General features: G+C 36.5%; 16 protein-coding genes across 24 annotated transcripts in view; 8 read left to right on the top strand and 8 right to left on the bottom strand.

Annotated features, from left to right (window-relative positions):
• Nucleotides 1-20,157: 20,157 nt before the first annotated feature.
• Nucleotides 20,158-50,401, bottom strand: aus (argus). The gene is given in 17 exon segments (XM_068298167.1): nucleotides 20,158-20,604; nucleotides 20,658-20,855; nucleotides 20,922-21,268; nucleotides 21,345-21,519; nucleotides 21,637-21,782; nucleotides 21,896-22,015; nucleotides 22,136-22,263; nucleotides 22,391-22,479; nucleotides 22,547-22,684; nucleotides 22,836-22,947; nucleotides 22,949-22,974; nucleotides 23,048-23,161; nucleotides 34,888-34,977; nucleotides 34,980-35,131; nucleotides 38,061-38,208; nucleotides 42,507-43,629; nucleotides 49,156-50,401. Coding segments are annotated over 17 exon segments (3,345 nt in total). The 5' UTR covers nucleotides 49,297-50,401; the 3' UTR covers nucleotides 20,158-20,506.
• Nucleotides 50,402-58,072: 7,671 nt separating this feature from the next.
• Nucleotides 58,073-78,730, bottom strand: LOC137581762 (modifier of mdg4-like). The gene is given in 8 exon segments (XM_068296025.1): nucleotides 58,073-58,415; nucleotides 58,601-58,758; nucleotides 59,012-59,200; nucleotides 76,611-77,427; nucleotides 77,430-77,459; nucleotides 77,821-77,960; nucleotides 78,042-78,315; nucleotides 78,591-78,730. Coding segments are annotated over 7 exon segments (1,809 nt in total). The 5' UTR covers nucleotides 78,256-78,315; nucleotides 78,591-78,730; the 3' UTR covers nucleotides 58,073-58,154.
• pre-mod(mdg4)-L lies at nucleotides 60,052-60,405 on the bottom strand (the record flags this gene model as incomplete). Its single annotated transcript, XM_068296042.1, has 1 exon — nucleotides 60,052-60,405. A coding segment is annotated over one exon (252 nt), but the record flags the coding sequence as incomplete, so codon positions are not given.
• pre-mod(mdg4)-K lies at nucleotides 62,208-63,080 on the bottom strand. 3 transcript variants are annotated; one of them, XM_068296035.1, is made up of 3 exons: nucleotides 63,012-63,074; nucleotides 62,843-62,913; nucleotides 62,208-62,679 (listed from the first exon to the last, which is right to left on the bottom strand). In XM_068296035.1, the coding sequence occupies exons 2-3, from the start codon at nucleotides 62,892-62,894 to the stop codon at nucleotides 62,306-62,308; spliced, it is 426 nt and encodes a 141-aa protein (XP_068152136.1). In that variant the 5' UTR covers nucleotides 62,895-62,913; nucleotides 63,012-63,074; the 3' UTR covers nucleotides 62,208-62,305. The 3 variants fall into 3 exon arrangements, 2 of the variants coding, with proteins under 2 accessions (XP_068152136.1, XP_068152137.1); XM_068296036.1 differs by lacking the exon at nucleotides 63,012-63,074 and having other exon boundaries at nucleotides 62,843-62,963; XR_011033234.1 differs by lacking the exon at nucleotides 62,843-62,913 and having other exon boundaries at nucleotides 62,544-62,679; nucleotides 63,012-63,080.
• On the top strand, nucleotides 63,339-64,320 carry pre-mod(mdg4)-T (the record flags this gene model as incomplete). The annotated part of the gene is made up of 2 exons (XM_068296393.1): nucleotides 63,339-63,513; nucleotides 63,589-64,320. Coding segments are annotated over 2 exons (741 nt in total), but the record flags the coding sequence as incomplete, so codon positions are not given.
• Nucleotides 64,440-65,142, top strand: LOC137581771 (uncharacterized). Its single transcript, XM_068296040.1, has 2 exons — nucleotides 64,440-64,673; nucleotides 64,742-65,142. The coding sequence occupies exons 1-2, from the start codon at nucleotides 64,493-64,495 to the stop codon at nucleotides 64,906-64,908; spliced, it is 348 nt and encodes a 115-aa protein (XP_068152141.1). The 5' UTR covers nucleotides 64,440-64,492; the 3' UTR covers nucleotides 64,909-65,142.
• On the bottom strand, nucleotides 65,412-76,664 carry pre-mod(mdg4)-E. Of its 2 annotated transcripts, none has more exons than XM_068296028.1 (3): nucleotides 76,611-76,664; nucleotides 66,547-66,634; nucleotides 65,412-66,120 (listed from the first exon to the last, which is right to left on the bottom strand). In XM_068296028.1, the coding sequence occupies exon 3, from the start codon at nucleotides 66,095-66,097 to the stop codon at nucleotides 65,519-65,521; it is 579 nt and encodes a 192-aa protein (XP_068152129.1). In that variant the 5' UTR covers nucleotides 66,098-66,120; nucleotides 66,547-66,634; nucleotides 76,611-76,664; the 3' UTR covers nucleotides 65,412-65,518. The 2 variants fall into 2 exon arrangements, with proteins under 2 accessions (XP_068152129.1, XP_068152130.1); XM_068296029.1 differs by lacking the exon at nucleotides 76,611-76,664 and adding an exon at nucleotides 66,847-66,881.
• LOC137581766 (uncharacterized) lies at nucleotides 66,227-67,190 on the bottom strand. Of its 2 annotated transcripts, XM_068296030.1 has the most exons (3): nucleotides 67,051-67,190; nucleotides 66,847-66,964; nucleotides 66,227-66,634 (listed from the first exon to the last, which is right to left on the bottom strand). In XM_068296030.1, the coding sequence occupies exons 2-3, from the start codon at nucleotides 66,959-66,961 to the stop codon at nucleotides 66,315-66,317; spliced, it is 435 nt and encodes a 144-aa protein (XP_068152131.1). In that variant the 5' UTR covers nucleotides 66,962-66,964; nucleotides 67,051-67,190; the 3' UTR covers nucleotides 66,227-66,314. The 2 variants fall into 2 exon arrangements, with proteins under 2 accessions (XP_068152131.1, XP_068152132.1); XM_068296031.1 differs by lacking the exon at nucleotides 67,051-67,190 and having other exon boundaries at nucleotides 66,710-66,859.
• Nucleotides 67,881-69,394, top strand: LOC137581769 (uncharacterized). 2 transcript variants are annotated; one of them, XM_068296038.1, is made up of 4 exons: nucleotides 67,881-67,901; nucleotides 68,288-68,757; nucleotides 68,838-68,920; nucleotides 69,089-69,394. In XM_068296038.1, exon 2 carries the CDS (start codon nucleotides 68,335-68,337, stop codon nucleotides 68,617-68,619), a length of 285 nt encoding a protein of 94 aa, XP_068152139.1. In that variant the 5' UTR covers nucleotides 67,881-67,901; nucleotides 68,288-68,334; the 3' UTR covers nucleotides 68,620-68,757; nucleotides 68,838-68,920; nucleotides 69,089-69,394. The 2 variants fall into 2 exon arrangements, with proteins under 2 accessions (XP_068152139.1, XP_068152138.1); XM_068296037.1 differs by having other exon boundaries at nucleotides 67,884-68,015.
• pre-mod(mdg4)-AE lies at nucleotides 68,668-69,704 on the top strand. The gene is made up of 3 exons (XM_068296391.1): nucleotides 68,668-68,671; nucleotides 69,089-69,303; nucleotides 69,497-69,704. Exons 1-3 carry the CDS (start codon nucleotides 68,668-68,670, stop codon nucleotides 69,557-69,559), a joined length of 282 nt encoding a protein of 93 aa, XP_068152492.1. The 3' UTR covers nucleotides 69,560-69,704.
• On the top strand, nucleotides 69,779-70,338 carry LOC137581767 (uncharacterized). Its single transcript, XM_068296034.1, has 2 exons — nucleotides 69,779-69,900; nucleotides 69,981-70,338. The coding sequence occupies exon 2, from the start codon at nucleotides 70,025-70,027 to the stop codon at nucleotides 70,310-70,312; it is 288 nt and encodes a 95-aa protein (XP_068152135.1). The 5' UTR covers nucleotides 69,779-69,900; nucleotides 69,981-70,024; the 3' UTR covers nucleotides 70,313-70,338.
• pre-mod(mdg4)-V lies at nucleotides 70,439-71,224 on the top strand. The gene has a single exon (XM_068296027.1). The coding sequence runs from the start codon at nucleotides 70,439-70,441 to the stop codon at nucleotides 71,063-71,065; it is 627 nt and encodes a 208-aa protein (XP_068152128.1). The 3' UTR covers nucleotides 71,066-71,224.
• On the top strand, nucleotides 71,315-71,633 carry pre-mod(mdg4)-U (the record flags this gene model as incomplete). The annotated part of the gene is made up of 1 exon (XM_068296389.1): nucleotides 71,315-71,633. A coding segment is annotated over one exon (303 nt), but the record flags the coding sequence as incomplete, so codon positions are not given.
• pre-mod(mdg4)-AA lies at nucleotides 72,779-73,305 on the bottom strand. The gene is made up of 2 exons (XM_068296039.1): nucleotides 73,131-73,305; nucleotides 72,779-73,059 (listed from the first exon to the last, which is right to left on the bottom strand). Exons 1-2 carry the CDS (start codon nucleotides 73,168-73,170, stop codon nucleotides 72,830-72,832), a joined length of 270 nt encoding a protein of 89 aa, XP_068152140.1. The 5' UTR covers nucleotides 73,171-73,305; the 3' UTR covers nucleotides 72,779-72,829.
• A 3,024-nt stretch (nucleotides 78,731-81,754) lies between the features above and the next one.
• On the top strand, nucleotides 81,755-92,619 carry grsm (granny smith). Its single transcript, XM_068296026.1, is given in 7 exon segments — nucleotides 81,755-81,998; nucleotides 82,736-83,156; nucleotides 83,159-83,768; nucleotides 83,830-83,986; nucleotides 85,777-85,953; nucleotides 92,099-92,209; nucleotides 92,286-92,619. Coding segments are annotated over 7 exon segments (1,686 nt in total). The 5' UTR covers nucleotides 81,755-81,920; the 3' UTR covers nucleotides 92,418-92,619.
• A 17,021-nt stretch (nucleotides 92,620-109,640) lies between these two features.
• beat-Vb (beaten path Vb) overlaps nucleotides 109,641-121,892 on the bottom strand; it is a 14,272-nt gene continuing 2,020 nt past the window's right edge. For 2 of the 4 annotated variants that reach the window (XM_068297285.1, XM_068297287.1), the window contains exons 2-7: nucleotides 121,427-121,771; nucleotides 115,115-115,268; nucleotides 112,694-112,902; nucleotides 111,338-111,471; nucleotides 110,952-111,264; nucleotides 109,641-110,133 (exon numbers count right to left, since the gene is read on the bottom strand). In XM_068297285.1, the coding sequence (XP_068153386.1) occupies nucleotides 109,952-110,133; nucleotides 110,952-111,264; nucleotides 111,338-111,471; nucleotides 112,694-112,902; nucleotides 115,115-115,268; nucleotides 121,427-121,475 (1,041 nt within the window). In that variant the 5' untranslated portion in view covers nucleotides 121,476-121,771 and the 3' untranslated portion in view covers nucleotides 109,641-109,951. Of the gene's footprint in view, nucleotides 110,134-110,951; nucleotides 111,265-111,337; nucleotides 111,472-112,693; nucleotides 112,903-115,114; nucleotides 115,269-121,426 lie in introns of all 4 variants that reach the window. The other 2 variants (XM_068297288.1, XM_068297286.1) reach the window with 2 other exon arrangements.

The raw sequence follows: 121,892 nt of genomic DNA, 5'->3' as shown, positions 1-121,892 counted from the left end.
TATCCCCAAACTCACTCACGTCCAAAAAAGACATTATTAAATCCAAGGTTAAAAAGATAATATAAATATCTGAAAAACAGAATCTTCACAAATCAAACTGCGTATATATCCTACGAATATCATAAATATGCTAGGACACGATAGGCAGGAATGCGTTAAATCCTTATATCCCCAAACTCACTCACGTCCAAAAAAGACATTATTAAATCCAAGGTTAAAATGAATATATAAATATCTGGAAAACAGAATCTTCACAAATCAAACTGCGTATATATCCTACGAATATCATAAAAATGCTAGGACAGGATGGGCAGGAATGCGTTAAATCCTTATATCCCCAAACTCACTCACGTCCAAAAAAGACATTATTAAATCCAAGGTTAAAATGAATATATAAATATCTGGAAAACAGAATCTTCACAAATCAAACTGCGTATATATCCTACGAATATCATAAAAATGCTAGGACAGGATGGGCAGGAATGCGTTAAATCCTTATATCCCCAAACTCACTCACGTCCAAAAAAGACATTATTAAATCCAAGGTTAAAAAGATAATATAAATATCTGAAAAACAGAATCTTCACAAATCAAACTGCGTATATATCCTACGAATATCATAAATATGCTAGGACACGATAGGCAGGAATGCGTTAAATCCTTATATCCCCAAACTCACTCACGTCCAAAAAAGACATTATTAAATCCAAGGTTAAAAAGATAATATAAATATCTGAAAAACAGAATCTTCACAAATCAAACTGCGTATATATCCTACGAATATCATAAAAATGCTAGGACAGGATGGGCAGGAATGCGTTAAATCCTTATATCCCCAAACTCACTCACGTCCAAAAAAGACATTATTAAATCCAAGGTTAAAATGAATATATAAATATCTGGAAAACAGAATCTTCACAAATCCAACTGCGTATATATCCTACGAATATCATAAATATGCTAGGACACGATAGGCAGGAATGCGTTAAATCCTTATATCCCCAAACTCACTCACGTCCAAAAAAGACATTATTAAATCCAAGGTTAAAAAGATAATATAAATATCTGAAAAACAGAATCTTCACAAATCAAACTGCGTATATATCCTACGAATATCATAAAAATGCTAGGACAGGATGGGCAGGAATGCGTTAAATCCTTATATCCCCAAACTCACTCACGTCCAAAAAAGACATTATTAAATCCAAGGTTAAAAAGATAATATAAATATCTGAAAAACAGAATCTTCACAAATCAAACTGCGTATATATCCTACGAATATCATAAAAATGCTAGGACAGGATGGGCAGGAATGCGTTAAATCCTTATATCCCCAAACTCACTCACGTCCAAAAAAGACATTATTAAATCCAAGGTTAAAATGAATATATAAATATCTGGAAAACAGAATCTTCACAAATCCAACTGCGTATATATCCTACGAATATCATAAATATGCTAGGACACGATAGGCAGGAATGCGTTAAATCCTTATATCCCCAAACTCACTCACGTCCAAAAAAGACATTATTAAATCCAAGGTTAAAATGAATATATAAATATCTGGAAAACAGAATCTTCACAAATCAAACTGCGTATATATCCTACGAATATCATAAAAATGCTAGGACAGGATGGGCAGGAATGCGTTAAATCCTTATATCCCCAAACTCACTCACGTCCAAAAAAGACATTATTAAATCCAAGGTTAAAATGAATATATAAATATCTGGAAAACAGAATCTTCACAAATCCAACTGCGTATATATCCTACGAATATCATAAATATGCTAGGACACGATAGGCAGGAATGCGTTAAATCCTTATATCCCCAAACTCACTCACGTCCAAAAAAGACATTATTAAATCCAAGGTTAAAAAGATAATATAAATATCTGAAAAACAGAATCTTCACAAATCAAACTGCGTATATATCCTACGAATATCATAAATATGCTAGGACACGATAGGCAGGAATGCGTTAAATCCTTATATCCCCAAACTCACTCACGTCCAAAAAAGACATTATTAAATCCAAGGTTAAAATGAATATATAAATATCTGGAAAACAGAATCTTCACAAATCAAACTGCGTATATATCCTACGAATATCATAAATATGCTAGGACACGATAGGCAGGAATGCGTTAAATCCTTATATCCCCAAACTCACTCACGTCCAAAAAAGACATTATTAAATCCAAGGTTAAAAAGATAATATAAATATCTGAAAAACAGAATCTTCACAAATCAAACTGCGTATATATCCTACGAATATCATAAATATGCTAGGACACGATAGGCAGGAATGCGTTAAATCCTTATATCCCCAAACTCACTCACGTCCAAAAAAGACATTATTAAATCCAAGGTTAAAAAGATAATATAAATATCTGAAAAACAGAATCTTCACAAATCAAACTGCGTATATATCCTACGAATATCATAAATATGCTAGGACACGATAGGCAGGAATGCGTTAAATCCTTATATCCCCAAACTCACTCACGTCCAAAAAAGACATTATTAAATCCAAGGTTAAAATGAATATATAAATATCTGGAAAACAGAATCTTCACAAATCAAACTGCGTATATATCCTACGAATATCATAAAAATGCTAGGACAGGATGGGCAGGAATGCGTTAAATCCTTATATCCCCAAACTCACTCACGTCCAAAAAAGACATTATTAAATCCAAGGTTAAAATGAATATATAAATATCTGGAAAACAGAATCTTCACAAATCAAACTGCGTATATATCCTACGAATATCATAAAAATGCTAGGACAGGATGGGCAGGAATGCGTTAAATCCTTATATCCCCAAACTCACTCACGTCCAAAAAAGACATTATTAAATCCAAGGTTAAAATGAATATATAAATATCTGGAAAACAGAATCTTCACAAATCCAACTGCGTATATATCCTACGAATATCATAAAAATGCTAGGACAGGATGGGCAGGAATGCGTTAAATCCTTACATCCCCAAACTCACTCACGTCCAAAAAAGACATTATTAAATCCAAGGTTAAAATGAATATATAAATATCTGGAAAACAGAATCTTCACAAATCAAACTGCGTATATATCCTACGAATATCATAAAAATGCTAGGACAGGATGGGCAGGAATGCGTTAAATCCTTATATCCCCAAACTCACTCACGTCCAAAAAAGACATTATTAAATCCAAGGTTAAAATGAATATATAAATATCTGGAAAACAGAATCTTCACAAATCAAACTGCGTATATATTCTTCGATTACAATGAAAATGCTAGGTCACGATAGGCAGGAATGCGTTAAATCCTTATATCCCCAAACTCACTCACGTCCAAAAAAGACATTATTAAATCCAAGGTTAAAATGAATATATAAATATCTGGAAAACAGAATCTTCACAAATCAAACTGCGTATATATCCTTCGATTACAATGAAAATGCTAGGTCACGATAGGCAGGAATGCGTTAAATCCTTACATCCCCTATCTCACTCACGTCCAAGAAAGACATTATTAAATCCAAGGTTAAAATGAATATATAAATATCTGGAAAACAGAATCTTCACAAATCAAACTGCGTATATATCCTACGAATATCATAAATATGCTAGGACACGATAGGAAGGAATGCGTTAAATCCTTATATCCCCAAACTCACTCACGTCCAAAAAAGACATTATTAAATCCAAGGTTAAAATGAGTATATAAATATCTGGAAAACAGAATCTTCACAAATCAAACTGCGTATATATCCTACGAATATCATAAAAATGCTAGGACAGGATGGGCAGGAATGCGTTAAATCCTTACATCCCCAATCTCACTCACGTCCAAAAAAGACATTATTAAATCCAAGGTTAAAATGAATATATAAATATCTGGAAAACAGAATCTTCACAAATCAAACTGCGTATATATCCTTCGATTACAATGAAAATGCTAGGTCACGATAGGCAGGAATGCGTTAAATCCTTACATCCCCTATCTCACTCACGTCCAAGAAAGACATTATTAAATCCAAGGTTAAAATGAATATATAAATATCTGAAAAACAGAATCTTCACAAATCAAACTGCGTATATATCCTTCGATTACAATGAAAATGCTAGGTCACGATAGGCAGGAATGCGTTAAATCCTTACATCCCCTATCTCACTCACGTCCAAGAAAGATATTATTAAATCCAAGGTTAAAAAGATAATATAAATATCTGAAAAACAGAATCTTCACAAATCAAACTGCGTATATATCCTACGAATATCATAAATATGCTAGGACACGATAGGCAGGAATGCGTTAAATCCTTATATCCCCAAACTCACTCACGTCCAAAAAAGACATTATTAAATCCAAGGTTAAAAAGATAATATAAATATCTGAAAAACAGAATCTTCACAAATCAAACTGCGTATATATCCTACGAATATCATAAATATGCTAGGACACGATAGGCAGGAATGCGTTAAATCCTTATATCCCCAAACTCACTCACGTCCAAAAAAGACATTATTAAATCCAAGGTTAAAATGAATATATAAATATCTGGAAAACAGAATCTTCACAAATCAAACTGCGTATATATCCTACGAATATCATAAATATGCTAGGACACGATAGGCAGGAATGCGTTAAATCCTTATATCCCCAAACTCACTCACGTCCAAAAAAGACATTATTAAATCCAAGGTTAAAATGAATATATAAATATCTGAAAAACAGAATCTTCACAAATCAAACTGCGTATATATCCTACGAATATCATAAAAATGCTAGGACAGGATGGGCAGGAATGCGTTAAATCCTTATATCCCCAAACTCACTCACGTCCAAAAAAGACATTATTAAATCCAAGGTTAAAATGAATATATAAATATCTGAAAAACAGAATCTTCACAAATCAAACTGCGTATATATCCTACGAATATCATAAATATGCTAGGACACGATAGGCAGGAATGCGTTAAATCCTTATATCCCCAAACTCACTCACGTCCAAAAAAGACATTATTAAATCCAAGGTTAAAATGAATATATAAATATCTGAAAAACAGAATCTTCACAAATCAAACTGCGTATATATCCTACGAATATCATAAATATGCTAGGACACGATAGGCAGGAATGCGTTAAATCCTTATATCCCCAAACTCACTCACGTCCAAAAAAGACATTATTAAATCCAAGGTTAAAATGAATATATAAATATCTGGAAAACAGAATCTTCACAAATCAAACTGCGTATATATCCTACGAATATCATAAATATGCTAGGACACGATAGGCAGGAATGCGTTAAATCCTTATATCCCCAAACTCACTCACGTCCAAAAAAGACATTATTAAATCCAAGGTTAAAATGAATATATAAATATCTGGAAAACAGAATCTTCACAAATCAAACTGCGTATATATCCTTCGATTAAAATGAAAATGCTAGGACAGGATGGGCAGGAATGCGTTAAATCCTTATATCCCCAAACTCACTCACGTCTAAAAAAGATATTATTAAATCCAAGGTTAAAAAGATAATATAAATATCTGAAAAACAGAATCTTCACAAATCAAACTGCGTATATATCCTACGAATATCATAAATATGCTAGGACACGATAGGCAGGAATGCGTTAAATCCTTATATCCCCAAACTCACTCACGTCCAAAAAAGACATTATTAAATCCAAGGTTAAAATGAATATATAAATATCTGGAAAACAGAATCTTCACAAATCAAACTGCGTATATATCCTTCGATTACAATGAAAATGCTAGGACAGGATGGGCAGGAATGCGTTAAATCCTTATATCCCCAAACTCACTCACGTCCAAAAAAGACATTATTAAATCCAAGGTTAAAATGAATATATAAATATCTGGAAAACAGAATCTTCACAAATCAAACTGCGTATATATCCTACGAATATCATAAAAATGCTAGGACAGGATGGGCAGGAATGCGTTAAATCCTTATATCCCCAAACTCACTCACGTCCAAAAAAGACATTATTAAATCCAAGGTTAAAATGAATATATAAATATCTGGAAAACAGAATCTTCACAAATCAAACTGCGTATATATCCTACGAATATCATAAAAATGCTAGGACAGGATGGGCAGGAATGCGTTAAATCCTTACATCCCCAAACTCACTCACGTCCAAAAAAGACATTATTAAATCCAAGGTTAAAATGAATATATAAATATCTGGAAAACAGAATCTTCACAAATCAAACTGCGTATATATCCTTCGATTACAATGAAAATGCTAGGTCACGATAGGCAGGAATGCGTTAAATCCTTATATCCCCAAACTCACTCACGTCCAAAAAAGACATTATTAAATCCAAGGTTAAAATGAATATATAAATATCTGGAAAACAGAATCTTCACAAATCAAACTGCGTATATATCCTTCGATTACAATGAAAATGCTAGGTCACGATAGGCAGGAATGCGTTAAATCCTTACATCCCCTATCTCACTCACGTCCAAGAAAGACATTATTAAATCCAAGGTTAAAATGAATATATAAATATCTGAAAAACAGAATCTTCACAAATCAAACTGCGTATATATCCTTCGATTAAAATGAAAATGCTAGGACAGGATGGGCAGGAATGCGTTAAATCCTTACATCCCCTATCTCACTCACGTCCAAAAAAGACATTATTAAATCCAAGGTTAAAATGAATATATAAATATCTGAAAAACAGAATCTTCACAAATCAAACTGCGTATATATCCTACGAATATCATAAATATGCTAGGACACGATAGGCAGGAATGCGTTAAATCCTTATATCCCCAAACTCACTCACGTCCAAAAAAGACATTATTAAATCCAAGGTTAAAATGAATATATAAATATCTGAAAAACAGAATCTTCACAAATCAAACTGCGTATATATCCTACGAATATCATAAAAATGCTAGGACACGATAGGCAGGAATGCGTTAAATCCTTATATCCCCAAACTCACTCACGTCCAAAAAAGACATTATTAAATCCAAGGTTAAAATGAATATATAAATATCTGGAAAACAGAATCTTCACAAATCAAACTGCGTATATATCCTTCGATTACAATGAAAATGCTAGGACAGGATGGGCAGGAATGCGTTAAATCCTTACATCCCCTATCTCACTCACGTCCAAAAAAGACATTATTAAATCCAAGGTTAAAATGAATATATAAATATCTGAAAAACAGAATCTTCACAAATCAAACTGCGTATATATCCTACGAATATCATAAATATGCTAGGACACGATAGGCAGGAATGCGTTAAATCCTTATATCCCCAAACTCACTCACGTCCAAAAAAGACATTATTAAATCCAAGGTTAAAATGAATATATAAATATCTGAAAAACAGAATCTTCACAAATCAAACTGCGTATATATCCTACGAATATCATAAAAATGCTAGGACACGATAGGCAGGAATGCGTTAAATCCTTATATCCCCAATCTCACTCACGTCCAAAAAAGACATTATTAAATCCAAGGTTAAAATGAATATATAAATATCTGAAAAACAGAATCTTCACAAATCAAACTGCGTATATATCCTTCGATTAAAATGAAAATGCTAGGACAGGATGGGCAGGAATGCGTTAAATCCTTATATCCCCAAACTCACTCACGTCCAAAAAAGACATTATTAAATCCAAGGTTAAAATGAATATATAAATATCTGAAAAACAGAATCTTCACAAATCAAACTGCGTATAAATACTTCGAATATCATAAATATGCTAGGACAGGATAGGCCGGAATGCGTTAAATCCTTATATCCCCTATCTCACTCACGTCCAAAAAAGACATTATTAAATCCAAGGTTAAAATGAATATATAAATATCTGAAAAACAGAATCTTCACAAATCAAACTGCGTATATATCCTACGAATATCATAAAAATGCTAGGACAGGATGGGCAGGAATGCGTTAAATCCTTACATCCCCAAACTCACTCACGTCCAAAAAAGACATTATTAAATCCAAGGTTAAAATGAATATATAAATATCTGGAAAACAGAATCTTCACAAATCAAACTGCGTATATATCCTTCGATTACAATGAAAATGCTAGGTCACGATAGGCAGGAATGCGTTAAATCCTTATATCCCCAAACTCACTCACGTCCAAAAAAGACATTATTAAATCCAAGGTTAAAATGAATATATAAATATCTGGAAAACAGAATCTTCACAAATCAAACTGCGTATATATCCTTCGATTACAATGAAAATGCTAGGTCACGATAGGCAGGAATGCGTTAAATCCTTACATCCCCTATCTCACTCACGTCCAAGAAAGACATTATTAAATCCAAGGTTAAAATGAATATATAAATATCTGAAAAACAGAATCTTCACAAATCAAACTGCGTATATATCCTACGAATATCATAAATATGCTAGGACACGATAGGCAGGAATGCGTTAAATCCTTATATCCCCAAACTCACTCACGTCCAAAAAAGACATTATTAAATCCAAGGTTAAAATGAATATATAAATATCTGAAAAACAGAATCTTCACAAATCAAACTGCGTATATATCCTTCGATTACAATGAAAATGCTAGGTCACGATAGGCAGGAATGCGTTAAATCCTTATATCCCCAAACTCACTCACGTCCAAAAAAGACATTATTAAATCCAAGGTTAAAATGAATATATAAATATCTGGAAAACAGAATCTTCACAAATCAAACTGCGTATATATCCTTCGATTACAATGAAAATGCTAGGTCACGATAGGCAGGAATGCGTTAAATCCTTACATCCCCTATCTCACTCACGTCCAAGAAAGACATTATTAAATCCAAGGTTAAAATGAATATATAAATATCTGAAAAACAGAATCTTCACAAATCAAACTGCGTATATATCCTTCGATTAAAATGAAAATGCTAGGACAGGATGGGCAGGAATGCGTTAAATCCTTACATCCCCTATCTCACTCACGTCCAAAAAAGACATTATTAAATCCAAGGTTAAAATGAATATATAAATATCTGGAAAACAGAATCTTCACAAATCAAACTGCGTATATATCCTTCGATTACAATGAAAATGCTAGGTCACGATAGGCAGGAATGCGTTAAATCCTTACATCCCCTATCTCACTCACGTCCAAAAAAGACATTATTAAATCCAAGGTTAAAATGAATATATAAATATCTGGAAAACAGAATCTTCACAAATCAAACTGCGTATATATCCTTCGATTACAATGAAAATGCTAGGTCACGATAGGCAGGAATGCGTTAAATCCTTATATCCCCAAACTCACTCACGTCCAAAAAAGACATTATTAAATCCAAGGTTAAAATGAATATACATATAAATATCTGGAAAACAGAATCTTCACAAATCAAACTGCGTATATATCCTACGAATATCATAAAAATGCTAGGACAGGATGGGCAGGAATGCGTTAAATCCTTACATCCCCAAACTCACTCACGTCCAAAAAAGACATTATTAAATCCAAGGTTAAAATGAATATATAAATATCTGGAAAACAGAATCTTCACAAATCAAACTGCGTATATATCCTTCGATTACAATGAAAATGCTAGGTCACGATAGGCAGGAATGCGTTAAATCCTTATATCCCCAAACTCACTCACGTCCAAAAAAGACATTATTAAATCCAAGGTTAAAATGAATATATAAATATCTGGAAAACAGAATCTTCACAAATCAAACTGCGTATATATCCTTCGATTACAATGAAAATGCTAGGTCACGATAGGCAGGAATGCGTTAAATCCTTACATCCCCTATCTCACTCACGTCCAAGAAAGACATTATTAAATCCAAGGTTAAAATGAATATATAAATATCTGGAAAACAGAATCTTCACAAATCAAACTGCGTATATATCCTTCGATTACAATGAAAATGCTAGGTCACGATAGGCAGGAATGCGTTAAATCCTTACATCCCCTATCTCACTCACGTCCAAGAAAGACATTATTAAATCCAAGGTTAAAATGAATATATAAATATCTGAAAAACAGAATCTTCACAAATCAAACTGCGTATATATCCTTCGATTAAAATGAAAATGCTAGGACTGGATGGGCAGGAATGCGTTAAATCCTTACATCCCCTATCTCACTCACGTCCAAAAAAGACATTATTAAATCCAAGGTTAAAATGAATATATAAATATCTGAAAAACAGAATCTTCACAAATCAAACTGCGTATATATCCTTCGATTAAAATGAAAATGCTAGGACAGGATGGGCAGGAATGCGTTAAATCCTTATATCCCCAAACTCACTCACGTCCAAAAAAGACATTATTAAATCCAAGGTTAAAATGAATATATAAATATCTGAAAAACAGAATCTTCACAAATCAAACTGCGTATATATCCTACGAATATCATAAAAATGCTAGGACAGGATGGGCAGGAATGCGTTAAATCCTTACATCCTCAATCTCACTCACCTCCAAAAAAGACATTATTAAATCCAAGGTTAAAATGAATATATAAATATCTGGAAAACAGAATCTTCACAAATCAAACTGCGTATATATCCTACGAATATCATAAAAATGCTAGGACAGGATGGGCAGGAATGCGTTAAATCCTTACATCCCCAAACTCACTCACGTCCAAAAAAGACATTATTAAATCCAAGGTTAAAATGAATATATAAATATCTGGAAAACAGAATCTTCACAAATCAAACTGCGTATATATCCTTCGATTACAATGAAAATGCTAGGTCACGATAGGCAGGAATGCGTTAAATCCTTACATCCCCTATCTCACTCACGTCCAAGAAAGACATTATTAAATCCAAGGTTAAAATGAATATATAAATATCTGAAAAACAGAATCTTCACAAATCAAACTGCGTATATATCCTACGAATATCATAAAAATGCTAGGACAGGATGGGCAGGAATGCGTTAAATCCTTACATCCCCTATCTCACTCACGTCCAAAAAAGACATTATTAAATCCAAGGTTAAAATGAATATATAAATATCTGGAAAACAGAATCTTCACAAATCAAACTGCGTATATATCCTACGAATATCATAAAAATGCTAGGACAGGATGGGCAGGAATGCGTTAAATCCTTACATCCCCAAACTCACTCACGTCCAAAAAAGACATTATTAAATCCAAGATTAAAATGAATATACATATAAATATCTGACAAACAGAATCTTCACAAATCAAACTGCGTATAAATACTTCGAATATCATAAATATGCTAGGACAGGATAGGCAGGAATGCGTTTAATCCTTATATCCCCAAACTCACTCACGTCCAAAAAAGACATTATTAAATCCAAGGTTAAAATGAATATATAAATATCTGGAAAACAGAATCTTCACAAATCAAACTGCGTATATATCCTTCGATTACAATGAAAATGCTAGGTCACGATAGGCAGGAATGCGTTAAATCCTTACATCCCCTATCTCACTCACGTCCAAGAAAGACATTATTAAATCCAAGGTTAAAATGAATATATAAATATCTGAAAAACAGAATCTTCACAAATCAAACTGCGTATATATCCTACGAATATCATAAAAATGCTAGGACAGGATGGGCAGGAATGCGTTAAATCCTTACATCCCCTATCTCACTCACGTCCAAAAAAGACATTATTAAATCCAAGGTTAAAATGAATATATAAATATCTGGAAAACAGAATCTTCACAAATCAAACTGCGTATATATATTACGAATATCATAAAAATGCTAGGACAGGATGGGCAGGAATGCGTTAAATCCTTACATCCCCAAACTCACTCACGTCCAAAAAAGACATTATTAAATCCAAGATTAAAATGAATATATAAATATCTGACAAACAGAATCTTCACAAATCAAACTGCGTATAAATACTTCGAATATCATAAATATGCTAGGACAGGATAGGCAGGAATGCGTTTAATCCTTATATCCCCAAACTCACTCACGTCCAAAAAAGACATTATTAAATCCAAGGTTAAAATGAATATATAAATATCTGGAAAACAGAATCTTCACAAATCAAACTGTGTATAAATACTTCGAATATCATAAATATGCTAGGACAGGATAGGCAGGAATGCGTTTAATCCTTATATCCCCAATCTCACTCACGTCCAAAAAAGACATTATTAAATCCAAGGTTAAAATGAATATATAAATATCTGGAAAACAGAATCTTCACAAATCAAACTGCGTATATATCCTTCGATTACAATGAAAATGCTAGGTCACGATAGGCAGGAATGCGTTAAATCCTTACATCCCCTATCTCACTCACGTCCAAGAAAGACATTATTAAATCCAAGGTTAAAATGAATATATAAATATCTGAAAAACAGAATCTTCACAAATCAAACTGCGTATATATCCTACGAATATCATAAAAATGCTAGGACAGGATGGGCAGGAATGCGTTAAATCCTTACATCCCCTATCTCACTCACGTCCAAAAAAGACATTATTAAATCCAAGGTTAAAATGAATATATAAATATCTGGAAAACAGAATCTTCACAAATCAAACTGCGTATATATCCTACGAATATCATAAAAATGCTAGGACAGGATGGGCAGGAATGCGTTAAATCCTTACATCCCCAAACTCACTCACGTCCAAAAAAGACATTATTAAATCCAAGATTAAAATGAATATATAAATATCTGACAAACAGAATCTTCACAAATCAAACTGCGTATAAATACTTCGAATATCATAAATATGCTAGGACAGGATAGGCAGGAATGCGTTTAATCCTTATATCCCCAAACTCACTCACGTCCAAAAAAGACATTATTAAATCCAAGGTTAAAATGAATATATAAATATCTGGAAAACAGAATCTTCACAAATCAAACTGTGTATAAATACTTCGAATATCATAAATATGCTAGGACAGGATAGGCAGGAATGCGTTTAATCCTTATATCCCCAATCTCACTCACGTCCAAAAAAGACATTATTAAATCCAAGGTTAAAATGAATATATAAATATCTGGAAAACAGAATCTTCACAAATCAAACTGCGTATATATCCTTCGATTACAATGAAAATGCTAGGTCACGATAGGCAGGAATGCGTTAAATCCTTACATCCCCTATCTCACTCACGTCCAAGAAAGACATTATTAAATCCAAGGTTAAAATGAATATATAAATATCTGGAAAACAGAATCTTCACAAATCAAGCTGCTGTTGCGAACAGTTGAAAATAATTGAAGGAAACGAATAAATCGAATCAACGAATAGCAGGATTTTGCTAGTAGTAGACTTCTCTACAAATACTGTAGTACGTCTTATATTGATAAAGTTAATAGTTTAAAAAAGCTGAATGTCTAAGCAGCCAAATTTTAAAATAAGGACGATATGTCTTAATTTATTTCATATTGAGTAGTCTGAGCTTTGCAACTGTATTCAGCTGAGCAACAAGAAAAACTTAAGGAAATTGGTGGAAGGCGAGTCTAGAAGGAATTATTCTGCTTATGAACTGAGTGACAGTTTTGAAGGACTCTTTACCAATTTACAGTATTGTTAACTAAATCGTTTTGAAATTATTTCAAGGAATAAACTTCAAGTGAAATAAAAAGATGTCATGGTTAATGAAAAGAAGGGAATGTCTTCTAATACCATTGGAGCAGACTGACAATACACATAAATACAATGGATATTCATATAATTTTCCGAAATAATACCAAAAGGAACACTTTTTCTGGTTCAATCTATATATGCAATGCATCTGAACAATTAAGGATCCGGGATCAAATAAAATTTTCATACAAAATTCAGATTTTCAATTGGCTCCAAATCGAAAGTTGGGGCTTAATTAAAAATTTGTGGTATGCAGTTTACTTTAGTTTTGCTAGATCTACAACTTCTTCAAAAAGTTTAAACTTCTATCTGTAATATTTAAGATTTTGGAAAAAACGTCTTAAATGTATGCCCCCTAAAAAACTGACTTTTCTTTGTTCAAATGCACCTGTGAAAAAAACCGATTAAACTATAATTACCATTCTTGCGGTCCATTATCTGAATAACCAACAATTTAAAGAAAAAATTATTTGATTAAATTATTTAGGAGCCGAAAAAAATCAGAACTAACAAAAAAAAAAAACAAACGTCTTAAATTCGTGTCCGCCACTGTATATGCAATGCATCAATACAATTTCGAAGTTTTTTTTTCTTTTTTGATTACTCAAATTTTAAATTGACTTTAATATTTATGTTGGTTTTTGGCATTTCTATCAAGCTTGATTTCTTTTTAAAACTTGATTTACAATTGCTGCACACTTTCCTTCTACCAAAGCAATGTTTTTTTATGATTTAAAATCATTTACTTAATTCAAACAGAATTTCTTTGATTAATCATAATATATAATTGCTTTATATTAAAATCCTGCAAGGAATATACTGCCAACCTATTTCTAAACTAAAAAATTTATAAAACCTTTTTTGTTCAACATAAATTGATTGATTATCTCATATGTAACATAAAATATTTTTTAATATTTTAATATTATTTTAAAAACTCTTAACGTTGAGTTGTCTATCCTAAAACTTATGCTTTTTCAAAAATATCGCTTAATTCGTTGGACTTAACTCATTTTTGCTCACACATGTCTAAGGAGTATACAAAAAAATGTTGTTTCACCGGCATTATATATAAGAATCCTGCGCACTACTAAGTTCAAATCCTTCAAACTCCTTTTTGCACTCTACTTTATATTTCACAAGTTTCATTTTAATTTGTTTAGTTGGAAATTTATTTTTCATGAATTTTAACTTTTATTAAGAAGAAATAAAGTACATAAACCTTCTTTTTTTATATTAACATTAGTTTATTACATAACCAACCTAAAAAAAAGTATTTCTGTTTTTTTTTTAAATCTTATAATATATCTCTTTTAAATCTTTTCAAAATTCGAATACTACCTTTAAGGTCTTTTAAACCTACATTGACTTTAACAATAAATAAAAAGTTACCTTACCTAAAAGGCCTAGCGCCTCAAATTGAAATCTATTTCTAAACCCTAAACCAATTTTCGAAATTCCAAATCCTGCGAATATCCAAAAATCATCACGTTTTCGGGTGAGGTTAGTGATGACTTTTCCTTTTTCAAACAACCGAAACTTCAACTCCCAAAACCCTTTTCGGTATAGAGAATACCAACAAAATAACCTCACCCACCAAATGTATGAACAAAGAGAAACAAATTTTCAATTTTCAATCCAACTACTGGACGAGATGACTGAGCGATCTTCTGGAATCTATGCAACAACCGGCTAAGATGTCCATTGGCGATGACGGTAGATGACCGTTCCTGAGGGACATTTAATGCATCTGGTGACTCTGAAGGACTTTATCTAAGGAATGCATCTGCTGACTCTGAAGGACTCCATCTGGTGACCAGCGTTCCAGAATAAATTAATCAATAAATAAATATTAATTTCAAATAAACAATCTTTTACTCATTCCTTTCTTTTTGGGCAATTATTTTGGAATACAGATCAAATGGCATATGGTAAGTAGCTGCTCTAGTTTAGTTATTGATGTTATGTAATCCAGAGGTCCTAGATGTCCAGATTTTTGCATTCTCCCTCACTATAAGTCTCAAGGAAGAAGCCCTTTAATTGAAGGCCGGATACGTCCGATTTTGAGTCTAAATCAAAAATTAACTATAATGACTTATTTGCTTAGAATGTTTAGATTTTATTTCGTAGTCTGCTGAAAATTTAGATGTTCAAAGAGAAGACAGAGTGTTTTTTTATGTTTTGTAATTAGTTTTATAATTATATTTTTATTAGCTTAAAAAAAAACTCAAACAGAATATTAACATAGGACTCAAAACATTCAATTATTGACGTAAATTGCATAAGTTTTTCACACACATAAACTAAATCAATGAGATTATTTTATATTTTCTTTGCTGATTACATATCGCACTCTTTTGTTCTCGTTTCTTTGCTTTCTTTTTAAAATAGACAATTAAAATTATTTATAAAATCGCTTCGAATATACATAAAAATCACTTATCTCTAATGCTTAGCGTTCACATTCACGTTGACATTCACTAGAAGCTGTCACTGTCACGATCCCGCCCACATCTACATATATGCGAATGGGGCGTGGTCGCTAACTTTGCGAACATCCACTGCAGTTTGCCATACACAGTAAAAACCAAAACAAACAAAAAATTGTTAAAAATTTAAGCGTTGCTTCAACTATATACAAAAATATGCTTGCATTGTTTTTTTTTTTTAGTTTTTAGAAACATCGAATACATTTTGTGGAGACTGGTATTTCTTTTTTTCTCATCGCCTTGGAACATTTTGATAACACGTTAAAGTGCAGACAATATAGACAACAACAAAATGGTTGGAAAAGAATTGGTACGAGGGTTTTTGGACAGCTTCAAAATTGGCTAACAATAGTCGTATTGAGTGTTGGGCTGGCATGCTATAGGGTGGACCTGTGTGGGAGGGGAGCAAAGTGTTTCAGTTTAACAATTGCAAAGGAAACCATCTAAGCGTTTAACAACCAAACGGAATACAGTCAAGACACTCAAATTGAATGAAAGTGGCAGTGGGATGAGAGGAGGAAGCGCAGAAGACTCGATTCGAAAAACTTTAGTTAGTGGTTGCTTTTGGTTTGGTTTTTAGTTTTATAATATTTTTAAAATGTATTCTTTATTATTTCTCAAGTGTTTTTTGTTCTTACTTTTTAAAAGCTGACAACAAATTGAAATACTTATTTAAAGAGAGGAGGTACACTCAAAGAAATTTTATGTACGATATCCGCAGACTACCTACTACACTCCGCAAAACCAATAATCCGTTTCTTTTGGGTATAGACTTGCAAAATGTTTGCCTGAAATAATATAACTAAAATTAAACCTATTTATAGTACGATACTATCCTGTATCGTAATCCTTTTAGATTTATATTCAGTTGGTTGAGACGGACAAAAAACCCGGACGTTGAGTGTCAATTATGTTTTAGCCCCAAAAAGTAGGCAACATTTTCAATATTTGACTTTGATAGGACTTAATGGGAAAGCTGAGGATGTAAACCAAGGGTGGGCACGTAGTGGCTCTTTTGGCTCCCGTGGCTCTTTACCGGCAGAGGCTGGGCAGAGAAAAAGGTCATTTTTTGGTCTCGACGCACACAAAAATTTGTGTGTCTCGAGTTTTATGACGGGTCATAAACGACCTTTTTTGGGTCGAGCGAGCGATCGTCGTCGAACTTTTAGACAGAGGGACGGCCAAGTACCGAATTTTACGGGGGAGGGGAAAAGGGTCGCGATCTCGAGCTCGCAACTTTTAGACAGAGGGACGGCCAAGTCCCGAATTTTACGGGGAGGGGGAAAAGGGTCGCGATCTCGAGCACTCATCAATAACAACCCTTATTTTTTACTTGTCCCTCACTCCCTTTGCCAACAAGTTGCGAGCTCGAGATCGCGTCCCTTTTCCCCCTCCCCGTAAAATTCGGTACTTCGCCGTCCCTCTGTCTAAAAGTTGCGAGCTCGAGATCGCGACCCTTTTCCCCCTCCCCGTAAAATTCGGTACTTGGCCGTCCCTCTGTCCACAAGTTGCGAGCTCGAGATCGCGACCCTTTTCCCCCTCCCCGTAAAATTCGGTACTTGGCCGTCCCTCTGTCTAAAAGTTGCGAGCTCGAGATCGCGACCCTTTTCCCCCTCCCCGTAAAATTCGGTACTTGGCCGTCCCTCTGTCTAAAAGTTCGACGACGATCGCTCGCTCGACCCAAAAAAGGTCGTTTATGACCCGTCATAAAACTCGAGACACACAAATTTTTGTGTTCGTCGACTCGCAAAAGTGACCTTTTTCTCTGCCCAGCCTCTGCTGCTGATGCTCTGGCTCCCAAGTTAAATTTTCGTGCCCACCCTTGATGTAAAGTGTTGCAAAATTTGCCCCTTAAGTATGCAATAAGCATACAACATCTTTTTAAGTGCATTTTAAATGTTATTTGGCTTAAAAAGGCATCTCTCAGTGCAAAAACTCTTTAAAGACGATTCCTTAACTGAAGAACTCGGACTCATAAGCCATTTATAAACATTTTTCAAGTTTCTTCTATTTGAAAGCTATCTTTTGCAAGTCTATATAATCACGGATGAGCCGAGTATGAGAAACTGGAACTTAATGATTGGAAATGTAGATATCGATGCTGCTGCTGCTATTGCCAGTTACCAGTTCCGGTTTTTGTTTTGTGTGTGTTTCTGTATTCTATTCTGCGTCTATTCGTGTATTCCCCACTTTGCGTTGCATTGAGTTTACATGTGTTTTGTTCTGTTTAAATGCCTAGAATATAGTACTTAGAATGTAACTCTTACTTATGTTCTGTATGCCACCCAATCCAATTGCATTCCTTTGTCTCTGGCCTCGCAGTGCCAACTGGTTAAAGTTGTCGCTGTGTTGGCTCGTTTTCGTTTTCTTTTTTTTGTTATGTTTGTTTTTCTTTTTTTTAATCTTTTTTGTTTAGCTAACTAGCAATTAGTTACAGTTTACATATGTATGTATATACCAGCGTACCGTTTTCAAAATTTGTTTCTCAATTCGCATTACATTCAATTTGCTATTTACATGGAACTCAAAGTTACGCTTGATAAATTTTGACTAGTTGCCTTGAAGGGGGGAAAGAGGGGGTTGCTTTGCTTTGCTTAATTAATCTTTTGTTTTTATCTTTTTGTTTTTTTTTTTTTCTTTTTTTTTTGGTTTTATTATTCGCATATACTCGTATTTTGAATTAGGGCAAAAATGCTTGTGTGTCTGGTTGCTATGTGGTTTGCTATGTTAATCGAGAGAAAAATGCTAGTTGTTTTTTTGAAATCCTTTGGATACGTACATAATTCATCATCGTTATCTTATCATCGTCTTTATCTTTATAATCAACATTATAATTTATCATTTTGCAGCGCTGCTGCTGCTGATCTACAATGTTCATTAATTTATTCATCTTCTCCTTAACGTCATTCGTCGTGTTGTTGTGCTTTCATAATAGATTTACACAGTTGTTTATTCTAGACCTATATCACCGCTTAATTGCCTTAACCAATCTAATTATTTTAGCGTATTCTCTCATCTGCTCATCATGATTCATTGTTGTCTTTTTGTTTGTTTGTTTGTTTGCTTGTTTTTTCTTCTGGTATCTTAAGAAATTAGTTGATTGATTATGAACGAATGTATTCGTATTTTATGTATAAATGTATGTATATGTGCTGGATTTCATTTCCGTTTCGTTTTCACTACTTATAAAGAGTTGATCGAATTTAAATTTGTCAATGTCTTATCTGTTTGCCAGTGTAGTAGTAGTTAAAAGGCTTTAACCACCATATACATGGATGTATATATGTATATTATATATATTAATGTGAATCATACAATATATGCGTATTTTGCAAGGTATTAATTATGTATTATGAAACCAATGCGATCCTATGCAAAAACGTTATTTTGTGTCTTGTTATATGTATATGTTTTTGTGTGTTTGTGTATATACTCGTATGTATGTAGTTTGTACATAAAAATATATATCATATATATATATATATATGCATATGCCATATGGTATGTTTGTTGTGTACTTATATATGTATATGCTAGCAGGCAGAATAATAATTAATGTGCTTTTACATTCGCCTTTTGTACACTTTTGAAAACAATGCGAAAACTATTTCGAACTTGTTAGATATTTAAGTTTTTGTATATGTTAATAATGTAGCTTTCTCTTGTCTTTATGGTGTATGTACTTTCTTGTAGGAAACATTCTTCTTTCTTTTCTTTTTTTTTTTTTTTTTTGAAATAATATAGAAAACTTAATTGAAAACTGTCAAGAAGCGTAAACAACTCAAGCTTATAGCTTTTTCTAGGTTCGAAGTAGTTCCGATATCGTTTTACTTTCATTCTTTGGATTTGTCTTTTGTTCTTGCACATGCTATATTATACATATACATACACATATACAAATGTGTCTGTTTTTTATATATCTGTATGTATCTAGTGCGTTAATTTTCTTCTAGGTCTTAAATACAAATAGCGTTTGATCTAAGGCTTCTTGTATTGTAAACCATATTCCATAATTTGCATTTTGAGTTTGTTGAGTTTGACATAAATATGTTATTTTGTTTCATTTTTTATTTTTAAGCACTTAAAACTAAACAAAATTTTGTGTTATTTAGCGAAAGAAAATTCAAAACAAAATGGATACATTGTGGGGAGGGAATAAAACAATAAGTTATATACAACAAAAACCAGTTTCAAATGGTTTCTTTATGCCTTAGATATACATAGAATATGCAATATACAAATAAGTCTTAAATGTGTCTTGTATACATGTTGATCATTATAAGGGTTTCGGTTTTTTTTTTTTTTTTTTTCTTTTGCTTTCTCGATTATTCTTTATCTTGCCTATTTCTCTTTGTCTTGTGTATTAGTAAAGCATTTGAAGGGCATATCCTTTTCGACTTCAGCTATCAATCTGAAGCCAAATGCCCAAGGCAATTAATAGCAGCCAGTTGCCCAAATGAATGTGGCCTGTGCTGGAGCCAGTTTCACCGCATTTGCCTGAAAGATAAATGTTAGTTTCGGGAATCTCATTGTTTTTATGGAACACTCACCAAATACGGATAGATTGGCCACCAAATGATGATCGGGTGGCTTCTGTGTGCCACGGTAGCAGGCATCACCCACTACCAGTTTGGCCGATGTACCCTCAGTGGGTCTATAGGTTAGGCAGACACCATGCTTGGTGCCCTTATGTCTGGCTATTATAAAGAAAGTGCTATTCTCCGTCCAGGAGCCATGGCACGAGTACTCTGTGAAATATTACAATTGTTGAGTACAACAATAGTTGACGGGACATTTTTCCGATTTTGGCTTACCCTCTTCGCCTTCCACACTGCAGAGTGGTCGAACATCAATTAGATTCGGTTCAGTGCATCCAACCCAGAGCTGACGCTGTGCATTATAGTTGGTCACACAACTTGGTGCATCTCGACGATTTCGCGTGGCGACAAATCCCACGCTGGTATCGCTGCTATTACTCAGGCTACTACCCAATACCAAGGCCTGCATTTGTTGGGGAGGCTGTTCTTGCTGTTGCTCCTGCTGTTGGCTGTGATCCTTGGGCGCATTGCGCCGACTACGGATGGGTAGACCGCGAGTGTTTCCATGCCATGAGCCACGCTCCATGCTGCGTTCAGCGTTGCGAAAACTGAGTGTACTGTGCCTGCGAGAAAACCACAAAACAAAAATTTGCAAATTGCCTGGAAGATATGTACGAGTATGTAGATATGTGTACTTACCCTTTGTGGCCAAAAGTTCCTGAATCGGTGCTGTCGTGATGATGATGTCCATGTCCCAGATGCGATTTACCGTTGTGATTGCGCTTGTGGCGCGTGGCCAAATAGGGCGGTCCGATGGCTCCACGCAAAGTGTAGAGTCCCTCCATCGGGCATATGGCCGGTTCCGGATTGCTTGCTGTATTTGCACGAGCAAAAAGAGAGAGTGAGCGATGGAGGGAGGGAGGGAGAAAGAGAGGGGAGCGAGTTGCAGTGATGGGTTTGGGGAGGGAGAGTCATTTCATATGCATCTTACCCAGTAAGGTAATGTAGGCCATCTTATTAATGTCAAAGTGATCCGGTGCACAGGCATCCTCGAGGCGTATGGCCGGTTTGCCAGTTTGTATTTCGATGACATGCGTATCCCGGCGATAGAACATCATGCACATAAAACCCGATTGGCTGCGGGTAACACAGGTAAAGATACAGGTAAAGAGAAATTGAATTTTGCCAGCTCTGCCTCTAGTGTGCCTTTCGTCACCCCCGGGCAGCATTTTCAATTTTGTGCTACTTACCAGCCAGTTGTATAGTGCACCACAGCCATCATTTCGGTTGGGGTCTGTTTGTTTATCTGCTCGCAGAGGGCACGTGTCTCCATATAGCCATTGGGCTTAATAATGTGCACGGAACCGTCGCTGTAAAGAATGAAGATGGTTCAGTTTCGTTTCGGTTGGGTTTGGTTTGGTTTGGTTTGCTTTGGTCTGGTTAGATGGGCTTGACATTGGCAATTGGGCCACAGGGCGGTTGCTACTCACTTGGAATGATAATTGTAGACAGCATTGCCCATAAGTGCATGCCAGTGACGTGGACCCTTGAACCAGGCAGGGAAGTCACAGCGTTCAGCCACAGGCGGTTTGCGTAGGGACATGATACGTGAGCCAACCTGTAGGTAATACAAAAATGGGCGTGGTATTTCAAGTTAAGTGAAAATGGCAGCTAAAGCGGTTGGGAGGTTGGGTTGCCACTCAACCCGGTGGGTTGGTGTAGTCGGGTGGCATAAAAGTGCTTACCTCGGCACTGTCTAAGCCATTGCAAGTGGCATCGCCGGATTGTGCCAGCTTATATTCGGCATCTTTGGAACTGAGCATACTGGGACCGCCTGCAGAAAGGTATTAATGCTCAAACAAAAAGTTCATCCTGTTTGCCAGAAGGCTGCCGCTACTTACCCATCAACGAAGAGATTTTCTCGTAGACAAAGCAGCGATAGCGCTCCTCGTTCGAAATGGCATGATGGTGCGAGACGAGACCAACCAAATAGCGTGAGTTGCCGTCCTTCCAGGTGGCAAGGCATGTTAGCTCCTCAACTGAAAGAACGAACCGAGGAACGAACAAACGAATGAACGAGTAAACGAATGAACGGAAGGAAGCAAGGAAGGAAGGAAGGAAGGGAAATAGAAAGGATGTTCAACTTGAGAACGATGAGTCATTCATTGTCATGGCCGGTCGAGAACTTACCCGTACTCTCGGTACCCTGGACATCCGGACACGCTTGAAAACTCAACAGCAGGCGACTCTCCTCAGTGCAACTCTCAATATTGGACACAGGCGACTTGCATTCACCGTGCCCCCCGATTGTAGGTGAATATAAAGGGACCTGCAAGTAACAGATACAAATGGAGAAACAAACAATGCTTCGAAATTACAAGACCCAAGTACAATTCACTCACCCTTCAGCGGACACTTGACCGGCTCGGCGCTCTCGCGGAATAATGAATAGAGGAGGGCATCGCCCGGAATTTGGTCGCAGAGATTCTGTAAAGTCTCACGGCCCTTGCAAAAGTCTGGGGGACATGATTATTTGAAAAGCACAAATAAAAATTCAATTAATGCAAATCGCAAATGATGTAGTTGTTCTTGTTGCAACAGAAAATAGAGACACGCACACATACAGACAATTACGAATACATAGAGGATAGAGTAGAGTAGTAGAGTAGAGTAGTAGATTAGATAGAGTAGTAAGTAAGTAAGTAGTTAAGTGAAGTAGAAGTAAAGTAAATAGTAGTGGGATAGTTGTAAAGGATTAGTACGTATTTGTTCTTGTTGTTGGGAAACATGGTGGATATTTTAGTAAATAAGAGCAACACATTAAAGTAAACTTAGGGTTTTGGGTTTGAAAATAAAAGCTAAAGAAAGAAGACCAATCTCTACAAAGAGCTATATTATAGGGTATTAAATTTGTAGTCATTTTCGTTTTGTTTTCCTTAGTTAACATTATTGTTTTTCGAGCACCGCACTGGAAGCCATGGACATACCGAGCATCTGCTGTTTTTAAATTAAACAGAAATTTGTTTAATTAAGTGGACCCGAGCGACTTGATGCCAAGCAATAAAACAGAGAGCAAAATGAATGATGATAAAATAAAGCAATATCGTTTCAAGCTAAACAAAAAAAAAAAAAAGGAAAAAGATTCTCGGATTAAACTCAGATGGGTCGAAGTTTTCATACCCTTTCAAGTCGAAATGATAGTTCGGAAAGTCCATTGATAAAGTGGAGGATATTCGAACCCAAAAGTAAGCCATAGACAACTGAAGAGTGTTATCTTTCAATAATTATTGCCCATAGCATACTTAGAGGGGCACAAGAAAGTATTTGTAATCTGACTATGAGATATACCCTTTGTTAAACAAAGTGTGCATTCATTTAATGATGTTTGCCACTCGGTGCGGGGGCATTCCACCCGCGGTCGCGGTCGCAGTCGCGGTCTTCAAGTGCGGCACTCAGTAAAGGAAACAACAACAATTTCTGTTGAAATGTGTAAAAAGCAGTGGTAAGTACAAGAAATAAGTAAGTTAAGTAAGTTGAAAATGAAAAATGTATATAAAGAGCATGACGACGATCACAAGAATAACTAAAGGAAACAGAAAAATAAACAACAAAAATGAAGAGTTTTTTCTTTCAGTTTTCCGTTCAGCTCTGGCCTCAACAATGTTGCCGAACTTTCTTCTTCTGTTTTTCTCTTTGGTTTTCTTTTGCATTTTTTTGTTTAAAACTTAACAGAAAAGCGCACAACACGTTGAAGAATGAACAAAAAGAAAAAAAACAACCGAAATGAAACACACACACTTTTTGTTCATATATAATATATATGTATATAATCTTTTTTTTTTTGTTATTACCTCTGGTTAAATTCCAACCAGAAAACCAAAAAAAGAAGTTGAAAAAAAAAACAACATAGAAAATAAGAATAAATAGAGCAATAAAAATATATGATATGTTGATGGCAGTTATGGGGGCCACATATGTATGTATGTGTTTTGTAGTTGTAGTAGTAGTAGTAGAGAGTAGTAATAGTAGTAGATGTTAGGTAGTAAGTATTTGTTGCTAGAGCAAGCATATAAAAAGATTTCAACAAACCAAAAAAAAAAAATACACAAAAACTAAACAAAAAATTATGAATATATAATGAAGAAGTCGTTTGTTTTGTGGCAAACCCGCGCATATATATGTTTTTATCATATTAAGATATATATATAGAGTTATATATATATTCTCAGGGTTTTTTTGTTTTGTGGTAAAGGGTCCTCTCTTTTTTTTTTTGTTTTGTTTTTTTGGAGTGGTTGTTAGAGTTAAGATTTGTAACTAAAATCTGTTTCAGTTTATAATATACTTATATATGTATCATATATAGAACGCATAGTCAGGCATAAGATTTGATATAGCTAAATAGTAGGCACAACAACAAACAGTTTGGTTTTTTTTTTTTTTTTTTTTTGGTTTTTGTTCAGGCTAAGAGCAAGAGACTAAATAATTTAAACGAAAAAATAAAAGAGAAACCAAGCACACGCAGAGTTTAACTTAAAATTACCAATTATATATATATACGTTGTGTGTGTGTGTGTGTTAGCCAGGATATGCAGGATACAAGTGTGTTTCTGTGTGTGTGTGTGTGGCTTTAGGGGTTTGGGAGGAAGGGTTTGGTACATTTGAGTAATGATTGTAATTAAGTAGTAGTAGTAGTAACAACTACGCTTTATGAGTTATACAAAAGCATATCATAAGAACGGCAAAGGTGTAAGGGGCGTGGTGTGTGTGTGTGTGTGTTTGTTGGTCAACCACTACAGAGAAGCGTTTATGGCATAGTAGTATATCATGACAAGGCAAAAAAGAAAAACAGGAAAAGGACAACGAAACGGAAAAAAATAGGGAACATTACAGACATAAAAAATAAATTATAATACTTTTGCAAATGGTTTAAGTATTACGTTCTTGTTTTTTTGCCACGCACACACACACACACACACACAACACTTAGAACGAACACATACACGGAATTCTAACTAGAAAAGGATGTAACACACACACACGCACACAGTCACAGAGTACGAGAGAGAGAGAGTGAGAGATAGACAAAGACACACACATATGTATATATATAAAAAAACGTATGTACGTATGTATCGGTAAATTAGAATATAACCGAGGGAGAGAGAGAGAGAGAGAGATCAGAAATTGTTGAGTTTCATGTTAAAATTACATTAATTAAATTACACACATGTAAGTAAGTGGTAGGTAGACAAATAAGACTAAAACACAAGAGGGGATCAGAACACAGAAAACCGAAAATAGGAGAAACTGAAAAACATAGAGTAACCGAAACCAAAATTAGTTAAGTACAAACACGAACACGCATTTAAAGTAAAAAGGAGAGTTAAACAACACACAGAAAATTGTGAACCCATAGAGCAAATAGTAATTAGTACGAATATATAGAGAGAGAGAGAGAGACAGACAGAGAGAGAGAGAGAGTAGTAGTAGTTGTAGTAGGAGTTACTAGTTTAAGTAGTGGGGATGGGTTTAGGTTTGGGTTTCAGGTAAGGTTAGTATGTGGTAGTAGTAGTAGTAGTTAGTAAGTAGTAAGTAGTAAGAAGAAAGTACAATAAGTAATTGATAAATGAGAGACAATTATACTAGCGGTCACCGGGCAGCCCATCCCAACATTTCATCATCATATACATAGATGTATATAATATACAATATATATATATATAAACATTTAAATTTGATTTTTCTTTTTCTTTTCGTTTGGTTTTCTTTTTGATTTCTTCGTTTCTTTTTTTTTTTTTTTGGTTTTCGTTAAATTCTTAATAGCACAAAATTTAGCTAAAAATCCTTAATTTGCTTTCATTTTTGTTTTTTAATAAAATTTCTTATTAATTTTTTCGTTTTTTTTATTTCGAAATTGAATTAGAAAAACAAAGTGTGACAAAGAGAGAGAGAGAGAGAGAGCAGAGAGTAATTAAAAAAAGTAATGACTTTTTATACAAAATGTGTTACGAATTCACTTTTTTTTTTTTTTTTGTTGTTTCGTTTTTGGGTCTATATACAAAAACTAATTATATTTTGTGTTTTGTGATGAGGCAACTGAAAATGATGTAGATGATAATGGAGAAGAGGTCGAGGTCGGAAGTGGGCGGAGGGAAATATTTCGGTCTCTAGGATCTGGGAACGGACAAATAAAAGGCAACTGAAATATAGACCATTAACAGAAAATGTTTTTGTCAAAAGGATTCTCATTGAAATATGGAATGCTGGGCATTTGGTGTTCGGTTTTCGGGGGACAGGGGGGCACGGTTCATTATATGATTTCCAAGTTTCGCAAAGCATCGAATTCAAGTCAACATATTTACAATGTTAAAGGGGACAAATGAAAAATGTTTCGTAATTATACATATACATATATACATTAAGGTGAATATTTACAAAGTTGATTCCTCAGATCGGATAACATGGGAATGGGGAATGATTAAACAAAAAATTAGATGTATTAGTTACATGCCACACAAGTTTTATATGCATAATATATGTACAGTATATATATCTAGTATATAGTATATCTGTTCTTGGAAATCATATATATTAGCTTCGTGTCATGGCCGAAACTTACGAAGAATTGATGCTTCTCACTCGCTCTTGGGGGCTTTTTTTTTTGTTATTATTATTTTATTGCTGTACAAAGGAATTGATGAATTTTGTTAGCAGTGAATTAATTTGATAAACATTAATAATAATAATAATAATAATTGTAAATACAAACAGTTTAGTTTTTTGTATAGAAAACAAGAAACAACAAAATCAAAAACAACAAACAGAAAAGAAAAAACGATTTAAGACAAAAGCGTTTTAAATTTTCATTTTTTTTTCTTTCTTTTGATTTGATTTTGGACAACAAACAGATTAATGAGTTGGAAAACAAGATTCGATTCAAATCAAAAAAATTTGATATTAATGTAGATTTAGATGGTGAATAAGTTGCTTCGAGGCGGTGAAGGGCGAGACGGGTCAGGTCAGATTAGATCAGGACTAGGACCAATAAACAAAGACATTAATTATGTATTAACTGTACAAGTCAAGACGAGATTGAGTGATTGAGAGTGTGTGTGTGTGTGAGAGAGAGAGATAGAGAGAGAGTTTAACTTTTAGTTTATTTACAGTGTGTTTTATGTGATCTTGTTCTCGATACTCTTCATGTTTTTTGTTGCTGTTGTTGTTATTATAGTTTTATTATGTTTATTCCATTCGTATGTATGCAATAATTACAATATATTCATTTTCCTAGCTTCTCTTCCCTCCCGGTTGGTACATAAAATTAAGATAATAGATAAGTATGAAAATAACAACCGAAAATTGTAACCAAAATTAAGACGAATGAGGTTTATGGCTCGATTTTTATTATATTCATGTTGATTTGTATATATTTATGTATGGCATGTGGCATGTGGCATGTGGCATGAGGCATGTTTATACCAAATTGACAACGTAACGGAATATCAAAAAAAAAAAAAAAAAAAAAGAATAATAATAGAAGAAGAACTAAAAGGAGAACTGGAACCGAGCGACAACAAATTAATAGAACAAACGAGAATGACAAGGAAAACGAGCAGGACGAAAAACGAGAAAAACGAATGAATGGAGCCACACATAAAATATTGCATAAATAAATGAAATGAATTGAAATGAAAATGGCAATGTGAAAATATATACAGAGACCAGAAAAACAACATTGGTAAACTGGTAAACTGGTAACTGCGGTAGCAAGAGAAAAAGAACAAAAATATAAAAGGGGAGTCGTCCAAACACGGTAGACGAAGGATGGTAAACGGGACCGGGACACGGGACACGGCACACGCGAAATTGGTTGACACCCCGGGTCCGGATCCGCTGGCTCCGCTCTGTGGGTCCCTAGGTAAATAACTTTTTATATGTATGCTATACAGTATATATATATATATCTACTCTCTATATATGTATGTATGTATATATGTAGAATGCGAAAACTGTACCAACACACGCATAGCTTACCAGGAGGAAACGAAACGAGCGTATGAAATGCCAAAAAACTATATGAAATAAAATAAAAGTGGCTGTCGGACCGACTGGCTGCCTGGCTGGGGCGTCTCCTGGCTAACAAATTACCCAAAACAGGTTGGTGGTTCCACCCATACACACACACACACACTGGCACACTCACACGCCCACCCACACTCTTTTTGTACCCCAACTACTCCCTTTTTTCCACACACACAACCACACACACACACTGCCTAACGGCCCGTTATGTTGTGTTAGTCGGCAATCTGTGCGTGGGCTGAGTGGGCATGGCAAACATTTTTACAGACATTTGATTAAATTTAAATATCCTTTCACCCCAAAACAAAAATAAAAACACAAAAACATGAATTTAGGTAGAGGAAATTAATGTTGAATCCAAGTTCCAGTGAAAAGAAAAGTGAATGAACGCTAAACTTAAGAGAGATTAAAAGAAACAGCGAGAGAGAGAGAGACAGAGAGAGCAGAAGGAAGAGTAAGATCAGAAGGGGCAAGTTAAAAGGGTAATGCTTGTAATTTTCCTTAATTATTTTAATTTTCCATTTTTTGTTCACTTTTTTGTGTTCGTCTACCCCCACGGACTGGCTTTTCAGTTTTCTTTCTCTCTACTAGTTTTTGCACTGCAATTAAAAATTCTAAGGACCTGGCCTTCATTGAGTGCCCTCACTTCGTTTTTTCGTTTTAACTACATACCCTTTTCCACATGGCTATGCCACATTTTCACAATCATTTGAACCAGATTAGGAAATCTCAAAACAATCTCAAATTCGATCTCATCATGTTAACTTATCCGCTAAGAAACTCAGAAACTTCTGTTTGAATCGAAGTAAGTTGTAAACTTTGGGATAAAGAGCATTTCAAGAGTCGGTTTTGGACCAGTTAGTTCTTTCTTCTCATACATATATATATTTCAAGTGGAAGTTGTGGGGAATTGGTATGCAAATATCACCTATCCACAAAACTATATGCCAAAATGCTGTTAAATGCGAGCACAAAATGAAAACGGTGAATATAATTAAAGTAAGTATATATGTATGTATATGTATGTCTCTGGCAAGGATGATAGCCGACTATGTAAGAATTTTGTACTAACTAGTTGGTTAAAATGGAATTTGAGCATAGAGAATGTACAAGAAACTGAATGCTTCCCCTTAGTCCCTTATGGACATTTAACGTAACTATAGTGGTTTTTAATTTCAAAATTAAAATTAATACAGACTGAGACCGCCCCAACCGCCCATATATGTAGTTCTCCCATCATACATCCATTCGACATCCTCCACAAGCACACACACACAGACAGAGAAACTAAATGCATATCCTTTGATACTCGACACAAGTGAAAACAATTCTCTGTATTATCTGTCAGGCCAATTAACAAGGCTTTTCTTGTTAATCCCATACAAGTTTTCAGTAATTGAAAACTGCTGACATTCTAAGTCCAATTACAGCCTATGAAACGAGTGAAAATGTGTCAATGTGTGTGTGTGTGTGTGTGTGTATCGTCTGTTTCGTTTATTGAAAAGCATCTCCAAAATGAAAATGCATTTTCGTATTATATTTGAAAATCTTAATTGAAAGCGCATTAAATCAGATTTACGTATGGACAAAAGGAATCAATATACCTATATATATATACATTTATATTTCAGAGCTGCTCTTTTTTTTTACGAATCAAATTACGTAAAGCTGTGCGTGTATTCATTTATGTTTTGTATAAACTTGTGTGACACTCTAAACAAATAATGACATAATAAACTATTGTCTATTCGTATGCGTGTTGATTGTTTCTCTGTATGAGTGTGTGTGTGTGTGTGGCTTGTGTTATTGATACTATTGTTTTACGGTCTGCTAATCAAAATAAACTGCTCCACCTCTGCAATTCATATGAAAGAATGGTGGAGGTCGCAGGTCGCCCACTTTTCGCCTCTTTGACTGCCGCCTGAGTTGACTGCCGTTTGAATTATAAATGAGACCTAAAACTCTCGTTTAATATTTAAACAAAATCAAATCAAAAAGCAAGCAGGATACACAGACATACAGACGGACCGACAGACATAAAGACTGTCTGACAGACAGACAAACAGTCAGTTAGTCAGTCAGTCAGTCAGTCAGTGCAATGCCTTAAGTTGAAAATATCAAATTGGAGCATGATGGTGCGAGAAGTAAACGAGGAGTTGGATAGATGGGTGGTTGGGCGGCGCTCAGTCAGGAAGTGGAATTGAAATCGGAGAAGGCGGACCTTAGAATGGTTGGGCCATGAGTTGGCGTTCTGTATAAGCGCGCACTTTCAAATTGAGATTGTAGTTGTCTACCGAGTTGGGTGGTTCGCCACTTAAACTAATTTGATTTCTATTGAGGCAAACAAATAATAAATAATGAATTTACATTTCTATGCGTGCTCAAGGATTTGCCATTCCGGTTGCCATAGCCAGGTTAAATTCTATAGCGAATTTAACGAAGGTCCTCTTATGGACTGTGTGCTACTTGCATTATATACTCCGAGTTGGCTCAGTCTCTAATACACTTATGCACTTACATATATTCCTTGCCATAATTGCACTTCCTCATCTACCAACAGCTTCTTATCTTTCTTTGGCTGAACAAGTGTTTGTGTGCTCTGGTTCTTTTACTCTTTTTAATTAGGTGCCACAAGTAAAGAAAAATCTAAGCGGATTATAGCAATTAACAACGAGTTATGAATAGATATAGTGCATATCCGCATCGTAAGTGAGTATGCAAAGTAAAGTTCCATCAAGTCGGTAGTAAAGGACTGACAGAACAACACACACTCACACACATAAGAAGGACCCACTCGCCCACACACATACATACACTTTTACATTTTTTTAGTTTTGTTTTTGGATTCCTCCAGCCTTTGACAATTAAGCCCCATACATTTTGAAAATACTTTGACACTTTGCTATATCGAGTTTCTCTCAGTTTCACTTAATGAAATTCCATAAATAAATTCTATTTACACACAGTAAGAACAAGAAACATTTGAAAACTTAAAAAACAAAATCTCTTCTTGCCACGCCCTTTCAATGGAATCCATTCTAAATTTACATTACGAGACACTTGCGAAAAGTGTTGAAGTGGCGTTTCGTTTTTCCTTTTTCCTAGTCTAACCAAAAATTATGTTTTTTTTTGTATTTTCTTTAATTTAAACAATGATTTTTAATATTAATGAAGTTCTTCTTCAGACACATCTTTCTCTGTGATCATTAAAGTCGCCTTTGACTACTTTAGTTGGCCCTGCGAAATGATCCAAGCTTTGCAGAAAGTGAGAAAAGTGATAGCTCCTCTTTCCCTCTCTCTCTCCCTCCCACCCACACTTACACACTTGGACCCATTGTGAGAGTAAAAGATTTTGGCGAGAGCAAGAAAATGAGAATATCATTTCATTAATATTCCATAGAAATAAAGTGGCGAATTATCAAGGATTCAAACCCAAAATCAAACATTTTACCTTTGAAAGAGATTAAATCACAATTATCACTTTCAAGCGAATAAAATTCTACAGGTTGATAAACTTTTCGTGGTGAGTAATTTAATTTATAGTTTTGAGATGAGGCCTCCCCCCCTTCCCACTGATAACATTTTTGGCCCATAACATTAGCTAGCCATGGTCAATCTGATTGTGCCGGGGTGCTGTGGTTGGGTGGGTGGTTTAGTTGGTTGTGTGACTGGAGTGTGATTCTGTGTGTGTGTGTCTGAGTTTGGTCTTATTGAAGAGTATGAATTGAGATGAGTTTTAATATTTACAAGAGATGAATGGACGGGGGACAGAAGCGCTCTCTTATATCCAGACACAACTAAATACAACTTTAAAATTCGGTTTGTTTTTTTGTTGGTTTTTGTGGATAAAGCTAAATGTAAATATACAATGTTGGTGCTTATTTGGTTTTTGTACACAAACTAGATAAATTGAAACGCGAATTGTACCAATATATATATATATATATATATATATGGGGATATATATATTTTTATATACATATGTATGTATGTATGCATGTATGTACAACAAAATTTGTTAGCTTTCGGATGTTATAAAATGTACAAAAATTTCATATGCAAATTTTGGAAAACCAAAATCCAATCAAAAATATCTAGTGTTGGTGTATAAGTGGGTGAGTGTGTGTGTGTTTGTTTGGATGTGTCTGTATGTGTGCGTGTGTTTCTGCTTGCTATTCATCCTGTACAACTTTTTTTGTAGCCATCTTTTTGGTGTTTCTTGGGGAAATTTCCAACACGCACACACACACACACACACACATACTTGTTCGTGGTGTGTGTGTGTGGGTGTGGGGATATTTAAATTTTGGATTGGTTTTGGTTTAAATTGATTTGTGGTATGGCATTTGAGTTTGGGTTTTGATTCGGATTCGAATTTCGAATTTGAGTTTTTAGTTTTTTGGTTGCTGTTTGCTGTTGTTGTACTTGGAATTTGAATTTGTTTAAAACGTATATTGAAAGTTAAAGAAAAAAAATATACATATCATATAAATATTTAATAGAGTTTTGTAATAAATATATATATAGATATATAAGTATGGAACAAACAATTCGTTTCATTAAAAGGAACAGATTTTGCTTTATGTTTTTTAAAATATTTACACAATTTGGTTTTTTGTTGTAATTGATTAATTATTTACAGTTAAGGTTAAAACTAAAGAGAAAAAATAAAATGCAAAAACCAAATGGTAAACGAAAAAAAAGGAAATAAAAACTTCTTAACTCAAAACAACACAAAAAGTTAATTATAGTTTTTCTTCTTCTTCTTCTTCTTTTGCTCTTCCCAATGTAAGAGAACCGGAGAGTAAAAGAGGGAGAGAAAAACAGAGAGAGAGAGAGAGAGAATGTGGTGGTTGGGGGGAGTAAGTTAGTGGGTGGGTGGGTTGTTTTGGGGTTTCGGGGTGTTTATTTGAGAGTCGCGCGTTATTGGGATACTTTGGTTTTATCTTTGTTTTGTTTTCCGAATCGCTAAATATATAGTTTCTTGATCGCTTTTGGCTTCTGTTGGGACGGGTTAATCTGCTATTCCGCTAATACAAATCGCAACTAAGTAGTAGTAGCCGCTTAATTGGATCGACTCTAAACGGTAACGGTAAATAGTATATTTAGATAGTTTAACGAGTATATTTAGTTTAGTTTGTTGTATCTTTTGTTTGTTGTTTTTTTTTTTCATTAGTTTTTTTTTTTTTTTTTTTTTTTGGATAAAATTTGCAACGTGTAAATGTTGGAGGAAAAATATACAAAGTCATTTATTGTTTGTTATATATATATATTTTTGGTTAGATATATACTTTTTTGTTTGATTGTTTTAATTGATTGATTGATTGATTGATTAAAGTGAGTGAGATACAGAGAGGAGAGAGAGAGAGAGAGAGACAGACAGAGAGAGAGAGAGAGGACCCTTGCCGTGACAAACTTTAATAAAGTAGAATTATTATTATTCAATTTTTCATATATGCAGAGTTGAGTAATTTGTTGTTTGTATTTTTTTGGAGACTATTTACAAGTTTGGTTTTGGTTTTGGTTTTTTTTTTCTTTTTATTTGTATTTGAAATGAAAGAGAGAAAAAATCAAATGTTAAAAATAAAAATGAAAGCAATTAAATAAACAATTTCAACTAAAACAAAACAAAAGGTAAATCGTACAAAATGAACTTTAACTGAATTCAAATACAAAATAATAAGTTAAAAAATACGTTTTTTTTCTTCAAAAATCCTGCTTGGTGTGTGTGTTTCTCAAATTTTTGTTTAATTTTGTTTGATTTTTTTTTTTGGTTTCTTCGGAAGAGATTGGAAAACGTGTTTCGCTTTTCTGTTCTGTTGGGAACAAAAAGCAGGAAAACTTTTCAAAAGTTTCAAAATTTTAGTCTTCGCTTTTGTTTTAAGTTAAATGAAGAGCGCGTCGAACGTAAAGTTTATTAATAATAGTATGTATGTAAGTGTGTTAGTCATGTTTTAAACTAAAATGGAGCATAATAAGGTTAAAATGAATAACTGGATAACTGGTATTATTTTTTTTTTTTTTTGAGATAGCGAGTTAAGAGATAGAGAATCTTTGTTACTGTTTTGTTTTTTTTTTCAAATTTTTGTTTTTTAGTTTAGATTTTGCTTAAATTTATTTGTAATTGTAATAATAAAAAAAGTATAAAGTTAATGCTTACAATCATTCATATCGTCATTGGATCTCATTATGTACTGATCCGATGATGATAGTCTTGAATGCCCGTTCGTATTGGGATGAGCTCCCCCCTATGATCACTTGTTTGTTTAATAGAGCTACGCATCGCCAGTGCAGATGGATTCGACTGATGCATATACATACTATCACCTTCGCACTCACTTTCTTTATATTGGAGAACATTTTTATGCTTCTCATAGATAACCAGGCAACGATGACATCCTTTCCTATAAAAAGATTGGGTTTTTTTGGCATTGGTTTTTTGTTTGTTTGTTTGGTTTTTGGTTGGTTGCAACGAAAAGTGGTATATATAAGATATATAGGTGATATATGGTTAGTAGTAGTAGTAGTAGTAGTAGTAGTTGATTGTGATTAGTGAGTATATATTGAGTATATGAGTAAAGGCGCTTATTGTTTTTGTTGTTGGTTGGCAGTAGTAGTTGGCATCTTCATCGTAACTGAGTGAGTATTTAGTACCATAAAGGAAAAGTCTAATGAAATTGGGAAAAACATTGATGGGGGGATGGTTACACACACACATCTGGCCCTAGATGTTTATCATAATCACATCATTGTCATCTTGGTTTTGTTTTTGTTTTTTTGTATTTTCTTCGTTATCCCAAAAGAAACTGAAGGAACAGCTGGTTGGATGTATGGGTATTCGTGTGTATGTATGTATGTGTTAAATTGAAACTGACATGACTTTCAGCTTCTCATACAATTCAATGGGCCACATCTTAGCTTAATTAATTAGATTTGCTTTCGTAGGTGTAGACTAAATAGATGTGTTAATTAATTGAACTTAACATCAAAAAACGAACTCAAAGGACGTACACTTAACTAAAAAGTACAAAAAATATTGACAAAATATATGTTTATCTATATATAGTTACATATATGTAACTATATACATGTAAATGTGTTCTGGTTGATAAGTGAATATGTTTAAAATAAAGATTTTCATTTGGTTTCTGTTGATTTGGTTTTGTTTTCTTTTTCTTTTTTAAGGGGTAACGGAAATTTTGATAGTTGATTGAGTTTTTTTTTTTTCCTTTGGGAATTGGAAAACGGCACAGAAATACGTAAAACTCGATTTGTTTGGTTTGATATGGTAGGTATACGATTAATATATATATATAAATATGATTATTTAATAGAGATACGACAAAAATTGTATACGAAATGAAAATGTATATATAGAAAAATACAATAATCAAAAATATTTATAGCATATTATTAAGCAAAAAGTCCATAACTAAATGGCAAAAAAAATCACATTTTCACAGCTACAACCAAAGATATAGATTATATTTATATATATGTATATTTGTAAAATTAAGCTTATGATTAGGATTATACATATTGTCTATTAAATATTTATGTAGTTTCGAACAAGGCAAAACACAAAACAAGAAAATGACAGCTTAACAAAAGTTTTCAATTTCGCATTGGCATGAAAAGCTTTTATGCCAAATGCGAAAAATGGGAAAAATGTAGAAAATCCAAAAAAGGAAAGGAAAGGAGCAAAAATGCAAGAAAGTTTTAAATATTATATATATTTTTTTTGTTTGTTTTTTTTTTTTTTTTTTGTGGTCTAAAGGCGGTTTCTATTCCTGCTTCGTTTCGGTTTTCATTCTCAAATGAAAATGCATAGGAAAAAAGTTAGCAATAACAACAATAACAAGAGATTTTAGTTGCTTTGCTGCTGCCAAGTTGAAGTACACAGGCAGTTTTTCCTTTCTTTTTTTTCTAAATTAAAAACACAATCAAAAACGGAATAACAAAAACGAAACTTTGATTTAGTTTTTAGCTGAGTAGCATTTACAAAATACAAGTAAGTTGTAGCTGTAAAATATATTTAAGGAGTTACACATACACTTAGATGGTTAGTTCTTTTTTTCCTTTTAGTAGGACATGACTGGCTGTTGTCAAACATACGAATTACTACATTCGAGCCGATAGAAAAGGGCTAGCGCCATGGAAAAACGTAAACTCAAAACCTGTTTCAAAGGCAAAGTTGAGAGCAGCAGCTGGCAACGACAACGACAACGATAACGTTGACGACAGGTTCAGGTTCTGACTACCAGTTGTTCGTCTTGGTATCTCGATGTCGATGTCATTGCCTCTCCGCGTTTTTCTGTCTGCAACTGCAATGCCTTTTAGTATCTGATACCCTTGCCGAAGGTTGTTAAGAATACAGACAAAGTGACATGGTTTTCGGAAAATTGTGCAAATTATGGAAACTCTTAGCTGCTTTATGGCCTAAAATTTAACAGACAGCATAATTCTGATGCCATGTACAGAAATCAATTATCTCGGAGGACTTCTGCAGCTTAAAACTTTACAATTTCGAAGTAATTCTAAGAATTACTCGTCTATAAGTCATGGTTCTAGATGGTAATGGATTGCTTATTTAAAGCATAAAAAATATACTAAAAGGAAGCCACAAAATCTATACTCATTTGTATGGACTTTAAGGAAATGTAAAGTTCAGTTGTTGTTCCTATTTGTGTGTAGATAGTTTTTGTTGTGTGTTGTTATCTTTAAGAATAAGTTTGACAATCTGTTAACTCTTTCTTTTAGGCATATACATACAGAGAGTATATTGAAACTACGACCTTTATTTAAGTTTGTTGTTTAAAAGTTTACCAAGTTGTCTGACAAAACTTTAACAACCTTCATTCATTCATTCATTGAACTATGCAAGGGTATATAAAGTTCGGGAGTTTTTGCTGTCGAAATTGTCTTTCTTTTTAGTACTTTTTCAATTGTATTTTTTTGCTTAATGAGGTTAGTGCTGCATTTTCCTGCCATGGGACTTTGCCTTACCTTAACACAGTTTATGAACACACACCTCTTTCTTTAGTCGAAGGGAAATGAAAACTTATTCAATTACAGGCACTTTTCACAATAAAACCAAATTGACAGACAAAAAATAAATAAAAATTAAATTAAATCTATGTATATGTATGTATGATATACTACATATTTATAGAAAAAAAGTGGCCTTTTCATCTTAGTCGTAGATACAGATATTTGCCAGCGCAAAAGAGATGAATGTATGGATTTAAATTCAATTTTGTATTTGAATGTTAGCATATTGTTAGCAAATATATTTGATAGGGTAAGAGAAAATGATTTGAACATGATACTTACTCATCGACTATTAGATATTTGTTACCATCAAAGGCCGCACACCTGCCCCGATAGCTAAACTGGGAGCCCTTGATGTGTATGGATTGCTGATAACCGGATAGAAACCATGAGCCCTCCCAACGAGCCGGAAATGTGCAATTTGTGGGAGCTGCAAGCCAAAAATACATAATAATTTATTAATAAAAGGCATCTTAAATATTATATATATATGAGCCTACGTACATATTAATATGATATGAAGAAATTATGTTCAAATTGCACAACAATTGCTACCTCCCTGCCCCAAGGGCGAAGGCGAGATCGAGTTTGGCCAAAGATAGGGGTGGGCGAGGAGGTAAGGTGATTCTCTACACACAACATATACTTAGGATGAGAAGAGGAGTATGTGACCTCAATTGTGGCTATTGTTCATTTAACGACAACCCAGATAACGATAACCATAAAAAAAGAGCAACAGCCAATCTCCTGCATTTACTTTTATGTATATATTTATTTTGTATTGTTGTTCACTTTCTTTGGTGGCTCTTTCCATATCATTTTCTCTCTCTCTATCTCTCTCTGTCTATCCATCTCCCTTTGGCACTGTCTCCTCTAATTGTAATGTCAAGTTTTGGTGCCAAGATTTGTGGCTTTTTAATTTATAAATTGTTTCAATTATTATTATGATTGTATTTAAGTGCGTGCGGCATAAGGGGCCAAAAATTTACGACCCTCTTCTCCCTGTCGAAGGAAAAGCATGCAAAACAGAGGGTAGGGCATCAGCAAAAGGGAGCTAAGCAGAGGGTGGAGATAGAGAGAGAGAGCCAGAGGAGGACAAGAGTCGCATAAATAAGTTGAACAAGCGAGGCAACCCAAAAACTGCTCGTAATAATAATAATGTCGCTCACAGATACACATATACACACACACCGACAAAGAAAAAACTACCGAAATGGCAATTGTGAATATTAAAAAAAAATATATATACATACATATATAGAGAGAAGGAAACATAGAGAAAGAAACGAAAACGAAATGTTAGCTAAAGGCATGCCACACACCAGACAAAGCCAGGCCAAGCCAAGCCAAGCCAACCCAACATCGGGCTAGGCAACACACACTCATACATACATCGAACACGCACACACACACACACCCAGAGAGAGAAGAAGAATAAGTACTATATCCTATATACATATATATGTACGTATTGAAAATGGTAAAACCACCCCTCAGAATGCTGTACAATACATATAGCTTAATGTTTTGGGCACAACGATTGGCATAAGGGATGGGATGAATGGTTATGGAGGGGAGGATGGTAGGGAAGTAAAGGCAGTCATCGTCGTCGAAGAAGAAGAAGGGTCCATAGGGGTGGCATAGCAAGAACAGGGCACCGAAACCGTAGACTGTGAACCCAAGTTACGCATTCAAATACAGAAAACTTTTGCAAAAGGAGAGACGAATGTGCGCACAAAGTGACTGCAGCACACATACACAGGCACGCACACTCACACACACACACACATTCGCACTTACAGCGATACACATTTTATTTTATTATTCCTTTCCTTTCTTTTATTTTATTTTTCTTCTTTATACCCTGGGATATACTCATAATGTAACTGAAGGGTATATTAAATCAACAAAAAGCCATATACCAATCGGAGAATGATAAAAAAACAGGCAACATAATCGAATCGCATACAAAAATCGAATCTTCTAAATGGATTCTTCCCAATTACAAATAACAATATTGGAATGCCTGTCATAGAGTAATTGCTAGTCGATGTATCGATTTAATTTATTTTAATTTTCTTGTTTTTTTTTTTTTTTTACGTTTTGCGGCAAACAAAAGGTACTCATGCGCAGGATCAGCTCGCGGTGCTCTGAACTCTGAGCCTGACTGAGCCGTACAGCTCAAAGTTGTTGCTATTGTTGTTATTATTATTGTTGTTGTAGCCTCTGTCTGTATGTTGTCCAATGACTTGTGCTTTTTATGAGTATTCGCCGCTGTTGTCGCCGCCGTTGCTGTGTTGTTGCCCTTCCCATTGTGTCATAATGCGGCCCTTACGCACAGCGGGCTGGCTTGGCTGGCTGTGTGAAAAGTGTAGCATACTTTATAGGGCAACCTCACCAGCCCAGACCAACCAACCAACCAACAAGCAAAAAAAAAAGCAACAAAATCCATGGCATATAATTGTTTCGCCAATTTCAAGTACCGTGAATAATTTTCCAACATGATTCAATACTTTGCCACTGCTGGCTGCGGCAACAACTGGCACAACGACAACCTTTTCGTGCACATTGCCCTTCGTCCTTAATTCGCTACCCCTCTCTCTCTCTCTATCTCTCTCTCTCTCTCTCTCTCTCTCTATCTCTCTCCCCTCAACCAAATAAACTCGTATTGCCTGCTGCAGGACAAACATAAGTAAATACAAGCTAAAAGCAAATACACAGCCCAACAACAACAACAAGAATCGCTTTAACACCGACAGACAAGCGTACAAAAGCGTATAGACAGTTGAAATGACGCACGGGCTTTCCACACAGATATTTTCGGTGAGTGTGCGTTACTTTTTTTTTCTTTTTGGGCAGGGATTAGAGTGGCTCAACAAAATGAAAACGAGAAAAAAAAACCAACCTAAAGCCAAATGAAAAACAAGAATTCATAGTAGAACATACGACAGAAAAACAAAACAAAAGCAGAACAGAAAAAAAAAAAAAGTATATATACTCAAAGAGTTGCTTTTGACATTGGATCTTATGAACCTGACAGTAATCGGAGGGCATTAATCTTACAAAGCCCAGGGCTTTGTTTGTTATATGTATGTAAGTATCTGTATGCATGTGTCTCTCCCTCCCCCTTTATTAGATGGCGTCGAGTGATGGGTATTTCCAAATATATGGAAATGAAGCTGTCCTACAGTATTAGTATTTGCTTTCATTTGTAATATATTCATTCTAAATCAATATTTAAATCTTTGATTTGACAGCAAATTTATTTAATATAAACGAAGAAACTCAAAAGATTTCATGATCTATTAAAAGAAGAATATCCACTTTACACCATTTTTAGCCATCTACATTAGAACTTTACTATAATGAAGTGGGTCTAGGGAACAAAGCTATTTATAAAGGTCCAGTTTACTAGTATAGGTAATGGCGGAGTTTCCATGACTTTATTTAGCTTCTTTAACTACAACTAATCCAAATGGGCACTCTAAATAAATAATTAAATGTTGGTCACTCATTTTAATAAATAGATTTTATGTGTTTGGTTAATTGATAACTGCCGCTTCGGTTAGACAATTATTCTTTATTATGACAAGCAATTTGTTGAAGAAACATGAGTATCCTTATCTTTATGGCCCACACATACATCATTATATCCATTTATCTCGATCTATAATGACATAGAAACATACTTACATATATAAGCAGGGACAGCGAAATGCTTCCTAACACAATTATGGTGGCCAACACTTATCGGTTGTAGAGACAATTTCAAGTGCAAGCATTAAACTGGACCACCCTTATCGACACCCTATATGTACATTCATCAAACCATTAGGCACACCCACACACATACACACAGTCACACAAATACAGACACAAATATACATTTATGGCCAAAAACATTATATAGTATAGCTCAAAAGGCATGACGTTTCGCTTCAGACTCATTTGCGTTTGTGTTTTTGGATTTTGGACTTTCAATTTGCTGCCGAAGGGGCGGATGAAGGACAAGTGAGGGAGGGATGAAGTTAAGGAGGAGTTAGTGGGGAGGATAACCAAAATGCTTTTGTCTAACTTGAGTGAATTATGGTCAGCGGTCGGTGGTCGTTGGTCGGTGGTTTGAACGACGACGACGACGACCATGACTGTTGCCTGTTTGTTTCGGACAATTTCCGTACAATTTGCCATTGCTGTAGCCGGCTGTTGCTGTTGCTCTAGCTCTTCTTGTTGTTGTTTTTTTGGGTTTTTTTTTTCAATTTTTGTTGCTTTTGTTTTTGTTTTTGTTTTTTTTTTTTTTTTTTTTTGGAAATTCGCTCATGGAGAAACAGTTGAAACGCATTATACGAACGCAGAGCTGCGGTCACAAACTACTTATGGATTCAATTGAGCATGACTGAGGGAGAGTACACGGAGTAGGAGGAGGAGGAGGAGGAGACTGAAGCTAAGTAGGAATAGGGAAAGATATGTACGTGGTTGTGGCGAGGAGAGTTTTGCCGAGCAGCTGACGCCTTGTTTGCTTACTAAAAATTATGCCCCGAAAAATTAAATGAAATGTTGTTGCTGGGCAATTGAGATTCCTTTGCTACAGGGGTTCTTCAATGTATAAAGTTGAGAGGAAGCTTTGGATTTTTGGGGGATGGGGAGAGGGTAGAGTTGGTGGAGAGAGTTTGCTTTACAAATTATAAATTCTTATCATAGCTCTACTTATCGGCTACAGCTTTTACTCACCATCTTGGCGGCCGCCCCAACCGCTAACGGACGTGGCCAGCAGCAGCATTAGCAAAGGACCAAACCAACTTTTTGTCGATGTCATGCTGTTGCTGTTGGTTTTACTGTTAATGTTGCTCCTGCTCCTCCAACTTCTTGCTGCTATTGTATTCCTTGTTCTTGCTATTGTTGCGGAACTGAAGCTAGAGTCAAAGATGGAGATGGAACTAAAGGCATTGGCCTGCAGCAGATGCTGCCACAAAAATATCAGCCATGTAATGCTAGTAAGTTGCTTAGGTTGTTGCTGTTGCTGTTGCTGTTTTTGCTCCATCTCTAGTCGTTCCGGGGCACTAATATCACCGTTAAAGTTAAAGTACCTACATTCATCATTCTCATTCTCATCATCTCCATTCCTATTCCCATCATTGTCGTCATCATCATCTTCATCATCCACATTGTGGAGCAGCGGCAAGCCGGTTGTGGCCATCGCTGTCGTTGTTGTCGTTGTTGGCGAATTGTAAGTGAATTCTGTTGCTGTTGCATTAGTTGTTGTTGTTGCTGCTGCTGCTGTTGTTGTTGTTGTTGTTGTTGTTGTTGGGGTTATTGTTGGTTTTAGCTGCTTGAGAGACGCATGACTTGGTCTTTCGCGTCGCATTCGCTCACGTCGCTGCTGACGTCGCTCTCCAACAGTTGGCATAACTAATTGCAATGTCTGTCTGAGATCGTTGCAGCAGCAAGTATGCTCAGGTAATTGAATACCACGCTGCAGGAATTTGACGCTAGATGCCGCCGTCGAGCATGTGGATGACATAGCTGCTGATGCTGATGTTCCTTCCGAGGCTCCTATGCTCACTGTATTGGTGGCTGGTGTCAACATTGGTGGCGCTGCAGCATGTTTATCATAATTTTTATGTTCACAGCAACAACAGCTACAACTGCCTCCACATCGGCTGTCCTGGCTTGTTGTCCTCTTAGTCGTCTGGCTGGCCGCAGGCACATCATGCTTACATGGATAGCAAAAAGAAGGTGGTAAATAGATTAACGACGTTCCTGCTCTGGCTTTCGTCTTTAATGTGCATGTGTTGGTTGTTCCGAACGTGGCTGGGTTGCTTGCTATCCTGGCTGCTCCTGCTGCTGCGGTGTCCTATGGGGCAAACAAGAACGTGTTGCCAAAAGAGAAAAAGAGAGAAAGAGACAAGAATGGAATATTTTATTATTATATCAAGTAGACAACTATAGTTTGGGCAGAGTCAAGAATAATATATATGTATATATAGGTATATATGTATATGTCTATGAAAAATAAGGTGGCGGCTATGTTGCATTTGAATTTAAAATGAAGCACCAACGCCACACAGCGCCACACACCATTGTCGTCTCCACTGCCCCAATCCGCCTTCACCTCCTCCTACTTCTCATCCTCCTCCTCCTCATCGTCTTATTTTGTGCATATATAAATAATCCCACAAAAATTCATTGTTCAACACAAACCAACCAATCCACACGCACACTGGGAACAGCACCACCGGCAACGGACTATGGAAATGCAGTTGCCCCAAAAATAAAACTTCCTCAGCGGCGCATTAAAAAGCAATAAAAATAAATATGGGCTCTGGGAGAAACCAAAGCCAATCTAAAATAAAATGTCCAACGGCGCGTAAATCAAATATCACGCAAGCTATAAAAAAATTAGACAACAATTTATACGCCATCTTCCTTCTATAACAAAATACAAAAACATATATCTACATGCATATATGAATCTATCTATATATATTTGGTATTTTCATTGTATACAAATATGTCTGCATGGCCATTGCCATTGCCGTCTCTTCCGCTATTTGGGTTTTCCTGCATTTAGCGCCTCCAGCACCAACCACTTGAGAGATTTTAATGGGCGGTACTGATGGTGGTATTGCTGATGGTGGGGTGGGGACTATGGGGGCATGAAAAGAACAGCAGCGAAGAAATACCAAACATTCAAATTGACCAAACGGAACAATTAAAATTTCCACATTTCCCATTAATCAACGAAGAATTAGATGAAATAACTTGATTGGAACCTAATTGAGAACCAGAATATTGGTCAGTCCATTTGCCATGATCTTTTGGTCATCGACATATTGCTTTGTAGATGAATTCTACATATTTGTAGTCCTGAAGCTTCTGACGAGAAATTAAGGATCCTTTATCAGAAGAGGCATAAAAGAAACTCTCTTCAAGAGGACAAATCGAGCTTAGAACTAGACTTATTGTGTCTAATCGATTCATTCTATATAGAATAATAAAACCTTCCATTTTATGTAAGAACAAAAGTTCTTTATTTACAAGACCTCATCAGAAATATTTATCCTTTTATGGATTCCCGTACCTATTCGTCGATCCCATTCTAATTTCATTGCTGTTTTTTACTAGCATTTGGTTTACTTGGCAAATTGTTGTAGTTAATAACGCATTATTGTCCATAAAAATAAGTCCATTAGGCCAAAATTGTTTTAATGTCATGTTTTTTTTTTCTTCTTTTTGTTGGTGTAATACTCATTATACATGTACATAAGTACCTTGGCAGTCTTTTCACAAAACATTGAGTTTATTCTATGGCAACTAAATCAAATGGAGGGAAAATGGTAAGGGGGAGGACAGACCAAGTATGCAAGTATCTACCCCCATATTATCATATTCTGTCGCATACCTTAAGCTATTTTCTTTTGCCGTGCGAGAAATTGAACGGAGCCATATATAATGCAATTTTCATGTTGTGTAAGCGACGGTGCCTGCCTCTTACTTAGCCCATCATCTATGCTAATTAAGTTAATTAAAAAGTACCAGCAAAGTATTTGCACTTGGCCAACTTCATGTCATAATCAAAGTGAAGGCAAATGGTGGGAGGAATGATGCCGAGGAGCACTAAATGGAATGGGCAAATGAAGCCCAAGTCATGTCAAATACTCTTATAAAAACAGCCTCAGTAGATGATGATGACGATGCCAGCATCCACACACACACACGCACACTCAGTGGAATGTCTTTATACAATACAAGGAGAGAGAAGAGAAAAAAAATGTTTTGAAATATAAAACGAGGCCAATTATAAGCTTCATCATTAATTTTGAATAAAATTCATTTCCCATACACACACAAAGATAAGAGGAGAGAAAAATAAAATGAATATGCCACAATAAGAGAAATGTGGCACAATCAAAAAAGGCGGACAGTGCTACCGGCAAGGGGCAGGAGGAACGGGCAGAGTAAATGACAGCAGTCGCAGCAGACGGTGGCAAATAAAACATTTAGGCGGAATTATAATTTTACTTTTGCCTTATTTATAATTTACGTTTAAAATGTGAAACACCTGACAGCTAAACAGAATTTATGTTTGCATGTTTTTCATTAATTTATTTTTCCAAGACGCGCCCGGGCGCAAGGAAAATGCCAAGAAAAGACCATGCCATACCAGACCAGACCAGACCAGACCAAACCAAGACCAAAACCAAGACCGAGTCGAACTGCACGAAAATGCACAGCACACAAAGAGCCCAGCAGGAGTAGTTCAAGGGGGTACAAAAAAAAGGAAAGAAAGAGGGAGAAAAAATAAAAGCAACGACGACGAGAAACATTTTGCTATCACGTTTAGACTATAAAACAGAAAAGGCAGCAAGCAGCAGGCAGCAGGCAGCACTGAGGCACCGCAGAGAGCCAGCCTGATGATGTTGTTGATGACGTGGAGCCGCCAAAATGGGAAAGCCAAGGCATAGGAACCCAAAGACAGAGAGACCAAGATACACACACACACACAAACCATAGACTATGGCAAAGAAATCAGGGACGAAGGCGGAGACGGAGACGTCTCGACGCAGTGCAAAAACTTGTCAAGTAAATATAAACGAAATATGTGGCACGGCAACCCGGCACTGCCACAGCCATAGAGTACCAGTTCCATTTCTTTATTTTATTCCCATTTCAATACCCTATAGAGCTGAGCAAGAAAAAAAACAACAAGAATGGGGTACGTTGCGATCTGCCACATGCTCGACAATTCCATTAAAGCTTGTCCTTATTAGAGTCTTCTTGGTGCTAAAGGGTATAATAGAGTCGGTACCTTTAACTGAATGAAGTTCTACCCATTTTATTATTATTTTCTCTTGGCCTCGACTAGTAGCAGAACGAAAAAATACGAATAAGTCGCCACCAGCCAGCAACACACATAAAAAATATTTTTATGCAACATTTTTATGATTTCCGTCTGGAACATTGAGGCTGTGTCCGTCCATTTCCATTCTCCCATCCCATTCGGTTGAACGCAGGCAGGCCAAGACCATAGCACATCCTTCACCTGGTTTCAATTAAACGACACTTTTCTTTTATGTGACGGCTTATTTCTCATTACGATTGCAATGCTCTTTGTTTTTTCAATTTTCATTTTCTCCTGGTCAACTTTCCTTGGAAAACTGGTAGCTGGGTACTGGGAACTGACGACTGATGGGTGCCGCTGCGAAATGGAGATGGAGATGAAAATTCTACTGGGTCTGAGGCTGAGACTGGGGCTGGTGTTGACGTCTCACATTCAGGGGAATTGTTTCGCTCCCTTGTCTCACTTCATCAATCATTAATTTCGTTTATTTTTAGTGAAAATAATCACTTTGGGGTAACATATGTGACCGAACAGTGTTTCGCATGTGTTTGGCGAATGCCAACAGCAAGAAAATTATTGCAAAGGGGGAGTTGTTGATGTTGATGATGATGATGATGAGGATGAGACAAAGGGTCCACGGCCATGACAAAGAGTCCGGAATGATGCGAAGTCCACCTCCATGCAATTATCAAAATGGATTGAACCCAAAAAAGGGGGATAGCCGATAGACAGTTGCGTGTTTGGGTTAATGTGTGTGAAATGACTTTATTGGTTTCTAAACCTATATAGGTAGAGGGTCTGAGGTATCGACAATAGCCACGACATGGTCAGTGTCTATGATTATGGACACATGTGTGTACGAAGCACCGCGGTGTTAGCCAAGGGTTGTAAGGTAGCTTTGGGGTTAAGTGGAGCTTAAGTGGGATAATGGAATAAAGCATGCTACGTGGAACATATGGCAAGCAATTCCTACTACTTAGTTTACAATCTAGTCAATTCACTTGATAAGCCTTAAAGAGTTGCATAAACTGAAGAGAGAATAATAATAATTTCAAACTTGTGCCATCAAAAGTTGAACTTAATTTGAGTCATTTTGATATGACATTTCCAAACACAAGATTTCCAAAAGTTTTTAATACAATCTTCACAATTGTCAGGCATAATCTTCTCTCGAATATACTGTTATTAACATAAATTGAAGAATGTTTTAGGAAGTCAAATAAGACGTTGAAGAACCAAGATTTTCTTTTCTTCACGGAACTAGGAATACTTAGAGATAGGATACTAATGCCTTGAGAAACTTCGTGGACAGTGGAATATGTGATTTTCAGAATAACAACAAACACGCCTTTAACTTATGTTCTATCAAAAGAAAATGAAATTTTAGAATCTCGTTTTTTATTCCCAGAACCGAGTTTAATAAAAAGAAAACCAACTTGGCCAACCAAAAATGAAACAAAATTACAAAACTTTTTTACCACTTTTTAAATTTTGTCTTATTTCCTTTGGTACTTGCTCCAAACTAGGGCTAAAACGAACTGAGTCAAACGATAGTCATATTATTGTACACAATGTAATTCGTGGAATCGACTCACAATCTTTCTTAACTAAAATGACTAATAAAGCATTTTCTTATCATTATTTGGAGAACAGCATACGATAGGTAGCTCAGATAGCTAAATATAGAAATATACAAAGAAATATTAATATGAGAAAAACTTTCACACACCCATAAAGCCACACACAGGCACACACAAACACCTCGAAGTAAATTAGTCAACAGAGTCACAGAGTCGTGAGTTAGAACTCTGTTTCCAATTCTAGATACTTATTTATACAATACGCTCCCGGGACAATTCTACTAATGCAATGCACATTTCCGCCTTAACTGCGGGTTGTGGCATTGATGGGGGGGTCGGGTTGGGTTGGGTTGGGTTCCGAGGGAAGAAGCAGGGGGTTTGCCTCGTGCATGCATACCAACATGATTTTTATCTATATGTCGATAACATAAATATGACGGAATCAACATTGAGTGCACAATTGCAATACTGTTCGTAATGGTGGTGAGCCTTCCCATTCCCATTTCCATTCCCATTCCCATTGAACTTTTCAGACAAACACAATTTGTCCGATAAGGAGAAAAACGTATAGTCTAGGTGAGGGTGACGGTGAGGATGTGGAGTGTGAGGGATGTGGTAGTGACGGTAGGTAACGTAAGGATGACGTTAACCGATGGAAAGCGGATGGGCAGGGGGGGCGGTGGACGAACGACGCGCACACTAATGGCCACCATTAATAATTGAAAAACTGAAACAGTTGAGTATGTGAGTAACTATGAAGGAAGGATGTCGCTGCTTTCAGGACAGTCAAGGCGGGCGGTGGGATGTATGGATGGATGGTTGGAGGGAATGACAAAAATCTATAACCAAAAAAGTTATGAATAAGCGAACGAACATTGGGGCAAATGGCTAAAGAAGAGACGAGACAAAAAAAATATATAAAGAGAGAGAGAAGAAAAAAAAAGTCAAAGCTACAAACCTGTTCTATGTTGTAGTACATGGCGAGTCCGATTCCAACGGCTTGGAGCTGCGTCGCTGCTGCAGCTACGTCGGCGGCACGGCGACAATGTGGTAGCTGGAGCTGCTGTTTTTCTCGTTCTTCTGGTTGTTGGGGCAGCATCAATGCCAGATATAGTTAAATTTAAGGGAATCGCGTGCAAAGCTTGGCCAAGCAGCATTGGGAAAGGGGATTCAAAAAATAACTCTCTTCTTCTTGGTTTTTTTTTTTTTGTTTCCTTTTGGATGGGATGCAGCTAAAATTGCAGTCACTATCCTATTGTGTGAATGTGTTTTGAGCGATTTTCAAATAAATTTTTCCGTAGGAAGAATCGCAAAACGCGCACGAACCGAAACTGAGACTCAAAACGCAAACTGGAGAACTGGAGAACTGGTGAACTGGTCGTGGGTCGTGGTCGTGTGCCTTCACAATCGTTTGCTGTTGCTCTGTCGCTGTGGTGAGTTGATGGGGAAGGGGCTTATAGGGGGGTCGCACAAAATATTGGAGCAAGGTGTTTCCAAAAACACACACACATAGAGCTGCCGGAGCGAATTCGTTGCCCTCTGAACGACTGCGCAAAAGCAGAGCTGGAGAGCGGAGAGCGGCTGAGCCAAGTTTTAGCTGAGAAGACTTTTTTTCTATTTGTCTGTGTGTGTGTGTGTGAGTTGTGGAGCAGCTCCACCACCACGATTTCGACTGGCTAGATTACGTCTGCCGCCTTGTTGTTTGAAGGGGGGCGTGGGGTGCCCGAGCACCGAGGTGAGAGTAGTATTGATGATTAGATTATTTTACGTTTTCCCACAAATACACGAATTTGTAAATCTTTGCTGATCGAAAACAATGCACAATATGATGAATTAATTTAACCGAAATGAATTGTTTGTCCACTCCGAGATACAGATACTCGTTTTTATCTCGTCGTTGATTTTCTTCTCGCGAGGTATACAAAAATCTGCACAGTGTTTTTTTTCGATTTTCTTTTTTTTTTATCTTTTCAGTTATCCTTTGTCGAACTTGGTTCTGGCGTGGCTTCGTTGCAGTTGCACTTTAATTCCTTTATCTTTTCATTATATTACATATTTTCACCATGTGTGTGTTGGTCATTTCTCTTTGTTTAATTCCATTTTCACTGCACACACTCACGCAAACAGCCGCACAGCGAAACCTTCTGCTGCAATACACAAATTTCTTTCTTATTCCCAGCGAGACAGCGCGCACACACCACCTCCAACGAGCTAAGAAAAATTGTATCTATGAGTTTGAAATATGTGTATCTGTATCTGAGGGATACTTGCTTCGAAAACTCAAACCCCCCGCGATACCCTACTTCGAACGAACGAGCTGCAATACGGGGTTAAATAGTGGTTTAGTGAGACCGCTAACGGTTTAAAAAAAAAAGACCAAATGTTTGAAAAACATTTTCAATGTTTCTCTAAATTTCTCTAAATAGAAAAATTAAAGTCAAATGAATCCTTCCGAATTGAATTCAAATAAATGAATGGCAAATACCCATTGAATTTATTGAGTGTGAATGTTAGTCTTGTCAAATCTCTAAAAATACTCAACTTTGTTTAATAAAATGAACTAAGTGGCAAGGCATTGAAATGTTCATTCGAATTATTCTCTTCGTTTTTAAAATCGACAACGTATGATAATTATTAAAGTTTAAATAAACTTAAAATATTTTAAAGTTCATTACAATTTGAGCAAAATCGGGAAATTGACTGACAACTTAATTTGAAAAATTCTGAAAATTCCTAAAAAAATTTAACTTTGCGAATTTGTAACTTTAGTTAATTTTCGAAGTTGATTACACTATGTAACAAGATTTTTGTCCATGTATAAAGTACAGAAGTAAAGTGTAGAAAACAGCTTTTGTTCCAAGATTCTTATATATAAAAATAAAAAATTTCTTAGTCCTTGGGATGTAATTGTTTTTTTCTAGTCTGTTATGTCAATTTAGTATTGTCCCTACTGATAGTTTGTTATACAAAATATATAAATTGGTACCAAAGGCATCCTTACTGCAGTTCTAAGCCAGTCCACATTAAAGAAAGCGATTATTTTAAGTAGTTTGAGGACATAATACCTTAATTCAATATGTTTGATGCTTTTTTTGTATTAGAATATCGTTACGCTATAGGAATGCTTTAAGCGATAAATTACGACAGACATTTAGGCATTGGTTAGAGCAGTATTATTAAATTGTGTGTCGAATTTTTGTTTCATCATAAAATAATCATATTTCAATATACTGCAGGAAAAACACGCCTTTCAACACTATTTGGACCAATATTTAAATAGAAACCAATATTATGAAAGGAGAAAATGGATTTTCCGTTGTCATAAATAAATCCAACTGAACTTTTTAAAAAAAAATTCTAGTAATTATACAAGAATTTCCATATTTTGGCTTGATAGAGTTAAGGCAACACCAAAGGACATATAGGGGCTAATATACTACTATTTTATTTGATAATGATATTAACATGTGCCAAATTGAAAAAAAAAAACACTAGATACCCTTTAAAAAATAAAACATTAAAGAGAGTGTTAAATAGTTACAAACCCAAATGACTTCGAAAAGAGTTATGAGCTACCCTATGTATGTTCTAGCCATCACATTGGAAAATAATCTTCTAATTCATATTGGGAAACCGAAAACTTATATATATGTTTTTGGATTGCCAAAGGCCCCGCTCTAATTAGCACCCATATATAAGGTCAATACATTTTCAGAATGTACATTTAAACGGTATATCGGTAAGAATTCACTCTACGAACCCCTGACCTGGTCACAGATACTGTCAATTATTACGGAATAACATTAGATTTTAAAAAAAATTAGAGGTCTAGGGTAAGAATTTATATTCAAGCGTGTTTTTGAAAAGCAATCAAATTTGTGATTCATTCGATGGCTTTTCCATACTGTGAATTAAGTATTTTATTTAGGATTCAGAATGACAATTAGCACATGCAATTAACTTACTTCAACCGCTAATCCCCGTTATCAGACCAGTCATAATTGTTTGTTCAAAAAATAAAATGTCGATACAAAAACTGCCATGCTCATGAATGGATACAATTGATTGTGTGTATTTATGGTGCATGGCTCTCAGGGAATTTATGAGACCTACTTCAAGATTGGTTTGAAATCTGAATCAGCTTTTTGTCATCCATTGCACTCCGTTTTTTTCTTTTTGTTCCCCGGACCCATTGAGTAAACAAAGCCACCCAAGAGTTTACACAAGAAATTAGCAAAGACCGAACGATGGGAATGTCTGTATAGCATATCAATTTACGAAATATACACAAATAGCAACAACAATGAAATGTTGATATTTACATTGTTTCGTTCATTGACTTACATTGATTCCCTTTTGTACAGAATTCGGCTTATTCGATTCATTGCGTCATTGCTAAGTTTAGTTTTATACTTACTTTCAAATCCAAAATAATCGTAATGTAGAACTACTTACATCCTATTGTAATGGATATATTAAACTACTAATCGTAAAAGATTGATAATTATCCAAGAAAAAAATACATATTCTAATTCTGTTTTGAAAATTTTGTCTTGTGATCTTTGTGGAATCGCTACTCCTGGGATCCCGAAACCTTTTGTGGCTGTTGTCTTTGAACTTCTTTGGTCTCTGTCTTTTCATGAGTATGTGCATCATGATTGTGCAACTGATTTTTGACGACTAGTTCACCGGTTTTCGAGCAGGTGATAATACGGGCAGCGCATCGTAGATAGCGATTTCGGGCACATAACCAATACGTTTTTGTTCCCCGAGAATTGTTGCGAAAGTACTCAAATCCACCCATTAGTAACTTCGGTTTGCCTTTGGTTCCTTTAACAATTTTAATTCCTTTCTTCCTTACCAATTCTGTAAGTATAGATATAGAAAACAGAGATTAGTTATTGGATTAATGGGAACATGTTTAAATCCCTAATATAGTTACATTATATCTCGTGTCAGGCATGATCAATTCCTTTTATTGACATAAATTTATTGATATACGTATAATCTTCTGGCACAACTAACGAATCTTTGACTAACATAAATAGTTTTATGAATTCTATATTCCTACATTGTCAATGTTTTGATTGGATTTTATTTGTGTGGGACGATAAAAACGAATACTATAATACATTTTCGTTTAGAAGTTATGTGGGACGATAAAAAAGATTACTAAAATACATTTTCGTTAAAAAGTTGTGTGGGACGATAATAACGATTACTACTTATACTACATTTTCGTTAGGAAGTTGATCACTCATGCGAATGTTTGGCGTATTTAAGGCGGTAAACTTCCTGGCCCGACTTCAGGGCATGTGTGGTAGCCCGGACTTTACAATTGGAGCTGCGATAACGGGAGCAACGCCAATTAATGCTGCTCTTTAGCTTACGATCCATAACAAACTCATGCTTATCAATGATTAATTTTCGCTTTTTCTTGCGTGTGCTAGAAAAGAGAGCCAAATGCGTTGTCACATCTGCAATGGAGAGAACATAATAACATTAGTTGATTTACTTAGTTTCTAGTAACTTAGATAAAATTCAAGGCAACTCTCATAAAACAAAGGTAAGTTGCCGCTTGAGTTGAAAATTTATTTGCCTTGAAATTTGTACAAGAAATGAAATTATTGAAAGTTGCATAATTAAGCCTACAAAATCAAGTTGAGATCCAAATTATAAAAAAACGCAAGAGTTTAACAATAATCATAAATACAGCTACAGATTTTAATGTGGAATGAACTTTTCATATGCAGACATATTTAGCCCACAGATATTAGTTTGGCTAACTGCCTGCGCCCAGTATCATCGGCATTATGATTGTGTTTGCTAAAGTGTACAATGCGCCCCTGGAGCGTATGCACCCGACCATGACATTTGAGTTGGGTTGTGTACTGGGTGCATCGCCAATATGTTTTGTCCTTGATGGCCTTCTCGCGAACGTAGAAGAAATCATCATAGAATAGCAGGGTGCGACCTTTTTGACTGACTACGTAATCAAAATTTGGATCTGAAAATTGAACAAAAAAGATAGATTCAATCAGTACAAACGTCAATTATAATGGATAATACCTGCAGGATGATATACATAAATATATAAAAATATAAGGTTAAAGGGTAAAACTTTAAAACAAAGAACTCACATTTTCTTTGCCTTAGTAATTAATTCTGCAATTTATTCTTATTTTCATGTAATTAGTAATATTTGTGCCTTTTTCAAATAAACATTTATATGGGTGAATCATGTTTTACTCTAAAATCTCTTCCACCTCTTCCTCGTGCAGATCTTCTTCGTGAAGATCTTCCTCGTGTAGCTCTTCTTCGTGCATGTCATCATCGTTGGGATCATAGGCAATGGCATCTTCAAGGTCGCAGTCCATTTTGGAAGTTAAGTGAAGACGATCATCTCGAAGTCCTTGGGCCTTGCTGGAGCTATATTTATTACGTTTCAATTCTGCATGCAAGTGTTCGGCCTTGTTGATGATGAATTTCGGCGGAGTTTCCTTGAGCATGGTAATTCGAGCGGGACATTTCAATTTCTTGGTAGCCATTGAACTGCAGCGCCACAGGATCTTCTTTTTGTTCTCGCTCATAACCAAGAATCGAATGCCATTTGCCATAATCGCTGGACGTCCGCGCAAAGATTGAGTGAAAAACACAAGCACATTATCCGGATTTGGGACTTCGTCATTGGCCAGTACCACTGTAAAAGATACACAAGACAAATTGAATTAGTGAAAATTATATAAATGGTTTGAGGGCAGGAGTAAAAATAAATAAATTGGACACATTCAAAGGCTCCTCATAGGGGTTCTTTCATTTATTTACAGGTGTTAAACAAAAAAAAAAAGCAAGTCACTTAAATTTAGACATTGTATATCTCCGCTTCCACTTCAATACTATCATCTTGCATATTCTTAACACTGGTCACTGTAGCCACCGGCATTGGCGTAGCAGTTTTTAGTGGCGTCTTGTTCGCGTGCTGTCTATCCTTACGCTCTGGACGAACATGACAATGCTGATGGATCTGCCGGAAGTCAGTGCTATCATACTTATTCATGCAGATCAGCACTGGACAACGCACATGTCGATAATACCAATGGCATCGCCAAAACAGATTGGTTCGGTTCTCATTGTTACGAAAGTATTTGAGTCCATCGAGCCAAAGTAACTGACCGCCGCGTTTCGACAAGGAGAACTGTATCTTGGGCTTCATGCCACTATATTGGCCATGGGAATGTGTAACTTTAGCTGCAACAAAAGCAAGAGAAAAAGTTTAGATTAGTAGAAACAAAAATGGGCAAAAGCGACATCAACTGCATTAACAATAGGTATGTATGTATGAACGCACTGGGTGAAAGCTACTTTACATATAATAGTTTTAATACAAAAATACTTTTTACACGCTTACAAGCTAAGTATGAACTTTAAGTAGCTAATCCTGGTTAAAATGCAGAGGTGGCGGCTCAGAAGAGCAGTTTGGCTCGATCACAACTTCTGACCCGGGCTCTGCTTCCATTTCAACATCATCATCATCAACACAATTCCCTTTCATCGTTGCACTCAATGTTGCGGATGGCAGGGGTTTTATCTCAATGTCATTACTCTCCCCGTGCTGATGTTGGTGACACAATCGAAGTATTAATGTTGACTCGTCGTGTATAGCTATTGCCGGGCAGCGCTCTTTATAATAATTACTACACTTCCAATACTGCAAATGTCCTCGCTTCTTGTTGCGGAAGAAACGAAATCCATTAATGACCAGCAACTTGCCGCCGTTCTTCTTCGAGTTGGCAAAATCAATGTGAAAAGCTGTGAAATGGAAAAACAAATATACGAATTAGTAATAAATTTTCATTAGATTAAAATATTCTCGAAGCCTCAGAGGGCTTAAAACCAAATTACGCAAAATTTAAAAATCTACATTGTCTGAAGACTTAAGGCAAACACAATTTATTAATTTCAAGTCACAACTACGGCAACTTCTGATCCTTCTTAACAGGTTTTGGACTTAAGCCTAAGGAGCCTGACACTGGTGGCTGTTGTCGATTTCGCTTCTCCTTCTTAATAAGACGCACGGCTTCCGATGCCAATGCCTCTCCCTCAATAATTGCCAATTGCTGAGACAAAGTGCTAGCACATGCAGGATATTTGCGTTTGTGATCGTGCTCGTAATTGCATTTTATAATTCGTGCCTGCCCCTGTTTATCCAGGGCAGTCACCACACGAGCCCGGCACACTGTAACATCCTGTTGAATAAACAAAAAGAAAGATTTTGATCATTTAAATACTTGAATAGTAGCAAATTATAAGGACAGTTGAGTTTTTAATTCCATTAGAAGCTAGTAGAGGGTTTTTTATTACGCACCTTTCGGGAGCAAATCCAATAAGTTCTTGATGAGGAACTTCGATTCTTTACAAACTTCTCATTGTTAAACAACAACACGGTCCTTCCACGTTGTCCTGTACCAAAGACGGCAAGTTCTGCAAGAAATTAAGTGAAATAAATTAGTCGAAATTCAGCAAAATTAAATATTGAATAAGCTACATTTAGTTTCTGGCAATTTTAAGGCTAGCGTTTTTTAATATGTGCGTATTTATAAATTTATTGAGGTTCAAAAAGTTTTTTTTTTAATTATGATTATGAACTCCAGAAATTGCCACATTGGTGGGTTTATTTTTATGGGTGATCATGAAAACGTTGCATTTGGATCGGCTCCTAATGCAACTCCAGTAAATCATTTCCTTGTAATTAGTTTTACGCCGAAAACGATGGCCATTGTACAAGAGAACATCCCCATCAGGTGTGTGTTGATAGCGAATGCGATCCCAGTCATCCAAAGTGCGTACAGATTTATTAATCGGAGCCAAGCCACAATGCATTCCCTGCGGGCGATTACCCCGTCTTTTGGGTAAGAAGCTCTCGTTACCATATTCTCCAAGAATGCGTGGATCCACCGCAAATAGATCTAAAATAAGTATACAATAACATAAACAAAAGTGTCAATAACGTCACCAAAAAGAAACAATTAAAAAACAATGAAAAAAAAAAAACAATAAAACAAATAAAATAAATAAACAAATAAATCAAAAGTGGTTCACAAAATATAATATATTAAGTTAAAAGGAAATTAAAAATCAATTCGATATGTCCAAAGGGATACCACAATAATTGAGTAAAGCTGTGAAGCCTAACAGAAAGATAAATAAATATTTAAAAAAGTATATTAAAATATTTGTTAACAATTATCTCACCTGATCATAATAGTTATGTCGAGAAGTTTGCAGGTTAAAACTTAATTTAAGTTAACTGATGTGAAATTGTACAAACAATTTGAATCATTTTTTCAACAAATCCAATTTGTCCAAACTGATTAATCTAAGAAATACTCTATACACCAGGTCATCCCATATATCTGGGTTTGGGACCCGCTTTTCTAGCTTACATCTATTTGGGCCTCATTTTAGCTAATGTCCAGCTGACTAACTGATGTGTTTTACAGATGATTGTGTGTTCCACTGATAGCGTATTGCTCGTTCGGCAAGTTGTGCGTGATGACTCTGGAGCGGCATTGCTTGCGCCACTTGCTGCATTTCCAATAGATTTTATCCTTGTAGGTGGCATTACGCACATATCGGTGTTCGCCGCATTGCAGGACATGGTTGCCCGATGGTGTCTTAATATAGTGTACTTCATCCATTGTTTTGGCCAATCGAGACCGTCGCAACAGCGGCTGCTGCAACGCCGCCCGACGGATCAAGCTGATGACTTCAAATTGCACTGTAAGTTAAAAAAAACGTTTAAATTTTAGTTGAGCAATTTCACGTAACATATAAAGGATAAACCTAGAGCTTTTAAGCAATTACATTAAGCCAACTTAGGTACACACATATAATTTATTATACAAAAATTTTCTATGACTATTATCTATTTTATGGCTAAAGATTTGTATGTTTAACTTATTGCAATTGCTGCAATTCCTCCATGCTCAAATTAAGAGAGCGCAGCTCTAATGTGAGATCCTCGTCATGTTCTGTTTTCACAATGCCACCCAAGGGTTTGGCATTTATTTTAGTTCGTGTTTTAACCAAAGGCCCAACCACACTTAAACGCTTCTTACGGTCCATATTGAAGCAGGTATGGTTGCAGGATTCGAGCACAATCTTGTGCACGCCTTCAATGACATTGGTGACCACACGGGCATTACACTTTGTGCTACCCTAAAGCATAAGAGGTAGAAATATAATGGGATTAGTAAAGGGAAAAAGATAGATCTAGTAAATTATATTAGTAAGTTTCGCAGACAGATTGGGATAAGAGGAACGTTCATTATATATCTTAATCGACTGATTTTAACTTAAACATTTAATATTGTCTCGTCTTACATATGCAAACTGATTCTTACCTTCTTGGAGCAAATCCAATAGGTTTTCAGATTACTGCGGCGATTCCGGACGTAGTTGTAGCCATTGAAAGCTAGCAGCTTACTTCCTCGCTGTCCTCGGTTAAAGGTTAGCAGGCTATGTGTAACAAGACCCTTCATATCACTAAATTCGTCAAAATCTGTAAGAATTATGTGAGTAATAATTAATTAGTTATGCGTCAAGTTCAGAATTAAAGGAAGCAATGAGCATTTTATAAAAACAATTTGCACCTTTTAAAATACAATTTGGGCTTTTTTCAAGACAACTTTTATATTATAAACTATTGACTATATCTATATATTTTGCTATACAATTGGGATGGAGACCAAAATAAATGTGTGTGTTTATATACAATTTTATGTTGAACTAGTAGGGCGGATGATTGTGCTGACCACACTTGATGGTCACATCGTGATCCTGCACGGTAACAACTCGGGCTTTGCACTTGTGGGCGGCAGCTCGGGCACAAGACCAATATGTCTTATTGCCAGCAGCCTTATTCCTTGTAAAGGTGAATTCGCCAATTTTGAGCTTGCGGCTGCCTCGAAATCCCGTAATATACGAGTAATATGAAATGGTTTCTGCGAATGGGAAAAGACAATAATAATTAGCTCAAAATTTGTCAAGTGTTAAGTAACATGCAACTTAAGACTAATTACACACACAATGAGAGACTAAAGGTGTTTAATGAATGCTTCTTCTTCTTAGCTAACTTGACTTTTTATTGGTAATCCGAACATTAACGCGAGATGAGTGACCACTACTATAAAATGTACATTCAGACTTAAGACTAAGATGTTTTGGGCGACGAATTGCACTTAATCAGCTGTCGCCCTATTTGTCGTCTGTTCGGCTTGCTCTGGCTTAATCTGTGCTTTGGCTGCCGCCTCAGCCTCAGCTCGTTGTCTCTTAAGGGAGCCGTATTTGCGAGCTTTGGAGATAACCTCATGATTGTGCTCATGATTAAGAACTGTGAGGGTGTCCGATTTGGTTTTGAGTCGGGCACGACACCTCAAAACGGCAAACTAAAAGTTTGATACAAGGATTCAGATTCGACAATATATATATTGGTAAAGTAAATAAAGTGATCTTACCTGACTACATCGCCAATAGGTGACGTCATCGCGACAAATATGACGATTGAAGGTATGCTGTCGAAGCATAATCTGTTTTGTGCCATACTTGCTGACCACGAAGCATGGTGAGCTGCCAGCAACATCCTCACCAGCAGCCACAGGGCCAGCGCTAGCGCTACTTTCTCTTGCAGGATTGACGAGATCCGTGTTGCCTTCGGCCACGGATACACTGATTTGATAGTTGAACTTGGCTGCAATGAGGAGATTAATTTATGGTAAGTTAATTGAGATGCGGGGTTGATGGAGAGAAAGAGAATTCGCTTGCTTTTGTTAATCCAGAAATAAAACACTTGGACTTTTGTTTGCTTTGTCTTTTCACAATTTTCATTTGGGACTTATCTGTTTACACACAATTTTATAGATTATATATAGGTATATAGTACAGACACGCGCACTCTCTATTTGCACTGGATGCAGTGCATCGCATGGCCAAAATATTTAACCAGGCGGGGCTTGCGACTTAGCTCAATTAGGACATAGTATGCCCGGCAATTTGATGTTTGGCAATGGTAATAGGTCCGATACTGCATGGCCCGCGTTTTCTTGTAAGAGCAGCCATCAAGTATGAGAAACTCGCCATTGGAGGTGTGTTTGAATTTCACTGATCCCGCAGATGCTGAGGAGGTGTAGTAAAAGTTGGATATTTTTTGTTTTTGTTAGAATTTAGTGAAATGTTACCAAAAGTTAGATATAAGCACTTAAGTTTAAACATATCATATTTTTTTAAATGATTTCTATTCTACAGAAACAATTAAAAAGGATGGGGACAGACAATTTCTTTCTTTAATAGATAATTATTCAGTTTGTCGCCAAAGAAACGTGGGGCATGATTATGGGAATTCTTGCCCAGCTTAATGCCCCCATCGGATTTGGTAATGGCTCTAGCTATGCACTTATTCTCGTGTACTCGCTTTCCATTGCCATCCGAACAAATCCAATTCGTGGTGTTGCGATAGTTGGCTTCCCTTTTATACATATGTCCATTAAATATCAGGTTGTAGCCCTGCTTCTGATTACGAACGAAATAGTATTCATGATTCTCAATCCAAACACCAGTTGGCAAATCCTCAAGAACCTCCACTACCAGCCACTGAAGATCATCGCCTAGAATTAAACAATAGAAGTGGACATATGGTGTGTAACTGGTCGGGGTAAACGGCAAGACGTTCTACGCTTTAATTATGGTAATAATAAAAATCTTAAACTTAAAAGAAAACACAACGAGTAGAGGGGAAAAAGAGTAATGTGTTTATTTTTCTTAACAGTTGAGTATAAATACATCATTTTGTTTCTTTGCATGGCATATTCACGAAGAAAACTCACCCGAATTCCCGTCATGAGCATGTGTACGCATTTATTACTAATCCTTTACTTGTGGCTTTACCTACAAAATGAACATTAATTGACTTACGTTCTATATTTTAGTTGAAGGTTCAATTCTTTTTCTCTTCTCATATTTTTACACGGCAAAGACGCCTGTTTGCGTGGTTAAACACTCAACACATATACACAACAATTCACACAAACACACACACATCCACTTGCTCTTCACGAAATTTAGGCTTATATTTTAAGCCCTTCTTCACAATTATTGTCTAAGAACTTTATTTATCGCACACACAAACCGAATTTTAGTAGCACAATTTAAAAAAATAACAATTTTATTTTACGCAAAACAAGCCAATAACGCGGCGAAAAAATGTGCATACAGTTACAAGATGGCGTGCGCTTTACAGTACGATTCGAGCCTAAATAGTTATCGATAACGCCAAGAATCGGCGTTTCATTTAACAGTCTGTTAGAAACAGTCGGTCGTTAAAGATTAGTCGTTTTCAAATTTAGTTTCTCATATATTTATTTGTAAATTTATTTGCATGAATGAAATATTCTACTGTTAAAGTAATTTCTCCTATAATCTTATAAATTGAATTGTTGTAAAATGTAGTAAATTTATGTTTAAATAAAGGGCATCTTAAAAATGTATAATCGGTTTGGATAAAAATTAAAGGATGCCCGTTTACTTTAGGATCATTAGCATATCCTTGGTGATAAGTTTTTCGGGAACTCTGTCACCGACGAATCTTGGGTCATGATTGTGCGGATTCTTACCTAGTTTGATGCTACCATCGGCCTTGGTAATTGCCCTAGCCGCGCACTTGTTCTCGTTAAGTCGTTTCCCATTACCATCGGAGCAAATCCAATTCATAGTATTACGGAAACTGGCTTCCCTCTTATACATGTAACCATTAAATATAAGATTATAGCCCTGTTTCTGATTACGTATAAAATAGAAATCCATATCATTAATCCAAACGCCTCGTGGCTGATCCTCAATGTATTGCCCGTATGGAATGGGTTCATCTGAAAAGAGGAGGAGGAGACATTTAGTAATCAATATAATGAAAAACAATTATCTTATGTTTAATTATGAATAACAGTAATCTTGATAAAGTTAAGGCTTAAGTGGTATTTCTTTATTTTCAATTAATACATAGGCTTAATAATTTAGAGCGACTCAAGCTTGAGTGCATCCGTGCATATGTCAAGTTTTTATTTTGTCTGGCGAGTATGTTTCCTTAGATCAGATTTGGTAAACATAAGCATATCCTTGGTGATGAGCTTTTTGGGCACGTTGTCGCACACAAACCGTGGTGGATGATTATGATCATTCTTTCCTAGTTTTATGCCGCCCTCATCTTTAGTAATAGCTCGAGCCACGCACTTGTTTTGGTGTACACGTTTTCCATTGCCATCAGAACAAATCCAGTTAATGGTGCTGCTGTAATTAGCCTCCTTTTTGTACATGTAACCATTAAAAATCATATTGTAGCCTTGCTTCTGGTTTCGTATGAAGTAGTATTCATGATCTTCAATCCAAGTTTCCTTGGGCACTTCCCCAATAAACTGTCCGTAAGGCGGGTCATCTGCAACGAAGAAAAAATGCAATTTTGCTTTTGAGTTGTTCACTGCTTCTCTAAGCCGCTGTCTCTTAACACACCCCGAAAAGGAAAACTAAATTCAAAAACTATGTATTTTTTATTTCAAATATTTCATTTCAGTAAAATTTACAAAAACATATTTACATACATATGTACATATGTATGTATGTAACAGGGACTACGTGAACAGACATTAACATATTTCTTTGGTCTTCTTAACTGTAAAGAGAAGGTTATAGAAGTTTTTGTTTTTAGTTACGAAGCAACTGTACTTAGTAGTTCACTTTAAAATCACAACAATAAAGTAAAACAAACACCTTATATATTAAATAAACAATTTTCACGTCCCAAGCGCACAAACAACAACAACAAAAAGATGGCGTGCGCTTTACAGCCCAAACTGAGTAATCGATATCGAGGATATCGTTATCGGTGTTGGAGCAGAATTTAGGTCGACAACGACAACCCTATTTACAACAAATTTCTCATTATTTTCGTTTTATATATAAAATTTTCTTTCTTTGAATTTTTATTTTTGCTTTAATAAACGTCTGCAAAGCAGAAACATTTTCAGCTGTTGTTTTATTTTGATTTTCTATTAAGTGCGTCTGCATTGAAATGCATATTGCTAACCTGTTGCTTTATTTCCTCAAATCACAGTTGCAACGTTACCGCCAGCTCCACGAAAACGGGGCCGCCCTAAGACGAAATTGCCTGAAAATGCCGCAGCACCTAAGCCGAAGCTTATTGATAAGCTGCGAGCAGCTACTCAAAATAAGGCAGCCAGTGAGCCAGCTGTATATGCATCCACTACCAAGGGTAAGATACAGTATAACATTCCATATTCAACAGGAAATGATTACCTTGTAATTTGTTTACATCTGGTCTTATTAGGTGGCGTGAAACTGTACTTCGATGGACATCTATTTAGATTCTCGTTCCGCAAGGCCGATTTTTCTGTTTTCCAATGCTGTTACCGGGAGCACGGCGAGGAGTGCAAAGTGCGAGTAGTATGCGACCAGAAACGCGTTTTTCCATATGATGGAGAGCATGCCCATTTCATGCAGGCCAGCGACAAGAGCTGTCTACCTTCCCAATTTATGCCCGGGGAAAGCGGTGCTATTGCGGCCATGGAAAAGAATAAGGGCCAAAAGGTTGAGTTTGTTGTCCAACAGGATAGCAAGGCCAAGGAGGAACCAAATAATGACAGCAATGATGACGCAGAAGATGGTGAAGAGACCGAATTTGAACTACATGAAATCGAAGATGTTGATGTTGATGTGGAGCAGACATCGGAAAAATCGTTTCTTCAGGATATAGGAAAAATCGCGCCAGAAGAAGATAACAACACGACAAGCTTATCGGCCGACGCTCCTGTTGTCGATGAAGTGAATCCAAATGATTTTCGTGAGAAAATTAAGCGTCGTCTTCAACGAGCGTTGCAAAACAAAAAGAAGTAACTTCTACGGAAATTAAAGCCTTCTTCTGCGACCATTTAATTTGATTTCAATTCTTTATATATTTTTTGCTATTACTTTATACTACCTTATAATCAAAATGGAGTTTCCACGAATAGAAACCTGTCAACGAAATAATTTTTTCGTAAATAAATTTGACAATAATAAAGTCGCGATTTCGTTTTAGATAATTACATCTCTAGCACGTAAGCTCTTTTTGTTAACACAACTATTCTATCTTCTAAACAATTTGTTAAGATATTCAACCACACATTTGTGTGAATTCTTTTTTTTTCTTTATCATTGCAGTCACACAGCATGTTCGGAATTGTGGACCTCAAATGTTTCTCATCAGCCGCAAGGGTGGAACCTTGTTAACCATCAATAACTTTCTCTATCGTTCCAATCTCAAATTTTTTGGTAAAAACAATAATATTTTATATTGGGAATGTGTTCAGAATCGATCGGGCAAGTGTCGCAGCCGCTTAAAGACAATTGGAGATGATCTCTATGTGACAAACGGTTTGTGATTGTGATTTATTAAGTCTTATTTACATTTTATTAATATTCCCCTTATTTGTTCACTTTAGATGTTCACAATCATGTGGGTGATAGCAAACGAATCGAAGCCGCTAAGACAGCCGGCATGCTAATCCATAAGAAATTAAGTTCTCTAACTGCGGCGGATCGCATGCAGGTGCATGGCTCTTGGAAAATGGAAGCAGAACTCAATCTCGGTCATTTTCCCACATTGTGAATTTTAATTGGTATCGTATATTTTTAGGCACATTCCGCCACACGTTTATGAATCCTACAATTATTACTATTTAAGTTCATACTATAGTTGATTTAAAGAACTATTTTTATAATTTATACTTAAATTTTTAAGATTTCAAAATTAGACAAATGGCAGAAGTATGAATTTCAATATTATTAGACTGAGTTAACTGAGCAATGGGGAAATAATCAACTGTTTAAAAATTTAAATTTATATCTTGGAGTGTGACTTTTCTTATTTACAAATTGAGGAAGAGTTTTTGCAGAAATTGCTTAATTACAACTATGCATTATTGCTTACCCTTGTAGAATTCGTAGCTATATTTCGCTTGCTTTTAATACCTTTTTATTAAAGCTCTAATACTTATTGGAATCCTTTTAGATGAGAATTCTGTGGATATTTCTCAAAATATACCTCAGAGATACAGAAATGAAATATGTAATATATTTTATATATGTATACATATCAGTAAATAATAGATATGCTGCTTATACAAAATTTATTATAAAATTGACACGTTAAAAAATAAGACGACTTATACAAAGGTTGCACTTAGAATAGGTACTCTTATACTTGCACTTTTTGTTAGTTAAAAATCTTTGCTAATGAATACGGCACCATGTCCCTGATGTGGCTGGGTCATCAGGGCTACCATTTGCGGCGCTTGCACATTGGGTATGGCTATTGGTATCGGTAAAGACATTGGAACGGCGGTAACAGGTACTGCCAGATGAGTGGTTGTTGTTGCATACGAAGTGGGCAACTGTGTTGTGACGGTGGGAGTTAGTTCCAGAGTAGCTGGTGTTGTTGAGGTGACCGTGGCGTTTAGTTGGGGTAATTTGTTGACCACTTGTCCACTTGACGGAGCGCTGGCACTTGTAGAACTATTTACCACTACATTTTTGGCTTGACAATAGAGCTGACAAAGCGGCAAAAGCTCCTTATGTCGGCGCTTAATGTGACTGAGGAAATTACCCGTTGACTTGGTTGTTCCCGAGATGAGACCAAAACATGTAGTACACGTGGCCTGAATAGCTCCTGGTGTCTTCTGATTTGGCTGTATGTTCTTGTAGAACTTACCATCCAGAATTTTCGGTAGGGAATATGGCTTGCGAAATGATTCATCGTCGAGAAGGCAGGCGGGTGAACTCGTACTTGGTGGCGTCATATTCGGGTCCTGCTTTACATCATCTGCAATTTAATTGAAGTAAGAAATTGTTAATTAGTAAGAGCAAATCAAATGGATATTTAACTTAGACTAGACACAAACAAATCAAACTTTAAGTCAATAGACACATTACACTTAGATAAATTTTATTTGGAATTAAGCTAAACTATGAGAATCAAGAGGAGACATAAAAAACACAGACTATAACACGAATGAACTACTGCAATTCGGCCAGATGGTCCAACAAATCCGAGGAAAAATCCAACGTATCTGTCTTCATTTCTGGTCCATGGGTATGTGGAGCACCAGCGATTCGCAGAGTCACATCGTTCACCTTTGAGGTGACCAATGTGGCGCGACAACAGTGTTTCACATAACGAGAACATCTCCAAAATACATTTTTTAGACTCTGACGATTCACCACATAGCGATAGCCGTCATAAACTAACATGATGCGACCACGTTGTGTGGTCGAGTACTGGATGTTTGTCGTGGTATTCTTGTCCTCGAAGAGCGCTTTCAGGGACTGCATCACACCTGCAATGGAACGCCAAGAATTAATTAGTGTTATTTAAATAAATAAATACAACATTTAAGTAACAAAAGAATTACAGCGAAATGTTCTTAGGAGCTATCTCTTCTCTATTGATGGTGCATTTTGTTACTCATATTTTATTTTGTCTTTTTAAAACACATAATAAACATTTTTTTTTTGTTTCGCTAACGGATATTGGTTTTGTTTTAATTACATATCCTAATCCGTTTCGGTTTAACGGCCATGGAGTCCCAGTTTGTGTTCAATGAATCTTTGGACAGTTGCATCCTCCAATTGCTCACCGCGTATGGCAAATACTTGACGCACATGAGCTGTAAATGAATAAAATTCAAAATTACTTATGAACTCTTTGATTCAATCACGCACGAGTTTGCTGGGCGTGGAAGAGTCTATGTACTTATTATGGCAATTAGTAAATCCTTTGACGGCAGTGTCTTCTCCTGGGCAAGATGAGTCAGCTCTTCCTTACCAATAACCAAGTCTGCAATTCGCGATGTATAAATCGCTGGCATAGGTATAAACGCATTGGCGAATGCAATTTTGGGCACCACAACTGGGCATCCGTCATATAAGGGAATTTTGTCATTCTGACTCTGAGTAGCAGGCTTTGGCACAGGCAAAGATACGGCCGACTCTTCAGAAGTCTTTCCTTTGTCAGTAGATGGATTCTCTTCTGTGGGCAGCAGTGGCGTCGTCTTGGACAAAGGCAAAGGTACAGAATCGGCAGCTGCAACAACGAAACAATAACAAAACAAATCATATTAATTTCATTGAATAAACGTGTCAGTACAAGCAAATTAAAACACAGATATGTTGAAGGGTTTTCGTAAAAGAAAGTTTTAATAAACATTTTGTTTTTAACATCAAATTAATAGATTTACAATTATTATAGAACAAGCACGCCCGAAAATGCAAGCACACACAACAATGGCAACTCCGATGAATTGATTTTGAAGCAACAGTGCTGGCCCATCAGCCGATTTCAAGCAAAAAGAACAAAAAAAACAACTACGAGAACGTAGTCTGGATGGAAATAATTGAAAGGAATCGTAAAAATATGTTTAAGAAAGTAGAAATTTGTTGTTTATAATACCATAAAGTGATTAAAAGAGTAAAACAGATTTGAATTTAAGGCATTTACAAATGGGCAACGCTGATGGATAGCTGTGGCTTGTTATCGCTTTAATTATCGCTGGTTTTAACCACCACTAATGTCGCCAGAGTTGTGAAAAAAAATATTGCAGTGTTGTGGGTGGAAATTTTGTTTTTTATTATTTTGATTTACAAATGCATTTGTGTGAATTGCCGAGCAATTAGATAGATATAACATACAGTGAATGAAGTTAAATTGCCGGAAAAACAGTGAGCATAATGAAAATAGAAGGACGCTTAATTGAGTGACTCCTTTTCCACCTTCGATATGGCGCCTCTGACTCTAATTATCAACTAAACTTAAATTTGTGTACAAATTATACAATCTGCTCTTCCAAATTGTCAATAAAATGTTGTTGCAACAAATGAAACTCACACGGCTTGCATCTTATTATATACCTATAAGGGGCATGTGTCCTCCATATGAATCTTATCCCCAAACATCACATTCAACAAACATGTCACATATCTGTCTATTGCAGAGCCGCACGAAGAACAAGGCAATGAAGTTAAACAAGAACCACAAGAGATGCAACTACAGTTGCCATTACCGGCACCGCCACTACTTAAACGGCGTCCAGGATCGGAGAAAAATCCATGTTTCGATCACATGAATGTGAGCTTTACGAGAAGTAATCGTGGTAACAATTTACTCACTATTGATGGCAAAAAGTACACATTAAACAGACGCTTAAAGGACGCCTGCTACTGGGAGTGTGTAAAACTGCGGTGCAAGTATGTTAAGTGTACAGCTCGAGTGGTTACCAAATTAGATCGGATCTCAGCTTTGCGGGGCCATCATAATCATCCCTAAGACTGCTAGCAACTACAAATACGGCATCCTTAATTTAATCAAATAAACATGTGTTATTTACTATTGTAAAACACTTATTGAAATCCATAATTATTACGTTTAAAGCGTCTGACAGCAGCTTAGGAAGTTCTTTGTGGGGTATTTATCTTATCCTTTTTTTTTTTTTGTTTAAATAACTTTAACCTCCTAATCTAATAAAAGCTTTTGCCATTTTTTAGTTGGTGATCAATTGCTGAGACGTCGAAAATCACTCCTTGTGAAATATTTGTACTCTATAGGGTTGGCTGAATACTAATACATGGTACACAGGTTAAAGCCAATTGATTGCGTGACATCATTATAAAATAAGTTTAATCCCTTAGCTTGTAGGTTACTTTTAAGTCATTGAATCATTTAACATAACTAAAGATTTTTTGTAACACACTTCATCAATTTAGCAATATTTTCTTGTTTCTCTATTTACATGCAGCTACACATCATCAAAGTCAGAGCATAAGATATATAAAACGTTGGGGAGTTGTTGTTATTGATGGCTACCGCTTTGTGATTGGTTCTCAGATGCAGGAAGTGAGCTATTTAAAGTGTGCCAATTTTCGCAACAAATGCCGCGCCCGGGCCATTCTTCATAAGTCGACAGGCAAGGTGCAATTGCGGCAGGGAAAACATAATCATTCCCGGCAGCAGGTAACGAGACGGTCTTATCTTAAGGATTAAACACCGACACCACTCGATGCCATGGACTTTTCTAAAATAAATTTATTTATACAATGCAAAATTGTTTTTCATTATAGATCCAGTTTTTCACACATAGATTATAATCCCGCTGCAGCACGTTGGCCCAACTGAACTAATCGAACTATTTCTTTATCCATTGCAGACGACTACTACTTCTCATCGACGCTGGCACAGTATGTGCGTTCAGCTCGCGGCACTGATCTAGTTTACTATGAAGGCAACACCTATACGCCCAATGAAAAACAACGTGAAGGCCAGCGAAGTCGTGATTGGAAGTGTTCGATGTACCATAAGGCCAAGTGCCGGGCTCGGCTAGTGACCCGAATCACTGGCAGAGGCGACATAATACATGTAACCAGTAGCTTGCACACACATGCCGCAATGTATATGAAGGCGGAATTTATGGAAGATGGCCAGGAGATTTGTCTAGACCGCAATCCATTGTGCTTGCCAACAACACGATCTGTCAAACGAGATACATCGAAATAGTAGTTACTTAACCCGAATCCTAAATAATAAATATTAAATGAAGCGCATCATCCACAGGTCTTTCATTACTCTATATGATCAGGATGTATACGTGGAATTTATGCACTCACTAACTATTATTTACTCAATCATTGCAGAATCAGACGACGATTCAAAAGATGGCAAACTTTCAAGCACTAAAATGGTATTTGATTCCCCATCTGGAATTCAATTCATCGAGGGCCAACGCAACTCGCTTCAGATTGTGTATGGTCAATATGCCTATGCCAAGAACAATACGCACGGTTTGACCACTTACTGGAATTGTCGAGCACGTCGCACTGGCCAAGATCCGTGTAAAGCTCGTCTGTCCACTACTAGACTTCCGACCGGCAAATATAAAGTGTGCCTCACCCGCCCCGAACACAATCATTCGCCGTCAAGGCGCGTCCAGAGGCTAATAAAGCAATCTGCATCTTCATCTCCTTAATCCTAGATCATAAGCAGTAACAAAAAACGAAATATATATAAAAACTGGCCTTGAGGCAACAAAATTTGCATTAAATTGTGTTATCTGTAGTTAAGTGAACACATTTCTACTATCTATCAATAACTAATGCCAACTATGTTATCCATTTCTTTTATATATTTATTCACAGAGAGCAGCGTAGCCATCTATACGGCTACTTCGCGGGGTCGCATGCAGCTTATTTATGGTGGACAACCGTTCATTTTCGAAAAAATCCTTAAACTTTCATCTGGTGAGGAGAAACGCTTTTGGCGCTGTAACCAATGGTGGAATCAGAAATGCCGCTCTCGTGTCTTTACAATCAACGATGTCGTCTGTCCGCTCAATCGTTTCCACACCCATGAGGAAATTGTGCGTCGCAAGAAGCGAGTTCGACGTGTTCCAGCTGGTGAGAATATTGCTAAGGCAGCTGCAGCCACGACGACAGCGGGAACGAATAGACATCAGCTACAACAACAGCAATTACAGGACCATCACCAGCAAACTCTTCAAGACCATCAACAGCAGCAGCAACAACAACACCATCAGCAGCAGCAACATGACATTCATCACCAGCAAATGGATACACATACCATATTGACCACCACACTTGAAGAGGAATCCCCGGCTACGATAGATGTTGGAGAGCTGGGGATGCATCTAAAGTATGAAGAAATTGTGGCCGATGTCACAGGGATAGTGGGTCCCAATCGGGTGGTGACCCGCAGAAAGTGATGCCACCATTTGCACACATTTACAGACATATATAAATACACACACACCCACATAAATTGTAGTTCTTAGATTTGTTTTAGGATTATGAAACATTCAGCTTTTACTTACCTATACTTAATTCCAATAAACTCCATAATGCTTTAACGGCGCAAGTGACCAGCAATCAAACGAAGTTTACCAATTCAACCTAATCACCAATTTTAGCGACAGTTTCTTACATCTTATCTTCATTTAACTAACGCCTCAACATTAACCATTCTCATTGCAGATAACAGCAGTGCTTATACATCGTTCTTCTACACCAAGGGACAACGCGGTTCGGTCAAACTAAACTATGATGGTCATTGCTATGTGAAATTCATGGAGAATAGTCGCGGTAAAAAATGGATATGCGCCACCCGCTCAACAACCAAATGCCGGGCTCGCATACGAATTACCAATGATAATTGTCTGGAGATTTTACATGGAACACACAACCACGATAAGTCAAAACGAGCTTCAAAAGATCGTAGTCGAGATCGGATGCGATGTAAGGTTAAAGCAAAGAAATAGATCAAATCGAATACCATTTCCAAAAAGCGAGATCTCTTAAGTAGAAGTAAAACCCTCTTTCATGACACAAAAGAAGACTAGCACCATAATAAGAGAGAGGTCTATCATAATAATTGTAGTAGGTAAAAACATTTTTTTGGTAAAACTTGAGCTTTACTTTGAAAAGATAAGTTTAATTGATAAGGAACTATCTAGGGTACAGGTTGGAGTAAGTTCAACCTTTTCATTATAATTTAAATTATTTATAATACTTCATCATTGTAGACAGACTGTCTATGAATTCTTAAAATGTATTTCATCAAAGCAATCCCCACACATCCAATTGCTTCCTGGACAGCTGTCACAATAGGTAGGAAGTCTGGGTATATTGACTTGGCCCTTCTTCAAACAGGTTACGCATTGGCCTCTCAATTTCCATTTTCTGACTGTCATCCAATTGTGATGATTAGGTGAGGTGCGAAGAATGTTGTCGGGATTGGATAAATCTAATCTAACTCGTATAGGCTCTGGCTTCTTCATTGCAATTGGCTTGACACCAGGTCGAGCCTTATCGCTATTGCACAATTTGGCAGGCATTAGTTTAGTCATAAAAGCTGCAATTAAATTAAAGTAGAGTCTATGTATATAATTTTGCAAAGATTTAAACCATTTAAATAATTATAAGAATAATCGATGCGTTAATTATTTGTCCCTTTATTTATATAGGAGGGTAAAAAATAGATAGACATGTTAGATAGTTAATAGTTTATAAATTATGCAATTCCTCGAAGCACATGTCGCACATCCAATTGGCTCCTTCACATGTGTCGCAGCAAGTGGTGATCTTTTCGAGTTTGGTTCTGCCATTTTTTAGGCAGTTGACACATTTGCCCTTCAACCGTGGCACATCTACAAATACCAAATTGTGATTGTTGGGACCGGGACGAAGAATATTATCGGGATTCCGTAGATTAAGCTTCTTGCGCACGGGCTGTGGATTATGATGAACTCCCGTTACGTAAACCACCTTTCGTACCATCTTTTGTTGAACTGGAACTGTTGATATAGTCCGCCGTGACATCTCAAGAAGTGTAGTTGATGCTGGAAAAATTTCAAAGAATTAGAATTGGCCGATAATTATTCTTAATTTAATGGTCTAAATTGAAAGTCTGTCCAGAAGAATATGTGACAGTGTGTTTAAGACTTTATTAAAATAAGAGTGTCTATAATTTATCAGGATAAAACTCTGGGTACAAATGTCTTCAAACGCGTCGGTGGCTCATGGTTATGTTCGCCGCGTTGAGCCACAATCGCTTTATGTTTGGTAGTCAATGATGAGGAGCAGCGCAGTTTTTTGTACAATGTGCAACGCCAATATTCCATGAGTTTAAGAGGATTTCTTGAGTGGCAGCTATAGGTGTGACCTTTGTGAACAAGATGCCCGCGAAAGTTATAGGTTAGTACTGCAAGAAGAATTAAAGAAATAATGGATTAGATAAGTTCGGATTCAATATAGATTGCGACTTTACAATACCGTAAAAATTGTGCTGCAGCTGACACTGGAAGAGAATCATCTGCGATTGGACTTACTCAACGAAATCAGAGTTTTAGACATTTATTTGACTATACTTAAAATAGATAGTGATTGAATTTAAAGACTACATTGCACCAGTTAGACTTCAACGCTTATTGCAAAACTTAATCATGGATAAAATGAATGAACTCATGTTCAGTCATTTGTAATGGGGCCGACGGGGCTTCGGTGGCCAAATGCTGTTGCTCTTCGATTAAATCTGGCTGCAGCTGCAGATGGTTAATACTGGGATTTCGCTCCAATTTGATGCCTGCACTCGTATTAACACTGACCGCCGGACCCAGGCGATTGCGCTGTATAATCTTATCAATTTTCTCCGTGTGAGGCATATGATTGTGTAAGCCGCCGGTAATGCTCTTAAGTTTACCGTTCTCCAGGACACAGCGCGAACGACAGCGCTGCTCGTGAACCTTCTTTGAGTAGTTGTGACATCGCCAATATTGTTTATTGTTCTTCCGACTGTGACAGTTGTACATGTATCCATTAAGAACTAGACACGGAGTCGACCAGGGGCTCTCGATGAAGACCAGCTCACTGCCATCTGTGAATGAGAAATGGATAAAAAGATTAGCGAGATGAAATAAATCAAATCAGATTAGATGACGTGCAAAAATTTCGGTTATTTGCTGCTGCTGCTGTGGCTATTGACTTCTGTTGTTTACTAATTATTTTATTAAATATGATTAGAGGCGTATGTAAATACAAAGTAATCGGAATATTCAGTTTTGTAGAAGATTACATTTAAATGAAAGCTTAGGTGGTACGTCAAATTGCAGCGTCTATATTAGTTTAACCTTCTCTTAAGTTTTGTTATTCGCTGTTGCTGCAGTGTTTTAATTTCAACAATCTGCTCTTCTATGGCCTCCTCGTCTTCATCATCGGCGTCATCCCGATCTTCGTCCACCAGGGCTTGCAATTCTATTTCATTGGCCTCCGAGGCGGGCACAAACAGTTTGCACGCCTTGCCATCTTTGGCGGCCATAATGCTGATGTTGTTGCTGCTGCTCAGGTATTGTGAGATCTTTGGATCTGAAGCACAAATCTCAATGTACTCCTCCAGTTCGCTTTCAACATTGTAAAGTTGTCTTTGTCCTATCCGTCCGGTGTGGCATTCATGGTTGTGATTACGTCGAGCATCAACGAACTGTCCACCCTTGGTAATGACCACTGCCTTGCATCGCAGCTTAAGAACATCAGCGCATCGCCAAGTCGTCTGTCCATTCGCCTGGGTTAGCTTCTTGTTGTAGATGTAGTCCCTGTATACCAGTTGGGCGTTCTTTTTCTGGCTGCGTATGAATTTGATTTCTCCCACGGCTGATTCTGCGCGGCGTCACCAATAAGGAGATTAAAGTAAACACAAGAGAACACGGAAGAACAGTGTCAGTTAGAAGACATACAAGACAAATAAGCATAAGCTACAAAATACTATAACTAATATGTAATGAAATAAAACAACACACATGTAGGCTTTGGCTTAAAGCAAATTTATTAGCACATTAAATAAATAGAATCGCCCCAATTCCACTTCAACTCCCGCCACCAATCAGGTAGTCGATCAGATAGTCTGAATCTACACTTACAAACTTGGTGGTACAATAATTTCTAAGTCTACCATCACGGCACATCACTTAATCACATTTTGCACTAGAACAAACAGTTTAATTTAAATAAAAACAAAAATAGTTTCTAGGGAATAGCATTTTTAACCATAATAGATTGAAAACAAAACACATATACACACACATAGCTTGGCTGCAGACGATGTTGCCAGACTCGCGAAAAAAGCAGGGTTGCACTAGAAGCTCAACGATCTGGCAACACCAGCGAAAAACACTAAACGCGAAGAATTTATAAACAAATGTAAATAACAATACCACGCCCCCGTTAACTCATTTAATTTCTCCAGGCCTCTGCAGACGCAAGCAACAATCTTCAATTTGCTGAATAGCAGAAGTTCGAGAATTCTACTGGTTTATTTGAAATCAAATTTCGATAAATACATTTATTGCACAAGTAAATTTACAAATGTGTATAAAATTGTAATGCTAGTAGAATAAAGAACCGTCTAAAATGGTTTTAGTAATTGCTAGTCGACTAAATTCAAAGCCAATTTACAAATCAAGAGAATAGAAACAGATTCTGCGAACTAAAATGCTTCTCCAGTCAAAGATGCCCATTGGGTTTTTCTACATGAATATGAACGTTAATAACAAAAACTATGTAACTAGTCCCCTTCATAATAACCAACAAAATACAGAAAAAATTATTCCATTAAGTTATTTAGGAGCGAGAAAATTAGAATTAAAAAAGAAAAAACGTCTTAAATGCGTGTCCGCAACTGTATATATAAAATCACCCTACTTGCGAACTGGCAATATTTAACGTGCAAAACCATCTGTAGGTTTTCCTAATCGCTACGCAGTTTAAACGACGTACATATTTGTACATCACTTACGACCAAAATTAAAAATCTTAGGTTATTTAAAGTTATCAAAAGCTTCTTAACGCAATGGAAATTTTAAACCACTTTCTTTTGAAGTGAAAAAATTGACATGTACAAATACCTGATGGCAGACGTTTAACCAAGACTCGGCAATAAATGCCGTTGTTTGAACCAAAATGGGGAAAAGCAAGCTTTTACGTTGCCGCCCATTTTCATTGGTACCAAAACAACATCTTTGAATTTTCCTCTATACCTAAAAAAAAAAAACCAAACCACAAACAAAGAAGTATTGTTTGCACCAGATACAGCGCATTGGTTCAAGCAATCCATCTTTGCCTGGATCTTACTTTTGGAACTAGGTGGCAGCCCCCGGATTCCACAAAAAAAAACCTACCCCAATAATTTCCCGCTACAAACAAAATAGGTAAACAAATAAAAAGAGAAAATAATGCAAAGCAAACGAAGACGCTTAAGAGACATGTAGGTGAATATTACCTTTGGTTTAGGCCAAATACAGTTTGAGGTCTTCTATCCAGATAGCAGCTTATCGATCGTCCATCTCAATAGTCGCCCATACAGCATTTCAATAGTCCTCCGTTGGGAATTTCAACACTCTACTTACCATTTACACAAAAATGTTTAAGACGAGTAACGCGAGAGCAGCTTCTTGCCTTACTTAAAAATTGGCTTAAAGCCGCTCTGGCCAAATGCTCTTCGACGCGAAAATAGAGCACGGGCAATACAAAAAAAATATTTTACAGAACTAAGGTAGGTCCATAAACCCGTTGGCGAGCTGCTTACAATGATTTTTTTTGCGTTTGGATATTTAAAAAAAAGAAAGATAATCAAAATGAAACCATTTTGGTGCCGATTCGCCAGCAGGTCTATGCCTACATCATGCTTAACTTACAATATATAAAAAATAGGAAGTCTCCCCATTTCGAGGGATTCCTTAAAAAGGTTAAAATTCAACCAACCTTGAGCCTCTGTGTTGCTCTGATCCGCCCCGGCGTCCACATATGATGAATCGCTGTAGCTTTGTGACTGTTGCTTAACTACAGCTTTGGATGTGGTTGCCGTGACATTGCCGGTAACATTCGCAGAGGTTTCTGCGCCCGAGCCTTGGGCAGCGCCATCTTCGTTTTCAGTGAAATAACTTTCATCGTAGCGCATGTCACCGTAGGCATCATCCTCGACGTAGGTAGTCTCTCCATCGCCTGCAGCATCACCAGCGTCTTCAACATAATCAGGTTCAGATTTCGTGGGCAAATCAATGGGCAGACCAATGTATTCAGCTTCCTCCTGTTGTTGACGCAGCTTTGAATCGCCAGCAGAGACAACAGTAGTTTGCACGGTTATCTGTTGTGGTACCAATTGAGCCGATGTTGTTGTTGCAGTTTCCGTTGTCGCTTCAAGAGGGTCAATTATGTTGCTGGACGCAGACAAGCTAGTCTTAGAACGCTTCACTACACCACTGCTGCTTGTCAGGCTGCTGCGTTGAGCGGATCGTTTATTTGTTGCACCTAGCGTTGCTGTTGTCGTGGTACCAGTTTGGATTTGTTGCGTCTGTGGCTGCGTCTGCTGTTGTTGTACAATGGTGGCTTGGGCTGGAGCTGCTGAGGTCTGGATTACTATCTGGGTGGTGGTGCCTCCCTTGTTGTCATCGTCCAGGCCATCCTCAACGGTTTCAATTTTATAGCGAGCAGGGGCACGCGCCTGTTGACGCTGAATGCGTTGGGCTGGTACCTGTTGTTGTTGTTGTTGTACATGAGGTGAGGCTTGTGGTGGGGGGTTGGCTCTTGCGGGGGCTGCGGCGCGGGATCATTCTGAATGGAAGAGGAAATAAATAAATGCTAGGCATATACACAAATACAGAAACAACCACCAAACACGCAAAGCAAAAGAGCGAGACAACTACTGTGGCACAAGAGGCCAACAGCTGTTATCTCCTTTTCACTCACACACACACATACAAACTGACGTACTTTGTGGCATTTTTTTCTTGTTCTGGCGCGAGTTCGAGATATTTCTCGGTACAGTCAAACCAGCAGCTCTTATACACAATTTTGTGTATGCATGCCTTATATGTATGTCTGTTTGCGTGTGTGAGTGTATATGTATGTATCTACACAATGCGCGCCAAAGTTGTTGTCTTACTTGTTTTTGTTGCTGCTGTGTTCTACTTACATCAGTCAATCCCTTGATTTGCAAAGACTCCGCTGTACTGATGAACGCTGGCAGGGCATCCTGTTTTACGTTCACCTCCCCGCAATACATAAACTGTATCAGATCCTTCAAAGCCGAATGGCTAACATTGTTGAGAAACACTGCAAGAAAAAAAAGAGGGGAAAAATGCAGAATGAGTATAAAAAAGCCGTTTAATTGCCCCTGTTTAGCCTTCTACTTACCAATTGCATGTGTATTCGACGGCATTTGGGTAAACATTTTCCGGAAAAAGGGCGAGCAAACGGACAACACCAAACGGTGAGCCTTCACTATGTGCCCTTCCGCGGCCAGAGATACATCCACCAAGTCTCCACGACATAGCGATTCGTGGAATCCAGCGGACAGATTTGTGTTGAAATTATTCCAGCACAAACTGAATTGCTCGTCGTCCGCCATCTTGGACGTTGTATGTATGCGCGTGTGCGTGCGAGCGAAAAATCAATAATTTTTCTGTATCTATACGCCAGAGAAAAATGAAAATTTAATGCCCAATACGTTAGTTACTACATTAATATTTACTACTAGTATTTACTTGTTTACCAGCCAATAATTATGTGCAAACGAAAGGTGTGCAAATGCCAAAGAAAAAATAGGGAATTTTTTCTTCCACAAGTGTGAGCGAGACGCAAAACTTTTCACATTATTTTAAGCACATTAATTTAACTATTTATCGGCAAGTAATCAATCATTCATTTATATTAGCACCAATGCAATTTGCATTTCCCACTTACCCGTCGAGTAAATTTTCCCCAATTTAAATTCTTAAATTAACTTAAAAAATTAATTTCAGCGTCCTCTCGTCCAAGAAAATTACAACCGTTCGCATTGAGAAAAAAAACAACAATAAAAAAAATGGCGATGGCGAATTTATTTTCTCGACACCTCGCCGTAACCTTTTGACTTCGCCGCAATATTTTGACATCGCCGCAATATTTTTACCTCGCCGCAATATTTTGACTTCGCCGCAATATTTTGACTTCGCCGCAATATTTTGACTTCGCCGTGGTTGGAATCGAGTCCAACATCCAACAAAAGAGCGCTGTTCATGCAAAAGAGAGTAAAAAGAGAGTAAAAATCGTGAGAAATGGTTGGAATCGAGCAAAGGAGTCAGACCCAACCACGCTGTCGAGCAAAGGAGTCAGACCCAACCACGCTGTCGAGCAAAGGAGTCAGACCCAACCACGCTGTCGAGCAAAGGAGTCAGACCCAACCACGCTGTCGAGCAAAGGAGTCAGACCCAACCACGCTGTCGAGCAAAAGAGTCAGACTCCGACCATAGAGTCGAACATGCAACCTCAGAGTCGAACATCGAAGAAAAGAGAACAAGAAGCATGGAACAAAGAGAACAAAGAGCACACATTTCTTTCGGCCAGTGTTGCCATTTAGTGCCTAAATTTCTGGTTATATTTCGATAATAACATTTGGTCATACTACAGGTAACTGTTTCCAGCTAAAATAGTGTGCTCAAATATTACGACAATGTTGGAAAGCGCGCCAAATGGCGCCATATTTAAATTTTTGCGGCAAATTCAAATGGATTGTTGACAATTTGAAAATTTGTATTTTTACAAAAGACAATTGGCAGAAATTTATGTATGTATATAATAGTGTGTTATTTGCTATATTTCAGTGCAATTAGGTTTATTTAATGGGCTATGACGTAAAGTTAAAGGTTGAAGATGTTTACCTACATATATATTTACCTTAATGGAATTTTGAATTTAAAAAAAAAAAAAATTGAGAATTGGTGTTTAACAATTTGATCGCGTTATTATCAAACCTTCTTGTGTCGGAATGACAGCCATTAAAATTCAATTTAATTAAAAATTCTTTTAAATATTATTTATTTTGATATCAAATAATTTAAACTCAAGGATTTAATATTTACTACTTTCAAAAATTGGGTAAATGTTTACTATTACTACTCGGGCCCAAAACGCGCTTAAACTACATAATTTTGGTATCAAACGAAAGAGAAAAATTGCACGAGCACGACCTCAGGTGCGCCTTGGCGATTTATTTCGTAGTTTTTGAGTAATTAACAAAATAAAAAATTATATTTTTAGCGGGACTATAGCTAAAAGTAGCTTTTTCCGGCTAAAAAAAGCTGTCAAATTTTGAGAAAGTGTTGCCAAATGCCGATATTCGAATACGCGGGCTTTTTCGATATTTTGTTCGCACTATTCTCAACAAACGAAAATATTGTTGAGTTTACAATATTTCTTGATTTTATAGAACAAATATAGTTTAGAATACAATATTCGGCTGCCAGAGCAAACGAATATTCCTCGACTTTAGAAATTAGATTAAAATATTTGGCTACCAGGGCGGTCAAACAGCGCGCCAAATAAAAAATAGCGTTTGACAACACTGAAATCCAGCTTTACCCGATTTTTCCACTTTTCAACACTGAAATCTCGAGTAGTAATAGTAAACATTTACCCCTATATTTTCCATAGGCAACTTAATACTAACAATCGATACATAAAATACTAACTTCGATATATGTACAAATACTACAATAAGAGTTGAATAGTTTGAATAAAAATATCACGTTTTCGAACGAAAACAAAATGCACCTTTTTGAGATCTTTCCGTCAGTTGGGACTTATTTTAAGTTTTTTCTTTTTCATTTCGATAAATTTACACATTTCAAAATGTATATATTTTATTGAAATTGTTAAATGAAAATAATAGATGTATTAGATGTATTATAAGATGTACTATAAGATGTATTATGTTGTATAAGATGTATTATAAGTGTGTAAAACAGATATCCATGAAATCTACTCTGAATTTTGAGAGTTATAAAGTCAGATCTTTTAAAAAATAAGTTTAGAAAATTTACAACTACCTAGAACTTGCATAGAACTGTAGAATTTCAAAATCTGGAACCTTTTTTTGTGAGAAATGATATTAAACTGTTTAAAAAACGTCCAAAATTTTCATAAAATGAAATCTTTTTAAAGTCGAAAAGGTTTTTAACTGGAATCTTCTTTAACAAAATGCAAAAAAATGCATGAACAATTAATTTTATAACAAATTGTTAAAAAATATATAAAATATATAAAAAGTATATAAAATACTTTATTAATCTTTATAAAATTTACTTCGATCTTTGAACAATTTAGTTTAATTAATTTTGTCGAAATGTCATCTGTCAGTTGAATTACATATACATACATATATATAATATAAATATTAATTTCAAAAAGGGGTTTAAAAAGGGGTTGTTTAATTATTTGACGGCGCCACTGCAAGGGGGTCGATCCAACATACAACTCGATCCAACATGCAACAAAAGAGCGCTGTTTATGCAAAAGAGAGTAAAAAGAGAGTAAAAATCGTGAGAAATGGTTGGAATCGAGCAAAGGAGTCAGACTCCGACCACGCTGTCGAGCAAAGGAGTCAGACCCAACCACGCTGTCGAGCAAAGGAGTCAGACCCAACCACGCTGTCGAGCAAAGGAGTCAGACCCAACCACGCTGTCGAGCAAAAGAGTCAGACTCCGACCATAGAGTCGAACATCGAAGAAAAGAGAACAAGAAGCATGGAACAAAGAGAACAAAGAGAGCAAAATAAAATTTTCTCGACACCTCGCCGTAACCTTTTGACTTCGCCGCAATATTTTGACATCGCCGCAATATTTTGACCTCGCCGCAATATTTTTACCTCGCCGCAATATTTTGACTTCGCCGTGGTTGCAATCGAGCAAAGGAGTCAGACTCCGACAATAGAGTCGAACATGTTCGAGCGGTTTACTCACGCGTTTTGAATCGCGCGCGTTTTACTCACGCGTTTTTGAAGAAAACGGAATTATTCAACACCAACACCATAATCGCCCTTAGCACTGACTCCAGCCGAGAACCGCGGCAAAAATTTAAGGCGAATTTCAAGATTTTGGGGCGAAAATATTTCATATTTATAATATTTACTAAATTTATTTTGTTGAATTTTTCGTGTATTGTAAATCTAAAAGGAGGCGTTTAACTTTTTGCACGGTACCTAATTTGTTTTGAAGATATTGGAGCATTCAAATAGCTGCTAATTGTTAATTATTAATGCGTCTGCTGGATACGGTTCGGGCATTAAGCTGTTTAGTTACACGGACCTTTAGTACAAGTCGACATTTAAGCAAGGTGAGCGCCCCCAAGACAGAGGGGTTCTAAAAAATCCAGCATTGTAGCTACTCGACGACCAAACGAGGCAACAATAAAAAGTCCCCGTTGGTTTTGGTTTTTTTTGCTTGCAAAAATTCTAAAAATAACCCAGAATAAAGAAAATTTTGCAAGATATACAATAAGTATATGTAAATACAATATGTACAAAAGAAGAAAGTCATCAGCGCTATCTAATCTGTCGCAAGAGCCAGTTGCAATTTACTCACCCCCGCAAAGCGTTCAACGACCCACTTGTTGTTCCTGGCCTTCAAGGTCACAAAACGTTGCGGCGTCTAATAATGACGTCGCGATGCCGGTGCCGGCAATATTTATCAAAAATCGCTTATCAGCGAGAGGAATTATTATAGTAATTTCAAAATTGTTGATTTTTAGCTACCATAATACACGGAGTATAAAGTTTTTGTAGATTACCCATCATCCCCTTTCCCCCGTTTCCTTCTGTATAATGATAAATTAATGTTTATTAGTTTTATAAAACAATTAGGTTAGGCCTACATTTTGTATTGCGTTTCTGAGATTAGCTTGAATCTTTGTCATGTGCTGTATTAGTGGGTTGTATGTACTACGAACCCAATTGCTTGATAAGAATCTTGAAACTTTTATTTTGATAAGATTTTAAATGCGTTCGATAAGCCTGTTTTTCTCCGCTAGTACATATGCTCACCCACTTTCTGTTTTGAACTCTTGCCTTACAGATGGCAACGGACATTAGATTTAATGCATCGCTTAGCGGCAGTGATCCGCAGGTTCATCCCGTACTGATTATTGGACAGCTGCGTCATTTGAATTTACTGAAATTTGATCAGTTGGCAAGTAAATTGCAGCCACGGGTTACCGAGGAGACTTTTCGTAGTGCCTTGGCTTGCCTACATCCGGCACCGACAGACAAGGTATCACTCTATCTGGATGTGGCTACAATGGCAGCTTTGCCGTTAAAGGCATCCCGTCATAATACATCATCGCGTGCCCATGCCATCACTCGTCTGGTAAAGAACCATGTTCTCAATGTGTCCGAGGAAAGTGTGGTACTGGTTTGTGAGCGAGAGAATCTGTTCGCAAGTGCCTGTGCTGTGGTACGAGCTTTTCCTCTGTACTCCCGCAAAACAGGAGGTAATGGCCAGCAATTCCAAAGGCTGCTTCCCCAGAAGCTGGAGATTCTGTGGATAACGCCGAGCAAAATGCCCGAAATGTTGTTAATGTCGAGTTCATTGTAATTGACAAGGATGGATGCATTGAGACTGATCCACTTACCGATGATGAATTAAAGTGTCTGAATGAGACGACTCGTGGTATTCGTCTAACGGCTCGTATTGTGGATATGCCTTGCAACGAAATGAATGTGGACCACTTTATTCAGAACATTGAAGAACTAGCCAAGGAGTTGTCACTGCAGCCTCAGATAATACGCGGCGAGGAATTGCAAGAGCGCGGCTTTGGCGGCATCTATGGAGTTGGCAAGGCGGCCACTGTGCCTCCAGCCCTGGTGGTCCTCTCCCACGAGCCCAAGGGAGCCCAGGAAACAATTGCCCTGGTCGGAAAAGGCATTGTCTATGACACTGGTGGTTTAAGCATCAAGGGCAAAACTGCCATGCCTGGAATGAAACGGGATTGTGGTGGTGCGGCTGCCATTTTGGGTGCCTTCTATGCGGCAGTCAAATGCGGCTTCAAAGATAATCTTCATGCCATTTTCTGTTTGGCCGAAAACTCTGTTGGGCCAAATGCGACGCGGTAAACATTGTTACAATTATATATCGTAGATTCTCTTAATTAATAATATCCATTTCTTTAGCCCCGATGATATTCACACCTTGTATTCGGGTCGGACTGTGGAAATTAACAATACCGATGCAGAAGGTCGTTTGGTCCTAGCGGATGGTGTTTGTTATGCCAACAAGGATCTTAAGGCTAACATTATTCTTGATATGGCCACATTGACTGGTGCTCAGGTGAGATTAAAAATGATTTGGGGGTCTCGAGTATTTATTTCGAAAATATGTGCGAACCTATTGATATGCATTGGTTCATTGTAGTTTTCTCTTTACATTTATAAGCAATTTGGATGATTTAACTTTCTATCCCGCATGCAAATGCTTTTACCCATTAATTAGTAATGTTTGCATTTCCGAGTTTACTTTTATTCTCTAAAAATAGCTTCCCATATTCCTTTTCATATCTAATAATTCCTTTATTCTGAGTGGTTTGCAATGTCTTACGCTTCCTTATGTTTTTTTTTAAGCCAAAGAAATTTATGCCAAGTACTTTTTACCCCAAAAGTCACGAGGTTAATTGGAAAAATAAATTGCAAATTCTGGTTCCTTCGTGAAACCTTTTCGTTAAACAAGTAGAACAACAAAGGCTTTTGTGGGCAGCAAGTGCACAAGGCTGAGGGAGAAAAGAGTGAGTCCTTTTGGTTGCACCAAAAAACCGAGAGAGAGCAACAGTGAACGAACGCGTTGCGATGGCGCACAATTACCATAAATCTTGGCTGCAATTTGCTTAAAATATGATGCCAATTTACGTTATTTGTGGTTCGATGGGAAATAAATCGAAACTGGTTATGGCCAGTAGCCTGGTAGCTGGCAGTGAAACAAGAAGTTGGGGGCAAGACAATGATGGTAAAAAAGCGGTGGCTTCAATTCAAATTCATCTTTTTGTTAGTTTTTTCCAATTGCTTGGGGTTGCCTTTAAGTGGACCAAGCCTAGAAGTGGGCAACACTTTTTGTACAGTTTTTTTCAATTTTGTTTAGAATTCGTTTTTTGGCGCTTGTTGTGCTTAATTTCATTACAAATACACACACACAAACACAGAAGCACAAGTACGAATATATATACGTAGACAGCATGCAATAATATTAATTGCCAACATTGGCGCAACTGCCACTGCCAACAACAGCAACAGCACAACACTTTTTCGCTTTTACATTTTATGTTGCTGCTGTTCGTTACACCTTTTGTTGTTGTTTTCAATTGAGTATGTCTGTGTGTGTGTATTTGTGTGTGTGTGCCTTCATTTGTCCGACTGCAGTTTAACACGTGCCATGGAGTCCTTGGCTCGATGTTGGTCCTGGCCCTACTGTGGTCCTTGTCCTGGTCCTGGTTCTGTACTCTCCTCTTGTTGTTTGGGTGTTGCTTGTGCTAAATAACCTTGCACCTTTTTATTGCTGGCCGCGTCGGAAGCTTGAAAATTTTCGTTTTTCCTTGCATTTCCTCTCCCTTTTTTCCCCCCGATTCTCCTATACAGCAAACTTAACATTGTTAGTTGGTGTACAGTTTTATTGCTGGCATTTTGTTGATTGTTGCTTGTTTTTTTCCTATCAAAACCCCCATCCAGATGGCCCAGCATCAACATTTTAAATGCCATAGAATTAATTTTTTTTTTTATCTTACATGGCTGCCAGTCTAATTCTCGAATGTTTTTTGAATACTAATTGTGTTTACTGGACTCTTAGTTTAGGTTAAATATTTATTAGAATTAGCTTTCAAATTATTTTAAGACACTGAAATTCGATAAATATGAGTTCCTACTAAACTCCTACATATTAGTTCATAGTTATAATTATATACGCAAGTTTAATCTTTAAATTGTTGAGTTTATATTGTTAAAAGCTATATTATATTAAAAGCTACTAGAGCTTAAAATGATATATAGAGTTTAGTTGATATATTAGATTACGTCTGATATGTTAGTTTGGTATTCACTACAATTTTTATATTAATTTTCTTTATATATTTGCAGGGTATAGCAACTGGCAAATATCATGGAGCCGTATTGACAAACTCGGAGACATGGGAGTCAAAGTCATTGCAGGCTGGACGTAAATCCGGCGATTTATTGGCCCCCATTATTTACTGCCCCGAATTGCAGTTCTCTGAATTTGCATCGGCCATTGCTGATATGAAAAACTCTGTGGCGGTAAGTTAAGAATTTTCAAGACTAAAATGCCAATCATCACAAAATTAAAGAACGCAAGAAAATGAATTAGTACGATGAACTTTATGGCTCCCTCAAAAAGAAAGTATTTATCCAAAAGTTAGTAAACTCAGACCCTTTATGTTAAAAAATGTTGTGTAAGAGTTTAGTTTAAATTCCAATTAATTAAGAGTTGATGGGACTTAATTAATGCCAGAAATTATACATTTTTTATATACGTATGTATGATTTATATGTATTGGTTTTAGCTAGTCAAGCGTTTGCTGCTAATATTTTACACACTTCCATTTTTTAATTAACTTTATCGATGGCAGTCAACCGCATTTTTTTATTTTCTCTCTTTTTCTCTCTCTCTGTGAGCGGTTTCATGTGCTCCATCGCTTCTGATTTTTCGCAATCGACCGCAACGTGGCGAAAAATGATGAACGTCATGTTTGGTTTAAAGATTGATTAGTATTACTGTGATTTATGCCACATCCATGTAAGAACATGCCCCCCCCCCCACTCTCTAGGCCACTCGCATGCATGTATCTAAAAAAGAAAAAAGAATAAACCGACAGAGAATGAAAAACTTTGGTGTTCAATCTATGCTAGCCAGCCACTTTTGCAGCCATTACAAAATGGTGAACTAACGCTTGGAGCAGGCGCAACCCCGTTGTTGTTGTTCTTGTTGGTGCCCAAACTCCCCGGCCAATTGTCCCTCAAGCCACACCACAGTTGAGAACCAAATCGAGTTACCTTCATTGTAGAACGTCTAAAACGCTTCGGATCAATGGTCATTCATCATTGTCACGCCGTGGGCGAATGGGCAGAATGGTGCGTAGAGGTAGCAGTGAGGTCAAGTGGCATGGCAATTTTGGCTACCTGCCACAAACATACACATACGCACAAACATACACCCTCCTTCTGCTTTCATTCCGCTTTCGCCTGTTGGCTGTTTGATTTTTCGTCGTTTCTGGTCTCAGCCAAAAACAGAAAGCACACCAAAACCAACAAAAAAATGAAAACAAGTCAAAATATCACACCATTGCTGCTGCTCCTGCTGCTGGTCCTGCTGCCAGTCCTGAGCTACCCCAAAACCCACTCCCACAGTGACTGCAGTTGATGTGACAGCGCCGCGCACTTTGTCAATCCTGTGCCCTCTGATAAAGTGTTTTAAATTCCAAATGCATTCAACGTTAAATGCGAAAAAGGTGAAATTTTCGGCCAGCTTTTGACTAAAATGAAAAAATGGAAGCTTTACACAGTTTTTACTAGTTGTTGCTGTTGCTTTCCAGGTGGAATTCCCATGTGTTGCGTTTAAATTACATGAGTGATTTTGTTTCTTTTTTTTTTCTGCTGGTAGTTCCCACTAAATGGACGGATTATGAGTGTTGTTAGTGGTCGCTTAACTTTGGTGGCCCACTTTATCCTTTTTTTGTGTTATGTTGTTTTGTTCTGTTTGGGCCGCAGCTCATTTTGGCTAGCTTTTGGTGGAATCCCTGGGGGAGATGATTAACTCGGTTTTAAACTGCATGCAATTCATTTTAGCTTCAATTTTGATTTATGTATGTTTGATTGTTCAAATGATTAGTGGGAGGACTATAAATATAAAAGATGGAACACTAAATAGCATCTATACAAGTTCTGATTTCGAGATCGTACGTGTCTTTAGGTGAATATTATTACTTTTTAATTAATCTTTAATCGATTGACTTTAAGTTATTTTGCAAATTTTAATATTTAAATGTATTTTAAAAATTTAATCGAGATGACCAAAATGAATGTGGTCAATCAATATCCTTGTCATTGCTTTCGATTAATTTTATGAAGCTCTCTTTTCGGTTTTCTATTTCGGTTTAGTTTCTAAAGAATTGAATGACTTTATAGATTTTATTTGTGTTTTGTTGTTTTGTGTTTTCCTTTTATTAAACACTGTTTGAATTTTCATCTTCCGCTTCAGTGAGCACAACATGAAAACGATAAAGACAAAAACAAAAACGAACGAAACGAAACATTTCTTAAACTTTATGACCGAAATTTTGGCCTAGACATGAACGTTGAAGGCACGGTTCCATGACCGCCACCAGCTAACTTATTTCGCTTCTTAAATCAAATGTTTTGGCTTCTGTTTAGCATCGATGTGCGCTCGCAGGAGTAGGTTAACTCAGTATATACATACATACATAAGTAAAACATAAGAAGCAAAACAATAAAATTGTTTAAACACATTTCTTCCAATTGTTTCTCAATTTTGGCGCACTCTCTCCAGCCTAAGTAAGTATTTTGTGCGTGCTACTCCACCGAGACTAAGTTACAAAAGTTACTCAAATTTTATGACTGTGAAATTTTACCATTGTTGGTAATTGATTTTTATGTTAAATCGTAAAATGTGTGCGGTAGGTAGGTGGGAAGGGAAACATGAATTTTAGATAAATCCGACTCCACGAAAAGGCGGTGGCACCGACGGCGGCGGCGGTAACAACAACGTGTTGCAATCGCCGGGGCATATGCGTAATTGTTTTTCTCTCTTTTTTTTGGTTTTGGTTGTTGTTTGCCTTTCCATTGTTTTTTGCTCCCCATGAAAGTTGGTAAATTTTTATTAAGCGCCAACATTTTACATTCAATTGTTTTTTTTTTCGTTTTGCCAAATGAATTAAATTGAACTTTTTATGCAGCAAAGTTTGGATTTTTATGGCACGACCTAAAGGCGCCTAAAATGATATTATTATATTTGATGTTGTAGTTGTTTTTGCATTTCGGATTAAACCAATGTCCAGTTTAGCAGTCTATATAGATTTATATACATATTTCTCAATGTCAACTTTAAACTTTCACTCTCATTTGAGATTCTCGGGCAGAGGTCACGTAATTCGCTCAATAGCCGCGACTTCCGTTGCCTACTTATCGGGGCGGTGGGTTAGAATGGGTCGGCAGCCGCCAGACATCGTTGTTAACACAAATCTTTCCGCTTGTTGTGAGTCGGTTTCCGTGCAACTTTTGCACGTCTTAGCAGACCGACCTTAAGCAGCTTGCTGTCGTCGACTTTTATATATATGTATATATATATATAGAGGTATATATGTATTGTATATATAAAGGAAAAAACGTATCTTTGTATTGGTAATATTGCTTTTTAAAAGAAAGTTTTCTTACCCTATAAACATTGGATTAGGGGGTATACGAAACAAGTCGGAATAAAATAATATAATGAACAGAGAAAATATTTAAATTGATATTGCAGTTTAAGATTTCGTCTGCAAAGTTTTTGCAAAATATACGAGACGTTTTGTGAAAAAGCTAACATCAAATAATATTAAGTTTAAGCTGAAAAGTTTTCTTAATCATCTGATTATGTTCATTGTTTTATACAATTCCTCAACAATATCAAGTATATAAACCTGACATTTGTCTAAAAATATATTAGAAATTCAATAAATATTTATCATTTCTAATGTTCGTTGGACCTATAAATAAAGGAATTTGCTTGCCAAAGGGTAACCTAAAGTCGATGCGGCCAATTTAGATGATTATTTCCTTGAAAAGACGCCGACTTCACTGGTAAAATTGAATAAAAACCGTTGACGCTCTCACCACTATCTAGAGTGCTAAAAAGAAGAGGAAACTCGCTGGTGAACGAAAGTGTAATTGATATTGAAACCAGTCAAAGGCATTCAATATTGATGTAGATGGCCACTGATGGGCAAGAGAGGTGTCGTCATAGTGTCCACAGGAAATGTTACACCTATCATTTCTTTTTTTCTACGTTTTTTTTCCGCTGTTGTTTCAATTGAAACCGTCAACCGGCCGGTGGGAATCATTGTTGGTCGCTAATTTAAATTCTTGTTAATCGTAAATGAACCGCATGAGTTGCTGTCAGGAATGCTGTTGCATCAAAAGTTCATCCGTTCCATCCTCTTGATCTATCTGACACTTGTATTGTCACACATGTGACAATTTGCGTGGATATGAGGAGAGGAGAGGAATTGGCACGGGCATGGGCATGGGCATAGAGTTGGGATTGGGTTTTGGTCACGTTCTAAACCGCAATTAGTTGTTGCGTGCAGAGTGGTTTGAGAAATGCTGGCGCGTTGGGTTGCTTCGATGGATGTGTGGATGAAGGGATAGAGGTTACCATACCATACAACTGGCTTGGTTATTTACAAAAGGCTGAGAGACAAAATCAATGCCTCGGCTAATGCAATCAATGTTAATGACATTATGTTGACAAATGTTTGCCATTATTGATGAAAGCACGCACTGGCCCCGGCATGAATGAGAAATCGGTTGGGGTCACTGAAAATAGGTCTCCCTCACTATATATGTATGTGTATACGTAGGTGTGTGTGAGTGTGTTTGTGTGTGGGCTGTTTATGGGTTGCTTATGTGTCCCTATCCTTATCACATCCAATGAGCAATGATTTGAAATTCGTTCTTTTTTAAAGCTGAAAATGTAATTTTTAAAGATATAAATTAAATTTGTAAAAGAACAGAATTTGTTAGAGATAAATTGTTTGTTTTCTTAAAATAGATAATATAAATAACTTTTGTCTATATGATTCATTTGACTTTATTTAGTATTAGCACTTTTACAATATAACGCGTATTGTTTGCCTTCTATGGAAAAATTTGTTACTCAATAACTTCTAAAACTGAAAATAGTTAATATTCTCACATATAAGATAATTTTACTTGAGTTTTTGTCCAAGATTTTAGTTCAAAAACAGAATGCAGAACTTTGCGAGAGTTCTACTATGTATGTATGTGTTTATGTATATAACCACATCCCCTCATAGACTGATTGAATAACATAGAAACATATTATACTCTCGACACATAGTGCCTTAAACTTTTGCCAACCAAACTGATTTTGGGGGATTGGCAATGGCAGCGGCGACAGCCGTAAGGTTCCCTACAAAAGGATCACTTGTTATTAGTTGGAAGAGCCGCCAAATGCAGAGCCAGAGACGGTCTATAGAAGCAACAACTGGGTAAAGAAAGTCTTAGAAAAACAACAACTACCACGTTGCCAACTAGTTTCGTCAATGGACATTTGACTTCCGCTTCAACGACGGACGATGTTTGCACCCTTTGTATAACACATGATGGTGTGTGTGTGTGTGTGTGTGTGTGCGATTTTCATCTTGAGAACCAAAGCGACGGGGCAACGCGCGTTGTCATGCAATTTGGACAGCTTGCTGTCTGCTATAGTCTGTTGCTGCTGTTGCTAGTGCTACTATCCATGCTGATGGGGCATGTGGTGGAGCTTGACAATCACCTCCTTTTTTGGCCAACTGTCAGCAGGCGTAACACGCATGGTATGTGTACAATATGTGTGGTTCTTGCCTTTCTCTGGTGCTGTGTAAAGTGTACTTTATGTTTGGCATTTAAGCGCTGCAATTTCCGCTCAAGTTAGTAGAGTGACTGCTTCCGCTATATGCAACTGCCACTGCCTCATATAATTTAAGCATTAACACACCAAGTCAGCAATCTTTTGCCCAGACGTCTACAAATACATATATCGAAAATGAAATCATGATTTAAGTTGCAATTTTAAGGCAGATTTAAAACTTATAAATTTATCAACTAAAATGTCTCCGTTTATTATACGTTAACCTATTGTAGTTGTTCTTATATCATAATTACATTTCTATGAACCATAAAATAATGTAAATGAATTAGTTAAATATATCAAAGAGTTTTGAAATAACTTAAATTGTTTGCTTTGTATGCCAAACGCCCCCCTCGACGTTTGTTGCCATACTCAGCGGGATATTTTTTAATAAATCGTTGCCAAAATGTTGATTGTTGTACATACGATTGGTTTACATACATATTTTTGTAAATACAAATGTACGCGTTCTGTTTTTAAAGTATGAATTATGTTTTAACATAGTTAAATGGAATGTTTGAAAATTTTATAAGGTCCTTTATTGGAAACCTTTAAAGAACGCAAAAAAAATGGTTCGATATTGCCATTTAGCAAACAGCAAATGATCTGTAACTACGACGTATGCAAAACTATATGTCGTTTATGTTTATGTCGTATATGATATCCTAAGATCATCTTTCAATATTTGCCTTTAAATATTTTAGACACAATAGATGTACTTTATGAATCGTTTATTAATGAATTTTTAATTTTTAGGATCGCCAAAATGCACAATCATCATGCGCTGGTCTCTTTGTGGCTGCTCATTTGGGATTCGATTATCCTGGCGTTTGGATTCATGTCGACATGGCTACACCTGTGCATTGTGTAAGTAATTGCTAATGCTGTTTCAATTAGGATTTGTTTTTTATATAAATATATAATTTTTACTTGTTCTTTATAGGGTGAACGTGCCACTGGTTATGGTGTGGCCTTGTTGCTAACACTATTTGGCAATCATACAAACTCAACGCTTCTCCAATCGATTGCCCCCACTTTGGAGGAGCCGCCATCGAAGCGTCTTTGCCGCGATTAAGAAATCATCCAATTTCAAGTCTAGCCATATTCTATTTGCGCATTTCAATCAACGTTCAATATACACGTACATAAATGTCAATTTTATTAGCCGACAGGCACTAAAAAAAGAAGAGAAAGATTGAATCAATAAGACAAGTGAAAAGGCTTTAATGATGAGCCTTTGTTATATCAATAAATTGCTTGAGCAAATTAATTCAAAATTCTGTTTTACGACTATTGAAGTGAAGGAAACACGAACAAAGGAGTGGGCCAGGAGGTATACATACGACTAACACACATGCATGGGACTTTATTCACTCATCCCATGGCTGTTAAATTAAAGGACTCTCCTGTTGCTGACTTCTCACAATTAAGTGGATTCATCATCATCATCATCATCATTATCATCATCAGCAGCAGCAGCAGTAGCAGTGCAATTGTGTTGCCAACAACAATACTCACCGACAATACAAATTAAATTGCAACATCATTGTGCCGCGTCGTCAACGTTGCCGTCTTTGTTGCCTACTTTTGTGGGCGTGTGAGTGTCTGTGTGTGTGTGTGTGTGTGTGTGTGTGTGCGATGTCGGCACTCGGGCGTTTGTCAGCTGTCAGTGGCAGAGTGTGAGGCGTGGCAAGGCCCACACCCTTTTTGCTAATACCATGGCACCTACTTGTGCACTTTCATTTCCCTCTCACACTTTTGCCATTTCTCTTTTATTCTTCTTCCTTTCGTTTTTTTTTCTTTTGCACCCTCGTTTTCTTCTTTCAATTTGCGTTACCTTTTTTATTTATTTTCACTTTTTTTTTTTCTTGTTTGCTTTTGGGGCTGCGCACTCTTGCGCTTTTATTGTTTAATTAGCTTGAAATGCGTTTATTTTCATTTGTAAGCGCTGTAAACAACAGCGTCAGGTGAGACTATAAGAGTGAGCAGGTGATTTGTTAAACCTCGAAATGTAGCGCAAGTAATTGTCCAATTGCATTAGATGCACTATAAAGGCATGCTGTGTGAGTGGCTTGTGTCTGCATTGCTTAAGCCAACAATTGCATTTCTATTAAATATCTAAGCAATTGCTGCAGACGGTAGATGTTACCCTAGTTAGGAATTTTCAAAGGGTGTTAGTTGGTCAGGTTATGTAAAATGGACATTTGTTTATTGTTAGTTACCCGATAATAATAAAACTGTTTACTTAAAAACATTCAACTCTATAACAGAGTTCCCAGAAGGTTGCTAATAATATTGAGTTGATAACAGGAGATTTTCGTTAATTTACATAAGATTTTTTACAAAAAACAGATAGAAATGAGAAGAATATACCCAATGCCTAAACAGTCTAGGCAGTGTGGTTTTGTTTTTAAACCTTTTATGGAATTCTTTTTTATTAGATAAATGAGAAGCCAAGAGAGAAAGGATTAAGTGCTTTATACTTTGGAAAAGATATTTGCTTATAATATTATTTTATCAGTTGCAATTTACATAGTCAGGAATCAATGTTTATTCGTTTGCAATTCTAAAGTGCATTAAATTTTAGAATTTCCTTTGTTGCTATTGTTGCATTCAAATTGATTCGCTTGCACATCAATCAGTCGAGAGGAATTGACCTCAGTCGCATGGAAGTTTTAAGCCTAAATGGCTTAACAGAAACAGAGCTCTTAAGTCAAGTGGCCAGTGGGCCATAAATATCTTCACACTGCGCCTGGGATGGCAGCAACCTTTGACTTTTGTCGCATTGGCGCTTAGCCCCAGCGGTCCAAGTTGTATAGCTTTAGTCTTGCACACAACTCAATTTGAAGTCAACTGGCCTGGTCGTTTGGCCACATTGCGTGTCCAGGGTAAAGAGTAACAGTAGGCGAAAACAAAAACAACTACAATGAAAAAAAAAAGAATCCTAAAACAAAAATAAAGACAAAAGCATAGAGAGGGAGAGAGACGTAGAGGGACGGACTCTGGGAGAAGGAACAGCAACAAGAGCAATATTAGAATTTGTTGCTATGCCATGCGTCGAGAGTCGAGACGGCAAGCAGCTTTTGTGGGCATTCTCATTGTTTTCCTGGACATCCGCATCCTTGTTGGTGTTGGGTAGCTAACCCCCAGCACAGCATTTAAGCTTCACAAGTTTCGAACAAATCCCGCCCAGATACATAATTCTTTTTCGCACCTCAAGTGACAGAGATCTGGCTTAGTAGTTGATTTTTTGTTGCTTTTTTTTGTGTGCAAATTCTTAAATTATGCAAAAAAATCCAAAGATTTCCCTATTCAACTAACCGCTAGCCTTCCCCATTCAGTTCCCCTTCCCTGACCGCCGCCAACCAGTTGGGAATATGAAAAATAGATAATAATTTTAACGCAACACAAAAAAAAGAGAAACACGAAACAACAACAGAAGTCAAGAAAGAGAAACAGAACGAAACAAAATGAAAACAACAACAAAATTGTCAATTTATAAAGTGAAAGTTTTTGTCAGCTAATGGATGCCAAAAGTTTAATAAATAATAAATTAACTGAATTATGTAGCTGCGGCGGAAAAAAACCATAGCATAACTTAAGGCGCACTCTCAACGGAGCAATAGCTGTCATAAAAAGGAAAAGAAACAAAGAACAAAAAACCGAAATAGAAGAACCAAACTGGTAGAAAGCTTCAGCATTAGCCATAGGTTTTAGACCTTCTTTTGTCTCAAAACCGCAAAACAATTGCTGCAGGCCAGAGACGTCCGGAAGGGCAAGGTAAGAGGTTGGACAATGGACTGAGTCTGGGAGTCTGAGACTGGGTGAATGCAGGCCACAGGCCAATAGCTTAAAATTAGCTATAAGCAAAATTACTATAAAATGGTTTAAATGAGTGTAAAAGCAAAACATAATAGGCCCAAAAAGCAAGCGAAATTATGAAAAAAAATCCATAGCAAAACAGAAAAAATGCACTTTATCAACGAAGCACTTATACTCTTGATTTGATAACCATTATAGTCCAGATGGATTGGGGAACACATTCAAATATATCTACCGGGGAAGTTAGAAATATTCAATCAAACTATTATAATAATAGTTTTGTATTTCATTAGTCATGTGTGGTATTTGTAAAGGGATATCTTGTAAACGAAATCTAAAACCGTTTACTTCAGAAAAATATTTTAACGACCCTTAAAAAATGCATTATAATTACTTTAAAAAGACATTGAAGGAACTTAACGATGTAGAGGAAGTATAGATATATGTACATGAGTAGCAGTTATGCCCAAGGAAAGGGTATAAAAAAGGGACAGGTCCTGTTTAGTTGAGGTTTGAAACCAAGAAGCGAAAATAAAACAAAAGGCATCATGGGTGGCCACACCTCCCGTGGGGCGTTCTGTTAAATGAAGAATAAGGCAACAGCAGATACAAAGTCCCTCTTCTTCTTGCTCTTTCTTTGCGTTCCTGTTTTGTTTGTGTGTTTGTGTGTGTGTGTGTGTGATGGCAAACATATTTTATGAGCCGCTGTTCGTGTTGTTGTTGCTGCTATTGTTGTTGCTACTGATAATAAAACTTTGCCGCTGGTGGAGAAAAACACCCGCTGGGACCATAATCGAGACATTTTTGCATTTAGACAGGGGGCGTACGTGTGCGTATGTGTGTGTTTATATGTATGTATGTATGTGTGGTGGAATCTCTGCAAAACGCAGCTTGAATTCCATCTTACAGTCAGTGTGGTTAAATATATTTGAAAATGCTCATATATGAAAACTTTATAATTTGATCAAAATTGCCAATGCACTTTGAGTACACTTTTTTCTTTACTATTTGAAGGAAAACCAAACACCTCAGAAACAAGAAGATTGCTGTTAAGGACTATAAAAGGATACACCAAAAACTATTCAAAAGTTTGACAAGATTGCAAGATTGAGCCTTTAATATTGCGCTTTCGAAGAGTCTGTATATTTAAAGCTTGAACTTTAAGGAAAAGTACAAAAGTCCTATGTGAATTATAATCAGATGATGTGAAATGCATTCAGATTGAATGGGAAAATCTTAGGACTCGTGGGAGTGCAACATTTTCTTTATAAGAACAGCACATATTGAGTGTCCTTTACATTAACCCATGTTGCGTTTGTTTCTCGTTGTCGTGTCGTAAAATTCCATGTATCAAAGGACATTGAAAATGCGAAAAGTGCAGCTGGATGTAGCCAACCCGCTGAGTGAGTTACAAGGAAGGCCCTTTGGCAATCTTATTGCTTATTAAATTGCTCATTTTTAAAGAAAAATAATAGCTAACAAGCCACAGAAGAGCCCGAAGACAAAATAAAATGCATTATTATTCTTGAAGTTTGAAGTTTTTTGTTCGCTTAGCTGACTTGATAATAGCATCAACTTATGTTACGTCTCAATTTACGATGCATAGCCAAAAAGAAAAAAAGGAACAAGCGAAAGGATTGACAAAAACATATTCAAATTGCTTTCGGGTGGCTAATAAAAAGCTTATAATCAATGGATGGTCGTGCACTGGATGGGATGGTATAAGGCGAAAACTTTTCACAAACTTGGACATGTCGAGTTGAAAAACGAAAAAAGAAATAGAAAAACATAAAAAGAAAGAACCAACAAAAAGAAGCAAAAATATATATGCCACTTGGATATGCATGAGCAGCAGCTTATGCACAGCATAGCTCATGAACCTCGCAAAGAGTCCTCCTGCAGTTGATAGTCACAACAGGAACAGGAACAGGAACAGAAGACGCTCGGCTAGTAGGTACACAAAGTAACTAAGCAAAACACTCGTTGCTACTAACTTAAGGCTAATTTAAGTGACTAAATCCGCTTCACTCCCTTACCAACTACTCGTATACGTGTGTCTGCCACTCTGTCTGCGTGAGTGCTGAGTGCGTGTCTCCGTGGAATCCTTCAGCCCAACTCTCCCTCCCTTTCTCTTTCCCTCGCTTTCTCTCACCTGTCTCCATATACTTGAACTACTACAACTCGACATCATCAATGAAAATGCTCGTAAATTATGCAAGCCTAAGAAAATAAGCTGCACTCAAGTGCGCTGCTTGAAGCCAACGCCATCAACTTATCCATCAGTCCTTGCTAAGATTTTATTCAAGTTATTGCCGCTACACTCTAAAGTATTTGAACACTGGCTTTGGAGTTTAAAATAAAAATTAGAATGAAATCATACAGAAAAAGAGGGAATTTACTCCAATCAATCATATTTAACGTTTGTATAGAAATAAATATCAAAGATAAGTTTTAACTCGTGTAAGAAAACACGCTGCAATTTTTGTCTTTTACTATTTAAAAATGCTTGAGTATCTCCTTTACTATCTGAATATGGAGCTATTTCCTCTCGGAAGGATACTGTTTTTCCTGGTTGGCATTGTCATCCAAAATCCCACTGACCAGTTGAACTGAGCTTGAGGCCAACTTTGAGGCAAGACCATATAGACAAAGGCCTACCTAAATTTCACAGTGACTTACTCCAGAAAGGATAATAAACCTAAAAATTGCCTATAATTAAAATCTTCTCAGCTAATATCTTAGTTGTAATTATAATAGATATGGGCAATTCTTTTCCCTTTTCGTAATTAGATTGAGGACTTTGATTATCCTTTGGTGGCATAAAATTGTGTAAAACTTACAATCATTCAATATTTATCAAATTGAAATTATGTTAATCTTCGAGATTTCCAAAGTTTGTGAAGCTTTCATCAGTTTTTAAGGCCTGGTGGTTAATGAGTTTGTGATCAATGTATTGCCAACTTCGCTGATTGTCTAAATATAGATCGTCTGACTATGTGCTAAAGTTAAATAATGTTCGATTAAGGTAATTTGCTTTCTCTGCTAGCTTTTAGTTTATTTATTATAAAATCGGGCTTTAAGTACTTAAAAAGTCTTTTAAAGTCATAAAAAGCTTGCCAAAATGCGCACTTAACACTCATTTGAAATTAACAAGCTATAACGATGACAGAAAAAAAGCAACGAGTTGAAAACATATTAAAAATTCTGTGGCATATGTCAAGAAAAATTTATTACACCATAAAGTGAAATAATTTGAAATACAAAATGATGGCAACTTTATTAATTACGCTGATGTAGTTTTATGGCGTTTTCATAAAAACATCCTGTAGGTAAAAGGATCCCTGTCCCCGCGTAGTTCTTTTTGGTTCACGAGATGCGAAAGTAAGCTGATTGATATTGGAAGGACTCGAGATTAAATAAAAAGAATACATCTTTGAGCCAAAGTGAAATATAATTAAAATAAGTTACAAATTGAACTTTTTTTACATATGGAGTTATCAGTCATGTAAAAACAGAAATCATTATAATTTAAATATCTCCAATCCCTAATCCCAATCTGTTCCATCCTCAATCAGAAACAAAAATCATTTTAAGTGAACTTTCTTTATAAAATGATGTGTAAGCACTTTCCGTTTGTAGCTAACCAATAATAAATTATAGAAAAACTTTAAATTAATGTTGAAATTACAGAGTCTTAAAGTTATGTTCTAAGTGAGGTAAACCTAAAAAAAAGAAAGTAAAAGCAAGAACTCTGCTAGGCCCCAGACTTGAGACACGACTTGAAAAATACATAGGACACATACACTCATTGTGGCACAGTCATACAGACATAGAAACACACACACACACTCATGCAAACTGACACTGACATACATGTAAAGTAGGCGTTACATGGTCCAAAAACTTGGCCCACGTACAACTTTGGCCTATAGAGTTTGGTTGCGCTTACCTTGGCCGTAAACTTGTCCCGGCGAGTTGTTGGCAATTAGTGAACCTTTCACAACGTTGCTCTCCCTTTCTGTGTCTGTGTCTGTGAGTGTTTGTGCTTGTGCCAGTGTATGTGTGGGCGTGGTCGTTTAATTCATTTTCACCAGCAGAACCGGGTCTCGACGTCCTGACATTGTCGCTTTTGCACACAATTTCTCATTCAGAAGTTTTTGTGCGCCGCTCGCGCGTACAAGTTTGTAATTCTTAGCCTGTTAACAAAGTTCATAAATACTTGCGAAAGTTAAGTTGGTTTGTCCTGCAACACAGAGCACAGCACAGCACAGCACAGAGGCTACATCCTTTAGAATTGTTTATCCTATGCCTTCTTCCTACTTTGCTTTACTTACAATAATTGCTGTTGTACGACCTACTACTACAGTTTTCTCTCTTGATATCTGTAAAATTTATTTGCTGTTTATTATCAACTGATTGACAAATCGACAAGGTCATCAATATGCTATAAATATCTTTGTTTGGAAAATTTTCGGTGTAGTAAAAATTCACTGCCATTTGCAATTCTCTTTATGGCAAGCTAACTGCGCTTAAAACTACCAATTTTTAATGGCTTTCGACCATTTTGTAAGTGCCGGGCTATTAAATAGAATCAAGCATATTGAAAAGGGATATATTATCCGTGCAGTGCCCGCAGAGCACAATTTCTCTTTCGCCAACACACCAATAGCAATAGCAACAACAATGTGCACTGAAACCACTAGCCACCAGAACTGGCGAACTCCTCCATATTCTTCGTAGTCCTTCTCTTTCTCTTCCACAAAAATGAAACCCATCAGTATTAATAGAAGCTGCTGCTATGGCTGGCTCGGCGAAACCAATTCGTTTTGTTACATATGATTGTTGCTCAGTTGCTGCTTCCCTGATTCTTGTCCATTCTTCTCTTCTACTAGCATTTGAAATTTTAATTATAAAATATAGTTGGTAAAACGGTTTTGTCTGCTACATTCGACCTGGTTTGCCACTGCTTTTGATGTTCCTCATCTCGTTCTATGGAATGTTTGCCATCAAAGGGCATAGCCAATAGTAATACAGTGACTATTTGCCAAATGAACAAAGAGCACATTCCATGAGTTTATTTAGACTAGTTGCTTGGCTGACAAAATAATAAATATATAAATAATTTATTATAATAAAAGCAAAATCGGGATATACATATTTTGAAAGGATATTTGTGATGGAGTAACCATGAATTATTGTACTTTGGGTTAGTTAGCTTCAGGATAAAGAAAATTCGGTTTAATTCGGCATGCATTCTAATTACTTTTATATTAATTAAGATATTGATTTATATATTTCTTGCTAGATTTGGGTAAGTGAAGTAGAATCAATTGAGTTTTGTTTCATTGTAATAGTTTAGTTTTAGTTATCATCAAACTTACTTGATTAAAAAGTCATTCAATGCCCCTAAAAACCATCTTTAATATTGATGGTTTCTCTTAGTTACTGCATACTGTAAGCATGGTACTATTTGCAATCATGTAACACACTGTCCATGCCATGACAGAAGGCAGCTGGGTTTAAGCTTGAGGCATTCCATCGATAGTTCGTTATCTGGCATTTGAAATGATGCTAGATCAATGTGGCACAGGTACGAGAGGTGTGGTATAAAGAGTCGAGGCGAGGGACCAAGCATTTTCAGTACTTCAAAAAGTAATTGTTTGCGATTTGGAGAGTGTGGCGTATGTCAGCAGCAGCAGAAGTAGTAGTAGTAGTAGTAGCAGCAGTAGCAGGAGTATTATTAAGGGTGTGGAAAGAAGAAAGAAGAAACTGAAAGCTGGAGTGCTAGTGCATTCAGCCAGGCTGGCGAGACTCTTGAGACATTTGAGTGTCAGTTCGAAACGTTGACAGCAACGAGTTCCAGTTAAAGCTTGCCATCCTGGTCAGCCTTGGGCAGCAGCAGCAGATTTGGCTTTTGCCTCAGTTTTGGGATCCAGCGACAAACGAGTTTATTTGCAGTCGAAATATGTCCCCAGACAGCAACAATAGCAATTAGTTCATTGTCAATAGTTTGCTTGTTGAAAATATCAACTCTAGCAAGGACAAATGGTTTATGGGTAAGAGGATGGAGAACAGCCAAGATGACGACGAGCGGTGGAGACAAATTTAACTAAATTGTAATCGGAATATGCGCATGCAAATGGCATTAGCTAGAAATGCAAATTACTTTATGTCAGGGCAGTTGAAATGGCATTCGAAGGATGATGGTCAACGACGATGAGGGCGACATAAATGACAAAGGACATTTTGCCTTCCAGCATAGTTGCAGTCAAATTGCAAGCGATTAAGTGAAGTAAGCTAATTAATTTTGCATTGTGTACGAGCAGTCTAAGTGATGGCTCTGGATTGACTGTCTCTGTGATTGCCTCACACACACACATTTACACAAAGACACACACACACTCCATCCCTATCGTACACCCACACATAGGACCTCTGCGTAAAGGCCTCGATAAAAGGTCGCCACATCGTCTGTTTACTTTTCATTAATTGAGTTGGTAAAAGTCTCTCATAATTTGCCAAAATGCCACCGTGGCTTATCCTTCAGTTGCTTCAGTTGCTCGTTAAACAATAAGTAGCGCACAAGGCCAGCCTAGAACAAGTGCAGACCATTTCAGAGCCAGGTCACCATGGCATCATATCGTTTCGTTAATGATGTCGTTTCGCATCTTACGTCAACAACATTTTGTTAACTTAACATTATCACCGACATTTGCCATTATGGCCTGAAAATGCATTGTCCTTGCGCTTAAGGCGCCAATGTGAATACCTGAAACTTTATTGCAGTTCTCATAGTCAGTTGTTGGCTTCATAATTGTGTTCCAAATATTTTGTATAGTTTGCAATTGTTATCTACTCTTCACCATTCAAGGCTTTTTGGCATTCAATATTGAATAGAAATTCAAAATATATTTATAATTAGTGCGGACATTTAATGCCTCAATGAACATAACGAAGAGAGAGTTAATTATGTTATGGCATACAATGGGAAGATTTGATTTCAAAAGGTCTGATTGTAATTGTCAGGTCTAATAGGGAATTAATAATTAAATAATTCAAAATATAGTAACTCTTCTCTAGAATTTGTATCCCTTTATGAAGTTTCATTAACACTATGATTCTTTTGAAATTTTCTTACTTGGGCATTAGCTATATATTTTATTTGGTTAATAATATTTTGTCCATTGCAAAACGTTACCGAACGAAGCACCCTTTAAGGACCCTCTTGTTGTCTTCTTTAGAAAGGTCAACTACAATATTTAAACAATAGATATTGATTTTAATTGGTGGAGTTTTTAGTTTGTTTGACCAGCAGCTTTGCCTCCATTTCCTTCCTTCATAATGCTTCAATTTTAAGGTTTTTAGGAAAATTTTGCAAACTTCATTCATTCTTTCAATTTATCAATGGTGCACATATGCACATGCACTTCTAGCGAATTTCCGGCTCATTACATTCCCAAGAACTTTATCATATTCTTTTCCTCAATTGATATTTCTTGGTGATGTTTTCTTTCCTTTTGTTTTTCCCATCAAATTGGCAAAAAAAAAAAGAGGACAACAAAAACAAAAATAATTCAAATGTTCTTCTCTACCGCATTTGGAGGAGCAAGACGACAAATTGAGCGAATGGATGACAATTTCGATTTGTGTTGTAAAAACTGCAGTAAAATGCAAAAGCAAAGATATAAAAAATATATATATATACATACATAGATACAATATATCCAACAATAGAGTGAAATAGAAAATTGCAAAAGCAGTGTGCGGCTAACTAAAAAAAAAAAGATGATCATTTCACAGATGACGAAACATTTGTACTCTTAACTCATCACTTGAACTGCTTTTGCTTATAAATGATATTGAAACCTTAAAATTTCTATTGGCCTTTTTATTAGTTTGTATATAAGATAACTATTTAATTATTTTAATCACTACTTAGTCATAGATTTTTAAAGACTTCTCAGAAAATACGACTGTTTGCCTGTTTGTGTCACAAACTTGATGATAATTTCACAAACAAATTCGATGGGCAAGTGTATATAAATCGGGGACACCTAAAGGCCGCAGGGTGTATTGAAGAACTGGGTAGGTAGGGGAGTGGGGAGGAGAGTGGAGTGCAAGGGGGTATGATGCCATTTTCGCATGTGCATAAACATTCGCTTGTTATATGTTTAACTTTTTCCCGTAAAGCAGCAAAAACATTTTTATAGAGTTTTGTTTTCATTTTATTTGCCATGTTTGTTTATTTTTATTTGCTTGCTCGAATGGTTGGTTGTCCCTGCTTCTCTGTCGGGTTTCCACTATCTTTAGCTATTTTTCTTATATTTTGTAAATTTTGTCGTTTTCTTTTTTTTTTTGTTTGCTCCTTGGCCGTTGTCGTTCCCGTTGCCGTTGTGTCTTTGCCATGCCCGGGTGCCGGGTCTTTTTTTTTTTCGTTTTGAGCTTTTGGTATATCCTTTTTTTTTTTGTTTCTTCTGTTTTGTTTTTTCATCACATTGGGCAAATGAAAAATAAGCTTTCAAAACATTTTGTGCCATTTAAAGAACAACATTTCGTTGCTGTCTCTTGTTGTTTTTCTTCTATTACAAGTTGGTCTCCAAAATTGCTGGACATTCGTGTTGCCGTTTCTTGTGTGTCCAATTTGATTTCTATATGTCGTTTGTTTTTCTCCATAATACCCAGCAAGGCCAAAGTAACGAAAGGGGTCTATATAACAATATCGAATTCGTCAATAAGGATTATAATGAAAATGTCATAGGGAAGGCTTAATAATTGTAGAATGTCATCATGTGGCATGTTCATTTCAAAAACTTAAATAAAGTAATTAAAAATAAATCCAAATTTCCAAGGATCTACCGATTTATGGTCTTTGATACAGTTGGGAAACTGTCAACTTATTAAACAACATGACTAAATAATATGTTTTTGGGTTTCTTTTGTATATGTACTTTTCTCTAACGTCCTTTAACTGGGTCTATGATTAAGGTACAAATTTCAGGATACACGATTTGCCTGCTTATTTTAATAAAATATAAAGAGAGAAACATTTGAAAATCTAAACTAATCTTCGCTTCTTTGAATTCCAAACAATTTAGGTCTTTCCGTAATAGGACTCTTTGGAATAACACAAAGGACCTTTCAAGCTCAGAAATGGAAAATAGTTTGTTTGTTATGATTAAGTTAATGTAGGGTAAATCGAATTCGGCTCATGAACTTATACATTTGAGATAGCATTTTGTGGTTTTGGGTCATAGATGAAATGAGTTTTTGTTTCCAGTTGATGTGTTTAATGGTGTTTGGTTTTACAACTTTCTAATTTTCCTTTAGTTTGCGTTCTTTTTTTTCCTTTTCATTGGTTTCGGCCTGCATATTTATGCTAATTTTTTTCTTTTTTCTATGTGTCATTCGAGAAGAGAAGGGTTTCCTTAATGATGAGAAAGCAAGAATCACCTTAAAATGTAGAGGAAAGAAAGTAAAGAAAAACCGAATGGAGAATGCCAACACATTGTAAAAACAACAAAAAAAAAAAAAAAAAAAAAAGGAGAAAGGAGAAATCTCACTTGGTTGCAGCTGCTTTTAGTGTAATTAAAAATGCAGTCTACAAATCTTGCAACACACTCTCTGCCTCTCACTCGTTGACTGGTTATTTTCATTTGCTTTCTTCTATGGATGCTGCTGCTGATGCTGCTGCTACTGGGTCGACTCCGTTGTGGTTTGTTGCCACGCGGTCCTTTCGGTTGCCCTTTTCTTTCATTGGTTTGCTTTCATTTGTTGCTTTAAAAGAGACTTTAAGACAAAGTGAAAATGATTTAATTTGCCGCATTTTGCAATTAAAGGCTAGTCCTTGAAATGAGCTGAGAAAAACACTAATTGCATTTTTTCACGCCATTTTTTATCATGGCTAAAAAGGGGAGAGACTGAGCTTTAGAGTGAGTGTGTGTGTGTGTGTATGTGTGTGGAAGATGGCACAGGCAGAAACTTAATTAAACGCCAGTGCCAACTGCCTACGGTACTGATGATGGGGCTGGTGGTAGTGGTGGTAAAAGAAAAGCTAACCCGAACCAGAATCACAGTCAGAAACAGAGCATTAGACGTGGAGACAGAATGAGAACTGGCCACAGAATCTTTAATAAAGCGTTTGCTGAAGCCAACTTGGCCTCAGGTAATGAAAATCCTGATGACAATTTTTAGTTGTTGCAATGAAAACATTTCAATTGCGGTTGCCAGGCGTCGACGTTGCGGAAGTTAACGATGCGCCTGATTGCCCGAGTTCCCCGATCTCAGGCACAAGGATTCCACCCCCTTCATCAGGACTGCTGTTGTTGTTATTGTCGTTGTTGTCCCTGCTGCAGCTACAAACAAAGCGGATAAAGTCAATTCAAGTAAATGCTTTTCTACTTTGCTTTCATTTCCCTTCATATTCTTTCATTTAGAATTCTTTGCCCTTTTTTTCCGCTCTTTTATTCTGCCAGCAATTGCAATTGTCATTATTATTGTTGTTGTTGTTGTTGTTGTAGTTGTTGTCGTCGTTGCTGCTGCATTTCAACTTTGTTGTTCTTGTTATTGTTGTAATTGCAGCACTTTCTATTTTGCAGCTTTGTTTCTATTTATCTCGTTTTTTGCACAGGTGGCAACCGGCATCGGGTATTAACCAACCTGTCATTCACAGTCACAAGCATTTCCAACTACTTGCCATTGGTTTACTGGGGAAAAAAAGTTTCAATTTTGTCTGCAACATTTATAAAAACAACAACAAATAGGTGTATTCTTGATGGAATATTTGAGTTTGTGGTCATATATATTTACTTTGCCTTGGTCTTTCGAAATATTCACAAAATTTGTCTTTTTCAAGACGCTTCCGAAATGCTGGACATAAAATAAGAAAATTAAGGATATTAATTGGTTACTCATTCCCAAGTAGAGTCTTTCGGATTGGCAATTATTTGCATCAGCAAGTTAATTAACCGGAGAAGACAATTCAAAATAAGAACGTTGACTAAAGACATTGTAAAATCTTACCACTATGACTTTCAAATTACGAGAAGATTGTTTGTAATCAATATTTATTGAATGTGATCTTTAAGATCTCAGAAAAAGTGCGAGTTTCAGAACTATTTCGTTTTAATATTTTAAATTTTGATAGATCGATTTTTATACCCATTGTCAGCATATCAAATGTGATGCAATTCAATTGAAATGTCCATCGCCAAAAGGTAGATACTTACCTATTGATGTATGTATGTATGTATGTATGTATGTGGGTATGTAGACACGGATGGATGAATGGGAATGTACTGATATCTACTCATCTCCTGGCAATGGTTCATTAGTTGTGCTAGAAGGCTAAGAAATGTGCTGCCAAAGCAAATTGTATGCAATCTCAGCATCAGCATCTCGACATCAGCATCAGTAACTGTAAAGGCAAAGGCATCAGCCAAGATGATGCCTGGGGGCATCATTTTTCTTAGCATCGCTTTCTAGCTTCAATGTTAGTTTCCGTAGAGCTTAAATAAATAATGCCAATATGTCTTTTGTTTGTCGACAGATCAGCTGATGGAGTCCTCTTTTTTGTTCCTTGTTTTGCAATGTGAACCTTTAAGAAGCTTTATTCTCATTTTGCCAGAAGCAAATCCTATGGGACTAGCGCTTGTTGTCTCTTACTTCAAGCCATATAAATGCATTAAAAACAATAAATGTGCAATGTAGAGCGATGCAGCGTTGAAATGGCTGTAAAATGGAGCAATGCGAGACAAGAAGCCATCCAGGCAACTAACCGACGAACTGGCCAACCAAGGAACCAAGCAACCAGGCAACCAGGGGAGTGCGGCAACCAGAGGAGTGTGGCTCGGGTTGGCAGTATGCCCGCTGCTTGCCACGGTCATTGCAAATTAATGGCCTTCAAAGTGGTTAAGAAGCAAAGGAAGAAAAAGGAGATGCAGCTCGTTGGACTCTCTCGTTTTGCCGGACGCCGGTAGTTCATTGAGTCCACAAAGAGCAGCAGCAAATTTTATGAGTTTCCACGGTAAAATAAGAAATTTTGCACAAAATAATATTACTCGGTCAAAGTAGAATAGAGATGGGGAAAGGATGCAGAGGAGACGTGTGTGTGTGTGTGTGTGTGTGTGTGTGTGGTGATGTGAATGGAAAGGGACAAGATGCTCCTTGCTGTTACTGCTGCTGCCTTTTCCGTGTTGCCATTAAGTGCAAAAGGATTTTCATTCTTATGCGCATCCTGTGCATAATATAGCAGCCGCCTCGGCACACGCAAAACTCATTGCCATTGTGTCTGTGTGTCTGTCTCTTGGTCTGTCTACATATTCGTCTGTGCGTAGGTATGTGTATGTGCCTGTGTGTCTGTGTGTGAGTAAGTTTGCAAGGATATGCCAATTTATTGCACACACGAGTGCATTAGAGTGCCAGAGTCCTCGAGTCCTCTCTACTCCCAAATACTACTTCTTTTCCCATACTCGTCTTTGGCTCTCCATGCTGAGCAAAAGTTTTTGTGTTCATTTGGCGATTGTGGCTGTTGCATGTCTGGCAGAAATTACTTAATCCTTGTGGTTTTCTGGAGGAGCAAGTGCAGTGGCAATCTCCCAGTTAGTCAGTCAGTCAGTCAGAGTTTCCTTTACCGGCTTTTAAAGCGGTTGTAATTGACATTTCTTGTTATTAAAGCAACAAACCGAAATTATTTTTTAATCCTTTAAGACTTGTACTCATATCTCGGCGCTTTAAGGTCCAGCTGTTCAAATTGTCTGCCTCAAATGTCCCCCGGAGAGCGAAATGCCCATTGCCCCTTCAATCTGTCTTGAAATATTTGCTTTCGGTTTTTTTCTGTTCTTTTGCTGTAGATTTCTTCAGCCGTTTTATTACCCCAAGAGAGGAGCAATATCCTTTCAACTGTTATCCCACCATCCACCACCCTTCCTTTCGTTATTTCATTGCAGTTCGCTGCTGGTTTTCATCGCATCTTTCCACCATGGCTAGAGCTGCATCATCAGCAGACAGAACCAGCAGACAAGCCCACCCGTCCACGTTGCAGATTACAAATAAATTATCGCTTAATAGTCTTTTCACTGTGCTTGTTGTTTATCCTCCATCTTCTTCTCCTTCAGTTGGCTCTGCACCGCCCTTTTGCCCAGCGTCAATACTTTTGATCCCTCATTTTTATATGACTCAGTGTGTGTGTGAACGAGCTGAGTGCCGTTTCCTGCAGGTCCCAATGTGGTCCCTTTAGTTATAGACATTTAAGACATTAAATATTAGATGAAATGATGAAATTCCACAGATTTGTCCATGTGAAGAATGTTTGTTTCATCATTTTAAATATAATATATTAGTAAAGCAAAGTAGAAATGAAAAAAATATTCCCATTAGGTATCAAAATTATGAATCTATGAAGGACAATCTTTGTTTAACTGAATTATTGGTTGGTATTATCCGGTTGTTGAGATGTGGTAGATACATATATCTTCAGACCAGAGTAAGTCTAGGCCCTTTGCTTTTTAGAGTCTTTGCAGTCTTATGATTGTTATAAAATGTAATTATTTGAAATAAGTTTTTCGTTGTCTTTGACCAAGACTTGGTGAAATAAATGTTTACCTCAGCTAAGTTTGATACTTGGACTTTTATAACTAGTGTAAAGTGTAATGTGCAGAATTGTAAAATTTTTGAAAAAAACACCTCCAAATATGTCAAAAAATTTAAAATTTTACACAGAATTAAAGTCGGATGGGCAAAAATACAAGCAGGAGATTCGGTGTTTAGCTTGCACGAAACAGTGAGTAAAGCTATAACCAAAGAACAGTTTATACGAAAAGTGTATCCACAACAGGACTTACTCAATCTGAACTCTGACGAAAGCCAAATACGAAATTTATTTTAAGCAGCTTTAGGTACTTACTTTTAATTCTCATTTGTGTGTGTTTAAACAATTTCTTAATGAAGTTGCTGTTTTTATTCCACAACTTGTCTTTAAATGATTCCCATTTTGCATGCTTCAAATTGAAAAGTAAAATCAAATCGAATATATTTCCCGTGTACTAGATGCACATGTACACATCTAGGGGGGGTGGAAAAGAGTGTCGGCGTTTGGTTTGGTGAATATTGAATATGGTTAAGGGGTACGATGTGATATAGGCGCTATCGACACATGGTTCGCATTTTCACAGCCACAATCTTGTGTATGCAAAAGGGAATTGCAATTGAATTCATTGAATTCGATTTAAAATACACAATGAAAACGAGATGAACTGGAGGGCACTCGCAGACACATATACTTTTATATATAGATATGTATATGTATATGTATGTATATGTGTGTGTACATTGGCATACCCCAAAGGAGCAGAACAATATAAAACAAGAAAAAAAGGAATTGTAAAACAAAAAGCCAACAACATATTTAACGGTACTTTTGTGGTTATTGTGGATATTGGACTAAGAATTTGAATAAAAGTGGCAAAAAATCAACTAAATGTTTTGCATGATGATTTTACGTAATTTTTATTGCATACTTTCAGGCTATTTACACTGCTGCTTGCTTGCCTCGAGGAGAGTTATTCTTTCATTTCTGTGACATTTATTAATTAATACTTATACAATAATTTTTCATATTTTTCTTTCGTTTTTTTTTTTTTTTTGTTTGGTTTGTAAATTCTCACGTGCATTTCAGTTTGCTTAGAGCTAATAAAAATATAGGTTTTAACAAACATAAAATACATTACATATGAACACATAAAATACACTAAATACAATACAAAAAATACGTCATTACACACTAAGTCAAGCCTAACGGCACATTGTTGCTGCGGTTGGGGCAACTGATGTCATTTTATACCGTGCTGACTTCCGTGCACCGTATTGAAATGTCAACGGCATCAAGAGTCGCGCTGCGGTTGTTGCGACTGCCATCAGCAGAAGCAGCTGCAATTGCAATCCATGTCCTGTTAGAGCCATGCCAGGCGTGGCCACTGCAATACCAGAGCGAAAGAGAGACAGAAAGATGGCAAAAGTGAGAAAGATAGCGAGAGAAGGAGAAAGAAAACAGAGTGCACTTTTATTTATTTGTGTTAAAAATTGTCCAAATATAATTGTGACCGCGTTTGCCTGTCAGTCTGTTTGAAAATGTATTTATTTTTAATTAGCGGCCGCTGCAATTGTGGTCGAGTGCATTAAAGGCCACAGAAAAGTAAAGTGAAGGCCGATGAGGCATACTGAGACTAAAGTCAATTTGCCAAAAATGTATACGTAACATTTATAATATATTTTTAATTTTCCAACTATATATACATACATATTATATATGTGCAATATGTGTTACCTATTTTCCTTTAAATTTGTAATAACCTTCAGCCTGTATTAAGTGTATACTATGTTCACTTAAATTTTGATAGAATGTCCTAATGTTTTGATATATTTTTCTAGAGTCCTTGTTTTTTTCAATCCATTTATAGTTTAGTTTAAGTCTGGTGGGAGTATTAGGTTTAAGAAGTTCCAAAGAATGCTATAGGTATATTTACTTAATGGCCTTCATTCTATTCAAAGATAATGGAGTCTTTGTCACACAATTCACATCCTGCTTTCTTAAAAAAATTATATAATTTCTGCAAAAACTTAAGGCTCCTTAAGCCAAAAAGCTTAACTTAATATCCCAGACTTGAAAACCTTTAAAAATTGAACTTTGGAACTTAAGATTTCAAAGACATCTCTTTGATTAATTATGTATATCAAACAGATTTCTAGGCCAATTTATTGTCTACACTTTGTTGGGTATACATTTCTGACTTACCCGACTTGGAGTTGATTAGTTTTTGATTCTTTAAATCCATTTCATCGCGAAATAGTTGTGCATACATAATGGCCTCTCGTTGCAATTGCGGATATCGATCTATTTCGGCCACACATCGAAGCTCTAGGCCAAGTTTTGGTGGTGTTATGACGCGTTTATGTTGTTGTCGCTGGATCAATAATTCTTGCAATTGCAATTGATGGAATCGCGGATCGTTGGCATAGAAATTTAATTGAGATACAATGCGTCTTAAATTGTATTCATGGGCAGTGATTGTAGTTTCGATGCTGGGCAGTAAATCAATAAGAAATACCTGTGAATGAACAAACAGAAAACTCATTTTTAATAGAAATTATATATACTTATCTATCTCTTTTTGGTCTTACCTTTACGCCATTGATATACCAAGTGATTTTGGTAAATAAACTGGAAAAGTCCGTGCTGCAGTTAACCTGAACAAAGTCATCGAAGTGATACATTGAATGAAAACTGCTGATCAGAGGATTATTTTGGGGCAAAGCTAAGAATATAAAAAAAAAGGAAATAAATGAAATTTTTAACAGATTGTGATTTAATGTTGAAATAATTTACAGTCTCTTCGTCATTTTAGAAACTATTATGAAGAAAAACTATTCCAAGAGAATCTTTGTTTTTATTTTGCATTTGGTTTGTTGTTGTTTTCGTGCTAGCTGTTGCTTACTTTACAACTCCTTTATTTGCTTTTGATAAATTTTTAAAAATATTTTAGCTAGAGAACAAGTAAGATTTCTCTTCACTCCACACACACACACACACACACATTCTACACACACACACACAGATATTTATTTTATATCAGCGGGAAAATAGATGATCATAAAACACATGCAGAGAAACATCCTCTGTTTTGGGGGGTAAAAAGTAAAAGCGAAAACAGAAACAAGGAAAAATGGGAAACACGTATGTATGTATGTATGTAGTAGTAGTAGTGGGTCGAAGTGGGGGAGTGGCAATGGCAGTGGCGGTGGCAGCGGCAGCGGAGCTTTTCATTTTAGCGATATCCTTTTTAAGCATAAAGTGCTGCCGTAAATCACAGAGGCGCGTACAGAGATATACTCGAGTAAAGGAGATGGAAGGTTATGTGGCTGTGTGTGATGGGTAAGGGGAATAGAGACGATGGCGTGGAGGAGGTAAACACCATTCCTGTACGCTATTTCAGCGTCCTTGTATCAGTGTGTACGACTCTCGGTTTGTGTGTGTGTGTGTGGTTGGCTGGCTTGCTGTGCGGATGTGAATCACATGCATCTCTTGGTTACATTTTATGAACGTTCTCTGTTCCATTCGCGGGAACATCCGTGCTGCTTGCGCTGCATGCATTGCTTATCCTGTGCGTGTGCCATTGCCCGACTCTCATCCTTGGGTCTCAACACAGTAGCAGTGGCAGCCACTTTGCCAGCTCGTCATATATGCAAAAGGCTCCTGCATGTTTCTTGCAGTTTTCCTCTCGTGTTGTTTACTATTAAAATATCACGGAAATTACACATTTTACTCTGTTTATGCTCTGCAGGGCAACAACAGCATGGGAATACATACACATACATATATACTCGAATGCACCGTGTAGCGGAAAAATATATGCATTCACATACACACAATGCACTAACACACACACACACACATGCACAGTGTTTAAGCATTTTCTTTAATTTAAGATTAACAATTGAAATTATATTACTCATTATCTGAGATTTCGAAAGACTTACCTTCAACGCTCATGTTGGCCGAACGGGCTGTTAGCTTGAAATGTGGCGCATCGCCGGACACTTCGCACCTGTAGACACCCGACGATTTGATGCCCAATAAATTAAGCTCCACACGACAAGAGGATTCATTGCATTCGTTGCCATCATCGATCAATTGGACGCCCTGCACGGGGAAGCTCATGTAAACGGGCTGCATTAGTGGTGAGTATCTAGCGATAGAGAGAACGTGATAAAAATGTGAGTAAATGAAAGATAAGGGCAGGCAACAAAGTGGCCGCAAATTGCGCCAAATGGGAAATTGTCTGTTTTCTAATTCAGTTTTCATTCTGTTGGTTTAAAAGCTTTCAAGTAGTAGGCCAGGAAACTGCGATTTTTCCTTTCAGACAAGTGGCTTAGATGCACACAATTTTAACTGATTGCCCATAGTAGGCGATGGCTAAGAGATGGGTGGTTGGCATCCCTTTAATTTTGTGTCCTTTGTATGTGTGGGTATGTCGAATTGATGCTCATTAATCCCTCAAATACTTCAAAACATGTAAAAAAAGAAATCGACTACTAGAGTGTTCGAGTGGAAATTTGTCCATGCACACACACACACTCGCCCAGGCACACATATAAATAAAATGGCTGTCCCAATCGAATCCCTCTTAGTCCTCGACAACAACCAAGCTCTGCGCTAGTGTTGATAAGTCGCTTTGTGTGCCCTATTTGTTAATAGATGTTTAGGCTAGAAAATGGCCAAGAGTGAGGCAATCGGATGAGGTCGGACAGTTAGGCATTATTTGCGGCTTAGGCCAGCCAACAACTGTGGCGGCAAATCAGCAAATTTGATAAGCAATACAAACATTTGCTACAAGGGATTTGCGGGTCCTTTCTCTAGATGTTTATAGATGGTTGCTAAGCGCGATGGCAAGTTAAAAAAAAGAATTAAATTGTGTTTAAAGGAATGTCTGCTGACACATGAAGTTCTGGTAAAGTTAAGTAAACTCTTTGGCAGGATAGAATCCTAAGGATGTAACAGTCTACTATACATATAAGTAGTGAAAGTTATATAATTCTCACATTGTTAAATGTTATGATATAAGTTTTGAGTTCAGTTTAATATAGTTAGAATGGAATTGAAATTTATTTTTGTCTTTTGACTGTGCTAAAGTTAAAACTCTTGCTTATTATTATTTTTTGTTGTTGTCTACTTAAAGTTAAATATTTATTTACTTTCATTTGCATTGCAAGTTCAAGTCAAATTGCAATTTGCTTTTAGTTGACTTTTACGTGCTGCTGTCTAATTAAAAGTTTTACTTCTTCCCATAGGGCATGGGTTTTTCGCCTTCTTTCATTTTACTCTTAAGTATGGAAATTCTGCGAGTGTGTGTGTGCATATCTATGTATGTGTTTTTGCTCATTTTTAATTAAGCAAAACGCGAAGCAGTCACTTGAGATTTTTCATTATACTGAAGTCGTATTCCTTTAGCCGCATTCACACATATTTATATGTTGACTAAAAATGTATATGATAGACCAAAATATGGGAGCAATCCGAAGCTGTCATACCCTTTACCTAATCTCGTTCTAACAAAAACGAATATCAAAGTGAAATTTAAAGTCAATCCAAACGTTTCTAGAATTCTGTTGTAAAGGTTTCACAAAATTAAATAAGTAGTGATACTTTTATAGACCAATTGGGCTCCTAATGTTAAGTTTTTGACTAGAAACATCCATCAAATGTATTCAATCTTCCTTAAAGGCAGGTTAGGGACTAAGTTTTCATATTCTTAACAACTTTAAAGAAGTCAACATCAAGATAGTTAAAGTCTAGCACGATAATTTTACTTTATAAATGCATATTTTTCATTTTCTAAACGTAAATTCCCTTTTTTTAATTAGGGTAATAAAAGATTTTAAAGCATTTATATATAAGTGGACATTTCATGTTGAGGAAAATGTGTTTTTCAGTTAGTTCAGATAGTAACTACCAAGTATGCTAACTACCCAAACAAATACTGCCAGAAAAAGAGAGCAAGCGAGGGAGAAAGAGAGAGATCCAAAGAAAGTGATTCGAGTTTTTTTTTTATGACACATTTAAATTAATTTGCCATGGCACACAAATTAATTTATTTCATAATTAATTGACCAAGAAAGTCGCAACAGCCGTCCCTGCCTGACAATGAGCATATTTATGTGGCAAAGCTTACATAACTTTCCCCATTCCATTTATCCTTTAACTTTCCCCCCTTTTTGGTGGCCACACCATGACCATGGCACAGATTTTTCATGCGTTCGACAGATGCGAGCTGAAATAAAAATATCATAAATTATGTGCCCACACAGTCAGACAGACAGACAGATGGGAGGTAGCGACCATATATACACACACACACACACACATACAGTGGCAAAGTAGAATTCATGCTGTGTACTTACCTAAAAAACTCCATTTCGTTTTTGTACCACTTAACCGAATTTAACGTGTGACCACTTATGTCATAGCTGCAGGATAATGTCACGTTATCACGAAAATCAACAATTTGTGGCACATTGATGTCAGTCACAAGGAGACACTGAATGCGCCGCATAGCTGCCAAGAGAAGGAAACAAAATGAGTGAGTAAGGGTGAAAGCAACATTGATAAAAAAAATTCCAGATAAAATGATGAAAAATGTCACAAAAAAATAAACTGAGGTAAAATGAAATGTATAAAATATTTTGCATTTGCAGTTTTGCTTTCGATCTGGTAGGCTCCTGCTGGCCACATCTCTGAGATTATAAAACCGGTAGTATACAAATAAAAACAGTTAAAATCTCCATTGGTACATTTAAATGGGAGCAAACATTTATATTTTTATATAGTATACAAATATCCATATATGTATATGTACAGAGTGTGTATTGAAGAATTACCAACAAATTGAGCTTACTTTTTCCAATAATAATTGCCCAATACTTAGTAAAAGGCTTTACTTCAGAATTTAAATATGTTAAAGTAGGGCACACTTAAAGTTTCTTTGATTAGCGTTATTAAATAAGGTGACTATATAGAAATTATGGACATAATTCGTTCTCAAATGATTTAAATTACATTTTCTGTTCACAATCTAATACCTTTTTTCATTGAAAATTCGATTTAAAATGCAATTATTCGGATGTTATATTTAAAGCCCTTTAATTTTTATAAAATAAATGGAAACAAAAACTAGGCAAAAAAATAAAGAGAACAATTAGAGCACAAAAAGAGAAGTAGAACTGCTAATTGAATGAACTTGTAAAAATGTTCAACATTGAAATGAGAAACAAGAAAATTTTTCAAGAAAAAAGTGCCACGAGGGCTGTGCGAGAACTAGCTTAAAAATTGTTCATATTATAGAAAACAACATATTGAGTATGGCAACAAAAGAACATGTGTAAGTCCTTTGGGATGGGACGATTTCGAATGTCTATAAGTGATAAAATTAAGTTCCATTGTTATAAGTTGCTTGGTTTACTCATAATCTTTTATTTAAAGGATTCGAAGTTTGCTAACCCCCTTAAAATTCATTGATAATTGCTTTTGTCTAATGTACTTATCAAGCAACCCATGCGGCAATTGCTAAACGTTTCATCCAGAAACAGGGGAAAAAAACCCAAAATGAACAGGAAGTGAGAGAAAAAAAACAACCGCTTGCTTGGGTTTTTACAATTTGCTGAACGTTTTTAAGTGCAAACAGACAGACAAACAGACAAAATGCAAGACGAAAAACGGAAATGCCGGAAAAAAATGGTTAATATCATTAGCTGCAATGAGTTTGCTGCTGCTGTGGTTACTGTTGTTGTCGTTGGTTAAGTTTTTTGCTGTTGTCCTTGTTGTTGTTGTTACTAAATGCCGACCGCCATTCGTGCCTCCCCATTGCAAAGTTGCTCACGAAAATTTCCATAATCTTGGTTGCACTTGAAGTAGTACTACTACTACTGCATGATAAGCAGGCAAAACAACAAAATTTAAGCATGGCAGGCAACAGCTCTGGCCGGGACAACAACTTGTGCATAAATTTAGTAAATCGCATTAGGTAACCAGCGCCGCCAAGCGGCGGCAACAAGCAAAACGGTCGTGAATTTAATTTGTTGCACTTTACAGTTGAAATAACTTCGGCAAGGGGGGGGACTATGTCAAAGGTAATATTTGCCCAGGAGCAATCCCTTTCTCTTTTTTTTGTATTTCTCACAGTTACTCCCATGTTATTTGGTTTTCCTCTTTCTTTTTGTGCCGTTTAAATTTGTGACAGTTTAGGCGCATTTTGATTACCTTGCAACAGCAATGGAATTGCAAACAAGTCGAACTTATAGCGCTGTAACACATACACATACATATGTATGTGTGTATGTACATAGAAGCGACAAAGAAGAGAGCTCGTGGCATTTGTGTGCATCGTCAGTGGCATTGTCAGAGGCAAAACAGAATGACAGACAAACTGTAAACTGCAAACTTGTTTAAAGTTTCAATAGACAAACAAACAAGAGTACCGAGTGCCTAGAGGGCTTTGATTCTGCTCTGACATGGAGTCTTTTGAAGCATGTCAAAGCTGTCGACCAACAACAACAGTAAACAACTACAATAACAACAGCAACAAGAACTTCAGTAACAACAATGGCAAACACATTTGCAAATGGCAGCGGTAACCGCAGCTTAATGACAAGGCTCGACGACAGTAAGTACCAAACAACAGAAAGGAGTGAGCCAAAGCAAATGGAAAACTTCACCTGCCAATGTGTGTGTGTATTCCATGTCTTTGTAAACATCCACACACACACACATAAGTATATACATCTATGCAAATAATAAAAAAAACAAGTACATAAAATACAGCATACAAAACTTTTGGTTTCTTTTTGCCCTTCTTGTTTTATTTTTTTCCTTTTACTTGGCAATCAACGCACTTGAGTGAACTTTGCTGCCTAACAAACAGAACACCAACGGTAATACATGAATTGGTTGTTGTACGTGTAGTTGGTTTGTCAGTCGATTTTTCCTTTTGTCTGACTCTAAGTATGTATGTCTGTCTGTCTGTTTGTCTGTCTATCTGTTTGCTTGTCTGATTGTTGCGCAGCTGTTCGCTTGTGGTCTCTAAAAACCGCTCAAACAATGAAGTCGGCGTAACAACGTCTTCGCAATACGTAATGAAAGCCAAAGAAAGTCAGCCGGGTCAAGGGCAAAAGCAAGAGTAGTCTGATTTAAAAGTTTAACGAACTCGCAATAGATTAACGAACAAGTGAAATTATATAAAATTCACAATATCAAAGCAGTTACATGAGAATGGTGAAGCAATGAAATAGCTAAACAAGTATTTTGAATGATAGCAATAGTCCTAATAAAAGAATGGTTACATCAAATTTCTAAATTATTTTCTCAATTTTTTACACAAGCTTTTTTGTTTGTTAAGGAATTTAAGAAATGTAAACAGTATTTTGTTATGACAAAACTTTTAGTTTAATGTTTCTAAAGTTAACATAGAGCTGTGCCGTTAAGCACTAGCATTACTTTTTCATTAGGAGTGCTTTTTTTTTAAATCTGAAAAATGTTTTATTTTTAATTGTTAATTATTTTCAAATTTTTATCAAGAAAAACTAAATGTTTTTATATAGGAAAAATTTAGATTAAATAACAAAAAATTACGATAAATTAACAAACAAATTCATAAAAATTTGAAAAAAATTAACAAAAGATTAACTAAAATTTAAGAATTTTTTTAATAACTCCCATTTTTGCTTAATTTTTTTTTAATTGTTCTTAAATTTTGTTCTTTTTCAAAAAATTAACAAAAAATTAACAAAAAATTAACAAAAAATTAACAAAAATTAGGAAAAAATTCAAAAGTTTAGCAAATATTAGGGAAAATTAAGAATAATTTTTCTAATATTTTGAAATTTTTTATTATTATTATTAAAATTATTAATATTATCAGTTCTCCTTAATCAATAGTTCTCTCTTTTTAACGTATGAATGATGAAAAAGCATCAAGGCAAACACAAATGGCACTGTTTGCAATAATTAAAATCTTTCCATTGAAAAGCTACGCCATAAGCAGTGCATACAATAAGTGTTGCCTACTTTTTAGGACACAAATGTCTTTAGCTAATAAGCTACGCAAATGCGAATATTACGATGTCTTTTTTTGTTGCTTAGTTTATACAGAAACCTTGAAAGAAGGCTCTAATGTAGAATTGAACTTGGCTAGCATAATCTTTTGTTATCCTAGTTGCCAACTTTATCTGTTCCATAAGTTTAGTGGGTTCTTTTTTGCTAACTATAAACGTATGCATGTATAAATAAAGGAAGGCTATAGACACAAATTTGCCAAACTGGCCCTTGTCTGCATTTTCGTTATTTTCTTGTTCAATTTAAATCCGCTTTAAACATTTGGCGCTCACGATAAATGCCACAGCAGACAAATCTGGTACGAGAATGAGGAAAAGAAAAGAGAATGCAAAGAAAAACGGAAAATAAAGAAAAAATCAACGTCCAACCGTCTATAATTTGCATATAAATGCGGGGGCCAACGACAACCGTGCCTAGAAGTCCGGGCGACTGTTTGTTTGGATTGAGTTTGGGTTTGGTTTAGTTTGGTTTTGGGTATGGGTTTGGTTTGGAGTTTGTTTTGGTTTCGTTTTTGGGGGCAAGTTGCGTTAGCTGCGCTGTGGCAAACAAACACAAATAAAGATGCTAATCTCGGCAAAGCGCAGCATCCAGCAAAAACAACCAGAGCAACAAAGCCAAAAAAAAAAAAAAATGGGAAAAAATTGAGCAGCTAAATGGCACACAAAACGAGCAACACGAGAGTGGGACAGGCTAAAAATGGCAAAAGATGGCGGCCAACTATGCTGAACTGGTCTGAGATTCTTCAGCTGTCTCTATTGTTGTTGGGGTTTGTTATTGTTGTTGTTGTGGGTGATGTTGTTGGTGTTGTTTTTGCTATTGTTTAAATCCCATTTGGTATGCAGCTAAAAACTGAATGTTGAAGCAAAATGCGGAAGCAAAAACTATGCAAACGCTGAAAAGTTTAAACTTGATTTGCCGCATCGACTTTGGCTTACTTTGCAAGAGACTTTGGCTTTAACTTTAGCTTTTATCCTGAGCCTGGGCCATCACATTAGTGTCAGTTTACCAGCCCATATGACAGTGGCAAACTCTTGCTACACGCTTTCGATTTTGTTCTGTCCCCCAATGAACTAGAAGTTTGTCGAAGTCCCTTTTCCAGACAAACCCCCTATTCTTGTTTTCTTGCTGCTCCTTACAATGTTCTTCTCGAACAAGAGTAATTTTCATATGTGCAAATATGGTAGAGACACATAATTTACTCAGCCACATCCTTTAGTTAAAGAGGACTCTGCTAGTGTTCCTTGGAGAGCACATAACGCACACTTACTAAAATTGAAGACACTTATAAAATCGGCAATTTGTTTAAACAAACTTTATGGCACTTGAACTGAACGAAAGAAGAAGGGAAAGAGAAAGAGAATGCTAACCTGCTACTGAGATACTTGCCCCCGTTTGTTCGTTTCTGAGTTGTAGCCAAATATTTATTTTCTCAGCACAGCAATTGCCCTGACTGTTCCCAGACTCTGTTGCCAGTGAATTTTTGAAGACGTCTATAAATTTTAGAAGAGAGCAAATAATATATAGCACATCGCAAATCCTTTAAGGCCTACTCTGGAAATGGAATTGTCACATTTATGTTTGGTTTATGCAAATTTCTTTTTCCGCTCAAAGAGTCGAGCATTAGTCTGACAACTGTCTGTGCCTTGTGCCCCATATCATTTTACATCAAACTCTGAACACATTCATCATTCAAAAATAAAACTGCACAATTTATGTTTACGTAAAATAGTTATACTTCGAATATGATAAGGATCATAGATTTTGTTTTCAATTCTCTTACAAATTTTTATTTGATAAGCCAATAAAAAGTTTAAAAAAAGTCAAAAAATAAGTAAATAATATATAATTTTGAATTAAAGTAATCATTTTTACCACTTAACTAAAAGTTGATTGGTTTTATTTTATTTTACTGTGGCTCAATTGAGAACTTCTCTTATTGCTCATACGTCGCGTGGTACAACAAAGACAATGAACTGGGATAATAGGAAAAAAACCATTTGCTGGATACATTTGTATTTTCTTTGTCATCTAAAAATGCAGACACATAAAATAAGTAAATTTCAATTATATCAAAGTGTAATTTTTATTTGTCTGCTTGGTTTTTGGTTGGTTCGCTTTACCTTTCATTGGGCAATAATGAAAAGTGTATTTAAAAAACAATTATTTCTGGCATAAAATTTGCATAAATTTATGCGGTCGAGGTCAGTCAGATGTAGGCGACACCCAAACAAACCAACAAAGAGCAGCAACAGCAACAAAAGGAACACATTTATTGCTATGCTAATTTCGAGTAGAGAGTTTCGGGTCACATATACTACAAGCCACTGGTTATAGGGTCACATCCAGGCAAATGCCTGGATGGAGAGGCAAGGGCTGCCAAAAGGGATGGGAAGTGCACAAAAGCGCAAAGCGGAAACGGAAATGCCTAAATGACTTTTCATGGTGTGAGGCAAAGGCAACCGCAAAAGTTGCCAACATTGTCGACTTTGTCGTAAAAAAGGTTGCGGCCGCACGGAAAGGATTAAAAGCAAAAGGCAATAAAATAAAAAGTTTCAAATATTTTCATTATTATTATGGGCGTGGCAGACAAAAGGGCTTTAACTTACCCAACAGCATGTGCACGACCAGCTGCAGCAGCCAATTGCCATAGTCCATGGTAGAGAGACGCCTTTTAAAGGTGGTTCCAACGGTTTTTGCCGCTCAAAAGTAAAACTTTGCTCTCTTCTTTTGCTGTTGATTTTTTCTTTTTGGTGTTATTCTTGTTTTTCTTCAACGTTGTGTTTTTTTGTATATTGCCAGAGGAGCTCAATGCCCATCTACATTTTCTATTAGTCCAAACTTCTTACATGTAACTTTTACTTGGGCTTGAGCTTGGTCGTATGCTTTATGATTATGTTTGAATATAGTTTCGATATCGATAAATGCCATTGACAGGTCAACAGGGCAATGAGCTAGAAAAAAATAATGATGGATACTTGGCTTGCGGATGATTGGCGGAGGGTGGGGGAAATGTTATACTTTGTTTTAAGGTTATTAAATTTCAAAACTTTTCTTGCCCTCATTCCGCACGTG

The sequence above is a fragment of the Drosophila tropicalis genome, unplaced genomic scaffold (assembly GCF_018151085.1).
Source record: "Drosophila tropicalis isolate 14030-0801.00 unplaced genomic scaffold, ASM1815108v1 contig_859, whole genome shotgun sequence".
In the NCBI taxonomy this organism is placed as follows: Eukaryota; Metazoa; Arthropoda; class Insecta; order Diptera; family Drosophilidae; genus Drosophila; species Drosophila tropicalis.
Note: the sequence above shows the minus strand (reverse complement) of the source record. Positions and strands in the feature narration are given on the sequence as shown.

What these genes read in the sequence shown, in the direction of transcription:
- LOC137581769 (XM_068296037.1), top strand. Translation starts at nt 67,991, where the DNA reads ATGAAGTTAAATTGCCGGAAAAACA. An exon ending in GTTAAATTGCCGGAAAAACA is followed by an intron (nt 68,016 to 68,287) that starts GTGAGCATAATG and finishes TGTCTATTGCAG; the next exon opens with AGCCGCACGAAGAACAAGGC.
- LOC137581766 (XM_068296030.1), bottom strand. Translation starts at nt 66,961, where the DNA reads ATGTGCGTCAAGTATTTGCCATACGCGGTGAGCAATTGGAGGATGCAA. An exon ending in ACCGAAACGGATTAGGATAT is followed by an intron (nt 66,635 to 66,846) that starts GTAATTAAAACA and finishes GTTCCATTGCAG; the next exon opens with GTGTGATGCAGTCCCTGAAA.
- LOC137581767 (XM_068296034.1), top strand. Translation starts at nt 70,025, where the DNA reads ATGGTATTTGATTCCCCATCTGGAATTCAATTCATCGAGGGCCAACGC.
- LOC137581771 (XM_068296040.1), top strand. Translation starts at nt 64,493, where the DNA reads ATGTTTCTCATCAGCCGCAAGGGTGGAACCTTGTTAACCATCAATAAC. An exon ending in TGATCTCTATGTGACAAACG is followed by an intron (nt 64,674 to 64,741) that starts GTTTGTGATTGT and finishes TGTTCACTTTAG; the next exon opens with ATGTTCACAATCATGTGGGT.